The 144,179-nt window shown below is 38.5% G+C and overlaps 1 protein-coding gene, 3 long non-coding RNA genes and 1 other non-coding gene across 8 annotated transcripts in view; 2 read left to right on the plus strand and 3 right to left on the minus strand.

Annotated features, from left to right (window-relative positions):
- Positions 1–14,508: 14,508 nt before the first annotated feature.
- LOC109501665 lies at positions 14,509–25,051 on the minus strand. The gene is made up of 2 exons (XR_002159879.3): positions 22,993–25,051; positions 14,509–16,018 (listed from the first exon to the last, which is right to left on the minus strand). It is a non-coding gene; the product is annotated as an uncharacterized LOC109501665 (long non-coding RNA).
- A 1,498-nt stretch (positions 25,052–26,549) lies between these two features.
- TSPAN8 (tetraspanin 8) lies at positions 26,550–81,441 on the minus strand. Of its 4 annotated transcripts, none has more exons than XM_023257239.2 (9): positions 81,298–81,441; positions 58,693–58,861; positions 45,471–45,533; positions 40,268–40,405; positions 38,729–38,803; positions 38,524–38,631; positions 34,115–34,249; positions 31,249–31,332; positions 26,550–26,846 (listed from the first exon to the last, which is right to left on the minus strand). In XM_023257239.2, the coding sequence occupies exons 2-9, from the start codon at positions 58,750–58,752 to the stop codon at positions 26,793–26,795; spliced, it is 717 nt and encodes a 238-aa protein (XP_023113007.1). In that variant the 5' UTR covers positions 58,753–58,861; positions 81,298–81,441; the 3' UTR covers positions 26,550–26,792. The 4 variants fall into 4 exon arrangements, with proteins under 4 accessions (XP_023113007.1, XP_003989091.1, XP_044918007.1 ...); XM_003989042.6 differs by lacking the exon at positions 81,298–81,441 and adding an exon at positions 66,523–66,672; XM_045062072.1 differs by lacking the exon at positions 81,298–81,441 and adding an exon at positions 59,195–59,213.
- Positions 60,224–63,278, plus strand: LOC109501667. The gene is made up of 2 exons (XR_002743943.1): positions 60,224–60,353; positions 62,984–63,278. It is a non-coding gene; the product is annotated as an uncharacterized LOC109501667 (long non-coding RNA).
- Positions 81,442–99,443: 18,002 nt separating the features above from the next.
- On the plus strand, positions 99,444–99,547 carry LOC111561527. The gene has a single exon (XR_002744177.2). It is a non-coding gene; the product is annotated as a U6 spliceosomal RNA (small nuclear RNA).
- Positions 99,548–144,048: 44,501 nt separating this feature from the next.
- Positions 144,049–144,179, minus strand: part of LOC109501666 — a 7,418-nt gene continuing 7,287 nt past the window's right edge. The window contains exon 3 of the long non-coding RNA XR_002159880.2: positions 144,049–144,159. This is a non-coding gene — a long non-coding RNA (uncharacterized LOC109501666). The remainder of the gene's footprint in view (positions 144,160–144,179) is intronic.

Below are 144,179 nucleotides of genomic sequence, written 5' to 3' on the forward strand. Positions count from 1 at the left end.
GTGGCGCAGTCGGTTAAGCGTCCGACTTCAGCCAGGTCACGATCTCGCGGTCCCGGAGTTCGAGCCCCGCGTCAGGCTCTGGGCTGATGGCTCGGAGCCTGGAGCCTGTTTCCGATTCTGTGTTTCCCTCTCTCTCTGCCCCTCCCCCGTTCATGCTCTGTCTCTCTCTGTCCCAAAAATAAATTTAAAAAAAAAAAAACGTTAAAAAAAAATAAAATGATGATCCCAGTTGGTAATGTAAATGAATCAATTAGTCAACAGTGATTCGATGGGCACCTATTCTAGGCACAGGGATAGGAGATGAGTAAGATCGAAGTGTTTCTGCACATGGAGAGTTTGTCGAGCTGAGTGCCCACTTGCTCGGTTGCTTCTGTTTCCTGGCCCTTGTCACTAACCAATGCGATGCATTTAGTTGTTTATTGTCATACTCCTCAGCTATGTTCAAGGAGGAACTGATTTATGCTGTGTCACCAGATACCCAGCTCATAGCTGCCTTTCCATAAATATCTGCTAAATAATGAGTGACTCAATAAGCTGAAAATCACATAACTTGTAAAATACAGAACCCAAACTCAAACCCTGATCCATCGGACTGCAGAACTCATGCCCTTCGGTTATATTCTTCCATAATGTGCACGACTTCTTTAATTACGATGCCCCTACATTGGGAACAACCTACATTTTCTACAATAAGGGTGCCCTTTTAAGTGAATGATAGAACCAATGAAATAAAGTTTTCAAATTACCTTAAATGATGCTGGCAATTGCTGATTACATAATTTTTAGAAGGAAAAAAACCCCAGGATATGATATTGTATATATAGCATGAGCAAAATTACTACAGGATATATGTCAAAGCAAGGATTGGAGGCAAATGCATGAAAATGTTTAGACTAGTTCACTCTGGATAATAAGACATGGTAATTTTGCTTTCTTTTTCTTTTTTTTTTTTTTTTTTACTTTTGTAAAACACTATTTTCCAAGTGTTCCAGTCAGGACACACAACCACTTATAACCATAAAAAGATAATTTTGACACTTAAGAGATATTTTTAGTGGGATATTAGAGCAAAAATGGTGTGGTAGGTAGGGAGAATTTCACTAGCAAAGAAACAGAGGAAGAGATTTCCAGAAAATTAGTTCAGCTGGTCCTGACTCACTGTGTAAGGAGGTGGTAAAGAGACACTCTTTACCAAAGGCATTTTGGAGCTTGATTATAGGAAACCTTTCAGGCTGAGTTTGGGCTTCCTCTCCAAGTAATAGGAAGCCATCTAGGGTATTTGAGTTGACAGGAAAGTGCTACTGAATGCTCAAAGCCTAAGTAATTGTGAGAAAAGTGACACAACCCGAACGTTGATTAACCTCCATGTTCATTATTCCCCCTTGCTGACATGTCTTTAACTTTAGCATTCTGTAATTATATCTTAAAGATTCACACAAGAACACATTTACTTGCCAAAAGGCTCTTTGCTGACAAATGTTGCCGCTGCAAACGTGCAGTGTCCCTTGTGCCAACGCCTTTGAGGAGACTGGTAATCTTAGACGTACAACAAACAAAAGATTTTTTTTTCAAGTTATAGGTTCGATCAGGCATTAGTTTGCTCTATTTCTATTTGCCCCTTATGAAATAAATTTATAACAGGGAACTGGGATACAATATAGGAATATACTTATTGTTGAATATTGAGTATTGCTGGTGAAAATTTGTCAGATTTTTAATGCTGGGCATGTTCCTTTTTCTTTTTTTCTTTCTTTTTTTTTTTTTTTTTTTGCTTTTTATTTTGACATGAATTTTTTTGGTTTTCTTGCACTATACCTAGAAGCCAGTTAGCCAGGAGCGTCATAAGATGGTAATAGACATGCTCCTGTTATTATGGATTCTTAGAAAATCATTGGACTGATTAATCAAACTTTTCTTCTTCTTCTTCTTCTTCTTCTTCTTCTTCTTCTTCTTTCCTCTTTTGCAGAGATAAACATCCATAGGAATTTTAAAATCCAAGCATATAATAATTCTCTTTTCTAAGCAGGGATTCAGAAGCCTCACGAAAATAGTTCTGAGTTTTTTCACTCTGAAAAGGAAATACGTACATGTACTAACTTGTGTAAAACCTGTCTTTCCACTTGTTCTGCCATTAAACCTCATACTCGCTCTTCCCGATCTGGTTTGCATGTCACCTTTTTGGGAGGCCAAAGGTGTTAGAATTCTTTTGGTTTCAAGTGAAAGAAATGCAGCTCAAACTGGCTGAAGGGGGGCAGGGGGAAGCCCAGTTTGTATAATTAAAAAGTCAGAGGGTGTTTGACTTACATTCAACAAAGCTTAACAACTCCCGCAGAAAAATTGCATCTTTTATCCAACAGCTCGGCTCCTTCAGGGAACCCTAGGTTTGTCTTTCACAGGACTGACTTGGGTATTTTGTCCTTCTCTGAACCCATCACTGAGCCTGGGCATGTAATGCTCTAATTGGTCAGAGGGAATCCTCTCTTGGCAGCCAGGTAGAAGATCCATTCTAAGCAGAGAAAATAACAAGAAAGAAGGACAAAGACTTACAATCAAAGGAAGGTGGAGTTTCTGGGGAATTACAAAGCACAGCATTCAGGAAAAATATTTGGAAAGGAGGAAAACATCGAGGTGAGGCAGCAGAGAGAGTTAGGGAGAGACTACTGGGTAATGAAGGACCTGGAATGTCCTACTCAGGGCTTGGAGTTCATCCTGAAACCAAGAGGGTAGCAACTGAAGAATTTAAAGCAAGAAAGTGGGATCATATTTGTGTTATTAGGGTAGCTCATTCTGAAAGCCGGATGAAAGGTGGATTTGAAGGAGGAAAAGTCTACATATTTTTTAACCTATATTAAAATACTTATACTATTAAGTATACTAATACATAAATACTATAAGTAATAGTAAATACTTATACTATTAAGTATACTATTACATACTTAATAGTATAAGTATTTAACCTATGTTAAAATACTTATACTATTAAGTATGTAATAGTATACTTAATAGTATAAGTATTTTAATATACTGGTATATTGAATATATTAATAATATTAACAATATTAATAACAATATATTAATATATTTAATATATCTGGTATTGCCACTATGGAAAGCAGTATGGAGTTTTCTCAAAAAATAAGAAATAGAACTATCATATGACCCAGCAATCCCACTTGTAGGATTACACCCCAAAGAAGTGAAAACATTAAGTCAGAAAAATACCTGCAGTCCCAGGTATTTTTAATACTGGTAAGTTATTTTCATAAATTTTTATTATAGTATATTATATTATTATTTTAAAATAGTAAGGTATGTTTATAAATAATAGTGCATTATTTATAGTAACCAAGGCATAGAAATAACTTAAGTGTCCCTTGATGGATGAATAGATAAAGAAACTGTGATATATATACACAATGGAATATTGGTCAGCCATCAAAAATAAGGAAATTCTATCATTTGTGATATGGATGGGCCTTGCAGGCATTATGCTAAGCAAAATAAGTCAGGCAGAGAAAGACAAATACTATTCGATCTCACTTATATATGGAATCTTAAAAAAAGAAATTCATGCAAAAGAGATCGGACTTGTGGTTACTAGAAATTTACTAGAAACCCGAGATGGCGGTCGGGGAGGAGGGGATTGGAAGAAGGTGGTCAAAAGGTACAAACCTTCAGTTATAAAGTAACAAATACTAGGGCTGTAATGTACAATATGATGACTACAGCTAACACTGCTACATGATACAGAGAAAAGTTTTGAAGAGACTAGTAGATTCTAAGTTTGTATCATAAGGAGAAGTTTTTTTCCCTTTCTTTTTATTGTATCTATGTGAGACAACGGATGTTAACTAAACCTATTGTGGCAGACATTTCCCAATATATGCAAATTACATCATCATGTTGTACACCTTCAAATTACACAGTGATGTATGTCGTTATTTCTCAGGAAAACTGGAAAAAATTGTAAGCCAATGTTCACGAGCTTTCTCTATTTTCTCTACTAACTGTCAGCTCCACTAGGGCAGGGCCAATTTTTTCTTCATCTTTATAGCCCTAATCTGTCACTGTAAATCCTTGATGAAACTCATTAAAATAAAAGAAAGTGAGTTTTCAATGAAACGACCATACGTTTTTCACATAAATCAGATCTGAAGGGTGAAGATATTACTGCAAATTCTAAGCTTCTGGAAAAAAAAGCCATAAAAATATTAATCTTCTTTTTATTTTTAAATTTATTTTGAGGGGCACCTGGGTGGCTCAGTCGTTTAAGCGTCTGACTTTGACTCAGGTCATGACCTTGTGGTTTGGGGGTTCAAGCCCAGCGTCGGACTCTGTGCTTACAGCTCAGAGCCTGGAGCCTGCTTCAGATTCTGTGTCTCCCTCTCTCTGCACCTCCCCCACTCACGCTCTGTCTTTCTCTGTCTCTCAAAAAATAAACATCAAAAAAATAAATAAAGTTTTTTTTTGTTTTTTTGTTTTTTTTGAGAGAGAGAGAGAGGGAAGAACAGAGAGAGAGGGAGAGAAAGAGAATCCCAAGCAGTCTCCACACTGTCAGGCCAGAGCCTGATGCGGGTATCAAATTGATGAACCATGAGATCGTGGCCTGAGCTGAAATCAAGAGTCGGACACTTAACCAACTGAGCTAACCAGGTGCCCCATAAAAATATTGATCTTAGATTGGTTTCCAGACATTAAAATGTACTGAACTTAAGCCTTACACAAAATTTTTTTGCTGGATTGAAAAGTTGTCTTTGCTCTAGAAAGAATATTATACTTATGTGGATCCTGAGAAACTTAAGACCATGGGGGAGGGGAAGGAAAAAAAAAGAGAGGGAGGGAGACAAACCATAAGAGACTCTCTTAAAAACTGAGAATAAACTAAAGGTTGAAGGGGGGTGGGAGGGAGGGGAAAGTGGGTGATGGGCATTGACGAGGGCACCTGTTGGGATGAGCACTGGGTGTTGTATGGAAACCAATTTGACAATAAATTTCATATAAAAAAAAAAAGAAAGAGTATTATATATTCAGTAGCCCATGCTCTATTTTATCTTCTTCATTTCATGCTCTACACCACAAATAGGCAGTTTTTTACTGTAAAAGATCAAAAAGTAATTATTTTAGCCTTTGTGCGCCACATGGTCTCTATTGCACCTACTCAAATCTGCCATTTAGCAAAAAAGCAGCCATAAACCATTCATAAATGAATGCAGTTGTGTTCCAATGAAACTTTATTCATGAACACTGAAATTCAAATATTATACAGTTTCACATATCACAAAATATTACTCTTCTTTATTCTTTTACCAACCATTTAAAGTGTAGAAACCATTCTTAGCTCACAGGCCATACAAAAATGGGTGGCTCGGTTGGTTGAGCGACCAACTTGATTTCAGCTCAGGTCATGATCTCTTGGTTGGTGGGTTCAAGCCCCATGCTATAAGTGTGGAGCCTGCTTGGGATTCTCTCTCTCCTTGTTCTCTGTCCCTCCCCCCACTGGCATGTGCACACGTTCTCTCTCTCTCTCTCTCTCTCTCTCTCTCTCTCTTTCTCTCTCTCTCTCTCTCAAAATAAATAAACTTTTTAAAGTTTTTTCTTTTAAGTTTATTTATTTATTTATTTAGAGATAGACAGAGGGAGTGAGGGAGGGAGGGAAAGGGAGAGAGGGAAAGGGAGAATCCAAGCTGGCTCCACACTATCAGGGCAGAACCTGATGCGGGTCTGGAACTCACAAACCATGAGATCATGACCTGAGCCAAAACCAAGAGTTGGACGCTTAACCGACTAAGCCACCCAGGTCCCCCAACTTTTTAAAGTTTTTTGAAAAGGATGACAGCAGCTGGATTTGACCTGCAGGCTGTAGTTAGTTGCCTATGCTTGCTCTACTATAAATCTGGAGAAATTGATTTTGCTCGCATCAACATCATCAGCAAGTGTATTGAGTGCCCATTGTATGGTCATAGCCTAACATGTTTCCTTTGCCAAATTTAGTTCAGATTATATGTTTATTAAGTGATATCACTGCATTATCATCTGTCTTTGCAAAACTAAGTTAAATATATACTCCACTATATCCTTTTAAAGTGTTTTAAACTATGTTTATTGAAAATAAATAAAAATATTTATTATTATGATCATAAGAAGAGCAAGCCTTGAACCTAGCCTGATTCTATTTTTCCTTTAACTATGCTTTAGAATGATAATCAAGCAAGATGTTCATTAGTTTATAGCTGGCTGTCCGGTGAGTATACCTTTACTTACATTTACTGATTATATTTATTAGTCATCAACGTATGATTTGATTTATGAGTAACTCAGTAGGAGACCAACTTGACATTAAGGAATGTGGGCATGTCCTCTTGCCCCACAAATACCTCCCTATATTCTAGTAGGTGCCAAAAAATACTTGACATTCATTTGTTTGGGTCTCAACCAAGTATTCATTGCATTTTGTAGGACTTTCAGCTTTATGTTCTAGCACCTTAAAAGATAAAAAAAAAATAATAATAAGTAGCAGTCAATTAAAAGCCAAATATACACATAAAGTTGAAACACCAGATGTCGGCTCCAAGTCTGTGGCTACAGGGTAAGAAGAGGGTTGAAGGAGCAGTGGAAAGGAGGGTGCTAGGGAAAGAGTTCAGAAGGACAAGGTAGAAGAGAACGAAAGAAACGTATTTCTGACTTCACAGTTATGTCCAAGATGATGCCCCTAGTCCTGGATTTCTTTTGTGAGTCAGAGCACAATGTTTCCATTCTTAAAAATACTACCTTTCCTTTTCATCTGACACTACCCATTGATAAGATTATTAAGGAAATAAATGGAATTATTCTTATTTCCTGAGCCTTTTATCCCCTTTCAAAGGGTTAAGTTCCTAGAGGATGGTAATAACTGAACCATGGTAGAGCAGTTTGTGGAAATTTTTACTTGACCTGTAACTTTGTTTTATAAGTAATTCTAAGCGGTTCTACAATGACTATGCCTGATAGGTAATTGCTCATTGTGGTAGCAAATAAATTCTATCTGGGCAATTCAACAAGAATATAATCTCCAAAAAAAAAAAAAGACTTTCATTCAAAATTGTGATTTCTAAGTATCATTGTTCATCAACATGGCTAATAATATAACTTTGTATTTAGGAAATATACATTTTATATACTTAAAAGAAGGAGGAAAAAATACTTTGGTGTTCCAGGATTGTTTTTTGTTTTCTTTTTTTACAAGAGAACATAAGGAGAGGACATAGAGGGGAGACAGGGCTGGAGAAGACCCAGTTAATGTAAATCAAGAAAACAAACCATAAGAGAGAAAGACATACGTACTGCAATCCCAGAATAGCTGAACAATGCTTTGATGTATGGTAGCAAAGGGAAGGAATAAAAAACACAATATGCTCCAGTGACAGAAGGCTTTATTTTTCTTTGTTTCCCAATAATATGGTCTTCCTAATGTCTCCCTTCATTCTCATATTCCAAAATACTTATTGAATTTACTGAATACCAATGATTTGTTACGTACTATGCAAGATGTTTTAAATCCTGAGACAAATAAGATACAATTCCTGACCTCTTTTCAGTTTTTTTACTATTATAAATAAGGTTTCTGTGAGCATTCTTGTGTATGGCTTTTGGTGCACATAAACATTTTTATTTGTTAGGTATATGCTCCCAAGTGAAATCTTTGTGTAATAGAGAATTCTTATGTTTAGCTTTTTTCAGAACTGTCAGTTTTTTGAAATGATTATTCCAATTTTTACCCCCCCCATCAATGTAAGAGAGGTTCACATCCTCAGCAATGCTTATTAACGCCAGTCTTTAATTTTCGCAATCCTAGTGGGTAAATTGTGGTATCTTACCATAATTTTCACTTGAATTTCTTTGATAATTAATGATGCATATATTTATAGGACATTTTGATGGTCTTTCTTGTGGATTGCCTCTTCAAGTCTTTGTTATTTTTAAATTATCTATCTTTGTAATAATTTGAGGGTCATCCTATATATCTATAAGTCCTTTGAACTGGAGTCTGATCAAAGACTCTCCCCATTCCCAGAACTGGAGGACTTGACAATAACTGGCTGGTGAAATTTCTGGATTTTTATAAGCCATCTCTCATTCTGTCCTTTTTATAATTACATTGTTTTTGTTCCATCATTTATGTGTATTTTGAATATTTTTGCCCAGTCTCTGATTTACCTTTTCACCTTTTATTGATGTTTTTTTCATAAACAGAAGACTATAACTTATTTAAGTATATTTTATCAATTTTTTAAGGTTGATGGCTCTTGTGGCTGGTTAAGAAATCTTTGCCCATCTCAAGGCTGTCAGACTAGCCTGTTGTCTTCTAAAAGTTTGCTTTCTTTCATTTAGGTCTATGGTCCATCTTGAATGAATTTTATATATGGCTTGAAATAGTGGTTAAAGTTAATTTTTTATCACATGGAAATATAGCTGCTCCAATAACATTTATTCCAAACATTGCATGTGCCAATTTTTTACCAGTTACTGTCTTCCAACTCCAAACCCACCTAGCTGTATGCTGTTTTGTGATGCTGGGGCTGAGACTTTGCAAAGCATGTTTCTGCTTTGCCAGCTGGCTTGCTGTTAAGCTGTACCAATAGAACTTGCTAGAAAGAGGTGTCAAAGCTGGAGGAGAAGGAAAACCTACTGTTCCTGTTTGTTAGTTTGTTGTTTCTTTCCCGAGGGTTTCTGGGGCTGGTGGTCTCTTTGCGTGGCAGCCCATCAACACTTCATCCTTATGGTGGCAAAAGAATGTTTTGCCCTTGTGCAGCAACAACACTCCCTTTTCAGGGGCCTGGGACCCATCACACAGGTTCATCCTCCAGCTGAGGACGTACCAGCTGAGGCCAGCCCTCCTCAGAGCTGAGAACCTGCCCTGCAAGCCCTTTCCCTAACTTCTCAAGCTTTTCCCTTTGATCCCTCAACTACAGGGATGGTGGCTGCAGTTTGCTTTCTGCAGTTGTTACGCTTGGATTCTCTGCCCTTTTAGTAGTTAATAACATCGTACTCTGTGAGCAATGCTTCATATTATCTTCTCTTTGTTCAAACTACTAGTGTGGTTTCTATCTCCTTTCAGAACCTCGACTGATGCACCATCTGTTCACTCACTGAATTGCGGGGGAATGTCACCGCAAATCAGGTAACTTCATATAAATGGGTGTGCTCTTGGCTTCTATTCTGTGTCATGAGTTTATTTGTGTGTCCTTGTGCCAGTACCACACTGTATTAATTACTGTATTATTGTAGTAAGTCTTAATATCTAATAGTCATGCGCTTTTGTTTTTCTACAAGTGTCGTCTTGGCTCTTCTAGATGCTACATTTCCACGAGAATTTAGAATCAACTCATCAATTTCCACTTAAAAATGCTCAGATTATTATTGAGATTGCTTTGTGTCTATAGACAGACTTGGAAAGAGTGGACATTTTACAATGTCGATTTTTTTCATGGTAACCAAAGGGATATATTCATGAACATGACATCTCCTACTTTGTATTTAAGACTTGCTTAATTCCTCACAAAACTGTTTTGTAACTTTCACCATAGTGTTTTTACATGTTTTTCATTAGGTTCAAACCTATGTACTTAATGGGTTTTGATACTATTGTAAAAGGCATAATTTTTCATTTCAATTTCCACTTGCTTGTTGTTAGTGTATAGAAAAACAATTTTTCAGTATCCATCAACCTTGCTAAACTTACTTATTAGCTCTAATAATTCATAAGCTGTGTTTCTTTTTGTGTAGTTTTGATTAGTTGTGATTCCCAAGGAATTTTTCCTTTTAAGCTGAGCTGTCAAGTTTATCAGCATAAACTTGTCCACAGCATCTCTTATTATCCTCTTAATATCTGAAGGATCAATAATAGTATCTTCTTTTTCATTCTTCATAATGACATTTTTTGCCTCTATTTTATCTTGGTCAATACTGCTAAGGGTTTATTGATTTTATCGATTTATTAATCTTTTCAAAGAACCAACTTCTCCCTTTGCTGATTTTATTTATTAAACATTTGGTTTTTATTGCATTGCTTTTTTCTTTCATCTTTAGTGTTTTCTCATTTTTTTTTCTTTTTTCTTTTTTTGCTTTCTACATTTTGAATTTAATTTGCTCTCTTTTTATAGCTTATTGAAAATGCAAGTTCCCTCAAAGCATTGCTTCAGCTGCACCCCTGCAATTTTGATATGTCATATTTTTATTTTCATTTAGTTCAAAACACTTTCCAATTCTATCTTTCTTTTTAAAACAAAATATGGGTCATGCTGCTCAAAATATGAGTATGTGGCTTAATTTCCAAACATTTGGCAATTTTTCTAGGACCTTTGCTGCTGTTACTGACTTCTAGTTGAATTTCACTGTGGTCAGAGAACTTACAGTCTGATTTCAGCCCTTTACAATTTATTAATATTTACTATGTATCATATGGTCTATTTTGGCAAATGTCCCATGTGTTCTGGAAAAGAATGTGTATCCTGTAGTTGTTAGATGAAATGTTCTAGAAGTATCAATTAAGGCAAGATAAGTAATAACATAATTTGAGTTTTCTATAAACTTTTTTATAGTTTCTTCTGTTAAATACTGAAAAATATTTGCTAAAAGTATACAATTCTGAATGTGGGTTTGTCTATTTCTTTTCAAAGTCCTGATGAATTTTTCACTGTTATCTATGTGCAAACACATTTCGAATCATTATGCCTTGTTGGTGAATTTTATTGAAAGATATAAAACAGATGAGAGAGAGAGAGAGAGAGAGAGAGAAATGGGAAGATTTAATATTGTAAAGATATTAAATAGTCTATAAGCTAACTGCAAGACCAATCAATAGCTTAACAATTTTCTCTTGTTGTAGTTGTCAAGTTCATTCTGTAAATCACACAGAAGAATTAAAACCTAAAACCAGACAAAACAATTTTAATGAAAGAATTTTAAAGGGGAGGATTCACATTTTACTAATCTTTCAATTACAAACATACAGAAATTAAATCAGAATGAGATTCTACCAAGTTACATAAGAAAATTAAGTGAATGGAAAAGAATACTTAGGAACATATCTATATCTATGTCTATATCTATATCTATGTCTGTATCTATGTCTATGTCTATATCATCTATATCTATATGTATATATCTATATCTATTTCTACATAAGAGCTTGGCGTGTGATAGAGGTACATTACAAATCAGTGGAGAAAGAACCGTTTAATTATTGAATGGTGCTGGTATAACTGGCTATTCATTTGGGAGGTTAAAAAAAAATGTGTTATCTCTACTTTCTACACACAAAAAATAAATTACAGGTAGATTAAAGACCTAACTATGATTTCTGTTTCTGGCACATTACAGAGTAGACATTTTGAATTAAATTGTTAAACTTCTAAGCGAATATTTAAATATTAAAAATCTTTTTGAATGCTTTGCTAAGCCGGCAACAAACAAAACAAAACAAAACAAAAAGCAAGCACACAGAGGTCAATACTGATGGAATGCTAGAATTCTGTGATGCAATGTGTACCACACCAGGTTTCCACCCTAGGGAATCTGGCCCCAAGTCCTAAAGACTCTGAGCTTTTATTTTGATGGCTGCATGGGGCAAGGACGGAGGATAAGCCTTGGGTTTAGCTAAAATGAATACCTAACAAAGCCTAAAACCGGTTACCCAAAACCCTTTTTATCCTCTGTGTCAAAATGAAGAGGAAATAAACCTACTATACAGTAAGTTTACACTTACGGGAAGCTTTCCATTGAGTGAAAGTACAAACCAAAAATCTCCCCTGAGGATTTCTAACAAAGTCATCACTCACAGTCGTGTATGGTCCGAATTTCAGAACCAAGATGGTCTGAAAAACGTCAGTTCACTCAGATTGGTCGCATCCCCAGACAACTAGTACAAGCAAACACAAACCATCTTGGAGAGATTCAACTGCATTTGAGGCCTCAAAAAACTCAAATGAAATAATAAAATTCCAAGGGAAATAGTCATCCAACAGTCAAAACACACAATCAGTGTTGGTTGGTGTGACAAGTAATGAGACGATTATCTGGGAAAGCAGTTTGTTGGTTTGGAGATGTGTGTCCCCATGTGTCCCCACAGTGGGCATGGTCCCTAGAGTAACTGTAATATAGATGTGCAAGGAGAAATGAATATGCTCATGGACGCTGACTACAGCCCGCTGGTAATTCAAAAGCAGCAGAAATGAATGAGCTGTTTCTCGGTATGTGAATAAACTGGGGTCACGGAATGCTACATCTTCTAGAATGAATTCACTCCCTTTGAACAACTCTCAGTATCACAATGTTCAATTTTTTTTTAAGTCAATTGCCAAAAGATGTGGGCAGGAGACCATTCATCTAATATTTTAAAACTCAAATCACAAGGTTATTTAAAGCATAAAAAAAATACATGAGAATTTTAAACATTAACCTCTGGGAGAACATTTTCTTTGTGGGGAGGAAGGAAGAGAAACTTTGTACGAGGCAGAGGAAAATAAGACTTAAGCTGTGTCCAGAAGATTTACATCTTTTTTGTATGAGACAGACCTGGATCAAATAATGCATTTTAGTCATGGGAAGCTGTTTTGTTCTTTTTTTGTCTGTATGTTTTAAATGTTTCAAATTTTATAATTTGAAACAAAACAAAAAAGATAGAAAATCAAAGCCAAACCCATGTTGATAAAAGATATCCATAATTAGTTACCTTGCTCAATTTTACTCAGAGTCTATAATTAATGTCAAATAATTCTTTAAAAATAAGTCTCAAAGAAGAATCTTACTTAGGTGTGATTTGAAGCAGAAAATCTGCTATCCAATAAATATCTCATTTATAACCATATCGCATTCAACTTTCTATCAGTTTATAAGCTAGTATAATTATACTTTTAAAAAATATCTTCCCCACATTTCCCTATCCCACAGGCTTCTCTTCCCCAGGAAAGGTAGAATGATTCATCTAATGGTAAATTAGGGCCTGCTATAACCTGGGCCTGCTTGGCTTAATTCCTCCTTTTTCCCCTTTGGAAACTGGTATATCTCTTGGGTAGCTCACTCTGTGGCAGGATTTTATAATTTGGGGAGTGTTATCTCAAATCCAACTGTTGGTGTATGTGCTTTGAACACTGAAAAATAAAATTAGGAATAGAACAGTAGACCAAAATAACATGTCAAGAGGATTCTCACAGGGCTTAGATTCGTGGGCCATGGACTTGAATGTGTGGGGAGGGATGTCCCCTTGGTGGTTCCATAAAGTCTCATATAGAGTCTGGTATGCCAAGAGGGTTTTTACTGTGTAACTGCTTCAGCCTGACCTTGGCAGGTGGTTGCTGCTTCTGGCCATTGTGTCCACAGGCAATTAGCTGTTTTGTAGACCAGGATTGTACACATGGGCAGCTTCACACAAATCTTTGGACCACACAGGCCTCAGCAGAGGCATCAGGGTGGTAAGACCTGGGATGGGGTGCAGAGGTCCAGTTCGAATTTCAGGAAAGGTATGTTTGTGCCTTTAGACCATCCTAAGCCAGATGGGGGAAGCTTTAGAATGCAGGTCACCACATCTTACTCCACAGGTACACCTGAAGCAAAGGTTCAAGTCTAAAGAAAAGACAACCATTCCACGCTAGACAATGGAAAAGGAACAATGTTGGCTGCTTTCAACACAAGACTGCTGAGTTTAATATATGCTTCAGAACCCTGGGGAGATAATGGCTATATATTATTAGAGCCAGTCTCTAGAAAGGCAGCACGAATCAACTGCCTCAAATTCCACTCTGAAGTTAGGGCCAAGATGGAACCCATGGAATGCCCAATGTTGAATTTATAAGGTTGGTACACAGGCTCAAGAGTGGAAAATATTTAATTACTTGATAAAAATATTTAATTACAACAAGGTGATCCTGTTGTAGGTGGTGTGCAGGTACTCTGAGGGAACATGCCTGAGAGAATTTGTGGAATTCAATAGCACAAGAGAAAAAGCCACTGGGGAGCAAGAACCAATTCTCGCTGGACTCCTCTAAGGGTGTGGTTCTCAGCTGCAGCTGCACATTATAATAACCAATTAATTCAAAGATCTTTAAAATAAATAAATAAATAAATAAAATTCTCTGTAAATGGGACCCAGGCATTGGTATTGAGATTCTGAATTGGGGTTTCTAATCTTAAGGCTGACAAATAGCTGGGATCTACTGAGTAAATCTTGTACATGATATGGCCAATTTCTTCATGTACACGGTATGGCCTTTCATTTTCCTAGGATAAGTTACGTAAGGAATTTTATTTCTTTAATTATTTTTTAAATGTTTATTTTTTTAATTTTAAGAGATAAGGAGACAGCCATGAATGGGGTAGGAGCAGAGAGAGAGAGGGAGAGAGAGAGAATCTCAAGCAGAATTGGCTGTGTCAGTGCAGAGCCCAACACAGGGCTCGATCTCATGAACTGTGAGATCATGACCTGAGCCAAAATCAAGAGTTGGACACTTAACCAACTGAGCCACCCAGGCACCCTGTTACTTAAAGAATTTTACTTATGTTATCAACATTTTGTTTCACAACAGATAGTACAACGTTGTAATTTAATCCAGCAATCTCAGAAAATCTTATATGAATAGCCATTTTTCTTTGGAGGCTTAAAGGCCTCACAATCCCAATACCATTCCTTTTTTTCCTGCTCCTCTGAAGTGAATAATTGAAATTTCTCAGTTCTTTCACCAGACACACATTACTACCATTTAACCGTAAAGATATAGGATAACTACATATGAGAATAATCTGAGTAGTAGGGAAAATAGAATTTCTGCTCAAATATATGCTGTCCAAGATATTTTTAGGCTTTTTATGGCTGGATGCTTCCCAGGAAAGAAAGGTGGTTCTTCCATCAGAAACTTGCTCTTTCTATCTAAGGATTTTTAGATCTTTAGATCTTTGGAAAGTGCTTTCCAAAGTCCAGCATTTTAAACCACTGAGGGGTAATTAATGAGGATAAAAAAGGTATTGGGAGTTTAGCCAGCATCACACAGAGCCAGGCCCACAGCCTGACTTACAACCCATGGCTCCAACTTTCAGACCCATGAGACTGCTTTTCCCGAGTCAACACATACTCACCACATCCTAGTGCTCATTATACACATTTGATTCTCATTTTGTTTCTGAGCACTTATTGGGCTTAGTTTTCTTGACTTGCCTGTTTCTATATTAAGCATTTTGGGGGTTATTAAAAAAAAAGAAGTCCAATTGCCAGTTATTATGGCTTCCAGTTATGAACGTATTAATGATTTCTTGCTTGTTTATGACATTCCTGACTATTTCCACCTCAAAATTTGCCATGAACCCTAACCTGTTTTCCCAAATCATAATTTCTGCAGAGAACAACATGTTCTATTGGAATCACTTGAAATAGTGTCACAAATTACTCTTGGAGATAGAACAATCCAGGTGCAATGTCGTGTTCGCCTTGGTTAGTTATTGCTCTTGGCTTTGCCACAATTGATGCTCAGATTGTATTAAATAGACATGACTTATTTGGGTCTCACCTTGCCAGCAATGCCAAAAGAGCTGTCTCGTCACTCGGCTTGATGCATGCTGTTGAACATCAAGGTGATTCCCGGATTACATCCCTTTTCATTTGCTGTCTGTCATTCCATGCAGCTCAGTTCCTGGCCCATGAGCCCTTCCCTGTCTTTTTGGTTTCACTGCTCAACATGATTGCTGGATAGCAGTCTTGGAAGGAGATTCTGAGAAGATTTATTATTCTGTGGAATATAGCTGGTGTCAAAATCCGTTTTAAAAATTCAAATCTTTGAAGATGAAGTCTCTGATGGTCTTAAACTTTCTTTGAAGTGCGAAGAAGCTTCATAATCAAAATCAAAACTTGATAAGTAAATTTTTAAATGCCAACGCTGTCTACTTATTCTGATAATAATGATGATATTATAGCTGCTAACACCTACTGAGTCCTAACTGTACCATATGTCCAAAATATTTTGCATGTATTGTCCCATTTAATTTCACAGCAGCCCTGTAAAGAAACCCAGACAAATCTGATTACAGATTCTATAGCTCTTAATCACCACTCATAGATGGAGAAAATCAACAAACCCCTCTCATTAAAAAGGACAGGATATTCTAATCTGCAGATATTTCTGCAGTCAAGTTAATTGGTTGTAAGTCATAGGACTTGTCAACTTTCATTTATGGTATGGCAATTTTAATGTCTTTAAAAATGCAAGCACTGCTTCTTATTCTTTCGTTCAATAAACATTGGTTGAACAAGTATCTGTGAGATACTATGCTATGTGTGGTGAGGACGTAAAGTTAAAAAGGCACATTTTTTTGCCTGAAATTGTTCATAATCAGATTAAAGAGGCAGACATGGAAACAAAGCCTTGAAATATAGTGTAATAAAGGTTGTGATGGAGGTGTGCACAAAATAGAAGGGTGAGACCGATCCATTTGGATTTATGGCAATATGTCAATATACTCTGATATTCAATTATTACCCTCAGTTATTTAGCTACTCTGGAAAAAAAACCCTAAAACTCTGTTTCTTAAACAAATTAGCTTTTTCTCCAAGAGAAACACTATAGTGTTGTGGTTCAAGAATGGAAGCTGTGGAGCCAGGGTGGCTGGGTTTGAAGCCTGGCTCTATTAATTTTTGGCAACTTACCTAATGTCTCTGTGCCTCAGTTTCCTTATTTGTTAAATAAAGATAATAATTCTAATAATAGAATCATTTTGAGAATTGAATGAGTTAACATATATAAATTCCTTAGAGCAACACCTGATATATAATAGTACTATATATAGTAGCTATTGCTATTATATTTTTAATAAAAATATTGATATTCAATGGAAGAGCTGTATAAAATGAGGATGGATAGCTTTCTTCCAATGGACCAGGTGATACTAATGACAATGTATTCTTATGAGCCTCTAATATATTCTAGGTACCATACCAGGGTCTGGGGAACAAATTCAATTCAAGATCTCAGGAATGGGGTTCCTGGGTGGCTCAGTTGGTTGAGCATCTGACACTTGATTTTGGCTCAGGTCATGATCTCAGGGTTGTAGGATCAAGCCCCGTGTCAGGAACTGCACTGAGCATGGAGCCTGCGTAAGACCTCTCTGTCCCTCTGCCCCTCTCCCCTGCTCATGCTCTCTCTCTCTTTCTCTCTCTCTAAATTAAAAAAAAAAATTCTTTTAATTAAAAAAAAATAGAGCTCAGGAATACTCCAGAAGCATGTAATAAAATGGAGACAACAGAAAACTAGCCATAATACATTAGAATAAGTGATATTTAAATATAATGTGCTATGGAAAACTGCATATGAATGGAAAAATTCATTAGGTCCCCATGGACTCATAAAAACTTTATTCAGGAGGTCACATTTGAGCCAGACTTTGAAGGAATCCAACTACATAAGTAACAAGGCCATTCCGGACATAAGGAGCAACATGGCAAAGATATAAAGGGATAACAGAAAAACAGAAAGTTGAAGATTTGTGAGGTGCTTATGGACGAGTGTCTGGAGATGAGCAGGGAAAAGTGGAATTAGTTCTTAAAAAGAGTTTTGTAGTCAATTCTAAACCTGGGAGAGAGTAACGTACATGGTAACATCTGCATTTTAGAAATATCATTCTTGTGGCACCATGGGGAATAGGTTTGAAGAGAAAACAAAGGTAGAAAAAGACATCAAAAGATTATTACTATGATACTGAAGAGAAATGCAGATGTCTCATGCCTGGGCTGGGACTAGGGTTGAGGAAGAGGGAAGATACAGTAGAGGTGTCAAGATGGAGTGACCAATTAGATATAACAAACAGGAGGTGTTGAAGATGACTCTAAGACATCTGGCTTGGATGACCAAGTATTGGTTAATGCTGATAGCCAAAATCAAAAAGGCAGAAGGAGAAGCCGATTTGTCTAAACCATCTGTATTTGGCAGCTAAAAAATTCAACTCAGGGCTCGGGAGAGCAGTCCTCATGAGGGCTATGGATCTAGAAGTCCTGAGAGTCTGCTGGAAATTTGGAAATAGTTACGATCAGCAAGGAAGAGAAAGGGGAAGGACAAGAAGACTAAGACTAGAAGCCTGAGAAACTCCTAAGTGAAAGGGGTGCCGGGAGAAAGACAATAAGTAATAGAATATAGAACAGATACAGAAAAAGCAGCCAATGCACCGAGTATCTGACTGTGGGTTGGAGGGATGATGACAGTGTTGGAAGCAGAAGAATAAACAGGCAGTAGGACTGTGGAAGCTACAAGACAAGATTTCAAGAAAGTTGTGGTGACCTGGAGGCAAAGAGGTCAAGAAGAATAGAAGTCCATACTCTCAATTCGTTGAAATGAATATAAAGAAATGCAACCAAACTTATGTTAGTGTCCACTGTGGGGAGGAGTGGAGAAGGACATATAGTGTATAGAGGTAGAAACTCGATCTAAGCACATTTCTGGAAGTTTCAATGCCAAGATATTATGGGGGTGTTGGAGGAGCCAGCTTGATTATCGCTCACCAGACCCCAGAATTGCACGCAGAGCCCCATGAAAAAGACCTCATTTCAGTTCTCATGGCCACTTCAGGGACAAATCCATACTTGAAGTAGAGGACAAGACTTTATTCCATTAGTTTGGTACCAAAATTGGGCAGGAGACTGGAACATTTACATGCCTACTCTATATATGCTGTGATGTCCTTCCTTCCTTGAGGGCTTGCTGCCTCCCCAGGTGCTTAGCCAAGTCTTACTTGGGTTCACACATACACAAACACATATACACACGGAGTCACACACAGACACGGGCACACTCACACATTTCTCCTCTCATTCTCTCTTGCCCACAGTTTGGGTCTGGGAGATATCTGTTCTAAGATGGTGAGGGGTCAACAATGCCACAATCTCACCCACTTGCTTCTCCCAAATATTTGTCTACACTCCAAATACATAAAATGTCCCCAGGTGGGGACTGCTTACAACAACTGATGGTGATGCCAGACTGGAGCTCAAGCAGCCCATCTCAAGGAGCAGGCATTGTAGTGTTCTATCTAATTCCTCCTTGTGAAATTGCAGATCCAGCTGTGTCAGATCTTCCAGACTTTTATGTTACGTGTCCCAATTATTAACTGCTAGGGGCTATTAAAAATATTTTAAACACTGTGAAGCAATACAAAACACATCTGAAGGCAAATAGGCCCAGAACTCATGAATTTAAGACATCTGCCTTCAAATTTTAAGCTTTTGAATGCAAAAGCTAGAAGCACAGCAGACTATGTCTGCTTTCCATTTTTTCACTTCCTCCCCGAGGGTCTTATGTGCCTGAACAGTGTGGGCATTTAGGGGTGGTGGTGAGGCAGGGAAGAGAGAAAGACAAAGATAAAAGAATATAGTCTAATATGTAGAAAATAATATACAACACTACGGACAAAGAAGAATTCAAGCCAACAAGGGGCAGAAAACTAACATTTACTATACGTTTTTGATATAACCAATAGCATACATATATTATCTCATTTCATTTTCATAATGGTCCTAATAAGTATGAACCATTTTCCCCAATCTACAGGTGAGAAACTGAGCTTCAAAGGGATGGTTTGCCTGTGGTTCTACAGTGATGGAGCTGGGATTTAAATCCAGATTTTTGTATTTTTTTGCAGTATATGCAAAGTTCATGTTCCTACCAAACTGTTTTCCACGTGGCTGAATGCTCACTAATGACAAATGTGGATGTTGCTAATATAAAAATAAATGTGTTTAGCACCGTTTCTCTGTAGTCCAATGCCCGTTACCATCTTCGTTGGGGAAAGATATATGTCTGGGGAGCTGGCCCCTGTCACCACTCCAATGCCGTAGTTACTATTTTCCTGGGTCCAAGTTCTTCCTCCAAATCTCTTTGTTCTTTCAGACTAACGAACCATCTAATCGAGAATGTCACTTAAAATGTTTTTTCTTTACATAAGTCCGTCCCCAGGGCTATGCTGAATTTTAGCATAATTTTGGTTACTTACAAAGCTAGCAGAAGTAAACCCTAATTTCAGAATGTGTAAAAAAAAAAAAGCCTGTGTATCTACATTGCACGCCCATGGAAGATACGACTTCTGTTTAACATTCCACTGGAAGTTTTAGTCAATGAGATAGAGTGGAAAAAAAAAAGAATAAAAATGTGTAAGTATTGGAAGAAATAAAGCTGTGTGATGAGCCAATGACACAGTGATATATATTGAAAATCCTTAAATAAAATAATCTATGGGTAAATTATTAAAATTAATTAGTAAGTTTAGCATGGGTACTGGATTCAAGATCAACACACAAAAATTGTATTTCTATATAATTTATTTGAATAATGTTTTATAAATTTTCTGTTAAAAGTCTTGCAATTATTTATTAGATTCATTCCTAGGTATTTGACATTTCATGACTCTTTCATAAATGATACCTTTAAAAAAATTTTTGTAATATGTAACTTTTGTCATTGGTATGTAGAAATACAATTTCATGTGTGTTCACCTTAAATCCAACAACTTTGCTAAACTTACATATGATTTCAAGAGAAATTCTAAAACATCATTAGGAGAAATTAAGGGGAATCTAAATAAATGGATAGCTATACCAAGGATGAAAGGCTTAATATTGTAAAGCTGTCAATTTTCCCCATTCTAAGCTATAAATTCAAAACAATTTCAATAAAAATTCTAGTAGGACTCTGTGTGCGTGTGTCTGTGTGTGTGTGTGTGTGTGTGTGTGTGTGTGTGTAAACTGGCAAGCTGATTTTTAAATTTCTACAGAAAAGCAAGGGCAAAGAATAACCACAAAACTTATGAAGAACAACAAAGTGAGAGAGCTTATTCTATTTTGTATCAAGCCTTATAACGTTCAACAGTATGGTATCAATCTAAGGACAGAACAAAATGAAGAGTCCAGAAACAGACTCTGAGATGATTTGGAACAATATCCTACTTTGCCAGCTAACTGTGTTTGTCTAGTACTGAGGTAGCTCTAAGGATAAAGTGTTTGAAAAAGGCTTTCATTATCACCCAAGACAGCCATTCTTCCTGGGGTAACAGAAGAAGTTGCACTTTTCAACTGTGCACAGTTCAAATTATGTGACTCTTGCTCAGTTTAGATTATGAACATCAGACAGTGTCTATTATATCGATATGATAAAACTCTACTTTAATGCTCTAAGTTGGATCCAGTAAATCCAGTCGTTTAAAAGATGTCCTTACAATATTGTTAGATTAATTAAAAATTGGATCAGCCTACTACTGTGGAAAATGAGAAACACTCACTAATTATGTGTGTTCTTTGCTTGTGTGTTTGTTAAGTATATTCAAGAGGAGTTTTGGGGCAACCTGGGTGGCTCAGTTGGTTAAGTGTCGACTTCAGCTTAGGTCATGGTCTCATGGTTTGTGAGTTTGAGCCTCACATTGGTCTTTCTGCTGTCAGTGCAGAGCCTGCTTTGGATCCTCTGTCCCCTGTCTCTGCCCCTTACCATTTGTGCATTCTCTCCCTCTCTCTCTCTTTCTCGATCTCTCTCTCTCTCTCTCTCTCAAAAATAAATAAACAATTTAAAAAAGGAGTTTCACTACAGTAGGCGATGGGAAACAAAATATTTTAGTTGGGTTCATTGTACTCCAATAAGATCAGGATATACCAGTAAGGTAGACAAAGAAACAAAGGATGTTGAGTAGACTATTACTTGTGTCTATACCCAGAGGGATTGAAAAAGATCCCACAGGATTGTAGAAACAGGGAAGCAGAGAAATGGACAGATTTGAGAAGCATTTGTCAAAATCTTATATAATTGTGTATATCTAAATTAGTGCAACAGTACAGTCTTAAGCATAATGAATATAATTCCTACATTTCTCTTAATTGGAAGAAGCATTTCCATCTACATTATCAATGATCAATTTGATGACATTTACCTTTTATTTTATTATTTTATAGCTGTTAAGTAATTTAATATGTCTTTGAATATCGTGGTTAGTTCTGGGAGCCATGAAGGTAAAGTATGAGCTTATTCTGTTTTTTAAAAATTGTTTTTTAGTTTTTTGTAATGTTTATTTATTTTTGAGAGAGAGAGAGAGAGAGAGAGCAGAGGGAGAGGGAGACACAGAATCTGAAGCAGGCTCCAGGCTTTGAGCTGTCAGCACAGAGCCCGACATGGGGCTCAAACTCACAAACCACAAGATCATGACCTGAGCCAAAGTTGGATGCTTAACGGACTGAGCCACCCAGGTGCACCAAGTATGACTAATTCTTAAAATGAATCTTAATATACTTGAAGAGAATGAAAGCTTTCCTCATAATCACCTTCAGTACCAAAGGCCAAAATTAAAATCTTGATGAGCTATCACAAGCAGATAACTATCTTCTTGTAGTTAAAATTTCTTAATTGTAATTGAGGAAACTTCAAGTAAAGTTATTTGCAAAAATCATAAAGCCAGCAGCCTATCAGAGCCTGGTCTAGGATGACTCCTGACCCACTCCATTTCACTTTCCATGGTAACATACCTTACTGTCCCCTGGAAAGAAGCTATTTTATTATTCAGATGCAACTCTCTAAAGCAGAGTTTCTCAATCAGTTACAACAGTGACTGATATGGGCAGTTTGGACTGATAATTCTTCGTTGTAGGGGCACATTCCTGTGCATGATAGGATATTTAGCAGCATCCTTGGCCTCTGCCCACTAGGTGCCAGTAACATTCTCCTTCTACCCCAGTTGTGACAACACAGACCGTCTCTAGACATTGCCAATTAGTCCCCGAAGGACAAATGGCCCCCAGTTAACAGCAGCTATTCTAAAGTCCTCTCTATCCTTAAAATCCTTAAATTTTGACCAAAACAGAAAGAATCCAGGAAACTGTACAATTTCTCATGAAAATTTTAAATGTCAATTATACTTTTCACAATCAATAAAAATTCTAGTAGGACTCGTGTGTGTGCGCGCCCGCGCGCGTGCGTAAGTTGGCAAGCTGATTCTAAAATTTCATACTACCTTTAATCATAAAGTTCAGGCCCTTGTGCTTGCTCGCTGAATGTCCAGTTGCTATAACAACAGTCTTCTCGGTCTGCTCAGTCCAGTCCTTGCCATTCTCAGCTTTGCTTTGTATGAGAGGAAACTACATTTCCCAGGCTCCCTTGTTCTCAGGCTTCTAGATGAGTTCAGCCAATGGGAGGTACTGGCAAAAGGTTGGGGTGGGCCAGAGGGAAGAAGGCCGGCCCCTTCTCACTTTCTCTGTTGTGACAACAGTTTTTGAGTCACCTCCATAGCTCCTACTCCTGCTAGCCAGTCCTTCCTCTGTGGCCCCTGCCACGGTTCCATCTTCTACCTGGTGATCCTGGATCCTGGGGACACCATCTCTGTCCCTCCGGTTCTAAGGGTGGTATAACTTCCCACTGTTGCTAATCTCTGGTTTATCTTGCCATCCCATTTCTTCCTTTGCTTGTGTAAACAGTAGGTATGGACCCTCAAATTCATATGTTTGGGCTCTAACCCTCAGTGTGGTTATATTTGGAGTAAAGAAGTAATTAAGATCAAATTACGTCATAAGGGTGGAGGTCTGATTTGATAGCATTAGTGTCCTTGTGAGAGAAGACAACAGAGAGCTAGTGCTCTCTTGCTCCCTTTCTCTGTATCTGTCTCTTTCCCTCTCTCTCCTTCTCTTCCCAGCTCTTGAGGACACAGCAAGAAGAAGGCTGTCTGAAACCTAGGAAGAGAGTTCTCACCAAAAACTTCATCTTACTAGCACTCTGATCTTGGACTTCCAGCCTCCAGAACCGTGAGAAAATTAATGTTTGTTGTTTCAGCCACTGAGACTGTTGTATTTTGTTCTATCAGCCCTAGCTGACTAATACAGCGATTCCCTGCATTGTATTTCCACTGTTTGAAATAACTAAGAGAATGTTTGCTTTCCTGTTTACCGTGACTGACACGGTTCTTTATATCATTGATACCATAAAATATCTTAGTATGTGCCTGACACTACATAAAATGCACTTCCATATTCATTTCCTTATCTAGTCTCCCAACAATACTGTAACGTAGGGCAAAATGACATGACATAAGGAGCACAGGTTTTGAGACACAGAGATGGAATTACAACTCCACCCCTTGCTGGCTGCATGACGTAAGAAAAGTTCATCTCATTCATCTCGTTTTCTTATCTGTAAAATGGACCTAATAATAGTACTAACGGAAGAAGTTTGTTCTCGATTAAATGAGCTACTCTGTGCAAAGTGCTTAGATTATTTTTAGGTGTGTATATATATATGCTCTGAATAATCTAAATATTCTTTTTTAGCTACAATTTATTGAGCACCTATTATGTGTCAAGCACTGTGATATGTACAGGAGACATAAAGACAAATAAAAACAACGAATGCCCTCAAAAAGTTGCACTATACCAACAGAGACAAATACATGAACAATGATTAAAATAAAATGTGGCAAGTATATTAATAGATAAATGGGAAAGCCAAATACAGCATGATCCATTTGGGAGGCAACTGTTTGGAAAGTTTGGAAGACGATTGTCAAGGTTTGGACCCAGTTCTGTCAATTACTAATGCTTTTACTCTAGACAAGTTACCTAACTTCAATAAGCTTCTATTTTCCCACTTGCAAAAATGAGGATAATAGGACCTAGCTCATAAAGGTGTGGTGAGAAGAAACAAGATAATAAAAAATACAGTTTCTCTGGTATAGTTCCCAGATGATGACAAGTGAGCAGAAAAGGATTGTTAATTATCTTTATCAGCAATAGGGGAGCACAGAAACAGGCTGCCTAACCCCCGCTCCACCAAGTTTCCCACTCCTTCCCCACTCTGATCTATTTGATAATTACTGACTTTCTTTCCCTTCCTCCTCCTCAGAAGAGATTAAGTCTCTCCTACTTTTCTAGTATGAGGATAGATTAGCAGAACCACTTTAGAAAATTTCTTGGATAGGGGCACCTGGGTGGCTCAGCCAGTTAAGCGTCCGACTCTGGGTTTTGGCTCAGGTCATGATCTCATGGTTTGTGAGTTTGAGTCCCACGTCAGGCTCTATGTTGAAAGTGTGGAGCCTGCTTGGGATTTTCTCTCTCCCTCTCTCTCTGCCCCTCCCCAACTCACTATCTCTATCTCTCTCAAAAATTGGGGCGCCTGGGTGGCGCAGTCGGTTAAGCGTCCGACTTCAGCCAGGTCACGATCTCGCGGTCTGTGAGTTCGAGCCCCGCGTCAGGCTCTGGGCTGATGGCTCGGAGCCTGGAGCCTGTTTCCAATTCTGTGTCTCCCTCTCTTTCTGCCCCTCCCCCGTTCATGCTCTGTCTCTCTCTGTCCCAATAAATAAATAAATAAACGTTGAAAAAAAAATTTAAAAAAAATAATAAATAAATAAACTTAAAAAATTAAAAAGATAATTTCTTGGGCAGAATCCTTTAAATCTAAATATATGAATAGAAAGCAATTCCACTGCCACATATCTATTCAGAAATCGGTACTTGTAAGTGCCAAAAGATCTAAAAGAATGTTTATAGCAGCTTTATTTATACTAGCACCATACTGGAAGCAAACCCAATGCCCATCAGCAGGAAGATGGGTAAATACATTGTGATATATTCATATACGATGGAATATTACACAGCAATGAGTGTGAACTAGAGTTGCGTGCAGCAATTAGGAATCTCACAAACAAAATGTTGAGCAAAAGAAGCCAGAGTACATACTTTACTGTCACATTTATAGAAAGTTCAAGAATGGGCAAAATGAAGCTATAGTCATAGAAATCGGAAGAGTGGTTACCTTTGGGGAAGTACTTGCTGAGAGCACTGGTATACTGGTAAATGTTTAGCAGCCAGCTCTAGAAAGAAAAGCCTGATTTTACAGCATTTGCCAGGTCCCATGGTATAAATACTCCCACCATGGTGGATTTCAAGTTACCAGTGTGATATCACTGAGCACAGGTTACGTCTACAGTCTGCCTGGCAAGCTGGTGTGAGCCAGCTTAGCACACCACTGGGGAGTGCACGAAGGGACAATCTGGTGTGCTGAAAATGTTCTGTATCTTGGTCTGGATAGTGCTTACACAGGTAGAGTCTTAAGAGTTGTTCTTTATTATATGTATACTATACCCCAATAAAAAGTAAAATGTAAAAATGTCTGAGAACTAGAAAGACGAAAGCAGTTATATCTACGTCCCAGAGGAAAGTCCAAAGAGGCACCAGAGATTCAAAGACCAAAAGGCAGCACTCGGAGCTTCTTGCCTCACCTTCCCCACCCCGTCCCAATAGATAGGAGAAAAAAGATACCATTAGTAAACACGAGCACAAATGGAAAAGAGATGTTGACTTTTTTAGCTGGGCCACAATTTTTCAACTTGAGACTCAATTCCGTGTTATCACCAATGGTTGATACGGCACACAAAAGAGAGTGTTGCTTCTGAAAAGCCCACATTCACTGCTTTAACTAACTATGGCCTTGTCTGTCACTTAGCAATGAAGATTATTCCACTGGGTGGCTCCAGAAGAAGGTTTTAAGCACATACCACCTGAACACAATGATCAGACATGAAAATACACCAGCACAAACAGTGTTACTTTTATTTTAAGTAAAAATCACATTCATATCATTTTCCTTGGGTCGCTCAAATCTTAAATATGTTCAGTATGTCTGGAATATATCAGTGATCTAGCTAAATGAGACGTTTTAATAAGACAGCTGCTCCTAACATGTACAGCACTCATATATTTAAAGTTACAAAACCAAAGCAAAATTTTAAAGGGGGTTGATGGGTGATACCTCGACACATCCACAGATTCATTTGTTCCCAATCTGGCAGTACAGGACCATAGAAAATACCAGACCAAGTATCTAGAAAATAGAATAACAAGATTAACATGGAACTTAAAATGATGGCAACATTATAAATAGAAAGAACATTACATGTGAAAAGATCCTGACTACTGACAGTTCTAATCTTATTTTATCTAAGTTATCTCTCTTCTTGGGAAATTGGAGCCTCCAGTGGGACAAAAGAGCATTGAGAAAGCTTTCTGAGTATTGTTGTGTTTCAATCAGGGTTTTTAGATGGCCGATCTGCTTCTAACTGGCCCAATTTGATGGTGCAGAACTGGCTACCACCAGAGCACCCTACCTTTCTGGAAAACACACACTGGATCTACACTGTGGGGCATCTACACTGGAGCTCTGGAGAAGTCAGGCCTCTGGGGGCTAAATACACCTACTGCTTCCATGAAAGGGTTATATGATCATCTGGTTTAGATCATCTGCAGAAAATCAAGGAGTCTAGAATTTCTCTTGCCATATTTTTAGGCATCGCCAAGAGGAATGAAGAAAGTAACTTTTTTTTTTCTTAAAAAGCTCCTAAATCTGTGGGGAATAGCTTAATTCAGGAATTTCCTTTGAAGTGAAAAAGTACAGCTGAAAATCTGGGGCATAATTTCCATCTCATTAAATGGCTCTCCCAAGGAATGAGGGACCCCAAAACTTGCCCTAATTGGCCCTGCAGTTAGTGCTTTGCATGCTGTGGCTTTGATGTAGAAATGATGGAAAGATCGAAAGTTTCCTCCCCACCAGAAGCAGGAGGATCATGAGGTGCCATTTATGCTTAGTCATCTCCAATGTTCCTACTGTACTGAGGCATCCTGCTTACTAAATCTTTCCTGGAAACGAATCTCAGATGAGAACTGATGGCCAATACCTTCTTAAAAACAAAGCAGTAGACACCAATTCTCTGCAAAAAATATATATATATGATTTTCTTCCAGAATGTTCTAAAAGTCATTCTTTTAGAATGACCCGGAAAAGCACTGAAATTCAGTCTTTTTGCCTTTGTCCTAAGCTTGAAGTCTGGGAGACAAGTACCAGGACAGAGTAAAGAAAGTGGTCAAAATACTGGGATAACACAAATCTCTATTGTCATTCACTGTCACATCCTTGAAGTGGAAGCCCACCATTCATCGGCAGACAAGACACTTAATGTCACACTATCTTGCTTTGGAAAAGATAATTTATCGTTGCTCATAAAAATGGAAATAATTAAAAGGGATTCGTCATATGGTAATGCATGCTGAGACTCAGGATAAACCTGCTAAGTAGTGTGCGTGAATTCCCACATTGTGAAGCAGTCTAAAAAAATGTTACACAGTTCTCCTTTCCCTCTTTTAACTGCTCTGTTCCTGGGACCTCCTGCCAAGCTAACTTGCATCCTACAAAGTGGTGACTATCATTATCAACCGCTTCTTCTTTTTTTTTTTTTCTAATTAAGATGAGAGTGAAAGCACTGCTTATGTTTTATGCTTGTAATTTGCTGTAGTCAAATAAGGAGAGACATGATAACCTGGTCATTTAATTCTGAACAAGGAGAATTCCGATGCCTATAGATAAAATTTTCTTACAAAATAAAGCATCCTGCATAGACCCCTAGCATCTTATCTGAGGAAAATTCCTCAGGTATGTGGTCTTAACAGAGCCTTGAAAATAACCATCGGCCGCAGTCTGCTACAGCCTGTGACTAAACAGATTAACACCAAAAGTCTAAATGCCAGTGGGTAGTTTTTTCATGTGAGATTTTTCTATGGAAAGAGTTTGAATGTAATTTCTGCAGGAAGATATTTGTTTCTTTTTCCTTCTTAAAAAGAGGTATTACGTGGGGGCCTGTGCAAGTCCCAACCTGTCTGTGGTTTGGGCTTGCTATCTCCCTCATAAAGCAAAGTAAGAGGGTTTGTCTTCTGGGAAGACAAAGTCGTATTCTCCTCTGAAGAAGCCTGCCATATAGTTGGCTTTGGCATCTTCTGGGAATTGGGAGGCAGGGATTGAGGCCTCATGAGTCTGGGTTTTCAGCTCAGGTAGAGAGAGAATACAGTGCTTGTAACCTCCAGGACTCATTGCTGTTAACCCAGTCTGGACTTCATGCTAGTCACACAAGTGGATTCCTTAACAATAAAATAGTAATAATACAGTTTTTTAAAAAAAGCTATTAGAGTGATTTTTCTATCTATGTATTTTTGTGTTTTCTTGAATTTGAATTTGGGAAACAGAATGGAGATAGGCCTGTTAGGCAAGTAGTATTAACACCTGTAAGACAGACTAATGTACATTTTTTGGATACAGTTCTATAGACTAGATATTTTCAAAGCTCCTTTTTGAATAAAAAGAGAGGGAATATAAAAATGGATTTTTTTTCTCTTGAAATTCTAGAGGGAGGGCAGATTTTAGATTGAGGGGATGAACAACAAGAAATGTCAAGCAGTTCTTTGAACTATTTGCCATATCTACATATAGTCTAAAAATCACACTTAATTTAACTGGCATTAACTCATAAAATGGTTATAATTTATGATATTACTATATAAATTCCATACCTGTAAGTTACTCCATGGAAATTTTTTGTTAAGGTCCTTCCCTATACATGTCTTTAGAACAACCAGTAAAATATTTAAATATGCAACAAATACATGGAATATACCAATTTCATAAAATGTTATTCCTCTTGTAATGCTATCCCTCTTGTAATCTCATTTTCCATTAGATGTATTTAGATTCTTGGCAATGTCTTTGGCTAAGATATGAGAGACATCAATCTTCCCAGTTGATTATGTCCTTATTTTCTCTGGCTTTGCTTTTGAGAAGATTCTTAAAAGCATCAGTGGGTTGTAGCCAGTCATAGTCAATTGTCTGAATTCGAGTCTAACATGGATTTGACACTTAATAATATTGACACTTACATTGAATACCTCATTTAAAGCCTGATCTTTCAAACATTCATTTGAAGTCTAGTTGCCAACATATATTTGTGTGTGTTTTATGCTTATAAATGTATGAGTGCATATGTGTGTGATTCCTAACTCACCTCTACAACCAATAGGGAAAACAGAGAAACAAAGGACATTTTACAAAAGGCAGAATCAAGAAAAATAGACCTAGTATATGGCACCATTTGACTTCCACCATATATCAGACAAAAAGAAAGACAGCCATATCTACCAACAGAGAATGTGTCATATTTAGACCTATTTATTTGGACTACGAGGAAGCAATACTCAACAGCCTTACTGCTTATAGTACCTACCCTTTCCCTAATGGTTGGTGGGAAACTCTACCACTAACCAAAAGACCACTTAGAACACTAAATTGCTTCATTCCCAGCTAAAATTCCTCTCTGTTGGAGGAACGGTTGGGTGGCTCAGTCAGTTAAGCTTCCAACTTTGGCTCAGGTCATGATCTCATGGCTCCTGGGTTCAAGCCCAGCATCAGGCTCTGTGCTGACAGCTCAGGTCATGATCTCGAGGTGCGTGGGTTCAAGCCCCGTGTCGGGCTCTGTCCTGACAGCTCAGAGTCTGGACCGTGTTTCTGATTCTGTGTCTCCCTCTCTCTCTGACCCTCCCCCACTCATTCTCTCTCTTTCTTTCTCTCTTTCTCTCTCAAAAGTAAATAAACATGAAAAAAAAATCAAAATTCCTCTCTGTTGGTAAAGTGGCACAAGTAAGAGGTAGAAAGTTACCAGAAATCCCAAGGAGGACATTGTACTACGTTCCATGACAATGAAGCATAAGTCACTCCTCTGACCTAACCAGCCCTCAGAGGCAGTAACCAGGAAAACACATCACATATTAGAATTCTTGCCAATGTCCTGATAGAGAATCAAGAGTGAATTGACTCATTTGATATCTAAATTAACCAAAATCTGGAATTATTCAAAAAATGCTTCTCTGAAATAGTTTTATTTCATCATTTTAGCAAAGAATTTTAGGCCATATAGAAAGCATCCTTGGATTCTTTAAAAAGTCATGCCAAGAAAGTCCATCAAGATAAAAATCCTACACAGGATTTTTTTTCAACATCAGTAATCACATTGTTGAGAGTAAATATATAAACCTTAAATTTCCTTTAAAACTTCTTCAAGTGAGTCCATAGTCCTTAAGGCAACTGTCTCTAGTTTTTAAAAATTGTTAGATTTCTCTTGTTAGTCCTTATCTAGGACTAAGAACTGGGTGGAAATTAATTCAATTTTTGTTTCCCCGTAGAGAGATCATTCATAAATAACGGTCTCAGCCCTACTCGATTGATAAGATTATAATCCTCTCCCCAGACCAAAGACTGCTAGAAAAAGATGCTAGACCTTGGGCGTTGCTACCCAATGTTTTTCTCAAGAACCTGGTCTACATTTGGCTCACTAAAAATATTTGTTGGAAGAATTAATGAATAAACAAGGGAATGAATGAAGAATCAACATTGCAAGATAATACTATACCTCAATTACTGCCAGTCCAAACGCAATTCCAATTACTATGAGAATATGTTTTGCAACTACGTCTTTTATCAAAGAAATGCATGGCTGTTAAAAAACAAAACATAAGAAGTTACCTTGAATCAAAACTTGGACCTCACTTTAAGATATTTGCCCATTGGGTTGACTTTTTACATTACTACTGAGGAACACACTCAACCAAGAGGAATTGGATCATATCACTCTGCCCCTCCACACTCCTCAAAAGATTGTTAACTGTGGTTTGTTCATACATTAGAAAGCACCAAGAAGTAAACTTTTGCTTCAACTGTCTCGTTGCTAAATCTAGGGATCTTTAGGCATAAATAATAATTTTATCCTAACTTCCAATTTTTCATTTTAGAGTAATTATCACTTTGACTGTGTATTTTTTAGGCTTGTAATCTGTAGCAAAGAGTTCCCTAGTTGGGGTTTCAGCTAACAAATTTTCATTTTTAGAACAAGGTTTTTTAAAAAATCCCTTAATAATATATATCAGGGTTATTTTTACCTTAAAAAGGAAAAAAAAATATTATGTCCACTATTTTGTCCTTACTTTAGATAAAAAAGAGAATTTAGAAAGCTGCTTATCTGCCACATTTATTGAATTTATTCAAGCTAGCATGCAATTTCAAGCTTATAACATTTCAGACCAAACCTAAAAATTCCAACAATTTTAAATTATATGGCTAATTTTCAAAATGGAAAAATACTACATAATGTAATAGTGGTATTATCCATATTGCCAGAAAATATATCACTATCCCTATGATAGTTATATATGCACAAAGGGCTAACAAAACATTGCTCTGGTTAATAAAATAAGAGTTCTCCGTAAAAATGAGTAAAACATTCTTTTCCCTCTCATTCTTGAATGTAATTGGTTTCTCCATTCACATCTGATCCAAAGTGGTAAACATTAGAGTAAATTATTATGTCTTTTAGGGTTAACTATGAGATTAATGATCTTATCTACTGAGTCACATTTATTATATTTGAGGAGCTTTCTCCCTCTTTCCCTTCCAGATAACCAGGTTATCTTGGCAAAAGGGAGAGGACAAAAAAAAAAAAAAAAAAAAAAAAAGAAATGTGAATTATGGTCATTCCAGATTTCTTATTTTTCCAGACTTCTTGCAAACTACAGAAGTTTGCAAGTACAGATGGAAGTATTTTATGAATTTATGACCCTCCTTTTGGGAAACTAGTGCAGCTATCAGCCTATCTTCAGCTGAATTATGTGTGAATTTGAAGGGAATGTCAATTACTTTTTAAGATAATGCTAGAGCTTTGCAAAATCTATCCTGAGGAAAAACATCTTTGAGTTGAATCTTAAACAGATAACAACTGCAACTGAATTTACTAAGTTCCTCATTATCCGAAGTAGAAACTGCACTCATTTACACCATATTTATTTCCCCTCTTCCTTGCAGATACTAAATTAGGAGTATAAAAAGTAAAAATAAAACTGTTTAGTGATACCACTTGGCCAATTAAAAAAAACATGGTAGCTCTGTAGTCTGGTAGATAACTTCTCCACATGAATTATTTTGAATATTGGTAATAGCAATTCTCCTTTAGAAAGGAGTCTCCTTATTTTGATTGGATTAGTAAAAAGGGATGTGATAGCAGGAGAGAAATTTCCCCTGAGATGCTTTCTATTTCCTAATATGTAACTAACCTTAGTAGCCATTACTAAGCCAATGGCAAAATCAAACTAATCTTCAGGTATTACAGAAATTAATTCATTGGATTATAATAGCTTTAACATATCCCTCTGCCAACTAGATTATGATCTCCCAGAGGGTCCAGAAGTATGTGCGATTTTAGCAAGGGTCTGTCTGAGACATAGTGGGCACTGAAGAATAACAGCAAATACATTAAACATTAATATTAATTATCATTTTTGTATGCATTCCTCCCAGGCAGAAGGAACAATTTATGTAAAGCCCTCTGGTAAGAGACAGATATCATATCCTCTAGGATACCTTAAACCCTGAAGACTGAGTTAGACAGAGTTCCATAATACCTCGTGCCTGCCCCTATCTAAGAATTACCAATAATTCATTGATTGAAGTTGCCTAATTATCTCTCTCTTTTCACTATTTGAACATCAGTTCCATGAGTGCAGACATTGTGCCTGTCAAGAATGGATTTCCAGTGGCCAATAAAAGGTCTGGAGAATCGGAGGGAGTCAATATTAATTGATGAATTAAGCAATAATAAGAAATATGACATCCATATATTGATGTTTACAAGTGACACAAATGTGACATTTACAGCACATAAAAGATACACCCAGCTTTTTCAATATACTTTCAATGTCTGAGGCAACTTCTCAACTGGAGCAAAAATTAGGCAGATTTTTTGATAACATTTAGTATCCAGAGCCCAACCCCGAAAGGGCAGGTCTACGCAATTACTTGAGAAAAGGAACATTTCATAAGAAAAAGAGGTCTTTATTTGATAACTAAAGTAAAAATATAGATTTCCAGGATTTATGTTAAAATAGGAAAAAAAAAGAGAAGAATAATGATTAAGGTCACCAAAGAAAGGACATGATAAACTTTCATCAGTTAGCTTGTACTTTCATTCTCCTTGCAGTGGGATGTTTCTTTGATCTATTAAAGTTGACTTCAAATGACATCAGACTCAGAAAAAAATGAACTAATTTCACTTTTTTTATATCTGCTTTTATCTTTAAATAGGATTTATTTTTTATTTGGGAAATTCCTGGGACTTTTATATCATGATTCTTATTGTAATCGCTGCAATTTAATTTTTCTATAGAGACTTTCATTGTGAAAAAAAATTAATGGAACCACTTACTGTATCAAATTTGATTTGTCCTCACCTGTTTGTAAACATATTTGCCATCATACAATGTACAAGAAGAATCTGATGGGCTTGGACATGCACATGACTTGGAATTCTGTTGAAAATTATTTCCCCAGTCAGCAGGTCCATTGACCAAACCACAGCATTTAAACTGTTGGATGAAAAATAGATATAAAAAGCTATCGTTAAAGAAGATAAAAATGTTGTCAATACACTGAATCATATTCCTCTAAAACTATTATTAAGATGTTTCTTATACTAAAATATCATCTAAATCACCTCACCAACTTCTCTGAATGTAGAAGCAAAAATACAGGAATCTTCCATTTTGACTTTAATATTAATGAACGAAAAATAGGGTTGCAGATGCATAAGTCTCAGGAAGTTGGAGAAAAGATGAAAAACCCACCTAGTTTTAAATGACAAAAGAGAGGGGCAGAATCAAATCTATGTATCCTAGATTTTGGGAAAGAAGCTTCCAAAGAGTTCATGAGAGAGTCAAGGTCTCTTTAAAGAACTTTTGCCCAAAAGAGATGAGAGGTTTTAAAAAAATGATATTTCCATCTTTGATCTTTGATCATTTTTGGAGGAGAGGAGGAAAAGAGTGAGAGGCTTCTCAAAGGACAAAGTGGCTTAGCAGGCTTCCCATAAGTCTGAATTTAACATGGACATCTGCAAAATGGGGGAGGGGTGCAAATGAAGGATGAAACTCTTAGGATAATGTCAAGGAAGTTTAAGGCCCAGAATATACTGAAACACTTAGAGAATTTGTGGTCGTGTTTTGGGAAGAAAAACAAGGAAGCCAAAAGCCCAATGACTCAGGGTATATGGCACATCATATTATTAGATGAAAGAGAAAAATAACTGTCCCTCATCTTGTCCTATTTGCTCTTCATGAAGAGCATGTCCTTTTCATGTTCTATTCTTCATGTCCTATTCAACTCTTCATGAAGAAAGGTAGAAAAAAAATTGCTGAAGAAAACAGAACCAAGAGTACATTGTTTTCTAGGCTCAGATGCATTGTAATGCCAGGATATTGAGAAAACCTTCACTTCCTCACTGGGTGACCCACATTACTTAACCTCTCCGTGCTACAGTTTTTTCATCTGTAAAAATGCAGATGATAGTAGTTGTTCCCAATAGTATGTAAGTTGTAGATGCGTTGTAAAGATAAAAATGGGAAAATTGATGTGAAGATTTGAAGTGCTTAACCCAGTGCCTGACTTGTAGGAAGTACTCAGTATATGTTAGGTATTATTGCTGTTGTTTCTATTTTGCAGTGGTTGTTGTTTCCATGATGCTCTCACATGAACATGATCTGTTCAACACTGATATCAATAATTTAGATAAATATTTGGAAAGTACCTTTTCAACTCTGTAGTTGATGTAGAGCTGAGAGTGATGGTTAACACATTGAAGACTGGAATCAAGTTCCAAAGTTAGTTCATACAATGGACTCAAACCAACAAGTTCAACAGAGGCAGATATAAAGCCTTGGACTTTGGCTCAAAGACTTAATTGCACAAATATATGACTCATCAGCCATCCATATGACAAAAAGCTAAAGATTTCAGCTGGTCCCAAGGTCAATCCATGTTAGCAAAGAGGGCAATCTTGAAATAGCCTCCTTTCTTGTCTTCCTATCATGTCCACGATAGACATGATTAATTGCATGTGCTTTCTGATTAAATAATCTAGAATAATATTAATTTATATAGAGACCTAGATCAAAAAAGAGAAAGTCCCATTGTATGCACTCACAAATCAGTCCATATTTTGAATACAATATACCTCAGGATTCCTCAGGGAAGCCTAGAAACAGAAGACAGGGTAGGAGGTAGAAAGGCTAAACTTGGTATGATATCTGGTCACCAGATCAGTTGTGAGCCAAGTTGAAGAAAAAGTTGGTCAAAGCTTGTTGAAAGTGTTATAAAAGCTGAATGAACAAGGCACTGTGCACGGAATAATACAACAACCTCTAGACAAATAGTCATCACCAAGAATCCGAGAGGGGCACATTCCATTAGTATGTTAGCAGAGAGTTCATGTGAGAATTCTCTGAAATTCAAAGAGAAAACCACTTAGTGTCTACAATTTTTGTCCCTGTGTGGTGGGGCCCCAGGTCATCCAGCCAGAGTTTGGTGTAGGACTCTTTATCCTAATCTTATCCATTACTAAAAGGGAAAAACCCTGGTGGAAGAAAGAAAGAAAGAAAGAAAGAAAGAAAGAAAGAAAGAAAGAAAGAAAGAAAGAAAGAAAGAAAGAAAGAAAGAAAGAAAGAAAGAAAGAAACTCAAAATGGACATTAAGAAAGAACCATAGTACTGTGAAACAGGAAGCTTCAGGCATAGGATTAGTGTACAAGAACAGAAGTAATTCAGAAGCGTGCTACAACACACAGAACATTTAGAATCCCATGATTGGCACTGAGATCTTGGATATCAGAAACAATGTGCAGCAAAGATGATTCAGGACCCAATCCAGAGATCCAGTGGATACCTACAGTACATTTTGTCTTAGGCCAACCACCTGGGAGGATCAAGGATGCTCAGTCCCACCCAGGGAAAGAATTGGGTTGCTTAAATCATTCCTGCTTTAAACCTGGATTGGTCTGAGCTCTAGAGTAGGATGCTAGAGGGGAGGGGATCAAGAAATGCAGCTATGGGGAAGCCGGGAAAAGCACAACACAGAGGAAGTGAAGCAGGGACTGACTCCTATCACGTTTCAGCTCTTGGAAATGATGCTTTCAGCAAAATTTTTACAAGCTGGAGTCTATTCAAACGGGAACTGGGGAATGCTCTGGAATAAAAAGTCATCTGATAAATAGTTCAAGAAACCAAGGATGTTTCAACTTGAAAAGCAAAGCTTTTTACAAGTCATACAACAGCCATTGTCAAAGAAGTCGCAATGTGCTAAAGCATCAGTAGATTTTCTTTTCCCTCTAAAACTCCAGAAGGAAGAACTAGATGATGTAAATCCTAGGGAAGCAGATTTTGTTTCAAATTAAGAAAAAACATGCTAATCATCAGACGTGGACATAAATGGGATGGGATGGCAAAAATTGGGGCACTTTCAATTCTTCAATTTTTAAAAAAAAATTTTTTAACATTTATTCATTTTTGAGAGTGAGAGAGACAGAGCATGAGCAGGGGAGGGGCAGAGAGAGGGGGAGACACAGAATCAAAAGCAGGCTCCAGGCTCCGAGCTGTCAGCACAGAGCCTGACGTGGGGCTCGAACTCACAGACTGTGAGATCATGACCGGACGCTCAACTGACTGAGCCACCCAGGCACCCCAACAATTCTTCAATATTTAATGAGAGACTGGATGAACATAAATATAAAATACTCCAGTCAATGGATCATGTTAAATGAATCATGTCAAGTCATGTCAGGTCAAATGCCCTAAATGTCCAGCTCTCCTCTAAGATTCTGAGAATTTCTATATGTGAAATGAATCTTCCATGTAGCTAATATGATTTGAACTCCGAACAAAGAAGGTGTGATTAGGAGTTTCACAAAGCAATTTTTTAGACACACCTTAAAGCATGTGTCATATTTGAAAAGAAAGAGAAAAGGAATAAGTAATTTCTAAGATAAGGTAGGGAATGATACCAAGTCAGGAAGGCAGAATTATGTAAGGGAGCCTGAGTAGACAAACCTGACTGGACTAGGGTGGTTTTGTGTTATTTTGTTTGATGGGGTAGTGCCTACTAACGTTAAAATATTAAGTAAGAGCCAGAAAATGTAACACCTTCAACATCTGCCCAAGTGTTGACTATACCCTAATGACAGAGAAGCAGTTTCAATAACTAAATAAGGGAGGGGTTGATATGCCAGTTTAAAAAATTAACTAGTCAGACAGCTGAGTTCAAATTCCAATCCCATTACTTGTTAGTTGTCAGACCTCTCTAAGCCCTAACCTACTTATCTGTAAAATAGGGATAATAAAGATAATATTATCCATCTCAAAGAGTTGTCTTAAGAATGAAATGAGCTACCAAAGGTAAAGTCTAGTAACACTAAATAGCAATAAATGATAGGTACAATTATTTTTATGACAGAGGGGCAGATATGGAGGCAGAGAGAGAGAGAGAGAGAGAGAGAGAGAGAGAGAGACTCTCAAAATGCTCCAAACACACTACCCTACTAAATGGTAAATATGAAAACATATATTGATTTGGCTCAACTGAGGCTTAATTGATCATAAAGATTTCTTAATCTCTGTCCTTCTAAACTGCTTCAAAACCTCATAAGCTGGAAACAGAGTTAGAAATATTCTTGGATTTTTACTATTGCAGACTGACAGAATAATCAGTCGAAATCTGCAAAGTGGAGACATGTTTTAACGTTAAATAATATCTTTAAAAATTAGGTAAACACGAAACCTATGGCAAACTACCCAGATGACCTACAAATTCAAATTACCTCTTCTTGAAATTCAGCCAGGGCTTTCTGGAATGCTTTGGCATCATTATCTGCTGCTTCCAAAAGCTTTACATTTTCATAGAGAGTCTCATTCAGAATGCGCTCGGACTGAAAATTGAAAAGCATTGTTAAATTATTCATGCCAGAAAGTACTATTTTGATTTTTCAGACTTTTCCAAAATCATCATACGTCATGTGTACGCACCTCAGATTTGAAAGTAGCTCCTAAGATGCCTGCTGCTACTTGCAGAAGCAGGATCAAAAGCAAGCCTATGAAAAACTGGAAAAAGAAAGAAATGGAACACATATTATCTCCAGGGCATTCAGTGACATCTTGGGACATTTGAGCATGGCGTTTCTTTCTCCAGTCGGGATCATATTACTGTTGGAATAATAACTGTGTTCTTCATTTATTCTACCCTTTGCCTCAAAAAGCCAATTTGGGGGCCATTAGTGGTCAGAAACATTTGCTTCAGACACCAATCAAGCAGTGTTTAAAACAAAAATGTATGGATAGGATTGTAGACATCAGTGTGATGTTGAGTGGAGGGAAGTTTGAAAACTGAGATACAGTTACTTGTGTATTATCTTTCTCCTCTTTCTTCATCAAACACAAACTCACACAAACTTTAAAGCAAATTTCAGAAGTGACTTCAAAACAAGTTTTCTACCGCTACCAAAATCACCCGGGGTCTTGTTATAAATGTAGACTCCTGAAACCTGTCTCAGGTCTACTGAATCATAACTTTAAAGAATGCGGTCCACAGATTAGGTTTTCTCTTTTTAAAACCAGCTCCTTGAGTAATTAAATTCCCCAAACTGCAAATGAGACTTATTGATCAAAAAGTAACCACTAGGGATACTATTAAAGTCCTGCTAAAGCTCTGTCTCTACCTTCTCTCTTAATAAACAAACAGTTAACAAATACCTTTTCAGGGACAGACACAATACTTATTTTATTGGAGGAACAAGCTTAAATGAGTTCTGTAAACTCTAATGTTGATTTTATTTAACAAATACGTCTTGGTCTTTATCTAATATTTTTCTACACCCATTTATCATTCTATTGTACATGTGAAAAGTAAATGTCTGTGGGTTATCCCAACCCAATCCATCCTCCTTGAAGCTTTCTAAGTAGCAAATCTGATTACTTCAGTCCCTTATAATTTTGTTACCGTGGGATATGATTTGGTGCCGTCCACATTCAGGCCCATCTCCCATCATTTACTGAAAGCAGCCTCTGCCTGCCACGCTCCAGCCATACCCAAGGCCTTGTAATTCTCTAAATGTGCCAGCATTGTCCTGCCAGGCTCTCTCCCTGGAAAGCCCATCACACCCTCACCCACACAGCCACCTTATTCCCTTCTGCTCCTAGTTTGAAAATTCTCTCCTCTACTCTTGCCCTCCTCTTCTTGGACCATTCACCCTTGTAGCTAATAATTTGCGTGTCAGTCTTCCCTAATGTCTTAACGTCTATGTCTTTTAGCACAGTATCTGGCACACAGCACATACTCAGTAAGAGTGAATGAATGAATGAATGAATGAACGAATGAATGGATGAATAAATGAAATTTCTCAGGGTACCTCTAATCTAAGCTAAAAATAGTGCTCTCTATAATCAAACTCTTTAAACAAAAGTTAAAGTTTCATCAATCTTGGCAAGTTCTTTTGACAGACAACGGGGATGGGAGATAATCCTCCCAAGTCTGAAGACTGAGTATTTTGATTTGTCTGGAGAACTCACCAAAAGAAGCATGCAGCGGCTTTCTTTCACAGCACCACAGCATCCCAGGAAACCCAGAATCATGATGACAGAACCCACAGCAATCAAGATATTCACTGAAACATAGGGGTTAGTGCTAGCATCCCCAGGGCTGAGAATCTGAAAATAAGAAAGGAAATTAATGACAGAAAATCCCTTTCTTTGGTGTTTGTTTTTCAACAAATATCCATTGAGTACTTAGTATGTGCCTGACCCTATTCTAGAACCTTGAGATACTTCAGTGATCTAAACAAGCAAAAATCCTTGCCCTTGAGGAGCTTACAATCTATTGAGGTGTTACTTATCTGAATAACATTTCCAACTTCCATGTGGTGTGGAAGAAATATAATAGGCTTTTAAAATACCAATTATTTTTAAAAGCTTAGGACGAGTACTTTCACCCATGATGTGATCTTTGGTTTGCATGTTTTGTGTTTTATATGTAAGAGTAGCATTGTAAAGCATGCATTTTTATGCCAATTTAATTATCTAAATTAGAAAGGCAAATTTCTCAAACTACTGACAGACGCGACAATATGAATGAATTTCAAAAAACATTGCGGTGAGCTAAATAAGCCATATTCAAAACTGTACAATTCCATTTATATGACATCCAAGAACAGGTAACTCAGAAATCACAGCGGTGCTTGACTTTGAGCGAGGTAGGAAGGAAAGACAGAACTGACAGCAAAGGGATAGGAGGGAACACCTCTAGGTTTATAAAAATGCTTTGCATACTGACTGCAATGGTGATTACAGAGGTCTATATATTTGCCAAGACAAACAAAAACATTTAAACTAAGAAAATAGGGTCGCCTGGGTGGCATCTGACTCTTGATTTCGGCTCAGGTCATCATCTCACGGTTCATGAGTTCGAGTCCCACTTTGGGCTCCACAGCTGACAGCACAGAGCCTGCTTGGGATTCTCTCTATCCCCCTCTCTTTCTCTCTGCTGTTCGCACACTTGTGCTCTCTCTCTCTCTCTCTCTCTCTCTCTCTCAAAATAAATAAATCAACTTTTTAAAAAGGTTTGAAAAAAAAACTAAGAACATAAGTATAGTTCTTGATATTCCATATAATTCTATCTCCTTGTTCCCAGAAAGTATAGTCTGCAGAGTCTTCCAGAAACTCTTTATTTTGCCTGTTAAGTAATGGGATATTGAAGAAAACGTCCTAGAGCTCTTCATGTTGGCTTGGGCTCCCCATCTTCTGTAATTCAGTTCTTCTCTCCAGCAACACACATACTGTCCTTCATCACCTTCATCATCCCCTGCCTCAATCTACCGCTTGTCCTCTAGCTATATCACAATCAAAAAGTGAAGCCTTGTGCCTGTGTTATACGTGAGTACTCCATGTGGCCCATCTGTCTTGTATGATCTCCATCTACTGGGCTATTTCCAAGTGGAACACTACTTGTTAGACTAACTCAGAGACTCTGCCTCCTAGAATCTGCTGCACAGCATGTAAGTTAGCTCCCTTAACAGGAAATACAAAACAACAATAACAACAACAAAAAACAAAAACAAAAAAACTACTGATACTGATGCATACATTTTTAAAGACTTTAAAAATCAGCTCATAGCCTAGAGGAAAGCTTCATTCAATGATCAGTGGAAAGTAATGTGTTGAAATTGTAAAAGCAGTAAAACAAAGATTTATATTCTAGTCAGGGTCCTTATATATAACTAAGTTTATTATTTATCCCTGGAATAGTCAACTAACCCTGCTGGGCCCCAGTTTCCCATTTATAAAGGAAATTGGGTCAGCCTCTGTGGTATCTAAGGCCTCTTTGTCTCTAAAAGTCTATGCTTACAGACAATGTTTCAACTTACAGATTTAGAAAGCTTGGTTATGTCCCAAAGACTTTTTTTTTTCAGGTTTTTTATTTGTTTGATATTTGTTTGCTTGCTCATATTGGAGCTAAGAAATCAGTTTTGTTAATAAAAACATGCATGACATCTGGGTCAAAATAGATAATGACAAGAAAAGGAAAGGAAAGGGAAGGGAAGGGAGGGGAAGAAAAGAAAAAAGAAAAAGAAAAGAAAAGAAAAGAAAAGAAAAGAAAAGAAAAGAAAAGAAAAGAAAAGAAAAGAAAGAAAAGAAAAGAAAAGAAAAGAAAAGAAAAGAAAAGAAAAGAAAAGAAAAGAAAAGAAAAGAAAAGAAAAGAAAAGAAAAGAAAAAAGAAGGCCAGCATTAGGAAATCCACTCTACCCCCTCACCATCAAATACCCCTTCACTAGAATGTCGTGGCTGGTGCAGGCAAAACTTAAGGCTTCTGAGAGGAATAACTCACTGTCTGAGTTATCAGAACTCTGCTTAGATAGGCCAGATATAGAAATAACAGGCCAAATATCTACAAGTGTGATGGATGGTGCAACCAGCATTTATTCAGCAGGTAGTGAAGTACTTCCCTAAGACTGGTCTGGGCAGGGTGACCCCCTGCCAGGTACTACTGGCCAGAAAGCAGTGTGTTGGATGCCTGGAGGTCACTGTTTCAAGTCCAGCTACACAAGTGGCTATTCTTTTTCAGGCAAGAAATGGAATCTGAGTTCAGCTGTTTGTTCCAGGAGAGGCACAGCAGAGTTTTAAAAGCTGTCTTGGATGAACAGTGTCTGTGTGTATTAGGACAAGGGGAGAATTTCTAATGGCTGAACCTTGATCTTTGGATTATAAGGGATCTCCTGGGACAAGAATGACTGTCCATAGACTTTTTTCCCTGAGGAAAAACAAAGCATCCTTATGAGAGAGACATTTTTAGCACAAAGAGATACGCTAGAGGTTGTGCACAAAGACCTCCCTGACATTCTTCCTTTCTGTGTTTATGCTCATGCTTTTCCTTCTAAAACTGTTGCCTTTGTTTTTCCACTGCTAAATTCGGTTTTTTGCAGTCTTGATTCTTTGTCACTGACTGCAGATAAAGACAAATCAAGCCAGTTTCACAGAAGTCAAGCCGGTTAATGATGTCCTGGCAGATAAGGACTTTTATTCAGGGCGTGACGCTGACAGAACGCAAGAGTAAAAATGTAACCGAAGATGCTGCCTAGCTCTAGTAATTCATTCGTGTCCCCGGATGTGGAGTCCCACCCTCTCAAGGACAGCAGTTTTTCTCTTAATACATTCAATGTGTGGAATTTCTTAACAGACTAAACACCAAATTTGTTTACCAGAAGCACTTGGGGGAAAGAAAATGTTCCCACATCAACCAGAAATAAAATAACATAAATAAAATACAGGCTGCACACATATCTTAAAAAGGCCAAAGCACCCTCTCAATAGGTGGCTGTTTAATCTCTGTGCTTAATTATGAGTTCCAAAGTCAGATATCCGCTTCTAGATAGCAGAGATTCAGCGCATCTTCAAATACCCTTCTAGCGTTCAAACCCAGAGCCCAAGCCCACCAGGAAGCCACAGTTAACATTTACCAGTATAAAAAAATACATCAAGTCTGGATGGACTAGGGTATTATCAACTAGTTGCTACACCTGTCTCCCCCAATTTCTTCATCCTGGGTAGGCACAGAATGAGGAAGCAGCTGTCACTGTGATTCCCTAGTTTCTCTAAGGGTAGAAAGCAATTTTTAAAAAGAGAAGACAGAGAATGAAGGAAGGGAGGAGGGGAGGGAGGAAAGGAAGGGGCAGAAAAGCCACCCAGTTTAGGAAAGGAATCAGAACAGATGTTAATTTGTTTTCAATCTTTCTTACAACGAGGCTGTCTCCAAAGGCATTCAGCTTAATCATGATGTAATAAGTTTTTACAGAAAATACATTACTTTAATTGCTGGCTTGATATATCTTAATGATTATCAACTAAGAATCAAAATTCCTCTTACAGAGAGAAATTTGATTTGGGCAAATAAATACCTTGAAAGTAGCAGTAGAAGATGTGATCCTGAATACTGGCAAGAGCCCAGACAACAAAGAACAAGGGGACTACGGTGCATACGGTTAAGAACAGTAATTTAGGAATTTTGTGAGGGTTGGGTGGAGGGAGTGCTCCTGAGAAGAAGGGAGAGAGGAAAATGGGAGCAGGAGAGCCAGGAAACAATGCCAGGTACTATGCCGGGGAAAACCAAGAGAAGGGCCCTACTCGCCCTCCCCTTTTCTCCCACACACTCTCTTTCCACCTTCACAAATGTGTGCGTGGTATGGAACAGAAACAGCACACGTGCAGTCGAAAGACTGGAGCCAAAATTGACTCTATGAACTAAGCTTCCTCCAGACCCGTGGAGATCTTGGTAAGAGCTTTGCCACAGGGCGTGGAATGGTGCATGGTGAAGGAAAGAGGCTCGTGCTAATCTTATCTAGAGAGCAAGAAGCTGGACATCCCCAGCCAGCTGCTGAGTCACACTAGTGTGACCAGCTTCTTACTGCTATAAGGAGTTACCCTCAATGCCAGTTGATGCAGGAATTGCCAACCATCGTGGTACCTGTTGCCTTTAAAACACAGATCCTGGGGCGCCTGGGTGGCGCAGTCGGTTAAGCGTCCGACTTCAGCCAGGTCACGATCTCGCGGTCCGGGAGTTCGAGCCCCGCGTCGGGCTCAGGGCTGATGGCTCAGAGCCTGGAGCCTGTTTCTGATTCTGTGTCTCCCTCTCTCTCTGCCCCTCCCCCGTTCATGCTCTGTCTCTCTCTGTCCCAAAAATAAAATAAACGTTGACAAACAAAATTTTTTTAAAAAAATAATAAAAAAAAAAAAATAAAACACAGATCCAGATTCTTCTTCTCCAAGAGAACTTCTCACCTTCTTTACTTTTGGACCAGCCTCCCACCTTGGGATCAGCCAAATGATTGTCAATACCTCGTATCGCAAAATTTGTTCTTGATGTGGAGGAATGGTAGTCTGTACCCTCCAGCCACACTTCAGCCTGGCCTATGCAAGTAACAAAGGAGGCTGATTTCCATTTTGGCCCCTTCAACCCCTACTTTCACGGCAATCTCCCTATCTTTGGCATAACACCTCTCCCGTCTCCAGAAGGCTTGATCCATGCCTAGCAAAGTGCCAGGCACACAGTGAGTGAGTGATCTTGATTAATTAAACTGAATTTTTAAATGATAAAATCACATACCAGCACAAATGACTACATGAGGCAATCAAGGAATATGCTACAGAAATATTTACATTATTATTGTCATTACTTTCATCATAAGAGAAATAAACTGTTTTGGAAACAGAGAAGCTTCTTTACCTCTTGACCGTCTTTGCTTACTCGTACCCAAATCGCTATTGCCAGGATCACGATGCCACATAGCTGTAGAAAGGGAAAAAAAAAAATGTTAGACAACCAAGGCAAACTGCAACTCTGATTGAACACACTCCCAGCCTTCCGGTTACGATGGTTTATCATTAATTATATATTACCACCTAAAAGAAAATCTGGTATATTCACATGCAGGTAATTACTAAAATGTTCTGCTGTGACTGGTAAATTTGATAAGAATAATTCTTTTTCCTGCCCATGATCCATTCATGGGTCTACAGACAAGAAATCATCACCACTACAGGGGAGGGGAAAAATGATTTTTTCATGTTTCAACTCGAACTCTGTTTTCACTAGATTGTAATACACAAAAGATAAGTCACAACAGCTTAAAGGCAAAATATCCTTACTAGAGCCCTGGGTTTCTTTCTAAGAAGCTGTCTTGAACCAAAAAGGAAGAAAATAACTAATTATCAAACATTCATTCAAGATTCAAGAAGCAAGAAATCAGGATAGACAGGGAACAGTAGGACATCTGACAAAATCTGCAGGTAAACAACAAGGGTTTACAACACTTTTTGTACCCAAATAAACTCTTTTAACAACCAGCACTTTTAGGTTGTAAAGCTTACCCAGAGAGGAAGAACAATGAGCGACAGTACTTAAACTCTTAAATGCATTTAATGACTTTACCAGATTATTTAATTTGGACCAAAGCCAACACATAAAATGTGAAACACATTTTACTTTTGTGTAAAGAAAACCCTTGTCTTTCAGGGTTTGGTTTGCTTTTGTTTCGTTTCAGATATATATGTTGCAGCCTCGAAAAAAAAAAAATCAAAGATCTATTATCAAATAGAGATGTTGAGAACAAGCTTGGTAACATAACAGACACAGGAGGCTTTGCAAGACTTTCTAGACTATTCCAGCCGTATGGTGCTCTGACGGAGAAGTGCCCGAGTCCTCTGAAGCCCGGTGACCTTGTAGTATCATTGCTTTTGTGCATGGTTGAGCCATATGCTTGGAATGTCAAAACAGCAGTTTCACTTTTTTTGTAATGTTTATTTAATCTTGAAGGACAAAGAGACAGAGCATGAGTGGGGGAGGGGCAGAGAAAGAGGGAGACACGGAATCTGAAGCAGGCTCCAGGCTCCCAGCTATCAGCACAGAGTCCAACATGGGGCTTGAACTCATGAGCTATGAGATCATGACTTGAGCTGAAGTCAGACGCTTAACCGACTGAGCCACCCAGGTGCCCCCAACAATCTCACTTTTTCTTTTAAAAAAAAAAAAATTCAACGTTTATTTATTTTGGGGGCAGAGAGAGACAGAGCATGAACGGGGGAGGGGCAGAGAGAGAGGGAGACACAGAATCAGAAACAGGCTCCAGGCTCCGAGCCATCAGCCCTGAGCCTGACTCGGGGCTCGAACTCACGGACCGCGAGATCGTGACCTGGCTGAAGTCGGACGCTTAACCGACTGCGCCACCTAGGTGCCCCCCAACAATCTCACTTTTAATGGTGTCTCATGAAGCCTGCCGTGGAAATAGAGTCAAAGCCTTTGGGACTAAGACATACCATGAGCAGCTGAATAAGGGCAGAATATCTGTGTTCACTAAAAGATCTCAGAAAACATCATCTGAGTTCAAACCCTTTCTTTCAGGTAAAGAAGCTAGAACCCTGTGAGATAACAGTCACATCCTGAAAATATGGCACCTCTCCTGATCCAATCCCGCCCTTCTATGTGCCCCAACTCTTACAAAAGAACAGACGCAGTAGAAAACCAAAGCTCTTTCTCAAATCGCCAAATAACCTATACAGTTTAATGATCTTGTAGGCACACACTCGCACACACTATAAAATACAAACCGCTGAAAAGACAGCTTTAGAGCCTGAAAACCCTCATTTTTTTCCTCCTGTTTTCCACTAAATCCTAATTTCCCTTGCAGATGGAGATAAATGTTCATTTTAGCAGTTCTGTGTTAATAAGTAAGTCTATAAAAATTTATGTTGAATGACAATGAGACCCTCTGAGGTTTTCAGTAATCTACAGCAGTTGGATTTTTGTTATTCAATTTGTTCACTGATATTTTCTTTCTTTTCTTCTCAAGCAGATTTACACTGATTGCCTTAATAGTTGGCCTGGCTTTTAGCTTAACTGAAAATAGTATTAATTATCCAAATAGGTATTATAGTTATTATCGTTATCTGATATTTATTTATGAGACTATCAATGAGAAAATTGTAGGAGGTCCTAGAGACTAAGACTGTGGTTTTTTTAAAACTCTTAACTTTTTTGCTTGTTTCTGTGTGACTTTTTAGTTTACTTTTTCAATGCTTTTAGATCTCAAATCATTGAGAAATCTTATGAAATCAACTCTATTTGCTCCTCAAATGATAACTTTTAGTCTTCTCAGTCACCAAAAGTCACCTGTAACATTCATTAACTTTAAAAGAAGGTGTATCAAAATGAGACACTATTGCACGCCCACTGAAATGGCCAAAATCTGAAATGCTGACAACCCCAAATTCTGGCAAAAATGTGAAGCGACAACAGGAACCCTCCCATTCGATGCTGGTGGAAATGCAAAATGTCACAGCCACCCTCAAAAACGGCTTGGCAGTTTCTTACCAAACTAAACATGCTTTTACTATATGATCCAGCAATCATGCTTCTGGGTATTTATCCACACAAAAACCTGCACAAGGATATTTACAGCAGCATTGTTCACCCTTGCTGAAACTTAGAAGCAGCCAAGATGTCTTCTAGTAGGTGAACAAATGAATAAATAATCTGTGGTACATCCAGACAAGAAAGCATTATTCAGACTTAAACAATATAAGCTATCACATCATGAAGAGACATGGAAGAAGCTTAAAAGCATAGTACTAGGTAAAAGAAGCCAATCCGAAAAGGCTACATACTGCATGATTTGGACTATATGACTCTCTGAAAAAGGCAAAACTATGGAGACAGTTAAAAGATTGGGGGTTGCTGGTGGGGGGGGGGGGGGGACAGAATGCAGAGCTAGAGCACAGATGATTTTTAAGGCAACAAAAATACTCTATAAAATATTATAATTATTGATACATATCAAGGCCGTTATATATTTGTTCAAACTCATAGAGTGTATAAAACCAAGAGAGAACCCTAATGAAAACTATGATCTTTGGATGGTTATGATGTGTCAATGGTGGCTCGTCAATTATAACGGATGTTTACTGCTCTGGTGAGTGACACTAATAACAAGTTAGGCTATGCATGTGTGAGGGTAGGGTATATGGGAAATTTTTGTACCTTCCTCTCCATTTGGCTGTAAACCTAAAACTGCTCTAAAAAATTAAGTATTTTTTTAATGTTTATTTTTCTTTTTCTTTTTTTTTTCCCAACGTTTTTTTTTTTTTTTAATTTATTTTTTTGGGGACAGAGAGCGACAGAGCATGAACGGGGGAGGGGCAGAGAGAGAGGGAGACACAGAATCAGAAACAGGCTCCAGGCTCTGAGCCACCAGCCCAGAGCCTGACGCGGGGCTCGAACTCACAGACCGCGAGATCATGACCTGGCTGAAGTCGGACGCTTAACCGACTGCGCCACCCAGGCGCCCCTATTTTTATTTTTCTAAGAGAAAGAGCAAAAAGAGAGAAGGAGACAGAGAATCTGAAGCAGGCTCCAGGCTTCGAGCTGTCAGCACAGAGCCCAATACAGGGCTCAAATTCATGAACTGAACGGTCAGATCATGACCTGAGCTGAAGTTGGATGCTTAATCAACTGAACGACCCAGGCACCCCCCCCCAAAATTAAGGTTTTTTTCCTAAAGAAAGAACATCCAATTATTTCAGAAGTCAAGAGTATTTTGCCCAATTTCAATCTTTACAATTAGATCAATTTTCTTAGAAATCTTGAAGGCGGGCAAACTATCATTTCCATTCCTATCTCTCTATTTTTTCTTCAAACTTCCTCTTAAAAACAGAAGAAACAAATGTTGAGAACACGCCATTCTCATCTTTTTGAAGATATTGGCATGTAAAACTTAGTCTTAAAGATATAAAATTATTAAATTTTATGCTGACTGACTTTAAAAGTAAATTGATTTTCTGTAGAGAATAATCATTCCAGGGGCGCCTGGGTAGCTCAGGTCATGATCTCACAGTGTGTGAAGTTGAGTGCCAAGTCCAGCTCTACACTGAAGTGCAGAGGCTGCTTGGGATTCTCTGTCTCCCTCTCTCTCTGCCCCTCCCCCATTCTCTCTCTCTCTCTCCCTCTCAAAAAATAAATACACTTTTTTTTTAAAAAAAGGAATAATCATTCTAGAGTCATGATTGATATTAACCTATGTTATCCCAGTTGTTAAAGACTGGCTATCATAATGGTTCTTTGAGCCTTTTTCCAGTTTGGCTTTGGGCGTTTGTCTCCAGCCTTCTTATGTTGTTTAAATAATTGAGAGTATAAATCAAGAAATAAGTATCCAGCTCTGTCCTACTTTCTGTTGATCAGGTTGTAAAGGAAATGAGTAGATATTTTGGGCCTCTGAGCCCAAAGTGGATGTGGCAGAACAGGCCTCCTTCCCCCCAGTGCCCACCTACTGGCTTCTCTTTGAAGGAAGATCATTGTGGTTGCTACTCAGCTCTCATGAGACCTCTTTCTTTTTATGAAATTAGGCTGCATTTTGTCTGAGCCAGCATTCTAAAAAATTAGGTAATAATTTTGGTGTTTGCTTTTGAGCATGCTATGGACTGAATTATATCCCCCCAAATTTACATATTAAAGCCCTACCCTACAGTTTGACTGTATTTTGAGATAGGACTTTATGAGGTTAATTACTGTGTAATGGGGTTCTAATCTGACATTACTGGTGACCTCATAACAAGAGGAAGAGACTTCTGTGTCTCTGTGTCTTTCACTTTCTCTCTGCATGGACGCATGGAGGAAAAACCATGCGAGGACACAGCAAGAAGGCAGCCATCTGCAAGCCAGGAAAAGAGCTCTCACCAGAAATCAAATTGGTTGGCACCTTGATCTTGGACTTCTAACCTCCAAGATGGCGAGAAAATAAATTTCTGTTGTTTAACCCACCAAGCCTGTGGTATTTTGTTATGGCAATCCAAGCAGACTGAGACAGGAAAGAAGCTGAAAACTACAAAGCGTCAGGAAGAAAAATGGAAGCACCATCTAGATCAAGGATAAATGGCACAGAACAAGCTGATTTGTCCTCTTCTCTGATAGTGTGTCCGCCAATCATCCCTACTCCTTCCTCTCAATTCTATCTTTTTTTAAAGTTTATTTATTTATTTGGGGGTGGGGGGCAGAAGGCAGAGAGAGAGAGAGAAAACAATCCCAAGCAGGCTCTGTGCTGTTAGCACGGAGCCTGACACAAGGCTTGATCTCATCAGCCGTGAGATCATGACCTGAGCTGAAACCAAGAGTCAGACTCTCAACCAACTCAGCCACCTAGATGCCCCTCAATTCTGTCTTTGGATTTTATCACATTGTATTTGAAGAGTGTTGCACATGGAGGGAAGTGCATAGCACTATGCTATGAGGGAGCATGGATTGTGAGCTACATCATTATTGGTCCAGAATGGATACATTTTAGATAAGCTTAGGGGAAAGCTTCCTAAAAGTTTATGAAAGAATAAGAACACACCCAAATGGATAACCTGGAAAACTACAAGATTTGTCTTTATGGTAATCCCAGGACACTAGACACCATGATTACAGGCGGTGAGAATCTCAACAGCCCTAACATTTTAAGACAGTACTAACATTTTAGGAAAGTTGTCAATTTTCAAGTTTCTTCTTCTCTTAAACATTTATTTAAAAGTCTAGTTTCATTGCATGGTGGTAAGATAATGCAGAGTGTGCAACTGTTGCTTATGTGAATTTTTTATATTAAATTATTTGTTTTCCATTTATTGTATCCTCTTCCTCAGGAATACAAATTGCCCTGGTTTTCCATTCTCTGTTCTACCGTCTTCCTCCACCTCATTTATCTCTTTTTGATTTTCCTCTGGGAGAGCTTCTCAATTTGGGATTCCATATCACTGTATCCATTTCATGTAGTTTCTGGAGTGGATTTTAATTCTATCATTGCATATCGGGTTTACATGAACCATTTCTTTATTGTATCCATTTTCCTTTTCTTCCCATTCTATGCTTTTCCGGTTAACTTTTTTCTTCTCTCATGGTCTCTCTCCTCTGTTTCACAGGGAGTTATTATTTTCTGGCATTGCATTGTGGAGACCGATTTCAGGATCCTTCTTCCACGATGCTGGAGTGTTTCAGGGATGTGTGCTTGTCCTCTAAGGTTTCAGAGGGACATTCCCTGTCACTTGTTCCTCAGTCCTTTTACTGGGACTTGGGCTAGATTTTCCTTTATTCATCCTTGAATAAGATGAGACCTTGTCTGCTATGTTATTCATTGAGAGTAGGGTCTGCCCTTCGCCTCACTCTCTAACAACGTGGGTCATGGTAATTCTCAGACTTCCTGTTGGAGGAGAGGTCACTCTACATTCTCTCCACAGCCATGGCCTACTGCAGCTCTGATTTACTGACAGACACGGCCTTCTGCCACTCACACACTGCTTTTCTGCTCTAAACCAGTGGAGTCAATTAAAAACTTCAATTCTTAGCAGGCTCTGCCTTCATGGTTTTTCTATCTTCAGCCCCAAATGACTGGTATTTATTGTAACAATGAGTATTAAGTACACAGCAAAGTGTCTCTATAGTCGCATCCATGGGTATCTTCTAAACCTAGTAAGTAAGCCAAACACCCAGTACAACTGCTGCAAATTCTAATTTCAAATAGCTCTAAATGTAGAGGAAAGAAATCAAACACATTCCTTTCTGACATAAGTGGGGTCTGGGTGAACGTGCTTCGGGTTATCTTTGCTGCATGAAAGCACACAATCACTAAAATTTACATAACTTCAAAATAGGTAAAGAGAGATGTTCAGCATTTGATTAGCACCCGAATGTTTCTGAATCATAAAACAGATGCAAATTCAGGGATGTTTTTATCGCTTTGTGTCAAAAGCACAACTGCCATGGCAGTAACACCTGCAGACCTGAACATACGTTTGCAGGGCCCCCCGGGGGGCAAGGACACAAATCACAGACGGTCCACAGACCACAGGTCTCTATATTGAGAAGTTAGAATTCACAGTAATAAACATATATAAAATGTTTCCTAGCTTCAACCTTGACAAGGGTGCCCACTTAATGACCTGGAAGATGAGGTTTGATTTAGAATGCTCTGACTCCTCAATCTGCTACCAGCAGCTGGTGGCCTGGGGAGAGCCAGCCCCGCCCAGGCCCTCACTTCCGGTTCCATCCTGAACTCTGAGGGACATGATAGGAATGAGTGTGGATACCTCAGTGCAAGCCAGCTCTGTTACAACCTGCTCCCCTTCTGCCAAACAGCCCCCCCCCCCTTGATCGCTTCAGGAGAAGGGCCTGTGCAGACTCTGGAAACAGGTTTGGAGCCATTTGGGAAGGGAAATTCGGGGTCCCAAATCCCCAAAGTGGAGGCCAGGCTCAGAGTGAGCATAGTTCTGTAGCCCCACCGATCCCTTGCCCCATGAGGCAAGAAGAGGACCAGAGTAGGGCTAAAATAATACTTAAGTTTTAAAAGCCAATGAGGTATAAAATGTTACCATACCAGATTCTAATACTTAAAATGAAAAAGCAATATAATGGTTGGAATTGAGGAAACTTGCATTCATTGAACTACTATTGCATGACGGTCCTTGGTTATAGGCTTTCAGAAAGTATCTTATTTAATCTTCACAATTAACTCTGCTGGATAAAATTATCATCCTCATTTTACAAATACAGAGACTGGGGCACAGAAAAGTCAAGGGACATGTTCCAGGCCACAGAGCAATGTAGAGTGAATTCAGGATTTGCATCTCAAGTCGGCTTACAAAAATATGCTTTCTTTCCATTCCCCTAATTTGTAATAGAAGAATTTCTGCCTTCATCATAATTCTTGCCATCTTATTTCCTCCTCTGTTTCAAACTCCAACATTGGAATTGATTTATCACTGCACAGAGTACTTTCATATTTTTGTCTCATAAAAATGTCTATACAACATTGGTCAAAATGTCCGTTTCTCGGACATTTCTTTTGCGTTGTTCTGAGTTCTTTCCTATGCATTAACTCAATCAACGACTTTCCCAGCAACGCCATGAGGTAGATACTACTATGATCCCCAGTTTTAAAGATGAAGAACTTTAAAGCACAGAGAAATTAACTAATTTCCCCTAGGTCACACAGCTAGTGATGAAGGAGCTGAGGTTCAGTCTGAACTCTCAACCACTGGGCTTCCATGTTGTAATTCTACACTGGGCTTCTGTCATTGTTGTAATTCTACACTGATGGCACAGTGTCAGAAAGCCACTGTATATAAAAAGTTCACACATTCTAGCCACAGTCAAGTCTTTATCATGGGAGATTTCAACAACTGACAGGATGTAATATAATTGGGCCTGATTGTTTGTTTGTTTGTTTCTTTCTTTCTTTCTTTCTTTCTTTGTTTTTTGGGAGAGAGAGAGAGCACAGGAGTGAGGGAGAGAGGCATAAGCGGAGAGAGGCATAGACAGGAGAGAGGAGTACTAAGCAGGCTCCACACTCAGCACAGAGTCCAACATGGGGCTCAATCCCACGACCCTGAGATCATGACCTGAGCTGAAATCAAGAGTCAGAAGCTCAAGTAACTGAGCCACCCAGGGGCCCCTGGGCCTGATTTTTTAAGGTTCCCCTATCTCAGTTATGTCTGCCTTAACTCTCTTCATTGCTCTCAGCACAGCCAGCCAAGAGACCCAGGCACCACATAAAATACAATGAGGAATATCAAAATTCTGGTTCCTGGACTCTCTCCAAGTTCTGACTTCCTTCTGCTCTCTTCACACTGCTTCACACACTGGCTTCCTGCAGTTGCTGATACATTTGGTTTTTACAACCTGGCTTCTCCTTCTCCCCTTACCTCATTTGGGATTGGTAATGTGGCTTCACTCTGCTTTCCTGCACACAGGGCTGGCCTCTCTATAGCTCTCTACTTCTGGCAGGAGTTCCACTGCATCCCTGGGCTAACGGCTGTGTCCCGTGTTTATCTGGACAACTACCATATCCGAGCATCTACCATATGCCCCAGCATCTACCATATTCCCTCTCAGATATCTGAGAGGAGCACAAGAAAATTTGGGCGTCTCATCTGTTCACACACAAGACTTGGAGAAATAGACTTTGAACCTGGAATTTATCCATTCTCTACGGCACCTTCCATTCACTGTAACTTACATCAAATGCTAGCATCAGTGATTAAGAATGATTTCTGCTTCCACGTGTTCTTCTTCAAATGCTAATTCTGACAAATGAAAATTGCTGCCTATTTATGTGACATATCTCAAGTTCTCTCACAAAAGAAACTGGTATGTTTAGCTTACACGACCATATGCATATCTCAGAGATGTTTCAACATCTGGCCCTACTTTGCAAAAGCTTAGTTTTGCAAGTTATACCAGAAAGAATGCATTTGAAAACATAAAGCCATGGATATCTATAAGAAAACCACATCAGTGGGACCACTAAAATTTTTACTTAAGTAAACATTAGGAATGTGACAAATCGCTAATTTCCTAGGAAGAGTCATAAAATCCTAACTGAGAACTTTGGGCTGGGGGATAGAGGGGAGAATAGAAATAGCAGTGATTCCCTAACCTCAGAGACCCCTGCTGTCTAGATTTTGAATGAGAATATTGATGTCACCTGTTGGCTGAGAAGTTATCATTGGTCTTTACCACCATTGTTCTCACTCAAAGACTACATTTCAAGATATGTCATATAGAGATTGTAGGTCATACCAATATGTTGATGAAAAGAACAAAGCCTTTTACCCCAGCGAAATTAGAAATGTCTAACTGAAATATAATGCATCAGAAAGACTTTGTATTCATTATCAGAAAACAAAGAGACAATAGCAACCATAAAATAATCAGAGGTCCCCAGGAAAGCAGTGACAATATCTAGGTTCAGCATGGTACAGATCTCTAATCTTACATATATAATCCTAAACGTATAGCATGCCCCTTTCCTAATGTGCCTTTATCATTTCAGTTTAAAATTCAGATCTATTTCAAATTCCCAATTAGCTATTTAATGAAACATTGACCTCTGACGTATTCATAATAGCAACCGGCAATTTATATGCTGTTTTTATGCAACAAATATATTTTGATGATTTCATGATTTGAACATTGCCACCAGTTTAGGCACTTTAGAACATCTTATTAAGGAACATCTTATTAAAATAGGAGCCATGCATTTATTAGCATTTTCACATTTTGGTTGTTTAAATGGCCCATGTACATTGTGTACCATAAAAAGACAATGGTCATAGTTTCTTAAAAACAAATATGAGGACTTCTTGAAGAAAAAACTGATTCCAGGGGTGCCTGGGTGGCTCAGTCGGTTAAGCGGCTGACTTCGGCTCAGGTCATGATCTCACGGTCCATGAGTTCGAGCCCCGCATCGGGCTCTGTGCTGACAGCTCAGAGCCTGGAGCCTGTTTCAGATTCTGTGTCTCCCTCTCTCTCTGCCCCTCCCCCACTCGCACTCTGTCTCTCTTTCAGAAATAAAGAAACCTTAAAAAAATTAAAAAAAAAAAACTGATTCCAGGTATATTGCAGGAACTAGTGAAGTAAGCCTGGAACATCTTTTCATACCAAATGGGGAAGAAGTTATGTTGTTGAGATCATGTCAAAAGGTCTCACTGAAAATACTCCCCAGTGGTCAAAGGTAAAACAAATTGCACATCAACAAAGATAAGAATGGTGATAGAGTTTAAATCTACTATATCATAAGGCTACTTACAGAAATACTTGCTTATTACTGTTGTATGATCCTGCAAATTAACTCATCATTTTGTTAAGTGAAGAGTAAGAAGCCTTTATGCTGCCTTTTTTTTTTAATAAAAACTGGATACTACTGGTAACCAATCAGTAAATGCCAAGTTTCTCTTTATTGAAAATATTCCAGCTAATAAATGAAGAAAAGGTGATAGACATAGAGTATCACCAGTTTGTATATGTGCTGCCGAAGCGAGCACAGAGTATCACCAGTTTGGAACTCTTAATGGACTGATTCTTAGGTTCTCCAGCATCAGTGGCAACTAACATCACAAAATGTGACATGGTCAGAGAGTGTGTGAAGAAAGAACACAACGTCACTTATAAAGTAGTTGTGCTCCTACCCAAATAGCAACCTGAATCTTTTCAAGGTGACAAATGCCATCACTAGATTGGAGATAATACGGAGGGCAGGGGAACATGATAAACTATACCATGGATATGTAAATAGCAAACTCCAGCCCGTGGGTAATGTGATAACACAAACAATGACACCAATTCATAAAATTTCAAGGTGGGGAGAAAGAGATGAAGACAGAAGGGGAACCTAAAGATGAAAATGGACACAAAGGATATATCAACCAATCACAATGTCTGAACCTTATTTAGATTCTGATTCAAAGAAGAATATGTATGAAGCAATTAAAAATTTAAACCCTAGGTGGATATTTGATAATCGATTAAGAAATTCTTATTAAATTTTAACATTGTGGTTATATTTTTTAAAGAATTATTTCTCTTTTAGAGATATATATTAAAATATTTATAGGTGAAATATCTAGGATTTGCTTCAATTTACATAGGGTGGAGAAAGTGGATGAGAGCACCCGGAAGGATTGCCATGATGTCCTGGCTGTTGGGGCTGGGTGATGGGTTGATTATCCTTTTCTGTTCTGTGAATGTTCAAAATTCTCAGTAACAAAGCTACAAACAAGGCCAATCAAAAGTACAGAGACATTCCTTTGTTTATCTTCTCTCAAGCTTTAACCAATTTTAAATATTTCAAGGGAAGAAATTAATCCGGAGTAACTTTAAAAAACTGGTATATATTCATGACCTACATTTAATATTTGCAAAAGCAGCCCATTTTTCCTAGGGAAAAGAGGAAGTAAAAGACAAATTTTCTTATTTTATTTTATTTATTTATATCCTCATTGGCTTACTTCATCAATATTTCATCTGTAGTCATTAGGGCTACTGACATTGAATGAAAGTAATTTTGGACAATAAGACTGTATTCCTGCAATTGAGATTAATTAGGTACATCATTATTTTAATTGGACAGAAATTTACCAACATAGATACCAGCTGCCTGTTTACCAAAGGTAACCAGGTAAAAAACAAAACCAGAATTCTCTCCTGCTTACACCGCATAAGCCATTTTTTAATTCAGTATACAAAATGACTTTTTCATTTAAGAACTTTGGGCTATTTTTAATGATTTACTTCTGAACAATCTTTAACTGTACCATATATACTAAAAGTGATAATGGCAATTTTCCAACATCCCAGCCTGCCTTTTACCTTTTGCCTTCCAGATCTTATTTTTCCATTTTTTAACATTTGATGCTACTTACCAACTTATTTGCTGTCTTATGTCAATAAGCTTTCAAAGAAAAAAACCACCTAAGAACCTGCTAAAATACCAACGCTGTTGATTAAAAGGTGGGGTGATGACACATCAAAATCAAAATACTGACTTTCAGTGGTTGATATAAACCTAGTAAGTTTAATTTTTATTTTTTCCATGATGAAAGTTTAATTTTTCCTTGATTAAACAATTTTATTGTTTCCCTCTCAAGTTATTTTATGACTCACTGTTTCTTCTTTGGGTCTCTGAAAACGATCCCTTCCTCATGTCTATCATCTGACAACCCACCACTCACCTGTTTCAGACCCAGATGTAAAGATTAGAATTCAGGGGCTGGGTTCTGGTGGAATCAGACCAAATTTTTCCCACAAGGTCCTTAAAACTAGGGAGGCCTATATGATATACAACTAAGAATAGTTGTCCTTTAATTAAAGGGTATTTTTTCTTCTGTGATTGTTTTGCAACAATATCAAAACATTTATGAAATGTTTACCCTCGCAGATCCTGAAGTCTACTTTCTTGAGTCACTGGCTCATTTTCAATGACTGAAATAACCAAAGAAAGAACAAACAAATCCAAACAAGTAAATGGAAAATACATTTTCTTCCTCCTCCTATTTCTCTAGTGCAGAGTCTGTTCTTATTTGTGCTATTGATATCAAGATCCCCTTTCTTGCATAAAATTGATAATTAGGAAAAAAAAGAAAACACTTACCCAGAACAAGAAGTTGAAGATAAACATAGAATATTTTAAACAGCCACTCACACCTGCCATGTCGAAGAAAGATCAGGAATCCAGATGCTGCAAATGTATCTGTTGGTTATAGGATTGTCCTGCAATATGCTCAGGAGTAATCTGCCTGCAGAGATTTCTGTGCCCACGGCTTCCGAGCAGAAATAGAAAGCAAAGGAGGGGTGGAGGGGAATAATCCAGTTATTAAAGTGGATAAAAAATTAACCCACACATTTAAATATCACAAGGGCTATCTCTAGGCGAGTATGTTCTTTTGCTTGTCATGGCTCCTGGGGCACTGGGCCAGGATATTTATGATCCTTTCTCCAAAACTGCCTCCTCTAAAGTAAACAGATATCAAGTTAAGGAGTGGCGCTGGGTCGGGGAGAGAGTGGCACAGCGATACTTGGTTGTTGGATTTCAGAACCCACAACTTCCCTGCTCTCTATTTCCACTTTAGAGAAGTAAGACTGGTTTTGCTTACAGATAAAGGGGCATTGTGTCTCAACTCGTTTTTGCATTGTATTTTCTCAACCATGCACAATTTTTTCCGGGTGCAATAAAATACATTGAGAAATCTGCAAAATCTGAAGGCTTACACGTAGCCACCTTTCATTCTTAGCCCCAGAATAGTGGGAACAACCATTACAGGTACCACCTTGCAAAGCCTCTGAACTAAACTCAAAACAAGTCCACGGAGCTGCTATGAATGACTCACAAAGGAAGTGAGGAAGAAGAGATTGCCCTGCCTATGATAAGACCATACGGTTTTTATCTTTATTTCTTACAGTGGAAAAGAAAAAAAATTCAGGAGTCATTCTCTGACTGCCCCATTATGTTCATTTTATAATGTGTAGCTATTTTGATAGTTCAGTTTACTGTTAAGGCAGGCACTGTACTTCCCATTCTCTGATAAGTTATACCTAGCAACAGCTCCTCTCCACCAACCCAGTTTCTGGATTCCGGGTCCTCTCGGACAAAAAAAAAAAAATTCAAAATGTGAAGGTGGTCATAGTTCAGCGACCATAGATGGTACAGTTTGTTTCTAGTGCTAATAGAAGGCAGCTGCTGCAGGTAAAGGCAAAATTCTCTGACCTAATCAGGGAGGTGTGGACTGCTTTTGTATAAACAATTTGGGTCATGCTAATTTTCACATCCTGCATCTAAAAGGGAGTTCTTTTCCCCCTAGAGGAAAGAACCCCATACTTCAAAATGCTGTTGGGGGAAATACCTCTTTAAATCTTTGTTAAGTTCTGTACAATAAGCAAGTGTGGGCTTGTAAAAAAAATGGATTAGTTAGAAGAATATTTTTCTACTTTTCACGAACATACAAAGATGCTTTTGAAACAATTCCCCTCCCTGACTATAAACAAAATGTATTTTTAATGTATGAGCACCAATAATGTTTAGTGCTAAGGCCAAATTTAGGATTAGTTCAAAAAGAATGGCTTAATATTTAAATAATCATTAAAATTGTTGGTGTTCTATGCTATTTCTTCTAGAAAATGGAAATAATTTCACTCCTACTTCTACTGAGATAATAGTGCATATAGTGCATATCCATCGCTGAAAGAAGAAAGAGTTTTTGATTGAACTGAAAAACCAAATGGATTTGAAGTCCTACAAATGATTATCATTTAGAGGTAAAATCAAAAGAAATATATAGATAAAAATGCTGTTTTGTTGACAAGAATGTATTGAGTACTTATCAAATTTCAGTTTGGAATATACTTTTTTAAATCTGCTTGTAAAGAATATAAGCCTTAGTTAAATCACTGTGGAACCCTGAAACATAAAAATCAATGGATGTGTTTTACAGAAAAATTACTCTTTGTAAAAGAATCCCCAGTCCAATTCAAAATCTGTATGAAGGAGTTCATTCTTCTGAATTCCTATCCTGGTAAATGTTATGATCACATAAAACTTGCCCAAGCTAAATATTGTGGAATCCCTTTGTGGTCCTCTTTTTTTCTTGCCTGGTATCCAGTCATTCCCCACAGTTCACGGAGCTCCTCAATTTCCTTCAAATCTGGTTCCCCCATCTCTCCTTTAGCTACTGTCATTATTCAACCTGTTATCATCTCATACGTGGGCCATTCCACTAGAATCTTAATTAGTTTTCCTGCCAGTCTCTTCCCCCTCTTATCTGCCTTAACACTCCAGAATTTTCTCTCTTTCCCTTCCCATAATTCTTTTCATGAATACTTATTGACTATGTAATTTTCCTGGTTAAAAACCATTCTAAAGGGCTCCTGGGTGGCTCAGTCAGTTGAGCGCCCGACTTTGGCTCAGGTCATAATCTCACTGTGTGGGTTCAAGTCCCATGTCAGGTTTGTGCTGACAGCTCAGAGCCTGGAACCTGCTCCAGATTCTGCGTCTCCCTCTATCTCTGCCCCTCCCCCACTCACACTGTGTGTGTGTGTGTGTGTGTGTGTGTGCGCGCGCGCGCATGTGCATACACGAGCGTGTCTCTCTCTCTCTCTCTCTCTCTCTCTCTCTCTGTCTCTCTCAAAAATAAATAAACATTTAAAAAAACATTCTAAGGATGGCTTCCTGTCACAGGAAAAATTTCAGATTTCTTAGAATGGCACTGATAGCACAGGGCAAGCTGTCCTCTACCCACCTCCCAGAGAAAAGATTATATTCTATTTTATGTTATATATTTTCCCATCATCACTGTCACTATATACTATATTGTTTTTTTAATAGCATTGTAAATATTAATTTCCTCAAAGGCTAATAGCACTAGCGAGAGAAATGATGTTGAAGTTTCTCTTCCTTATGACTACTTAGGTGTGGGTGTGTAAGTGCATGAAGACATGAGGTCATGCATTCTAAATAATTAGAGTGAAGAGAAAGTTCTGATGCTCTTTAGCATTTCTCATTTTGAAAAAAAACTTTTTTCCTAGTTTTGGAAAATAAAGGTTGCTCACTTACAGGTTTTATGATCCCTTTCACAGGAGCAGAGGCCTGGCTCTTGTCCTCTAGGCCAATTCCAACATTCCCAAGACCAACATTTTTCTTCTGTTTTCATTTGAACATAATACTCTATGCTTCCTATCCTGTGTGCTTATGGAGCCTAGCTCATAAAAACCTCTTGCATATTCCCACTGGGGATGGGAAGCATCTGGTATGAGAATGATCTGTCTCCTTCCATTGCAGGAAATTTTGAAACAACAATATCTATTTGTGGTGTTAATTCCAGCTCAAAAATAAATGACTTAGAATTGTCTTTGTAAAGTACCAAAATGGTGTTCATGAACAATGGATAGCCAATGAATATTCTTCCTCTTTTACAGATATTTTTGCTCTAAAATTGTCATGATTTGTACCTAGACATAAAGTCACTAACCATATTGGTTACAAAAGGAAAAATATGAAAACGTGCATAAGAAAATAGACCTTAGATCACCAAAATCCATTTTTAAGTGTTTATTAGTGAAGATTGAGGCAAAATAGTACAGTGATTACAAATGCAGTGTTGACCATGATGGATTAGAGATGCCCATGAATTCTTATTAGATCTCACTATAGTGTTTATACTCTCTTCACGCTTTGCAGTAAGATGAGAAAGGGCCCCGTTGCTCGTTGGGGTCCAGGGTCGGGTCCTTGGCTTGACAGCCCCCGAAGCTCAGCTTTGCCAACCTTTCCTGAGGTGATCTGCTTCTTAGGACAGATTCACTTTCAATGATCTCACAGGAGCCAGAATGTCAATTTCTTAGTTTATGGTGAGAAATGTACCCATTAAGCCATCCAGCATAAGACAGTGGCTGACCGGAAAAAACCACTCCCTGTCAGAAAGCAGCACGGAAGCCAGAGCATACACACGTGGTCTCTTGGAGGGGAAATTCAGTGAAGGAGTCGGTGGATGCATTGCTAAGATTTGATAGGCTGATGAGTCTAGCACCATCTCAGGGATCCCACAGCCAAACCCACCAAATGACACCCTCAGCAGAGGCAGCAGCCTCTCCATGAACATTGCTGTGACAAACCACAAACTCCTTCTCCTCCAGATTGCCTTCTCTGTCCTCTGTTCAGTCCACGCCCTCTCTGTGATCACAGTCTATCCCCGGGCAAGAGGACGTGAACACTGGGTATCCATTTACTCGACCATAATTACAATTCAGTCCTGCTTCCAAGATCACATTTTAATTGCGTTTTACATATTTTTAAAATTCTTCACTTAGAAATGATTGCCGTCTTGGTCCAGTCCTATAGATTTTGCTAGTTGGTCTCTCCGAGGTCAATCCTATTTTCTTTCTCTCCAAATCAGGATGTGTGCCCACGTACAGACAAGAATACTTAACAGGAGAATGAAGAATACAAAACAGAGCTCTGTCATCTCCGGCCCAGGATCATTGGATACTCCATTTTCGTGCTGAATTTGCCTGGCTGTTTGCTTTTTAAGTTTAAAGTGTAAATGCCAACCTGCTTTTCTCTGAATTCTCTCTGAATCAGTCCTTTGTTTGGTCAGTTCACAAGGTACACATTAGCTGCCAGGCATGATTAGGCTCTGAGGTAACAGTGATTAAGAGGTAGGGAAATGAGCAGAGGCCACCAACACAGAATTTAAAAAAGAAAAAGAAAAAATACGCGGGTGGGGATGTTTCATGCTTATATCAGACACCAGTTTCTCAAACTGAAAGAGCCAACAAAACGTTACACTGAATTTAACACAGGCGTATCCCATGACTGGTCAGAAATAAACATAGACGTTTTACTCATAATGCTAATTAGGATCTCACAAGTGACTGATTCTAAATTAGAAAGGTTTATTCAACCTCACACAGTGGGAATGTGTTGCATGGCTATTCTAGTTCCCAGGAGAAAATAAAATAACAGAAAGTCGCTGTAAAAGGTCATTTATGAGGAAATCCCAAACTTCCATTTCACACCTTTATAAGAAGCACCAAATATATCCCAAATTAAGCCCAGGTAGAAAACAACTCAGACTCTGTTTTGAATTTTTTTTTAAACTACAGAGAGTCCTATTTATATTTTCCCTGAGCACTTGAAAGACTTGATTTTCCCTTACCGTGAGAAAGCAAAACTGAGAAAACCAAAAAACCTGTGGATAAACACCTAAACCATCGTTCCCACAACGACCGTGCCTGGCTGCATTTGCTTCACTATCATACTGTTTAAATGGATCACCCCAATCTCAATCCATATCAAATAAAACGATACATATTTAGGAATATAATATCTAAATGCACTATTTCCAGAAATGGAATACACCATTTCTCCCAGAATTCTCTTCTAGTTCCATTTTTCATTTATATTCAGGAATTAAAGTATCCTTCCCTAACTCTTCCCAGTAATTATTTTATTATCAGCACATTGATTTATTCAGAAAATGCTTCATCCGTAGACGAATCATGTGAGGAAGTCAAAAAAATTTTAAATAAGATACTCTTGGGGTCATTAAAGTGTCTATGGGTAAAACAAAGCCGAGGAATTGTTTTTGCGTTCTACAGAATCAAGTCGACCTCTCATTTAGCCTACACTAATCATTAAACCTTAAGAAAATATTCCAAAAGAGAACTTACTGATTTTTTTCTAATTGTGGAATAGGTCCAGACTCTTTCTGCATACTAATTTATTTATACCATATTCATACTTGAGGCTTCAGATAGCCAGAAAATTCCCGTAAGTGCTCTGCTCTGTTTCCTATTCACTCTTCATGGTTTCTTGAATCCACGAGTGTAAAGAGGTGCTGTTAAGCCAGGAAGATTGGCCTAGCCAAGGTCCCTCAAAAAGGAATGTGCAAATCTGGGAACACATTCCAGGATTTCTAGCTACCAGTTCAGGGCCTGATGTATAAGAAATAGCCAGAAATTTCAAGTTTCTTGAGAATCACAGATTCTCAGCCAATCCCCTAAGGAGCTCTCTGAAAAGGAAATAGTTCATAAAGCAATTCTCTGTGCAGTAAAGGATTATGTCACTCCCATGCTTTGAACGCTCTAATGGATTCCCATCACAATTAGAATCAAATCCAAAGCCACACAAGATGGGCCCTTGGCTGCCTCACTGACCCCATTTCCTCCCACTTTCTCCCTCACTCATGCTGCTCCAGCCACAGCGGACTCCTTGTTGATCCTTGGACTTGCCAAGTATATTCCCGACTCAGGGCCTTCCCACTTCCTCCTCTTTCTGGAATCCTCTTCATCTATAAGAGCTAGATGGTTCATCCTCTCCACTCACACCATTACATACTTATTTATTCATATTATTGTCTGCTTCCTTTCTGGAATGTAAATTTCAGGGGATCAGGAGCACTTTCTGTGTTGTTCACAGAATAACATATCCCTTGGGTTCAGAACATAGTAGGTGTTCAATAAATATGCATTGACCGAATGTCTAAATAGCAAGTTATCTAACTATATTTTCTAACTTATTTTTTAAGAATGACAAAGAGCACCTGTTTGTGTTCCCCATTATAGTCCTACTGCCTACCACAGTGACTAGCAGATATAATCACCACATGTGCTAGGATGCAACACTGCAAAAGAAAATTAAAGTCCACAATGTCCTTATGAACTTTATATTCCACCAACTTGACCCACGCACACACACACAAATATACAAATAAATATGCAAGAAAACACTAAGAAGAGAAAAATGGCAGGATCTTGTGTTGCAAAGCAACTGAGGCAAATACTTTACATTAGATGGAACCCTGAAAACTTGACATTCAAACTGAGTCCTGACTTGGGTCAAATCATGAGGAAGCACAAAACAAGCCCAAATCAAGGGCATTCTATGAGATAACTGGCCTAAATCATTTAAATGCTCAGACAAGGAAAGTTAGGAAAGACTGAGGACTTATTCCATATTCAAAGAGGCTGGTGAGAGACACGTAACTTGGGGGAAATGTGATCCTGAATTAGAGCCTTTGCTATAAAAAAGTTGTTACTGGTGAAATTAATCAACATGACTGGGATCTTTTGGCAGGGAAACATGGGGATTCTTTGTATCAGTCTTGTAACTTTTCTGTAGGTTCAAATTGTTTGGAATAAAGATAAATGGTCTCCGTGAAGGGAAAATAATTGAGGCAGAGAAAAGTTAAATAACTTTCCCGAATTCCCATAGTTTGTAACAAAGCCTGGATGTGAACCCAGGCAGTCTAGCTCCAAACTATGAAATTTTCAACCACTATGCGTGTTGTTTCTATCAAATAGGACATATAAATGTTTAGCACAATGCCTTATGCAAAGTAAGCTCTCAAGTGATACCCTTATTATTAAAAATGAATACACTGTAAACAAAGAAACAGAGTCTTGCATGAGAAAAAGGCACAAGCCATGTTAAGATGTATGGTAAGAAAATTCCACACAAAGGCAACAGATAGTACAAAGACCCTAGGGTGAGCACAAACATGGCATGCTGGAGGAAAAAGGCTGATGTGTATGTAACATAATGAGTTAACGGGGGGCAAGGTCTGAGATGAAATCAGAAGCAGATTCAGGTCAGATCCTATAGAGAGGTGTAAGATAGGGAAAAGAGAGTGGATATATTTAAGTGTTATTAGAAATGTAGGGTAGGTGTTATGGACAGAATCGTGCTCCCCAAAATTCATACTAAAGTCCTAATCCCCAATAACTCAGAATGTGACTATATTAGCAAGATCAGAAAGATGCTGGGGTAGGAGGCCCTGGACCATCCTTCTGCCCACAAACAGACCAATTAAGCAACAATTCATGAACAAATGCTCTTTATGGGAAATCTAGAAATTAAGTGAAAGGCTCTTGAATGCTGGGCAATCACGAAAGCAGATTTATTGATGTCAGTAAGGAGATTCAGGACACTTACCTCCTAGAGTTGCTTCCCCTGGTGCATGTCACATGGTCAGAAGGAGATCTCCCAGCTCCCGGCTTTACTCCCAGGTAAAGTAGAGGTTGGTTTGCCTATCCAGTACTCTTTTTTGAGGGGCCTCCCCAGTAAACTGACCTACCAGTGTTGGAGCTTAGACCCAATTTTAAAATGTGCTAAGGACTTGAGTAGAAATTTTTCCAAAGAAGACATACAAATGACCAACGGTATATGAAAAAAATGCTTAGTCACTAACCATAAGGGAAATGCAAATCAAAACCACAATGAGATATCACCCAACACCTGTTAGGACAGTTATCATCAAAAAAAAAAAAAATCCAAGAACTTAACAAGTTTTGGTGAGGATGTGCAGAAAATAAAACTCTTGTGAGAGTTCCCACTATTAGTGGGAATGCAAATGGTACAGCCACTATAGAAAACTGTATGGGGTTTCTTCAACTAAATAAAAATAGAACTACTATATCATCCAACCATCCCACTTCTGGGCATATATCCAAATGAATTGAAATCAGGTTTTCACTGATATATTTGTACTACATGTCCAATGCAGCACTATTCATATTAGCTAGGATGAGGAAACAACCTAAATTGTGATCAGCATATGAATAAAGAAAATGAGATACAAACATAAAATGAAATAATATTCAGCTTTAAAAACAGGAAACTGTGCACTATGTGACAACAGGGATGGACTTTGAGGACATTATGCTAAGTGAGCTAAGCCACACACAGAAAGATAAGCAAGTACTACAGGATTCCACTTAAATGAAGTACCTAAAATAATCAAATTCATAAAAATCAGAGACCAAAATGCTGGGGACTGCAGGAGGGCAAAATGGGGAGTTATTTATCAGGAGGCATCAAGTTTCAGTTTTACAATATTGGGACTATATGCAATAATAACTTATTGGACACTTAAAATCTGTTAATAGATCTCATGTTAAGTTTTTATCACAAAATAATAAACAAACAAACAAACAAACAAGATGTGGCTATATTTGGACACAAAGTCTTTAAAGAGACAATTAAAGTAAAATGAAGTCATTAAGATGGGCCTTCAACCAATATGATTAATGTCCTTATAATAATAGGAAATTAGGACACAGACATACACAGAGGAATGATTATGTCAAGACACAAAGAGAAGACAGCCTCCTACAAGCCAAGGAGGGAGACCACAGAAGAAATCCACCCTGCTGACACCTTGATCTCAGACTTCTAACACCCAAAATTGCAAGAAGATTAATTTCTGTTATTTAGGTCACCCTGTCTGTGGTAATTTGTAACAGCAGCCCTAGCAAATTAATACAGCAAGTTTCAAGCAGTTGCAGTGACATGATGCAGTGATCCAGGCAGAAGATGCTGGTGGCTGGTCTAGGGTGACAGCACTGTAGAGGAAGAGAAGTGATTGGATTCAAGACTTTAGAGGTGAGATGAACATTGAGAGGGGAGAGGAAGAGAGGAACATGGATGGCAAGATTTTAATGTGAATAACTTGGTGGATAGTGATGCCACAAAGATGGAGACAGCTGGGGGAGAAGTTCTGTTTTGAACGTCTCAGATTTGAGATGCCTATTAGACATCGACGTGCAGACGTCAGGTAGGCAGCTGACTATATGAATCTGGAATTCTGGGACAAAGTCAGAGCCCGATATAAACCTGGGCATCTTTGCCACATGGGAGATATTTAAAGCCAAAGTACTGGATAAGATGATCTAAGGAGAAGCCATACATAGATAAAACATGAGAACCCTGGCCCAATTCCTGCAGCATACCAATATTTAAAGTTTAACAAAGGAGTAAGTACATCAGACTAAAAAGCAGTTACAAGTGATGCAAGAGGAAAACTAGCAGAGTGGTCTCCAGGAAGCGAGACAAGGAAAGTGTCTTATGGAGAGATAGGGCAGATGTCAAGAGGTCTGGAAATATGAGCACTCCCGATCACCACTGGTTTGGGCAGCATGGAGATTACTGCTGCCTTTGAGAGAAGACTAGTCTTAATCGCATAGTAAAGACAGAGTCCAATTAGAAAGGGTTGAAGAAGGAATGAGAAGTATGAAAGTAAAATCATTTACTTTAGACAATTATTTCAAGTTTCAGTGTAAAGGGGGGCACTCACTGGGAATTTCAGAGGGATGTGGAAATACGTTCCCACGTAAATTAAATTGGAGGGTTTCTTAACATATGTACCATTAAAATTATGATTTTGTACCATGTAGAATTAAACTCTTCATTCATTCTATAAAAGTCTGTAGGAAATCATAAATGCAGATCACAGGTTAGTAAACTGCATATATAACAGGAAAAATAGAAATATAGAGTTTCTTGGATACTAAATTCTTATAAGTTCTTAGGTAAATTTCCTCTCAAATGCTTTGGTAACTAAGAATCGTAACTTACACAATAGATATTAATAAGAAAGAAACATTACTTATCAACAGAATTAATAAATCCGATCAAATATTAACAGTATTAAATGGGAAATTAAGGAAAACTAATGGTCAGAATCTTAATAGCTATATCATACCATGTTCCAGAAAGAACAACCTTCTTAGGCAACTTACAGAAATATACATGTAACAGGGAGAAACTTAGCATGTCTGACTCCATATTGCTTCTATTTCCTTTGTTGCTATGACGTATAGCTTAGAAAGTTCTGTTTAACCCTGCACACTGGCGTGTTACAGCTAACATTTGCAAATACCACTCTTACCCCAAACCTACTTCACCCAAGGAGATAAGAAAGGTACATACAGAACTACCTATTCTATGTTTAAGATTTACAGGAATGACATGACCAGATACCATACGCAAAGATCAACTAAGGATGAAGAAGTTACATGACCTTCCTTAGATGCCTACAGATGTCAGTCACCTTTTGAATCCAACCCCGTCCTGCTTCTCCCTTTCACTGACAAAAGAAGCCCAAATTTCATACTGACGGGAGATACTTCTTTGGGACAATAGTCCACTATCTCCTCAATTTGCTGGCTTTCCAAATAAAGTTGCTTTCCTTACCCCAATATCTTGCCTCTCAACTTATCAGCCTGTCATACGGTGAGCAGAACGAGCTCAGACTTGGTTACACATACATAATTATAAAATACCTAAATAAACAAGGAAACTTAAGGTTAAGGAATGAATAGGGAGTGGAGGCAAGACTTCTCATGGTATATCTTTTATTTTCTTTTGATTTTTGAACTATACAAATATATTAGCTATCCAGAAAATTAAATTTTTTAATTTCAGTTTAAATTTGAGTTTCAATTCAAAGCTGAGGAGACAGATAACTGGACAGATGCCAGCAGACAGGCTTGCAGATGGCATTTAAGATCTGCTTTGGGTCATATCAGAGGGGAGCCAGAAAGGTATAAGCTCTATGCCAGCTGGGTAGAGACAGAGTCTAAATACATAAAGGGGAAGTCAGTGATCAAGGACCAATCAAATACTTAGGAAATTTTTCAGGATAGGGAAAGGGGGCTTAATTATATCAGGAGATGATGCAAGCAGGCAGATATGTATAAAAGAACAATGTTCTATGAGCATCTACTGTGGGACAAGGCCACTTTGGCCCATGCTTTGATTACAATGGTATTCTCACAGAATAAAGACCAATTTGGGACATGTTAGATTACTCTCCGGAAGAAAAAGAAAATGAGTTCTTCCAAAACTAGAAGTTAATGATGACAACAGGGCTAGTTTCTCTCAAACTTGCTGGAGGCTTGAGGCCTAGATATGGCATGTCTTTCAAGAGGTATATCAGTCAGATACAAGCTGTATTCTGAATGTGGTGGTCCCTCTATTCTCACCACCAGGATAAATTATTGTTATCAGTTTTGTTGCTGTTTTACCCAGTATTTTGTTGGCCTTCCTTGGTGGGTCACTTTTGACCCTCTGACTGTTTAATTGCTTTATGTGCCTTACTGATATCTTTATATATCTCAGGACCTCAAACTCAAAACTGTCAAATTAAATGAATTTGCTCTCCCAATCACCGTCTTCCTCTTTACTATTTTTTTAATTAATAGACTTTATTTTTATAGAGCAGTTGTAGGTTTATAGAAAACTCGAGCAGAGTGTAGAGTTCCTCTAATCTCCCTCCCCTGCCCCCCACCAGGGGGCTTCTTCCTCTTTAGCATCTTGCATCAGTAGGGCACATTTGTTATAACTGAGGGGCCAGCATTAATACATCATTAATAATTAAAGCCCATAGTTCACATTAGGGTTCATTCTTGGTGTTGTACCTTCTATGGGTATTGACGAATGTATCATTACAGGCACCCACCATTACAGCATCATACAGTAGAGTTTCATTGCACTAAAAATGCCCTGTGCTTCACTGACTCATCCCTCTCTCCCTCCACTCCCGGCAACCACTGGTTTGGTTATTGTCTCCATAGTTTGTCTTTTTCAGAATGTCATATACTTGGAATCATACAGTACATACCTGTGGCATAATAAGGAATATATTTGGTCTTTGTTCCCCCTGGGTTCCTGGCACACAAGCTCCTAAAACCCCTGGAATCTCAGAAGGAATAATAATGTCATCTGCATGCTAATGAGGCAATTGGTAACATGGGTCCCTAAAGGACTTCTGGATAGTGGCTGGTTGCCAGAAGGCCAAGGCACAAGTGCAACTTTCAGTCCTACCCCCTGGCTTCCAGGGAGGGTAGGTTAATTCAATCATCAAGGGCCACTGATTTAATCAATCTTGCCTAAGTAATGAAAACTCCATAAAAATCCCTAAACAATTGTGTTCAGAGAGCTTCCAAGTCCGTGAACACATTGAGGTGCTGGGAGGGTGGCATGTCTAGCGAGGGCATGAAAGCTGTGCACACAGCAACTGCCCCCATACCTTCTCCTATGGGTTTTCCATTTGGCTGTTCCAAACTTGTATTTTTTTATAATAAACCAATAACAGTAAGTAAAGCACTTTCCTAAGTTCTGTGACTCATTCTAGCAAATTATCAAAACTAAAGAAGGAATGTGGAAATCCCAAATTTATAGCCAGAATTTATATACAGGCATACCTTGGAGATATTGTGGGTTTGGCTCCAGACCACCGCAATAAAGTGAATATTGCAATAAAGCAAGTCAAATGAATTTTTTGGTTTCCCAGTGCATATAAAAGTTATACTTACACTACACTTTAGTCTATTAAGTGCAATAGCATTATGTGTAAAAAACAATGTGCATCCCTTAATTTAAAAATTATTGCTAAAAAATGCTAACAATCATCTGAACTTTCGATGAGTCAAAATCTTTTTGCTGGTGGAAGGTCTTGCCTCGATGTTGATGGTTGTTGACTGATCAGGGTGGTATTGATAAAGGTTGAGTTGGCTATGGCAGCTTCTTTTTTTTATTTTTTAATTGAAGTATAGTTGACATACAGTGTTATATTAATTTCAGGTGTACAACATAGTGATTCAACAACTCTCTACATTATGCTATATTCACGGAAGTCTAGTTACCATCTGCACCACATGATATTATTACAATGTTATTGACTATATTCCATATGCTGTAATTTTTATCCCCCTGATTTATATATTTTATTCTTCAAAAAAAATTTCTTTTAATGTTTATTATTTTTGAGAGAGAGAGAGAGACATAGAGCAAGCAGGGGAGGGGCAGAGAGAGAGAGGGAGACACAGAATCAGAAACAGGCTCCAGGCTATGAGCATCAGCACAGAGCCAGATGTGGGGCTTGAACTTGGGAACAGCAAGATCATGACCTGAGCTGAAGTCACCCACTTAACCGACTGAGCCACCCAGGTGCCCCTATATATTTTATAACTAGAAGTTTATACTTCTTAATCCCTTTCACCTCTTTCACCTACCCCTCCCCCCCACCAAATCCCTTCCCCTCTGGCAATCACCAGTTTCTTCTCTGTATTTATGATTACATTTTTGTTTTTTGGGTTTTTTTGTTTTGTTTTAGATTCCACATATAAATGAAATTATATGGTATTTGTCTTTCTCTGCCTGGTATTTTACTTAGCATAATATCCTCTAGGTTCATCCATGTTGTCTGTCAACAATGGCAAGATCTCATTCTTTTTTATGGCTGAGTAATGTTCCATTGTGTGTGTGTGTGTGTGTGTGTGTGTGTGTGTGTGTGTGTGTATAACCACATCTTCATGATCCATTAATCTCCTGATGAACACTTAAGTTGCTTCCTTATCTTGGCTATTGTAAATAATGCTGTAACAAACATAGGAATGCATATATCTATTTTTTAATTTTTTTTGAAATTTTATTTATTTTTGAGAGAGAGAGAAAGCGTGAGCATGAGTGGGGAAGGGGCAGAGAGAAAGAGGGAGACACAGAATCTGAAGCAGGCTCCAGGCTCTGAGGGGTCAGCACAGAGCCTGATGCAGGGCTCAAACCCACAAACAGCGAGATCATGACCTGGGCTGAAGTCAGATGATTAACCAACTGAGCCACCCAGGCACCCCTGCATATATCTTTTTTAATTTGTGTTTTCATTTTCTTTGGGTAAATACCCAGTAGCGGAATTTCTGGATCATATGGTATCTCTATTTTTTATTTTTTGAGGACCATTCATACTATTTTCCACAGTGATTGCACTGATTTCTATTCCCACCAATAAAGCACAAGTTTTTCCACATTCGCCAACACTTGTTATTTCTTGCCTTGGATATGGTGACATCTTATTGTGGTTTTGATTTGAATTTCCCTGATGATTAGTGATATTGAGCATTTTTTCATGTGTCTGTTGGTTATCTGTATGTCTTCTTTGGGAAAATGTCTATTCAGATACTCTGCCCAGGGGCGCCTGGGTGGCACAGTCGGTTAAGCATCCGACTTCAGCCAGGTCACGATCTCGCGGTCCGTGAGTTCGAGCCCCGCGTCGGGCTCTGGGCTGACGGCTCAGAGCCTGGAGCCTGTTTCCGTTTCTGTGTCTCCCTCTCTCTCTGCCCCTCGCCCGTTCATGCTCTGTCTCTCTCTGTCCCAAAAATAAATAAACGTTGAAAAAAAAATTTTTTTTAAAAAAGATACTCTTCCCATTTCTAATGGTATTGTTTTTTGGTGCTGAGTTATACAAGTTCCTTATATATTTGGATATTAACCCTTTATAGGGCATATCATTTGCAAATATTCTCTCTTCGTCAGTGGGTTGTATTTTTATTTTGTTGATGGTTTTCTTCACTGTGCAAAAACTTTTTATTTTAGTGTAGTCACAGTAGTTTATTTTTGCTTTTGTTTCCCTTGCCTGAGGAGACATGTCCAGGAAAATGTTGCTAAGGTTGATATCCAAGGGATTACTACCTATATTTTCTTTAAGGATTTTTATAGTTTCTTTTTTTTTTAATTTTTTTTTCAACCTTTATTTATTTTTGGGACAGAGAGAGACAGAGCATGAACGGGGGAGGGGCAGAGAGAGAGGGAGACACAGAATCGGAAACAGGCTCCAGGCTCTGAGCCATCAGCCCAGAGCCTGACGCGGGGCTCGAACTCACGGACTGCGAGATCGTGACCTGGCTGAAGTCGGATGCTTAACCGACTGCGCCACCCAGGCTCCCCATAATTTTTTAACATTTATTTATATCTGAGAGACTGAGAGAGACAGAGCACGAGTGAGGGAGGGACAGAGAGAGAGGGAAATACAGAATCCAAAGCAGGCTCCAGGCTCTGAGCTGTCAGCACAGAGCCTGACGGAGGGCTCGAACTCACAAGCAGTGAGGTCATTACCTGAGCCAAAGTCAGACACTCAACCGACTGAGCTACCCAGGCACCCCAAGGATTTTTATAGTTTGGGGTCTCACATTTAAGTCTTTAATCCATTTGAGTTTGTTTTTGTGAATGGCATAAGAAAGTGGTCCAGTCTCATTCTTTTGCATGTAGCCATCCAGTTTTCCCCATACCATTTATTGAAGAGAGTGTCTTTTCCTCATTATATATTCTTGCCTCCTTTGTAGTAGATTAGTGGACCACATAAGTGTGGGTTTATTCTATGTCATTGATTTATGTGTCCATTTTTTGCCAGGACCACGCTGTTTTTGTTTTTGTTTTTTTGATAGACTTTTTAAAAAAAGTTTACTTATATTTATTTTAAGAGAAGGGGGCAGGGGCTGGATGGCTCAGTCGGTTAAGCGTCCGACTCCAGCTCAGGTCATGATCTTGCTGTTCCCATGTTTGAGCCCCACATTGGGCTCTGTGCTGATGCTCAGAGCCTGGAGTCTGTTTCATATTCTGTGTCTCCCTCTCTCTCTCTGCCCCTCTCCCACTTGTGTTCTCTCTCTCTCTCTCTCTCTCGTGCAAAAAATTAATAAACATTAAAAAATTTTTAAGAGAGAGAGAGAGCAAGCAAGGGAGGGGCAGAGAGAGAGGGAGAGAGAAAGAGTCCCAAGCAGGCTCTGCACCACCAGTGCAGAGCTAAAGCAGGGCTCAAACTCACAAACCACGAGATCATGACCTAAGCAGAAATCAAGAGTCAGATGCTTAACTGACTGGGACACCAGGCATCCCAATACTGTTTTGATCACTATAGCTTTGTAGTATATCTTGAAATATGGGATTGTGATACCTCCAGGTTTGTTCTTCTTTCTCAAGATAGCTTTGGCTATTCAGGGATTGTATGGTATATGATTATTTTGTAAGAAACTGCCAAGCTGTCTTCCAAAGTGGCTTCACCATTTTGTATTCCCATTAGTAATGAATGAGAGTTCTTGATTCTTCACATCCTTACCAGCTTTTGGTGGGGTTGGTGCTGGATTTGGGTTATTCTAATAGGTGTGTAGTGATATCTTATTGTTGGCTTAATGTGCAATTCCCTAAAGACAATTGATTTGAGTATTTTTCATATGCTTATTTACCATCTGTGTATCTTCTTTTGTGAGATGTTTTCATATCTTTTGCCCAGTTTTTAATTAGGTTATTTTCCTATCGCTAAGTTTTTGGAGATCAGTCTTTTTATCTGATATGTGTTTTGCAAATATTCTCTCCCATTATGTGGTGTACCTTTCATTCTCTTTTTTTAAAATTTTTCTTTTAATGTTTATTTTTTTTGAGAGAGAGAGACAGAACACAAATGGAGAAGGGGCAGGAAGAGAGGGAGACAGAGAATCTGAAGAAGGCTCCAGGCTCTGGGCTGTTAGCACAGAGCCTGATGCAGGACTTGAACTCATGAACCACGAGATCATGACCTAAGCTGAAGTTGGACGCCTAACTGACTGAGCCACCCAGCTGTCCCCCTTTTAATTCTCTTAATCCTATTTGTTATTAATGAGATAAGCATCATCCCATGGGAAACTGAGGCTCAAATCCCATTATTTTTTTAATGTTTATTTTTTGAGAGACAAAGAGAGACAGAGCATGAGCAGGGGAGGGACAGAGAAAGAGGGAGACACAGAATCCAAAGCAGACTCCAGGCTCTGAGCTGTCAGCACAGAGCCTGACGTGAGGCTTGAAGTTGGGAATGGCAAGATCATGACCTGAGCCAAAGTCAGACTCTCAACAAACTGAGCCACCCAGTCACCCCTCAAAAACCATTATTCTTAATGAATTATTTTCTCAATGTATGGATACATTTTGTCAATTCTATCTCTAGAAAATGTTAGACTTATGTCCACTACCAATACCTTATAGTGCCTTATTGAGTTATAATAACTGTCTCCTGGAACTTCAAGATTTTAGCCTGTCAAGAACTTTGAAGGCTAGGAGATTTTACCCCACTTACAAATTAACAAGTTAATTTGCTACAGTTTAATGGTTGCTGTCAAAAGACATGAGACTCCCAGGTCAGGAACAAAGGACTTCACAACTCACAGCACAGCAAATTCTATGAGTTTCATGTTTATATCAGGTCTCTTGATCCCTATGTCCCATAGTAAAGATGCCCAGCAGTCCAGATGAATGCTGAGTACACAGTAAATTTGTATCACACTGGGGAACTCTGAGTTTAAGAAACTCCAATCTCTTACATCTCAATCTCCCTTAAAAATCTTCCCTCTGCCTCTAACTTCCAAGGACATTCTTGGAAAAAAAACCAAAAACTTTCAATGTCTTTGCTCAGAAGTTGTGCAGAAATGTGGGACCCATGAAGAATTTTCTCCCAAAATAATCTTTCATCACTCATGGTAAGAGTAAGAGTAAGAGTAAGGTAAGAGTAAGAATTCAATTTTTAAAATTTCTTAACAAAAATATCTTTTATAATTCCCTATTTCCTAAACAAAATATAAACTCCTTAGCAGAGCATTCAAGGCCCTTCAACACCAATCTCCCAATCTCCCCTTCCACTCTTATATTCCTAAGACTTCCAGGGGCACCTGGGTGGCTCAGTCAGTTGCTTCTGACTTCTGCGTAGGTCATGATCTCACAGTTTCAGAGTTTGAGCCCTGCATTGGACCCTACGCTGACAGCTGGAGCCTGCTTCAGATTCTGTGTCTCCGTCTCTCTCTGTCCTTCCCCTGCTTGAACTCTGACTCTCTCTTTCTCTCGAAAATAAATGAACATTTAAAAATTTTAAAAAAAAAGACTTCCCAACTGGTACCACCTATGTCAACCAATATGGACTTTTCTTCCTTTTTCCTGTTTTTATCAGCTCTATCCTTTTATTCCTCCCATTCTCCCTGTCCCAAGTGCTCTCCCATGTCAACAACTCAATCATACAATCAGATCTGTTCAATTCTGAATTCAAATGATACCTCTCACATGAGGCTTTTTTTTTTAATTTTGTTTTTCAACGTTTATTTATTTTTGGGACAGAGAGAGACAGAGCATGAACGGGGGAGGGGCAGAGAGAGAGGGAGACACAGAATCGGAAACAGGCTCCAGGCTCTGAGCCATCAGCCCAGAGCCCGACGCGGGGCTCGAACTCACGGACCGCGAGATCGCGACCTGGCTGAAGTCGGACGCTTAACCAACTGCGCCACCCAGGCGCCCCCCATGAGGCTTTTTTTTAATAGATCTCTTCCTTCTCTTGAACTCTTATAGCATCCCCCCCCAATAAGTCAATTTAAACATTCTCCATTAGACTTAGTTGTCTATTTGTATTTTCTCTCTACTAGCATGCAAGTAACCAGGGTCTAGATTTCTTCAACGTTGTGTCTGTCTTACCATGAACTGTGTCAACCACATACTGAATGAATGGAAGAGTAAATAAATGCTTTGCTTTTCGTTTTTTCCCTCAGGGATTTCTAAGGAGATACAAGGGTATGATAAAACAACCATCTTTTATCAATAAAACAACTGTTCCCCAAATCACCAACTTCTTCTCATCATCACCATAATTAGAGATATTTTTTAGACTTTCTAGTTGTTTTGGCACAAAACTCAGTGTTTCCTTTTATTAAATTTGCTGTAATATTTTAACTTAATGTGAAAGTAGCAAAGCAAAACCAAAAACTGCATTCTGACTTGTCAACATCCCTCTATTTAATCCCTTTTATCTCTTAACTGAAATCCTTCACCAACTTTCCTATTTGACATCCTTCGAGTGCTTTCATGTTACCATTGCTTATCCTGAAGTCACCTTGCACGACCCAGCCCTCCCACAAGGAGAGCAGGTTCCAATTAAGCTAACAGACAGCAGGTTGAAAACAGTGTCCACTGACATCAGAATAACACGTTTTCAAGAATGAAAGGCTCACAACTTTTTTTCCCCAGAAACAGTAACACACAAGGCAGCTCAGCTTGCAAAGAAGTCTGCATCAGAGACTGTGAAGAAAACTGGCAAAAAAAAAAAGTGGGGGTGGGGGTGGAGGGGAAGAGCACAGGGAGGGGATGCTGAGCTATCCAAAGAGACAGAGGTACAAGTCAAATGCTCTTGGCAAAAGCATGGGCTTTGCTTCAGAGTCCTGAGTTGAAAAGGAAGAATCTGCTTCGTACCATCTCAGAGAACTTTGTTCTTTTGTCTAGTCAACAAATATTTTTAAGTGCCCATAAAGTGTTAGATTCTGGGTATGATAGTCAGTAGAGCAAATACAGTCTCAGCTCTGGTAAAGTTTACAATCTAGCAGTGCATAAACACAAAGCAAATAAACCAACAAACCAATTTGTACTTACAAATTATAATGAGTGCTATGAAGGAAAAAGACAGGTGTCAAAAGCATCAATGACAGTAAGAGCCCTACTTTGAAGAAACCTGTTGGGAGGTCATGAGTTAGTTAATATGAAAAATAAGGAGCCAACTATACAAAGAGTGTGGGTGACATGATCAGAGAGAGGACATGATCAGAGAGAGGAAAAGGTGTTTTGCTTCATTCTTTTTTTTATATATTTATTCATTTATGAGAGACAGCACAAGCAGGGTAGGGGCAGAGAGAGGGAGACACAGAATCCAAAGCAGGCTCCAGGCTCTGAGCTGTCAGCACAAAGCCCGATGCAGGGCTCGAACTCACGGACTGTGAGATCATGACCTGAGCTGAGTTGGATGCTTAACAGACTGAGCCCTCAGGAGCCCCTGTTTTGCTTCATTTTTAAGATGGGTGCTCTAGTGAGAGTTTATTACAGTATATGTGCAGCCGAAGTGAGCACATGAAAGTTCATACACAAAGTGCTTGGCACAGAACTGGCCCTTCGTAAATTCTCATAAGTTATCATTCTTGTTATTGCTATGGCTGTTGACCATATATACCTGGTAGCCATGTATAAAAGCCTACAGACCACTGAGAGATCTTTTAAACCCTAGCAGACACTCAAAAAAAAAGCATTAGTAGTTACATCTTTAATCTAGAAGAAAATACATATCAAAAATTTTGTAAAACATAGAGACAAATCTCATGAGAAGTTTAGTATCTTTTTTCTCTTCTTTCTTTGATTAGTCCTTCATCTGGATTTCTGTATTATGACTAAAGCTTACTAATTCATATGCTGATAATTAGGGATTTCACATTTGTTCTGTGAAGCAAATAAATAATGCAATCAAAATGTAAGGGGCAAAATGCTAATTTAATTCAGGAAACCTGTTTTCGGGCAGCTTTAACCACATACATTTGCATACAATTAATGTGCTGATTACAAATGACTTGAATTTTCTCATTAAAGCAAAGCTAGTTAAGATCTTACTCTGTAACACTTAGCCTTTGTAAACTTAGATTTCTTGTCAAAGTTTGCCATAAATAAGGCATGCCATTAACTCTCATTTTTTTCTTCAGTTGGTCCAAATTAGTTTTCTGTATGGCCGGTCTTAAACTGACCTGCTTTCCTTGAGTAGCTTTTCGTAATTTATATGTTGCATTTCCCAGAAGTTAGTGGATCTAATTAAGGTGGACTCCTTTATGGTTAAATAATCTTTGTAATAGTTACAATTTGATAAAGATTGAAAGGGTGTTTGAGATGTAATTTTCCTTTCTTTATTATTCTGCCAAATCTTCCTTTCTATAATCCTCAAGACTATCCCCACATCTCTGATTCCATATGCCCAGAGGCCCATAAGGGTCCCATATGATTTTCTACATACTTAAAAAAAAGTTGTCTTTGTTCTCTGCCTCATGGGATAAGAGGAGTTATTAGAAAAGTTGTGCAAGTTTTAGCACACAGATCCTGAAGTCAGGCCTCCCATTAGACAAAAGGCTTCAAACTTGATCCTGTATGACTAGTGTGTTTTATTCATCTTCAATGATAATCTTGATGCCCCATAGGAGGGATGGTTTCAGATCATCTCTAGAATGAGTTTTATTTAGACCATCTCATAAAATATTTTAAAATTTCCAAGATCATCATTAGACAAGTTTGGGTCACAGTTAAAGAATTCAAATAATAATAATAATAAATGTCATAATACTCATATAGATATCAAATGAAGATGCGTTAAAGATTTTATTTAATTCGTCATTAATGAAGCAGTTGATACAAAGTTACAAGTGATTTCAGGGAGCCTAGGTGGCTCAGTCGGTTGAGCGCCCGGCTTCGGCTCAGGTCAACATCTCACGATTTGTCATGATTTCATGGTTCGTAGGTTCGAGCCCTGCTCTGTGCTGACAGCTCAGAGCTTTGAGCCTGCTTCAGATTCTGTGTCTCCCTCTCTCTCTGCCCTTTCCCTGCTCATGCTCTCTCTCTCTCTCTCTCTATCTCCCCAAAATAAATAAACATTAAAAAAAAGTTATAAGTGATTTAATGAAGACTCTAAAGGCAGTCTGTAGGTCAAGAATATTGAAAGGAATGTGCAAATGAAGGCATAGTTAGCTACTTCAGGAGTGAGAGAAGTCAATTGAATCTCTATTGTGCTTAATTTATTTTCATGCCTAAAACAAGAATTATTATTCATTGCTATCAATTGTCTATAATTTACAGGATTGTTAAGTAGCTTAAAGGCAATAAAAGGCCCAGAGCCTCGATAAAATCAAAACTGGTTAACCCAACCCAGTAAGGAAAGACCTAACCTAAGCAGAGTTTTCCATTGGAGCACTGAAGTTTTCCCATTGTAGGGAAAATTTTTCCCTACAGTGCAAATGACACATATACTTTCCACTGTTATTCCCATATCTGTTCATCCACAAATGTATATTGAAATATTCCTGTATGCCAGACAGAATGCTAATCGCTGGAGACTAAAACATGAATCATTCATGGTTCCTACCCTCAAAAAGCTTAAAATATATGTGAAAACAAATGAGGGCAGAAAAAGTCCCAGGGGGCTTATAATAAAGGTTTATACAGAACACAGTGGAGACAGAAATAATAAGTAAACTTCAGACTAAAAGAATCTTCTTCAGAGACCCTAGCCAGCCAAAGAGAAAAGACCTTAAAAATACCGACATCGAGGATTCCCCAAAGAAACAGGCTTACCTGACTCCTGCCACCACGCCCATGGTCCACAGTGCAGAATGTACCCTATTCTCTGAGAATCTGCCATCAGTGTTTAATGCTGCCACCTTAACACGAGCAGACAGGCAAAAATCCCCAAATGATTAAAGAAAGCCTCTCGACAAATAACCAACTCCACAGGGAGGTGAAAACCGTAAAAAGCTACAATTCATATAGTCAGAAAGTGTACTGCCCTTGAAATATGAACAAAATGTTACAAATAAAGGGACAACCAAAGAATAAGAAAGAGCCCTTGACAAAATAAAAATGTTTGCAGAAACAAAATACTTAGGAAGAAGGTAAGAAGATATTCAGGAAATCTCTAACATAGAGCAAACGATAAAGGGTTAGATAAGAGAGAAAAGAACATTGGAAAATTGATCAAAGAAGCCCAATTTCAAATAGTGGACATTTCAGAAAGAATGAATAGAGAAAATGGAGGAAAGGAAATCATCAAATAAATGTAAGAGCATTTCCTATATTGAAAGCATCTGTAGACAGCCCAGAAAAAAACAAAAGAGGTACAAATATATTAGTATCAGGCACACTGTGAGAAAGCGTAGAACACTGTGGACCAATCTACGTTCCTAAAAAGCAACTAGAGAGAAAAAAAAAATTTTTAAGTTCAAATTTACTTTGAAAGAGAGAGAGAGAGAGAGCTGGGAAGGGATAGAGAAAAAAAGAGAGAGAGAGAGAGAGAGAGAGAGAGAATCCCAAACAGGCTCCACACTGCCAGTGCAGAGCCCGATGCAGGGCTCAAACTCATGAACCATAAGAACATGACCTGAGCCAAATCTAGAGTCAGCTGCTTAACTGACTGAGCCACCTAGGCATCCCAGATAGTAGAAAATTTTTTTTTTTAAATTTTTTTTTCAACGTTTTTATTTATTTTTGGGACAGAGAGAGACAGAGCATGAACGGGGGAGGGGCAGAGAGAGAGGGAGACACAGAATCAGAAACAGGCTCCAGGCTCTGAGCCATCAGCCCAGAGCCTGACGCGGGGCTCGAACTCACGGACCGCGAGATCATGACCTGGCTGAAGTCGGATGCTTAACCGACTGCGCCACCCAGGCGCCCCGATAGTAGAAAATTTTAATTAAAATATAAATAAGATTAAGTCACATGCAAAAGATGAGGAATTAGCATAGCTTTGGATTTCTTAGCTTCAAATTCTAAAAGTGATTTCTGACTCAGAATTCTATATACAGCCACACCACCAATTAAGTGTGCTGATAGACTGCACACATTTTTAGACATGCAAATACCCAAAATATTTACACACACACACACACACACACACACACACACACACACACATGCATCGTTTCTCCGGAAATGACTGGGAGTATTCTACCCAAATGAGGGTGTGGAAACAGGGAATCCACCTCAAGGGTGAGGCAGAGGAAATCCTGAGTGATGAAGAGAGATTCCAGAAGGACAGCTGTGTGCCAGGTGTGGGTCAGAGCCAGCCCAAACCAGAGCAGGTCAGAAGGCTCCAGGAGAGAAGTCTGCAAAAGGTGAAATTGATAGAATCCCTGATGTGTTTGAACACAGTGAGAGCAGATTTAGACAACTGAGGACGGGTTAAATAAATACACAGAAGACTGAGCAAATGAGGGAAATAAAAAATGTTAACTCCAGGAAGTAGAAAAAGGTGTGTGGCAAAGGAAATATCATGTCATTCACCTATGCATGACATTTGACAGTTATAGTTGTGTGACACCAAAATTAATATATAACTATATTGGAAAGGAAGGGCTTGGACTACATGTATGAAGGATGGTGTTAGAGAGAAATCTTCATCTTTCATAGAACAGAAATGATCAACAGGTGTTGCTGACAATGGAAAAATCAGAGAATAGTATGTTTTGCAGGGATACGAAGAATACAAAGATAAAGAAAAAGCATATTGCCTTGGGGAACTATTTGGCTATTTAAACTGAGATTTTTACCAAATTTTACATTTTGGTAAAAATATAAACTAAATTAAAAAAATTTTTGGTGTTTCTTTATTTTTGAGAGAGAGACAGAGAGAGACAGAGAGAGACAGAGAATGAGCAGAGGAGGGGCAGAGAGAGAGGGAGACACAGAATCCGAAGCAGGCTCCAGGCTCTGAGCTGTCAGCACAGAGCCTGATGTGGGGCTCGAACCCACAAACTGTGGATCGTGACCTGAGCTGAAGTCGGACACTCAACCGACTGAGCCACCCAGGAGCCCCTAAACTAAATTTTTAGCAAGTGAATAGGAGTTAAGGATGTAGGGATAAACACACAAGATTTTTGGATGAATTTGGTGAGAAGGGAAAGGTAAGAGATAAAGAGGTAGGTAAAGAAGGGCACGAGTTTTATGTTTGTTAAATATCCATGAGAGGCTTGAGCATGTACACCAGGTGCAACATTAGGGTCAGAAAATGAGAGATTGAAAATACAAATGAGAGAGGAAACAATGAGAGAACAGGGTCCTGGACTTGACAGAGGTGAAGAGCTGACCCACAGAGCACAACCTTTGCACAGGAGAGGAGACACCTCTTCTTCTGAAACTCCAGTAAAGGAGGGAAGGTGCATGTGGATGAAGACAAAAATGAAGTGATGTCAGCAGTCAGGAGAAGGGGATACACAGCATTCTAATGCTAAATTCTCAAGACCCAGTGTTACTAGACATTTGAGATACTCTTCCTAGTTTTCAAGATCAGTCTCCAGTATTTATGTTTTTGAAGTTCATGGGGTGGGGTTGCCTGGGTGGCTCAGTCGGTTAAGCATCTGAGTCTTGATTTTGGCTCAGGTCATGATCTTACGGCTTGTGAGTTGGAGTCCCACACTGGGTTCTGCACTGACAGTATGGGACCTGCTTGGGATCCTCTGTCTCCCTCTCTCTCTGTTCCTCCCCCACGCATGCTGTCTCTCTCTCTCTCTCTCTCTCTCTCTCTCTCTCTGTCCATCTAAAAATAAATAAATAACTAAAAACTCAAACATTAAAAATAAATAAAAGTAAATAAATTTCATGGGGTCAATGCACTCAACAATCCCTGGTTTATTTTCTTGCTTCCTTTCAAGTCACTCCTACAACAGCAAATGTGGGCTTGTACTCATGTACACACACACACACACACACACACACACACATCCTTTACTCACTGATAGGCACCTGCTTACTGAGAATATCTCTTCAGGAAAAACTATGCTGATAGCTTAGCAAAAAGGTTTTTGGTATTTTCTTATAATTAAGAATTTTTTTTCCTATTTGCATCTCTCAAGGAGACTAAGACAATAGCAGTATCGAGTGGTACCTACCAGCTCAGGCCCTGGAAACTCTACACTTAATTTTGGGACTGTAATTCAACAACAGGTTCATCACATTACATTTTCTATGCATTTCTAGTCCTACATGGATCTGGGATGCCATCAACAATGTCCTCACAGGACATTTGGACATCTTCCAAATGATAAATCATAGCCCTGGAGCTCCACGCAGGAACCTCCACCCTCTTCAGTTTCAATTTTTTCACATTAATGTACCTTTTATTATGAGCCATTCCTGTTTGCATTTCAAACATAAAAAAGCTAAACTTGATAGAGACTATGATAGAGAATATACAATATGTCAGATACTGTGCTAAGCTTTTCACATTCATATATACGTTTACATTCATCAACTTCGGTTACTCCCCTAAGCGCCAAGTACAATATTAGCCCCACTTTAAGGAATTTGAAGTGACCATCCAGAATGCAAGCCCATCTTTCTTCCTCCAGAGTCCTGGAACATCAGGTGTACTGCCACTCTGCCTCCCATGGTCCAGGGGCAGAAGAAAGGGCTCAACCCTGCATAATGGTCCACTGGACAATGTGGCATACATGCTTTCTCCTCTTCACTGCACAGCACTTTTGCTTTGAGTCCTTAATACAGCTAACACTCACTGAGAAGTTATGCAAATACCCCTTCCTGTTACAAAGATCTTTCCTGAATTCTTTAGGGTTTGGAGATGACCATGTGTAGGTGTCTGTTGGTGTATACACATTTCTGTTTGTATGCCAGAAACTGTTTACATACTTTGTCATGTACATACATACTTTGTCAAATCTGACAATAACACTTTGAGTTATATGTTGTAATCCTTGTGTATGGAAAAGAAAATTGAGATTCACACTGGCTCAGTGACGTGCTTGAGACTGTGGGGCCAGACAGTTTGGGTGAAAGTGCAATACTGTAGCTGGCAGTAACTCTGGGAATGGCTGCGTTCCTCCTTCCTGTCTCTCTTCTGCACATGGCCCAGGGGAGTTGGTAATATGTAAATATTTTGTTTATTTTTTTTAAAAAAAGGCCATAACCATTCAGGAAATGATAAATGTATACTACTATATAGAGATACACAAAGTGCATGCTATTCCCCATATGATTTAAATGCAGGAATTGATAGGTTAAACCAGCTTACTGTTTTTTATAGTATAAGAAGAGACCAAGGATGTTAAGTACTTATAAATATAAGATCATACAATAGTTATTCCTTCCTGAAGCTTATGTTATGCAACACGAGGTTTAATAATCCCACGTGGATGCTGCAGACAGATGTGTCTGGTCCCTTTTAAAAGACAAAGGCATTTCCCTGAACAACTGCATTTCTTTCCTACGAAAGCAGTCATGCTAACCGTGAACTTCCCTGTCTTGCAGTATTCAAAGGACAATCTTTTCTCACAATGAACCAGGAAACAATACTGTTTTCTATGGAAAATTTGTCTCAGAAAATTATTCTGACCTTGAGATGTTTTTGATGTAGAATCAATGTGAAAACTGTCTTTGGGCACTCCCTCTTCAAAAAAAAATGTTTTGTGAGAAATTTCCATTACCTGAACTGTTTAATTATGGTTTTGACTTTCCTCACAGCATACTCTTTGGCTGTTGAAAGGGCCCTTCTTTATTTATTTCAGTTGGAGCAGACAGAAGGACTGGCATAGCATGGGGCCATTTTAATAATAAACCATGCCCTCAGGAGTTAAAAAAAAGAATAACTCATTTCTCTTAAAATCTTGTAAAACTATATTTTCTTACTAATGCTATCTTGCTATAGATGCCAAATCTACAAATTAAGGACATCAAAACACAGAGAATGTATATCTATGCTATATAATCCATCTTCAGAGAGTTAAGCCCACTTTAATGGACTTTTTTTTCTACAAGGAAGATTCTAGAAAATAAGCATCTCTTGTTAGACAATAAAAAAGAATAAAGTTGCATACAGATACCAGCTAAACCCACAACAGACTTTAAAACAAAACAGTTCCACATTCATAATTATGCAAAGCATTCCAAATATGAGGCCGTCACACCCAAGGGAAGCACACGAATTTAAAAATCTCATCACTTGTGTGACTTTTGGAGACTTGCACTCTTCTCCCATTTCATGCTACATCATGTGTTACAGTTTCATCAAAGCCAACAGTTTGTTTCATTTAAAATGTCTTCAATGAGCTTAGTGAGAACAGCTGCAATGCAGGTCTCTCTCACACAAATACTACTGAGTATTCCTTTTTGGTCCATTTCCAGTCTAGACTTAATTAACCGGATCTGTAAAAAGTCTGCTCAGCCACCTGTCTCCATGTTCAAAGTTAACTGTTGTTTCTCCCAGGTGAGTATAAGAGTAAGTGAACAACATTAGTGTACTCTTTATAGGGAGAACAAACAATTAACAGTTAAAAAGGAATGAGGGGAGGGAGGGAGAGAGGATGAATGGATGGAAGGAACAGAGGAAAGGAGGAAAGAAAAAGAGTTTTCTATAAGGGTTTGCTCTGGTCTTTCTTTTTTTTTTTCTTTTCATGACTAATCAACATAACAGTTGCATTATTTTTAGCATAAGTCAATTACCCTTGGACAGGAGTCAGGATAGAGACAAAAAGTATCCATTTGCCCTGCTGGCCTCAGTTAATGAAACATAGGAATGAATCTTACACATATTACCTATCATGACATCACTTGGCCAATAAGAAGAGGTAAAGAGCACCCCATTCCCCATTATTTGAATAATCTGACTTCACTACACTCTGTTTCAAACTGGTTACAATTCAACAAACTGTTTTCCACAATAAACAAAGACACATGGACAAAAGTCAAAGAACAAATTAAAGAAAACATTTTAGCTGTTAAGACAAACATAAATACACTCTGCTTTAATAAACTCATCAGATGTTCATCCATAAAATGCACATAGAATCACCATCAATAATATAGAACTCCCAAGACAAAGCCCTGGAAATCAATTAAAGGAAATGCTGACACTAAATTTACACACATTTTGGATGTACAGCATTAATCCTTTAATTCTCTTTAATTTCACACATCTGGTGCTCTTTTTTCCTGAGGATTTCCATATATAAAGAAATACTCGCTAAGATCAGAAGTTTTGCATTGTTCTCCAAAGCAATACTGTTCCTTTTGAGTTGCTTAGGATGCAACTTTGCAAACACATGCCTCCTGGTTGGGCAACATATTCAGAAGACTGGAAACTCATCACCTCCAGGAGGTATGGTTACAGTTCTAAAAACCTAGCAGTTCAATAACTCCAGTGTCAAAAGCCATTAATTCTAACTCACACTGCCAAACCACTGCTAGCCAAGTATTTGTACACGGCATCCCTGATCACAGGTGTATCAATCACCGCCTAAGTATATCCTGTATCGTGAGAAGTTCTTGTCTGTAGAAAAAAAAAAAAACAATCTATATTCAAACTAAATGTATGCATCTGTGATCTACTGATTGGGGATGAAATCTAAGGGCCACAGATGCATTTGATATTAATTCCAAGCTTCATCTAGCAACAATCTCATCCTCTCAAGTGAAGAAGTTAGAAAACATTTCCCCCCAAGATCCTGTTAATTTCATTACCTGCTAATGGAAAAAGCGGATAGATTAGGCCTAATTTAAATTAGCTAAATCCCTTCACATTGCTTTTTCAGGGAAATGAGCAAAAAGAAGAACCCCAGTCTGAAATCTATAAAGGTATTCTTCACAGTTTTGTACAGATGGCAGTTTCATCAACAAGAAACAGCGTAGTGCAATGAGGTGTCGGGATACCTGGTTTCCAGTCCTGGTTTTACCATTCAGTAGCTATGGGGTGTTTGGAAGTTTGTTGAGGTTCTCTGGGCCTTCATTTGTTCACATTTTCCAAATAGGGAACTATGTTTGTTGGTCTTGCTTTGCTTTGTTCCCATAATGGCTTTTAAACTCAGTTATAGAAATGTGTACAAGGCAGAAACATTACATTATAAAACTAATAATGTCAATGGTATTGTTAATGTTCACTTGCAGTTCTATCTCCTATTTTTATCTCATCATTTCCATGTAGGGAACTGGTAACACGTCACCATTGCTATGCAACCTAGACAAGTTCAGTGGCACGGGCAAATATGAGCTTGACTGTCCCGTATTAATACCCACTGATGCAATTAATCAAGCTGGAAAAGCTTCCTGGGAAAACAAATGGCTACAAGGGTAAAGTGGCATGGGTCTGCTTCACAATGGTTTCCAGGCAGCCCTCTTAGTTGGTGCCAGATGAGTGACCAAATCAGGATTCAGCAAATTTTCCTATAAAAGTCCAGATAAAAAATATTTCAGGATTTGCAGGTCTTTGTCAAAGCTATTCAACTCTGCCATTACTACCCAAAAGTAGGTATAGGCAACATGTAAGTAAATGAGTATGGCTGTATTCCAACGAAACTTTATTTATGGTCGCTGATATGTGAATTTCATATAATTTTTATACATCACAAAATATTATTATTTTCTGAATTTTTTTATGTTTTTATTTATTTTTGAGACAGAGAGAGACAGAGCATGAGCAGGGGAGGGACAGAGAGAGAGACACAGAATCCAAAGCAGGCTCTAGGCTCTGAGCTGTCAGCACAGAGCCCGACGGGGGCTCAAACTCAGACTGTGAGATCATGACCTGAGCTGAAGTTGGATGCTTAACCAACTGAGCCATCCAGGCACCCCAAAATATTATTATTTTGATTTTTATTTCAATTATTTAAAAATGTGAAGACCATTCTTAGCTCTTGAGTGTACAAAAGCAGGTGTTGGCTGGAATTTGGCCCAACAACTCTAGTTTGCCAATTTCCAAATGAATGTTAGGAAATTAGACAGGTTTTTCATTTGGACTCTGTTGAGATGTCTATTTGGGTTACATTTTGCTGTTATTAATTGTCTTCAGCACCAGTAACCCTCACAATGTATGGTGATTGTGTCCATGGATCAAAGACACTGCACTAAGTAAATACAGTGAGAGAGGAAAAAAAAATCTCATATGTGGCACTGAAATAAAGACAAGCAGCGGAATGCAGCAGGTCCTAAGCCAGGTGGCAAGTACTCTGATCTCTGATCCTGCCCTTGGCACAGAATCACCACGAGACTAGAGGAAAGATAAAGGCAAGAGTCCAGCCACAGTAAAGGCAAAGCCATGCTAATGCCTGCAAATGAAGTGCAGTGTTCTCTCTTAAATAGCTCATCTGATATATCAATAGTCACCTGCTCCCAAACTGGTCTGACAGGTCTTGGAGGCCTCCTGCTCACCGTGGCTAGTAAAATTCTACCAGGTACACTCAGTCTTATCTTTATCCTCCTTTGGAAATTGTAAATACTTATGAAAAGAAAATAACACAAATCACCAATGTTAGCGTCGATCAGGTTATTTTACTCAGGGCTTGGAGCAAACAGCAGGTAGGGTCTAGGGGTGATCAGGCATTTGAGAAGGAGAAAGCAGGTCAACAAGAAGGAAGCACTCAAACTTTGCCAGTTTCATAGTTCAGGCTAAGTACATCCTTGTCATTCATTCCGTAGCATTTATTGAGCTCTCGCTCGGGCCAAAGTGCTTGGCAATCAGAACCTTCACCTTCATGATGCTCGCAAACACAGAAATATGATTGAGACATTCTTCCTGTGTTAATAATAGCTAAAATTAAGATAAAAGGTCAACTGAACTCTAGTAAAAAAGCCAGTTTACTGATAATTTTGGAAATATCCATTTTCATTCAAAATAACCCATAATGAAATGTGCAGTATAATGATATATTAAGCTTACAGCCTTACAGATTCTTTTCTTTTTTTCCCCCCACATTTGTAACCAGAATACATTGGTTATTCAATACTAACATAATGGTTTTAATGGTTAATCAACCATGTGTAAGAAAAATATGTAAGAGGAATAATCCCAATTTAAGTTTGGCAAGAATTTCTACCATTTGCTTCACTAATATTTGGTAGTAAGAACAAAGCTCAAGAAATTCTCTGTGGAACGTTCAGCTCATTAAAATACACATCAGTTATCATATTGCCACTAACTGTGTTGGAAAGGCAGATCAATTGGAAATGCCTAAAAAAATAGGGGATAATACTTGGGGTAAAATAAACATTAGAGTCAGATGGGCCCAGATTTGAGTTCCGCCTCAGGTATCTAACAATAGTGTCACCTCAGACAAGTGATGTCCACTCCTCAAGCCTTAGTGTCCTCACCTGTCAAACATGGGTAGGAATTCTACCCATGGGTTTGTTGTGATCATTCCAGACACACTGTCTGTAAGAAGACTTAGGACAGCATCCAGAACAGAACAAGTTTCCAATCATGGCCAATTTTAAGAGACATATTATGCTGATCTCTACTTGAAAGCCTTGAAAAGTCAGGACAGAGCCCATGTAATTGGCTTTCTGGTAAACTGAGGTTACACAGCAATCCCCCTTCCTCAATCACTGTGAGACCTGGATTCACTTTCTTACTTCACTAAGCAAGCCTAGAGGGATATATTTAGGGATTTTTTTTTTTTTGTAACTGAGGACCCAGCAATGACTGTGTCTAGAGTTGAATCCTGTCATCTACTAGCTATATGACCTTGCAAGTTTTTTAACCCTTTAAATGCCTCATTCCTCTGTCTTTAAAATAAGAATACCTAATTGTTAAGCTCTTAGGGTTGTTGTATGGAAATATATATGTATAGAAACATATATACACACATACGTACATATACACAAAGCTTAGCAACAGTAATAACCTTACTGGAGTTTGTAAGTATTAGCCATTATGATTAGCATTAACATCTGGGACATTGGAAAAAATACTGAAGCTAAAAGATTGAGAAAGTGTAAGGGAGTTGGCAAAATGGATGGAGAAAGCAAGATTTATTTACTTAAGAATTATAATTGAGTACTATACTGTACCAGGCACTGTTCTATTTTTGGTTACCTTTCTTCTAGGTGAGAGGAGACACATCTAAGCTGTACTTTCAAAGTTATTTGTTTGTTTTTTAAAATTTAAATAAATCTCTATTGTAGAGTTATGCTATGGCCATTTGCCTCTTTCTCCTAAAAATCTAAAGAGAGAGAAAAACAATTTAGTCTGCCAGAATTTTCTTCTTAGTTGTGGTCCTATTATAGGTGTGTGCCTTTGGTTAGTTCTGTAGGAGACCTCTCATCTCTCACCTCTCACCTCTCACCTTAGATTCTTCATGAAGGCTGAACCATCGTTGCTATGTCCTTTGTGAAGCCCAGTGAAGGAATCCTTGCACATGGAAGCTGCACTCAAATGTACTTTATATGAAGGATGTACCATCCTACTTAAGGCTAGAGGTAGCTATGGGCCAAGAACAAACTTAGTTTTTAAAAACCCAAACCCTGAGTTGCTATGACAGACTCATAATGCTGGGAGTATGAACACCAGCCTATGTTAACTAACAGCAGGAGAGTAAGTCTTTAAAGAAACCGTCAATTTGGTTATCGTTTTCTTTCTTTCTTTCTTTCTTTCTTTCTTTTTCTTTCTTTCTTTCTTTCTTTCTTTCTTTTTCTTTCTTTCTTCCTTTTTCTTTCTTTCTTTCTTTCTTTCTTTCTTTCTTTCTTTCTTTCTTTCTTTCTTTCTTCCTTTCTTCCTCTTTCAGGAATGAGGAGAGGTAGACGTGAGGAGACTTATAATATGTTTAACTCAAATTAGTATTCAAGACTTAAAATATCTCTTTTTGCTAGAGATGAATAAAAAGTGAAATCTGAAAATGAATGTTCCAGGATCAAGATGGGTACTGATTTCCTAACAATAAAAGCCACTGGACTTGGACTTCTTTGGACGTAGGCTCTGGGGACTGCAAGAGTCACCCTCTAAGGTTCTGCGAATAAAGGACCCCTTCATCCTTATCTGTCCTGTGGTAGCAGCAGGAGCACAGGGTCCCGCCCTCCTAGTTTATAGCTGCTCGCTTTCTGGTGACCTGTACGGCCACTTGCCAGAGCACTGCTCCTTCCTTTCCCACATAAAGGACTCTTCCCAACATCACCTTCTCCCCCAGGCTGGAGGAAATTTCCTAGATTTTGGTTTAAACACATCAAAATATAAAAGAGCTAGTTATACCCTTCCATCAGGAAAAGGATTCTTATTTTCTCACACTTACATAGTGAGGTAAACCAATTAAATGTTTTCCACAGAATAAGGAAGATCTGCCTTATTCTTTCCTGCAAATAACAATCAAACTATCTGAGTTTGGGGTGGGGGGAGAAAAAAGTCATCTCTGGAGATCTCTGGCTAAGCATTTGCTCACAACAACTAAAAGGTACCTCCAGCTGACCTGGAAGAATTCAATTTTGGGAAATTCTAAGCATATACTAGCTACCACGGGCTCAGAATACATTTTACCATACTTGTTTTCAAAAACAGAAAAGACCGGTTTGTGGTTTATCATTTCTCCTCGGAAAGGTTACATTAAATCAAAAGGGTAACTTGACATCCATGACATCCTAACATTGAAAAAATATGCTATAGAACCTTTCCTTAAAGTCCCAACAGAAACCAGATTGTGACTATCCATTTACGTGCAAAGGACTCCATTCTGGAAAGTAAGGGAGGGGTAGTATGGGTATTTTAAACAAGTGAGTAGATGGAGTTGGTTTTACTATGGTAAGTGGTCAAACCCCAGTAGGGGAAGGACTAGAGAGCAAGGTCAGCAAGTTAGAAGCTGTTTCTCTGGGAAAGAAAAAGTTGGAGCAAATCCAAGAGACACTTCAGCAACCACACCTACAGCACACAGTCGTCATTCTAATATAGGTCTTATGGTTGAGGGAAAAGGGCAGGCAGATAAAGAAAATTACACTGATCCTACGATGTAGGGGAAGAAAGCTGTACCCTCCTTTCCTTCTTGGTTCTTCGTCTGGTCTAATAATTAAATTGACACAATACGGATTAACAGGAGAAAAATAACTTCAGTATCGTATGCACTGAAGCCCCAAAGATAGATGACTCAGAGAAGTGGCCAAGCAGGCAGCTTTTACATCTTTTAGACAAAGAAACAATTATTTCTGAAGATCTGACAAAACAAAGGAATATGGGTGTGGGATAGCAAATTAAGGAAGAAGTGACAAAGTTTGTGTATACAGCCTTCTCAGCCTCGAATTCCTTATCTCTGGTGATAAGGATGCCTTCTACCGTCTTTGTATAGGAACGCTACCCTCACATGGGAGCCTTACTTCCTACTTCAGGGGAATATGGAGGTCAGAGTGTCTTTCCTGCACTGGCTGTTTCCTAAATAACTTTAATTCAAAATAATCAATATGCCAAAGTGGTATATTTTGGGGTGGTGTATTTTGCTCCCCTCAATATTCTCCAAAAATAAGAAAAAATAACCGTTGGCTCTAAATATTGCTGCGTGCATCCAAGATACAATAGGATCAGGGAGGTCAGAGCTGCTAACTGCATGGGAAGAGGCCAGGAAAGGCCTTGCCACAGAGTGCCTAAGCCCATCATTGAAGGAATAGGAATTCATTAGGCAGACAAGAAAGACTTTTCTGACAGGAGGCCATAAGAAACTATGTTCTGTTTTAGGAACCTAAGTCAGAAGATGGGATGTGGCAGATCATAAAAGAATTTCATGTTAGTTCTGTTTGGTTAGCAGTTCTCTTCAGTCAGGGGAAACAGAATTTTGCCAACTTACGTCAAAGAAAATAGGGAAAAGGAGAAGACAATTAATTAAAAGAATGTGGATAACATACAGAAGCAAAGGAAACATTAAATAAGCATGTCTTTGAAAGAATCCAAGACAACCGAAGGGATCCAGGTAATGGTTGCAAAGGACAATCTTCCTAGAGTGCCTTAATCTATAATACATGTCAGCAACAGCTTGAAAGAAACCACTTCCAACTACTTTCAATCTTTCCTTCTCTTTATTGAAAATTTCCAGGAGAAAATTGGCCTATCTTGGCCGGGAGAGCAGAGAGCTTCTTGAACAGCAGTCCTACAAAGCCTACAGGCACTGGAATCTGACTGGATCTGCAAACTAATAGTTGTATGGCTCCCAGGAGAACCGAGGGTGGATATTCCACAGGCAAAAAAGAGACCCATGAGAGGCCTGCGTGCTCTGTCAAGGAGTTTGGACTTTATCCTATAGGCAGAGGGAAGCCACTGGGGGATGTAAGGATGGAGGTGACCCATGCTTATGTTCTCTTTGGGAACACAAGACACTGGGGAACTGTAACAAATAAGATCATAAAATGAGTGTCATGTGGTTTTGTGTGTAGGTTACCATATATAAATACAAATCCTCATGACATTTATTGGCAGACACTATCTCAGGATGTTAGAAAGAGGAGTAAATTTAGAAATCATTGAATGAATCCAATTTCATTCTACAGGTAACTATACAGAGACTCAGCAGCTGTGCCTTTCCTTGGGTCACAAGTCTACTTATCAGCATTCAGGATTTGGGACTAATTTTCTTCAATCATCAATGCCATCCCATCAAGCTGTTATGGAAAAAAAACCCATTTAAAAATATCATTCTTCATGAAAGTATTGTGCTCTAATACAGATTCTGTGGTGCGTTTCATTATGTCTTTATAATATATAATATAGGGCATTTCCCTCACCATTATTAGAATACTTAAGACATAATGGTGCCTTCCACTATCTTTCACTGTTTTATTTATTTAGCCAGGAGCTAGTAAATATTAGGCACTGTACTGACTGAAGGCACAGAGACAGTAGTAATGACATTGCTAATAATGACACGAAGGATAATAATGGCCATTATTTACATAACACTTACTTGGTGCCAGACAATATTCTCAGTGCTCTTCATATAGTAATTCATTTAATCATCATAAAAACTGGTAGGCTGGAATGGGGAGTGATTATTTATGGGCTCAGGATTTCTTTTTGGGACGATAAAGATGTTCTAAAACTAAATCGTGGGCATGGTTTCACCAACTGTAAATATGCTAGAAAACACTGACTTGTACATTAAATGGGTGAATTTTATGATATATGAATTATATTTCAATAAGGCTGTTAAAAAACAGTAAAATCCAAGACATAGATCATGCAGATAGTAATTTGAGGCACACAGAAGTTATATCATTTAACGAAGGCCACAAAGCTACTAAGTGACAGGGCTGGGATTTCCCATACAGGTAGTCAAAGAGGCAGAGTCCGTACACTAAATACTATACAGTCCTTGACCTGGAAGAACTCACAATCTGGGGCATCTTTAGAAACATGAGGCATAAACATCTTGCCCTTGTATCTAAATTATGCAGATCCATTAAACACACACTCAGAAAAAAAGGAGAAGTACACAAAGGAAAGCCAATAGCTGACAGAATGCCAAATATCTGTCGATGCATCGTGTCTAAAGCCTGATTCTGCTCCTGATGATGCTGATGGAATCAGGAAAAAGTATCAAAAAATAAGCTACATTGGAAAAGAGGATGAAGAGGAAGGTTGCTCACTGTCCATTAACATAACAAGCTAAAGCTTCCCTGTGTGTGTGTGTGCCTGTGCATGTGTAGGCATTTGACCACTTGGGGGGGTGTGTGTGTGTGTCTGCCGGAAAATTCCCCTCCCAAAAGGCATGCCCATTCTCCACCATATACCCGGAACCTGGTGGGGCACATGGGAGATAAATGGATGATGATGAATGAATGACTCTCAGCTAGTTAAAGAATAGCTTAAACTGATCTCCAACTTCCTGGACTTTAGAGTGGCTCGAATCTAGACCATAAGTAAGGGAAAAGATCTGCACTGGAGGCGGGCAGGCATTAAATGACTATTAGTCACTTGGTGAGTGCGTGGTTTAATGAGGTCACAGCTCCAAGCCTTTATAGGTCTGGTTCTCACAGAAAATCCTTTTGAAGAACACAAACTATCATTGTGTTGAAAATGTATTTAACCGGTTATGAAAAGGACCGGGTAAGAGAAAATGGGTGGTTGAGCTCAAAATCTATTCTACTGCAAAAAAAAAAAAAAAAAAAAAAAAAAAAACAGCAAAACTCAGTACATTCCTAGCAACAGTGATCTAAGAGCAAAGCCTTTTCCTCAGCGTACACTCAACCTATTAATACAACCAAGATGCAGCAAGCAGGAATAGAAGATACCTAAACCAGAGTGCAGTGCCCACATTTCAGTTCCACAAATGGGCAGACGTTGCTCAAAATTTTTCTCAAGAGCATTAATGCTCAAGGACTCTGCTAACTGCTGGATAAATAAGTCATGACCTCTTGTGCTGAAGGAATTCACAGAACAGGTGTTTCTACCTCCTCCAAATTTTTAGAATTTCTGTGTTATCACTTAGTTGAATATTCTTCACATTGGGTAACAAATTATGAATGTGACATTCCCCAGACCCCAAACAGGATTCTTCTCATCTTATGAAAAACCAAAAGAGCTATGTGAAAACTACTAAGGTCGATTTTCTTACTCGAGTTCAAACAAACAAAAAAAATACTAGTTATCATATAAATGACAGAGAAAATAAATTTTAAATAAGGTAATAAATACCAAATAATTCAGATTTAGTAGCTTTTTAACATTTAAAGAAAAACGATATACTTTCTTCTCGGATCTAATTCCTCCATCTGCCACAAACTTTATTTATTTACTTTTTTAAGTTTATTTATTTTGGGAGACAGCGTGCAGAGGAGGGGCAGAGAGAGAGAAGGAGAAAGAGAATCCCAGGCAAGTTCCATGCTGTCAGCGTAAAGCCTGATGCGGGGCTGGAACACAGGAACCGTGAGATCAGGACCTGAGTCGAAACCAAGAGTCGGACGCTCAACCGACTGAGCCACCCAGGCGCCCCCATCTGCCACAAACTTTAGACATTCTTCTGTTGGCTTGCTTATTGTATGTACCACAGGCTGGGGAACCAAGTGGTTAAGAGCTAGAATGTTCATACAGTATATTATCCAAATCACAGCACTTCTGCGAGTGAATAAAATCACAATAATTACATTGGGGCAACAGAAGTAACCTGGGACCGTCCCAGGCAAACTGAGGCATATTGTCACTCTATTAAAAGCTTCTGCTCTGATGTCAGAATTTGATGCTGGGCAGGGAGAAACAATTGAAAGCTTTTGAATAGTGTTGTTAAATGACCATAACTTCAGGAAGTTTAGTACAGAAGTGAGTTTTGGCCGGAACAGACCGGAAAGAGACTGAGGATAGGAAACCCCATGAAAACGTTCTTAGGGCGCTAGGAAAGAAACAATAAGAGGCCCAGCGAGGATGGTGTCAATGAAAAGAGAAAACCTATAGGAGACGTCGGTAGTTAAAGAAGTCAAATCGGTTGTACTACTTGTGCAAGTAGTTAAAAAACATTACACACATTTCGAAGGACTTGACAGGTCAACAACAGGCATAGCAGAGCACCTGATAGTAGGAAAAGCCAAGGGATCTCCGATTCTAGGGAAAAGCTGTTTGCTCCCTATCTGTTCTCATACTTCCTGTTCATGTCAGTGCCAGGCTCACAGGTGTGCGCTTCATGCCAAGGAGAAGGGGAGCCCTCCACAGACCGCTTGCTACCATGTAAAGCGTAGGTAAGCTAAGAGCTTCCTTCACTGGTAGGGTAATAAAATGCCACCAACAATTGCTCCAGACACCACTTGGTGGCACCAGTACCCTGAAATGATTGAAATGTAACCTGCTATTCTAGATCTTAAACGGGGAAACTTTGCACTCATAAAAAAAAGTCTTCGGCCAACCCTCAAGTTCCATTTTTTTCATGATTATCTGACTTCTTCTAGAACTTTCACATCCTCCTTTATCTCAATCAGTGGAAATCCTGAAAACTAGAAGATGAGAATGTTTTATTTTAATGATTTCTTGTTATTTCAAAAATTCCTTTGTAGGCATATACACATATAATTTGCATAAATGTGACCACACCAGATGTTTCTCATGTTAGGCTTTTCCTTTCTTGTTTATTTGCCTCATGCCCCACCCCTATAATTCCTCCTTACCCCCTTCCAGACAACCCATTTAACAACCTAGTATGTATCCATTCATGTTTGTTTCCATTACCATATGACATTATACAAATGCATGTACAGACAAGAGAGATATAGACAGAGACAAATGTATACCTATAAAAGTGTTTTAGATCAAGGATTTAGAAAATGGGCTCTTATAATTTACTCTTTTATGCATCTTGCTTTTCTCCCTCCACAGTATCTGATGGTAATCCTTATAAGCAACTAGTATTGTTCCAATTCACTTTTTTGGGAGGTTGCATAATATTCCATGGTATAGACATACATTAATTTATTCAACAACAGTCCGTTATTAAAGGGTACTCACTTGATTTCAAATTTGTTGTTGTTGTTTTGCCACAATACATAATGCTGCTGTGGAAATCTTGCATTTATATCCTGTATAGTAGTGTTCCTGTTTCTATAAGTTAGATTCGCAAGAGAGGAAGGATGCATTGAAGGGTAAGTATATACTTTCAATGTTAAGAAATGTTGCTAGATTTACATTCAAAAAGGCTCTTTAAAATCCCCATTGCCACCAGCAACATATGAAAGTGCCCTTTTCCTCACATCTCCACTAGTGATGTGCAATGTTGCTTTTTTCTTTTGCCAGCCTGATGAATATAAAGTGAGATAACATCATTATTTAACTTTTTGTTTTCCCAGCTAATTGTGATTTTGAGCATCCTTCCAGGTGTTTTAGACATTCTGATTTGATTCTTCACAGCTCTTGCCCAAAGCAAGGATATTTTACAGGGGGTTTTGCTTAGTAAATAAGCTATAAAAATATTGCTAAAATATTATAGAAAATAGAAAAATAGGTTTTATCATGGTCGCCATTATCTATATTTGATATCTAACCCCCAAAGCACTTGGGTGCTCGCTTCAGCAGAATCTATACACTGAAATTAGAACAATACAGAGAAGATTAGCATGGCCTCTGTGCAAGGATTACATGCATATTCGTAAAGCATTCCCTACTTTAAAAATACATTCATACATACATGCATACATACATAAAAGCACTGGGATGCCAGAAAATAATCTTGTGAGTACTCTTCAATTCTGGAATGTCTACTCTAAGGGCAGATGTTGGCTATTCCTCTCTTCATAAGGAATTGTCTCACTCTGAGTGCTCTGCTTCTGATTGGACATTCTACTGCTGTATATGTTTAAGTAGGAGTTGGTATTAAATAGAACCAGTCCCATTTATTTGAGTGTCATTCAAAATACTTGCTTTAAAAAAAAAGAACAAAAATCAGTAGGAAAAGAAATTGTATTTTTAAGCTTCTAAGAAGATTTTATAAACAATGTAGCCCAGAGAACAAAAAACCTCATAAAATGACTTGACAGTGTCCTTTTAAGTGAACATATGTGAGTTTATGCATCCATATGTGTTCACATATGTCCTACATATGCACAGCCAGTTGCTAACCAACCAGATTGTTCAATGTGTATGTTTACTGTAAAACAAGCCGAAAGTGTTTGGTCTCTTTGTTAGAGAAACAGCTCATAATTTCAAGTATACAAACGTCAGTTGTTTCTCCTTTCTTTTTTTTCCAAGCCAAATGAGCTGTTGATGCCCAATTTGGCAGGATCCTAACTGAGGCTGATTCTTGGCCAGCTGCAGAAACCCAGCCCTGAAGGTTCGGGAAATTTTTACAAGAATAAGGAGCTTTTCCTAATGGCTCCTTAAGCCATAGGAAGTTTCCTTAGAGCCTCAGCCAGTTTCTTCCCACTCAGTATCCCAAAGGATAATCATTAACGTTCTTTGGATACTAATGGATGGACTTAGGGTGTGAAATGAGGGTATCAAGGTCCCCCTTACTTTGGTCAAATACTCTTTCAAAACCCATTGTTAACAGAAAACATCCTGGGGATGTAGAGATTATTTCTGTGACAACAACTTTATCTATGACTCCTCAGTATCTCATATTTTATTTCAGCCTTTATGACAGTGCTCTGCAGCTTACAATGGTGAATGAAATTTGACCCAATTTCCGGTTGAAGATGGAGACTTTGAACCAATTAGACTACTACTTCTACAATCACAGCATTAAACCCAATTATCACTATTACTATCCTCTAATACTCACATGAATATTCTCTGAATAGCAGAAAGAAAAAGCATGTAAGGAAGCAGGCTATAGAGAAAAGAGTTTATGCTCTGGAGTGGGAGAGTTTGTCTAATCCTGGCTATCATTCCCTGGCTCTGTGACCTTAGTAACTTCACGCTTCCAACTTCAGTTTCCCCCTAAGCTACGTGGGAATAGTAATGCCAATTTTCTAAGCTTCTGATGAAGATGAAATGAGATAACCTATATAAAGAATAATGCACAGTAATGGGGACACATTAAATGCTCAATAAATGTGAATTCCCTTCCTCTCCATCTCTACTTTCCTCACTCTAGTCCCAGCAAAAAAGGGAGAGATGTGAGAATCAGGAGTATTTCTTGGTCAAGGAGATAATCCCAAAGTCCCCAATCCTAATGATGGGGGGAGGGGGAAGGGCAGGCAGAAGAGAGGCTCAATCCAACAGAAAAAAAAATTTTTTTAATATTGTCTTTTGATATCATTGAGACTAGGCTGATAAATATGTGTGTGTGTTCATTAATGCATACTCACTTGTTTAACATCTACTGTGTGCCTAGAATAGTGCTTGACATAAGTGTCCATAAATACTTCCTAAATAAATAAATGAAGACCAAGCCCTTAAAGCACCATCATAATTTCTTTATAGATGCTCAGTTTCCTGGAATTATTTTTATAAGTGATGATTCTCTGCTTTCTAAAGTGAATGTCATAGTAAGGAAGAGGTATGAGTATCTTCCGTCATTGTTTTAGTCAGCCCCCAAAACAACTAGAAGTATCCAATCCATCTTCCAGTCGGCCAACACAGGCTCCTTCTACATCTAACCACCTCTCATTCCTTCTTTCCCTTCCTCCATTCAACCTTCCTAAAGCTGTCCAGTATTTCACCACAACTGAAAAATAGAATTCCTATTGCTGCAGGTGTCCGTGTGTTTGGGGCAAAATGAGCCACTGTTGACAATTGTAAAGAAAGAAAGAACAGCTGTTTGCATCTGGATCGCGGGTAAAAAAGAGAGAACAGCTGGTGGCAGCTGTGGCAGACAAGAAAGTGAGCAAGTGAGCAGCTGCTGGTAATTCAGAATCTACTAGACTGCCCAGAATAATTGAAATCCAGAAGAAGCATGCAAGACTCGACTTAACTGCTCCACTGTATCCTGCTCTTCATTAGATCCTACTTGTCTTTCATTAGAGACATTCCCATGATAGCCACATGAGGACTCCCAGTAGGAATATCAGCCCCTCCTCCCCATCAATAACCCTTTAGAGAATCAAGCCAAGAAAGGTAAGATGGTACAGACATTACTTCCAGTAAGCCCATGCTCATTTTTACAAGAAGGAAGCAGTCTGTGGTTGACAAGGGAAGGAATGTTACCAGTGATGGATCTATCAGAAGAATGGGCAAAAATAATTCTTTCTACATTACAAGATATTGTGGTCATTTTGATGATGATCCTACACTTCAGAATTCAGCAGGTTAACATAAAAATGTGATAAGTGTAATATAAGCCTAGAAAAATACATTTTGAAACCTTGTCAGTGGTTTCAGTGTTCCTATTTTCATGTGCGTGCAATCTTGTGAATGTGTGTACATGGAAATATTCCCCTCTATTTTCTTTTTTCTTTTTAATAAAAAGAGGAGAAAGACATTTTTGTATCATGCATCTGGTGACAAAATGTTTGGTTTGTTTTTGTGCCTCCCACTGGTTCTTCTAGTCATCTGGAATTCTATGCTAAACTGAGTGGCTCAAAAGTATGTCACTATTTTTTGTCTTGCTCAACACAGAAGTAAAGCATCTCATCACTCCAATTTATAGAATTTCAACTCTTTAGTTTCTAAGGTAAAGTTCAAGAGAAGAAAAAAGAAACTACTACAATGTTATATATTGAGTTATATACAACTATCTGCCCGCCAAAAAAAGAATAAGTGGATATGTCATATGTCAAGCTATCTGCATTTGCAGAAATGATGATTTTGCAGATAATGATAGGGAAAATGCTTGTGACGTAACATTCATGGAGAAGAGTCTGCTAAGATTATTCACACATGAAAAGTTAATGCAAAATATATACCATGATTAAAACTAAGGTAAAAAGACAGGCATAGGACAATGATATAAAAGGAACTTGTTAAAATAGAAGAAGCCAAGGGGCACTTGGGTGGCTCAGTTGGTTAAGCATCAGGCTCTTAATTTTGGCTCAAATCATGATCTCATTGTTGGTGGGATTGATCCCCACATCAGGGGTTCTCTCTCTCTCACTCTCTCTCTTTGCCCCTTGCTTGCTCACACATATTTGTGCTCTCTTCCTCTCTCAAAATAAATAAATAAACATGAAAAGAAAAAAGAAAAAAAAAAGAAGCTGAAAGGTGATAGCAGAGGAGGAATTTTAAATCTTATTTCTTTTCTCTTCTCCTTTTGGTTGATAAATTATATTAATATAAAAGATCTAAATAATAAACTATTACAAAAATTACTAATAAAATCACTAAACTATAACTTCTATTAAGGACTGGGTCCTTCCCTATTTTTGATCACCTTTATCTCCAATGCCTACTGCAGTGCCTAATTACCAATAAATATTTGTTGAATGAAGTAAATGAAATAAGTGAATCATCTGCATTTGTAAATGACACTTGTAAAAGAGAATGAAACACTTCCCCCAATGGCATATGTGTGACTGAGAAAAGAAGGCCTGCTCTAGTCTAAAGTTCAATTAGAAACATCCCTTAAGATGTGCACTCACAGCATTTTGAAATCAGCTCTCTCCTGGTGAGATATGTGGCCCAGCCAGACCTCGTGAGCCCCCAAATTCTGAATTCTAACCAATCCAAATATGCTCCCAACTCTAAGATATGATTCTGTGACTTAGATTAGGAGAAAAGGGAGAGGGAGTAGTTGCCAAAGGACTGATGTCACAAGCACCTGTCCCTTAATTTACCAACCAGAATGGCCCAGGACAAAGTTCCTAGATGTGTTGTGCTCCGGGTGAGTAGCTTTCTTCAAAGCAAGTGTGATTAACATTTCTATCCACAGCTCCTCTCTCTAAAGTCCAGGCTTTGTTCCCTGGTTTGGCATTGAAAAGAAGTGCTTGAGTTTTAAATAAGGTAGTGAGAGTATAAGATGCCATTCAGTCTTGATTTTACTGTTCCATATTCCTGCAACATTAAACTCCACAGATTAAGGAATTTTCACCAGGTCAAAGGCTGCCTTTGAATCGGCCTCCTCCCTGGGGGGAGGGACTACTAACCTCCTCCCTGGGGAAATTGTGATATACTCATCATTCCAATACGAACATCTTTATATAAAGTCTGTTTTCCAGATATTTTGAACCTTCCCCAAGCCCTGCTTATATAAAGTGTCAATGTTCCGTGTTGATGTAAAGTACTCCTGCTCTCTGAGCATAGAGTAACTCAAGACCCTGACAAACTTGTATGTCATCCAAAATATGTTTGCAGACTTTTCCCTCTTGCCTATAAAATAGCATGAAAGGAAATGTCTTGCTCCATAAATATAACTGTCAAGTGTTTAAATGACTTGCACTTCATCATCATCATCACCAAAATCATAAACTGCCCTTTTTTGTCCAGGGCTGGGATTGTAGTATACTCGGCATATTCAACAGATATTTGAGTAACACGCTGAGAAGATGTAGCCACTAAGTTTTTTATGAACCTTCCCTAAAGAGACCATAACATCTAGTTATTTCCAGATACAATTTCTGTATTAGAAGTGTGATGGTTAATTTTATGTATCAACTTGACTGGGCCATGATATATCCAGATATTTGGTCAAATATTATCTGCTGTTTCTGTGAGAGTGTTTTTGGATGAGATCAACATTTAAATTGGTAGACTGAGGAAGGCAGATTGCTCTCCATAATGGGAGTGGGCCTCATCCAATCAGTTGAAGGCCTGAACGGAACAAAAGATCTGACTCTCCACCAAGTAAAAAAAGGATTCTTCCTGCCTGAAGGCCTTCATACTGGTACCTTGGTTTTCTCCTGCCTTTGAACTTGAACTGAAATATTGCCTTTCCTGAATCTTGAGTCAATCAGCCTTCAGACTGGAACTACACCATCCATTGGCTCTCCTGGTCTCCAGCTTCACCAGCTCATCCTGCTGATCTTGAAACTTACCAGCCTCCATAATCACATGAGCCAATTCCTTGTAATAAATCTTTTCATATACACATCCTATTGGTTCTGCTTCTCTCAAGAACCCTGAATAAAACAACACATAAGATTTAACATTTTATTCAACACATAGGATTCTATTCACTAATAGAGGACTCTGGGAAGATGGCAGAGTAAGAAGCACCAGGGATCTGTCTCTCCACCTAGATAGCAATTGCACTGGCAGAATCTCTCTGATGTAACTATTTTGGAACTCTGGAGTCTTTCAAAGGCTTGTAATTTCCAGGGGAAGACTTGGATGGTAAACTGAAGTTAATTTCAGTCAATTTCAGTTCTTAGCAGAGTAGTAGCTAACCATCCTCCACCCTCTGTCCTGTGACAGGCTGCTCTGCCAGCGATCCTGGAGCAGCCTGCACTCAGTTTCCTGGAGTCAGGCTAGGCAAAAAGGACACTGTCTTCTCATTATTGGAACTCTGTGTTCTGCTCATTGATTGCTGCTTCTGATCACAGAGGTGCAAAGAGGCGGCCAGCCATTATTGTTGAACCTCCCCGCCCATGGTTGCAAGCCCCTCCCTGCCAGCTGAAGTGAATTCTAAGGGATTTAATGAAGCAGGCTTCACTTTTCACTTCTTCCCCTTTCAGAAGCCAGACATTGAAGACTAGGCCATTCAAAAACAATTCCATACTTGGAGAAAATTAGAAAGTGACTGTGCATGCCCAGGGAAAAGCTCAGAAACAAACTACGAAAGACCTTAGGCTTACACATCAGGCTCTTCTTCGGCATAGAGACATCCTACAACAATCAAAAGCAAACAAACAAAAGACAAAGACAATAACAAAAACCAGTCAACACTCGGGAAGAGTGAAGATCTGATTTCCAGAGTTACCATGTTATTATGTCCAGGGTGCAACAAAAAAGCACAAAGCGTACAACAAAATAGGAAAGTATGGCTCATTTAAAGGAAAAAGTAAATCAATAAATCAATGGAAATTCTCCCTGTAAAGACTTACTAGCAGATCTCATAGACAAAGACTTTAAAGCACCTATCTTAAAAATGTTCAAGGAACTAAAGTAAGATGTGGAGACAGTCAAGAAAATAATATGTGAACAAAAATGGAAACATCAATTGATAGGAAGTCTAAAAAGATCCCCTCCCCCCCCAAAAAAAATTCTAGAACTCAAAAGTACAATAACTGAAGTGAAATAAAAAATCACTATAGGGATTCAAAGGCAATTTGAACAGGCAGAAGTAAGTATCAGAGAACCTGAAGATAGGACAATGGAAATTATCAGGTATGAGGAACAGAAAGAAAAAAAAGATTGAAGGAAAGCAAACAGAGCTTATGGGGCCTGTGGAACACTATAAAGCTAATCCAGTAGAACTAGATGTGCAAAGACAATGTAGCATCGTTTTTTTCTTATCCTTATTAATTCAGTCTCTTCCAGATTAAATAATTGCTGTCTGGTAAATGCTCAATACTTCAAGCTTTCTCTTTCTCTCTTGGTCCTACAGCATATGCCATTGTGGAGTACACAGCCACTGATGTGACTTCATGGTGGCAGGGAGTAGAGGATGGGACATCTTGAATCCCATTCACCATCTGAATTCTTGTGAGTTCCTACTGTGGAATTGCTACCTAGCTCTTGAACTGATATCTGCTAAGGTGAAACCGAAACAGACTGTCTGCAGGGCATTGCACTGGCATTTGCTGCTGAAGTCAAGAACAGTGGCCATTTATCTCTGGTCTTGAACTTTTTCAGGTCCCCCCATTATGCTCTTTGTCTAGTCCCCCCAGGCTTCCACGCAATCTGGTCTCATTCCCTTACTTCTCTGACTTCTTTTCTGTCATTCTTCCCTTTGCCTACCCTTCCCCAACTACATAGACCTCTCTTTTCCTTGAACATACCTGGCATGTTCCTGTCTTAGGGTCTTTATGCTGCTAGCCCTTCTGTCTGGTATCACGGTTTGCTTCTTCACTGTGTTTGAGACTTTGCTCTGATGTCACCTTCCATATAATATATTCCTTGATCATCTTATTTAAAACTGAACATCACTCCTGAGCTCCCACATTCCCTTGTTTATTTATTTCCATGGCAATTGTCACTATTCAATATATCATATAATTTACTTATTTGTTTGGTTTATTGTCTATCTCCCTCCTTAAGAATATAGGCTCACTCTAATAAAATACCTAGGAATAAATCTAACCAAAGATGTAAAGGATCTGTATGCTGAAAATTATAGAAAGCTTATGAAGGAAATTGAAGAAGATTTAAAGAAATGGAAAGACATTCCCTGCTCATGGATTGGAAAAATAAATATTGTCAAAATGTCAATACTACCCAAAGCTATCTACACATTCAATGCAATCCCAATCAAAATTGCACCAGCATTCTTCTCGAAACTAGAACAAGCAATCCTAAAATTCATATGGAACCACAAAAGGCCCCGAATAGCCAAAGGAATTTTGAAGAAGAAGACCAAAGCAGGAGGCATCACAATCCCAGACTTTAGCCTCTACTACAAAGCTGTCATCATCAAGACAGCATGGTATTGGCACAAAAACAGACACATAGACCAATGGAATAGAATAGAAACCCCAGAACTAGACCCACAAACGTATGGCCAACTCATCTTTGACAAAGCAGGAAAGAACATCCAATGGAAAAAAGACAGCCTCTTTAACAAATGGTGCTGGGAGAACTGGACAGCAACATGCAGAAGGTTGAAACTAGACCACTTTCTCACACCATTCACAAAAATAAACTCAAAATGGATAAAGGACCTAAATGTGAGACAGGAAACCATCAAAACCTTAGAGGAGAAAGCAGGAAAAGACCTCTCTGACCTCAGCCGTAGCAATCTCTTACTCGACGCATCCCCAAAGGCAAGGGAATTAAAAGCAAAAGTGAATTACTGGGACCTTATGAAGATAAAAAGCTTCTGCACAGCAAAGGAAACAACCAACAAAACTAAAAGGCAACCAATGGAATGGGAAAAGATATTCGCAAATGACATATCGGACAAAGGGCTAGTATCCAAAATCTATAAAGAGCTCACCAAACTCCACACCCAAAAAACAAATAACCCAGTGAAGAAATGGGCAGAAAACATGAATAGACACTTCTCTAAAGAAGACATCCGGATGGCCAACAGGCACATGAAAAGATGTTCAGCGTCGCTCCTTATCAGGGAAATACAAATCAAAACCACACTCAGGTATCACCTCACGCCAGTCAGAGTGGCCAAAATGAACAAATCAGGAGACTCTAGATGCTGGAGAGGATGTGGAGAAACGGGAACCCTCTTGCACTGTTGGTGGGAATGCAAATTGGTGCAGCCGCTCTGGAAAGCAGTGTGGAGGTTCCTCAGAAAATTAAAAATAGACCTACCCTATGACCCAGCAATAGCACTGCTAGGAATTTATCCAAGGGATACAGGAATACTGATGCATAGGGCCACTTGTACCCTAATGTTCATAGCAGCACTCTCAACAATAGCCAAATTATGGAAAGAGCCTAAATGTCCATCAACTGATGAATGGATAAAGAAATTGTGGTTTATATACACAATGGAATATTACGTGGCAATGAGAAAAAATGAAATATGGCCTTTTGTAGCAACGTGGATGGAACTGGAGAGTGTGATGCTAAGTGAAATAAGCCATACAGAGAAAGACAGATACCATATGGTTTCACTCTTATGTGGATCCTGAGAAACTTAACAGGAACCCATGGGGGAGGGGAAGGAAAAAAAAAACAGGTTAGAGTGGGAGAGAGCCAAAGCATAAGAGACTCTTAAAAACTGAGAACAAACTGAGGGTTGATGGGGGGTGGGAGGGGGGAGAGGGTGGGTGATGGGTATTGAGGAGGGCACCTTTTGGGATGAGCACTGGGTGTTGTATGGAAACCAATTTGTCAATAAATTTCATATATAAAAAAAAAAAACGAATATAGGCTCACTCTAGACGTTAGGGCTGGCAAATAGTGCAGAGAGCTCAGAGTTAATGTGGTACCTCCTCCATGACCATGAGATTCAATGAAGCACATCAAGCCCCCAAGAAAGCATGAACAATGAAAGGTGCAATACACAATAAGATTCTGAGTGAGATGGAGCCAGTAACAGGCTTCCCCCTTGCATTCATGTTCTTCGCTTTTCAGGTTTCCATATTTTCATCATCTCAGTCTTTACTGGCTTTCATTTTAAAACTCCAAAGCTACCAACAAATGACAAAAATTTCTTAATTTTTGTCAAAAAATTATTGAGGGCCTACTTAAATTTTTGCATTAGTGAAGATAAACACTGTAACTAAAACATTTCAACTCTTCGCTGGGACTATCAGCCCAATATGTTGTATACAGCTGGGAATTGAGGGGGTTGAAGGACCCAGGCATTTCCAACTTATGGCTCCATTCTCCCTATCAACAACCAGGAGGGAGAGAAAACAAAGGGTGAAATAGATAGCAGTTGGCTGACCACCTTGACCATACACATTACTTCTGCTCACATACCATTGGTCAGAACTAGATCATGGTATGGGGTCCCTGGGTGGCTCAGTCAATTAGGCATCTGATTTCTGCACGGGTCATGATCTTACAGCTTGTGGGTTCAAGCCCCATATTGGGCTCTGTGCTGACAGCTTGGAATCTGGAGCCTGATTCAGATTCTGTCTCTCTCTCTCTTTCTGCCCCTCCCCTGCTTGCACTGTTTCTCTCTCTCAAATATAAATAAACATTAAAATAAGTCTTTTTTAAAGAAACTAGATCATGGTATAAATGGACGCAAGGAATCATGGAATTAGTCTCTGCTTGAGCAACTCTTTCCCTGTGCTGATTCCATGCCATGAAAGGAAAAGCACAGATCTTATTGGACATTTAGCTCTTTTAATCATGCATGTCTTACGGTGTGTGAGCATTCTCATGTACATTCTTTCATTAATTCTGTCAACATCTTCATCAGATATTAATATCATTCCCATTATACAGAGGAGGAGACACACCTAGAGATAGGTGCCCCAAGATTTGCATTTTTAATACAGGCTTTCTTGAGATATAATTTACATACTACACAATTCACCAACTTAAAAATACACTTCAGTGATTTTTAGTATATTAATTCACAGAGTTGTGCAACCATCACCATGGTCAATTTTAGAACACTTTTATCCTCTCCAAAAGAAATGTGTGCTCAGTAGTATTTCCTTCTCATTTCCTCCTTAGTCCCTTCCAACCCTAAGCAACCACTAACCCACTTCCTGTATTTATAGATTTGCCTTTTCTGGACATTTAATATAAATGGAATCACACTGGGTGGCTCAGTTGCTTAAGCCTCTAACCCTTGGTTTCAGCTCGGGTCATGATCTCACAGTTCATGAATTTGAACCCTGCATCAGGCTCTGCGCTGACAGGGTGGAGCCTGCTTGGGATTCTATCTTCCTCTCTCTCTCTCTCTTCCCCTCCCCAACTCTTTCTCTCTCTCTCTCTCAAATATAAATTAATTAAAAATAAATAAACTATTAAATGGAATCATACAATATGTGGTCTTTGTGACTGGCTTCTTTCACTTAGCATAATGTTTTCAAGGTTTATCCAGGTTGTAGCATGTATCAGTATTTTATTTCTTTTTATTGACCAACAATATTCCATTTTATGGATATGCCACAAATTTGTTTAACCATTGATCAAGTGATAGACACTTGGATTGTTTCCATTTTTGCTTATCATGAATGATGCTGCTATAACCACTCGTGAACAAGTTTTTATGTGAACATGTTTTTATTTTTCTTGAGTATATACCTGGAAATGAAATAGCTGGGTCATATGGTAACCTGTGTGTTACCTTTTTTGAGGAACTGTCAGGCTGTTTTCCAAAGTGGTTGTGCCATTTTACAATCTTCATAGCAGGGCGGAGTGCTCTATTTTCTCCACAGCCTTCCCAACACTTATTATTCATCTTTTTTATTATAGTGGGATTTGCATTTTGAAAGATGACTATTTCTGCCAACTTCAAACTTAGGATTGTGGCTCAGTTCCTCTGGTAAGATGGTAGGTAAGGACAGAGAGCCATAAGAAGAATTTTAAAGGATTTCTCTTCTGTGCTCTTTCTCCCAGGTACTTAATCTGCCATCTGGATGCCCAGAAACCTGAGATTATATTGTGGGATTCCATGAATGCTTGCCCTCCTTGGGTTTACCCCATGTTCCAGACTTTTCCTAATCACTCCTTTCTCGACGCTCACTATAAATAACTGGGTGCAGGAAGTTTTGAGCCCTTTGTTTTAACCCATCTATTCAGATCCAGTTGACTCTCTGATCTGAGAATCTTTTGACTCCCGTATTTAGGAGTAGAAACCTTTATATCAAAATTATGTTTACATGAATGAATACTCATTCATTTAGAAAGTACTTTTTAGAGCTGATTTGTATTAAGCTTCTTTAATTTCTCTTTTTAAGTGTTTATCTCTTTATTTTCAGAGAGCACATGTGTGCTTGCAGGTGAGTGGGGAGGGGCAGAGAGAGAGAGAGAGAAAGAGAGAGAATCCCAAGCAGGCTCCACGCTGTCAGGGCAGAGCCAGACACGGAGCTGGATCCCAGGAACCATGAGATCATGACGTGAGCTGTTATCAAGAGTCAGACACTCAACCGACTGAGCCACTCTGGCGCCCCAAGCTACTTCAATTCCTCGATAAAATTTTTATTCCAAGGCATTAAGGCATTTTTAAATTTTTTCCCTTTTGATTTTTTAATTTACTGAAATTCCTTTCATTGGAATCAATTATTTTCCACATAAGGTTTAAATGAAAATGTTATTCAATGTGGGGTTTTTTTCCTTGCCGTTCATATCAAATTTTTCCTGAATATAGTTTCTGCAATTGCATGTGCTCTTTTATGGTCACTATTTGTACCAAGTCCAGTTGTCTCAGGTCAAATTATTCACACCCAAACTTAGTCAAAAAATTGGATTCCTGCATCAATTTTTATGCAATAATAAGTTTCAACATGTGCCAGTTTAGCTGTTGGCAGTTTTATTTCATGTTGATTACTTTTGCCAAGTCTAATTTTTCCCTGTTCAATATTTGCATGTTTCAATGCGAGCATCAAGACATGATTTGTCATCAGATTTTCATCTCTGACAAATTTTAACATGTGCAGGTTCAACCGTTGACTTCTCTTTTGTGCTGATCATTCCCACCAGTAATATATAGTATAAATTGGATAAAGGACTGATAGTTTGGATTTTTTTTTCTGTTTTAGCTAATACACAAGAAAACTGTAAGTTCCCTCAGCTATGCCAAAGTTTATTCTGCCTTCTGGAATTTCTCTATATTGATGATCTAATTCTTTAACATATTTCCAATCAACATATTTACCATATTTCCACCAGCCACCCATGCTGATGGCCCAGCAAAGAGCAAATGGTGGGATCAGAACATCCTTGGGGCCAAATGTCTCTGCATCACGATATTCTAGGGGCTAAAACAATCCAGTGTCACAAAATTAATCTTTCCAATATGCTCTATACCTGATTCATCATTGGAGTCAGCTGGGAAAGTTTTTTAAAACATATATCTTCCTAACTTATCTCTTCCCATCCCCGTCTGTCCTAGGCCAGCAAATTTTCACTTCACAGGTCTGGGATAGGTTCCCAGCATCTGCAATTTTTAAAAAAGTTCCTTTAATGATTCCACAGGGCATCTGGGTGGCTCAGTCAGTTAAGCATCTGACTCTTGATTTCAGCTCAAGTCATGATCTCACATTCATGAGATGGAGCTCCATGGTTGGGCTTGGTGCTGACACTGTGGAGCCTGCTTGGGATTCTCTCTTTCTTGTTCTTTCTCTGTCCCTACCCTGCTCTCTCGCTCACTCTCTCTCTCTCAAAATAAATAAGTAAACTTATTTAAAAAGATAAAAAATAAAAAGTTCCTCTAGTGATTCTTATGTCTATCCATAAAGGTTTGGGTGTCTTCTGGGCTAACCAGAAAAGAGCTGTCTATATGGGTCATGCATATGTCACAATTCTTTCAGTACTTGAACTTACAAAAAAAAGAGAGAGAGAGAAATAAGGCATTAAGGAGGAAAGGGAGACTGCTGGTGGCCAAGAAAGTGTGCTAACTGGAAGGGCCTGGTAAAGATGTAAGAGGTCAGCAGGCAGTGGCGGTCAATCTGGAGGTCAAGAGAAGGAAGTAGAAATAAAGCAGTACAGTTTAAAATGTGTGTTCTCGGGGCACCTGGGTGGCTCAGATGGTTAAGCATCCGACTTCAGCTCAGGTCATGATCTCACGTTCCATGGGTTCCAGCCCCATGTCGGGCTCTGTGCTGACAACTCAGGGCCTGGAGCCTGCTTCAGATTCTGTGCGTGTGTGTGTGTGTGTGTGTGTGTGTGTCTCTCTCTCTCTCTGCCCCTCCCCCGCTCACACTCTGTCTCCCCCTGTCTCTCAAAAGTGAATACACATTAAAAAAAATTTTAAATGTATGTTCTCAAACCATAGGCACCATCAAGTCTTTCCCTTTTTGCAGCCCTTGTTCTGCTTTGACTGGTTGGGGGCAGACTTTTAAGGCTGGCCAAGATGTTGCCTTGCTTGGTGACTAAATCATCAGGTAACCTGATATAGCAGGTATAAATCTCAGTCTACAACTCAAGATTGGAAAAAAAATAGAACTTTATTTTCTGTGATTCAACTTATTTCCTATTTTTGAGATGCCCTTTCACTGTAGAAAGAAAACTAAGTTCAGTGAGTTCAAAATTTTTCATCTTTGCCCCAAAGTGGGTCTGAAATAGGCTGGTGGAACAGTGGTTTTAATGACAACGTGTTTCAAAGGAAAGCCTGTTATGTCACTTGCAGAGACATGTGGCTCCCCACCCAAAGTTTGGTTTTGGATGTTGATACTGATGCTATCACATACACACACACACACACACACACACACCCCAAAAAGGTATAAAAGGCTCATTACTAACATAACTGAGTGTCTGGGAGAGCAGGGCAGGCCTCTCAAGCAAACCTGAAATGAGAAAGCAAGGGAAGGAGACTGGTGTAGGTTTTTAATTGTAGTGAGGGTTTGGGGCTGAGGATGAGAGTCTCCATAAAGCAGGAGCTTGTGGTTTTACTGGTGCCAAAATTGTGAGCGCCCAGGCTTCTTATCAGCTTGTCCAGATGTAGACATAAGGGGAAGAGGGAGAAGTGAGATATAACAGCTGTCAACAATCAAATACCAAAATACAGAGTCTGAGCCTTCATTACAAAGTCATTAGTCTTTGATTTCATTTGTCCACACAAAAATCTTCTGAAGCAACCAGCATCTTGCCTGATACTTGGTCTTCAATAATAATTATTATTATGGTTATTGTTACTGATTAATATCAAAGTCCCAAGAACTGCCATGTTTTACATGCACAATTCATTTAACCCTGATTGCAATCTTAGCATGCAGGTAATATTATTATCTCACTTTACAGGCGAAGAAAGCGAGGCACAGAGTTAATGGCATCTGACCCTCTGGAAGGAGTCAGAGTCAGGATTCCAACTCACACTGTCTGGTTCTATACCTCTGTTTCCTATCTTCCTGATTCTTCTCATTCTGCCATGGTATGGTATAACCAAGCTGCTTTGGTGCATGGGGACTTCTATGACACTGTCCCTAGACAGTCTAGAGCTTGCTGCTTCCATGTGACTCTAATCCTGGAATCAGGGCTCTGGGCCCCACTCTGTAGAAATGGATCAGCCAGGATCCTGGCAGAAATCAAATGCACTTCGAAACTGGGTAATTTATGATTTCATAAAGGAAATGTTAACAAAAATGTGGGCAGGAGGGGACAGGGAGCCATCACCACCCTATACCCAGCCAGAAAAAATGAGGGGAGGAAGTGGCTACGGGAACCAAAAAGTGAGCAGTGCAGAAAGAGCCATCTGACAGAAGCTGTGGCTTTTATTTAAGGAGCACAGCTGGGAAGGCGAGGGAATAAATATCCTGTTCTTATTTTCCTCCCGTTCTCCAGATCTCTTGCCAATGTCTTCTACTGGCCAAGCCCAATGAAAGAATGGAGGGCAAGGAAATTGTTCATATTGCCCATATGGATAGTCACCCAGGGCACCAGGCAGGATGAAGGGTGTGAAGTGGATCTGTGGGGTAAAGTATACAATGACCATCATAAGCTTTTATCATTGCTTTCATCATTCTTCCTCACTATACTTTTATCATTCCTCTTCCTTTTCCTTCTCTTTTCTCCCAAGGCTAGGAAAAAAGTAATATACATACATATATATATATATATATAGAGAGAGAGAGAGAGAGAGAGAGAGACACAGAGAGACAGAGAGAGACAGAGAGAGACAGAGAGAGACAGAGAGAGAGGGAGGGAGAGAGAGAGAGAGGTGGGAACTGGCAGAGGCAGAAAGGAAATGCTCTCTCTCTCATTCTCCACTCTGCCTCCCCATTTCCTAGGAACCTATTCAACTGCAAATACTACCGTGTCTGCCATATATTGGCTTAAACACAAAAAGGTTTATCTGGCTCACATAGCTAGTTTTATGATCCATTGGGCTACCAAGGACCCAGAGCCTCTCCATCTTTCCGCTCTAGAGTCCTTGACATTTTTGCTTTCATGCTCACTCTGGTTGTCTTATGGCTCATCTAAGATGGTTGTTCCTCCTCCAAGCATCATATTTGTGCATCTATGCACAGACAGAAAGAAATATTAAAGTATAAAAGCATAAAAGAAAAAGAAGAAGGAAAAGACTCTCAGAAATACATCACTTACATCCCATTGGCTAAATTGTGTCATATGACCAACTTATACTACAAGAGAGTATGCCCTGTAAGGGGTTTTAGGTGAAAGAATGGGAGTTCCCTTGAAAAAGATGGAAAGGAAATAGACCCTGAGTGGCAAGCTGTCAAAATACTCATCATTTTATCTATATCACAAATCTGCTCTGCTCTCATAACTTCTTAGGCCTTTGGAAATTAAATCCAGAAAGTGATTTATAAGCTAGAGATGAATAGATAGATAGATAGATAGATAGACAGACAGATAATATAGACATAAAGTACGTGACTGCTCAGTTAGTACAGGTTTCTCAGACCTTCTTGCAGATAGGTGTGAACATTTGACCATCTTCTCAACAACTGAATATGAGCAGAAGAGGTGTGTGCCCCTTGAATTTAGGCATTAAGACACAAGACATTTGTTACTGTGCATCTTCTTCCCTTTTCTATAGACTGAAAGCTAGTGCCTGTCACCAGCTTCTGTTGTGCTTTAAAGGACAATGGACCAACAAGATTGCATACCTCTAAATGTCCACATGGATCAGAAACGTGTCTGAATCTGGACTGTTAAATCAAGGACTATTATGGAAAGAGAGAAGAACTTCTTTGTTCTATAAGCTACTGCATCTTGGGGTCTCAATGTTACAGCTTTTATCCTACCTAATACAGTTTCTATCTCAAATATGATTCTCTAGGATGGTTACAATTTCATGCAAAGCTGTGCCTGGGTTTATGTGATATTTTTCTATGCTTCCCAAAATCAGTGTTTGAATTCTTGCCTCCTTTGTTTATTTGTCATTATTCATTTTCCCAGGATTTTCTCCCTTTTCTAAGCATTGTTCCATCCTTCTCACTCCCCTGTCTGGAGTTCAATTAGAAATAGAAGAAATTAAATTTGTAGATCAGCAGCCATTGCTTGGGCAGTGTGGATTTTGTCAAGGATGAAGATAAACAGTTAGGAACTAAAGCCATATGCAAGACGGGTATGGAGCAACATCTGAAGGAGACCAGGCCACACTGGGAATTCTCATAGTCCCTCCTTTAGGTTAATGGGCATACTGAGTCTCATCATTTAGCCTAGTCTTGGTTTGTTCAGTTTTCTAGATCTGTACCACTTGAGACAGCTATAGTCTCAGACTCTTTAGTATGACTGCCATTAGGGTTTTTTTTTTTTTAATTATACCTGTCCTTCTAGTGAATTATGCCTTTGTAATCCAATTTTAATCATTTGTCAGTGAGTGCCTGAGTCATTTAAAATTCTGAAGAGAATATAGCAAATGACTGTGGAGATACATATGGACATAAGAATTATAAGAAGGTCTTGGACAATGCCTCTTAGCCAATATCCTACCCCATCTGGGATTATCCCAGAAGAAAAATTTTATCTCCACCCTGAATTTACAGAGAAGAGAGGTTTGACATCAATAGGATTGTGTAATACTTTTCATTCCCCTGATTTACCCAGAAAAAAATTATACTTGGATTAAAAAAAAAAAAAAAGACCACGGTGGGGCATCTGGGTGGCTCAGTGGGTTAAGTGTCCAGCTATGGCTCAGGTCATGATCTGACGGTTCTTGAGTTTGAGCCCCACATGGGGCTCTGTGCTAACAGCCTGGAGCCTGCTTCAGATTCTGTGCTTCCTCTCTCTCTGCCCCTCCCCTGCTTGCTCTCTCTCTCTCTCTCTCTCTCTCTCTCAAAAATAAGTAAACATTAAATTTTTAAAAAAGAAAAAAGACCATGGAAAGAAACTTTAAGAATATCAAAGATGACTATGAAAAATAGGAGAAAGATATGAAAGAGTATATCATAGTCAATTACTCCTGGGGTGCAAGGGTTTTGAGCTAGTGACTTTGGATAGAAGCTATCAACATCCAGCAGCCTGCTGCTTGGTTGAAAAATCTTGGAAAACTATCACCTTCATGATGTCACCTTCTGGAAGATTCTAAAAGATTCTCAGTTTTAGATCTCCTGTTGACACAGAAGTCCAGGGAATAGATGTATTATAACTTTTTAACTGGGAGACAAGGATCCAAAGATTGGGATTCCCTAAAGTTTTACTGCAGTCTATGTAGGTAACAACACCTGATATGGTCCTTTACAATGAAGTTTGAGAATAGTCTTATGTTGTTGCCATTTCCTATGATCCAAGACTCAAGTCTGAAGGACATGCAAGAGTTCCTGTGGAGTATCATTGGGAAAAGCTGTTTGGACCTGTTGATTATAAACTTGAGTATGCTGCATTAATCCCTTACAATATTGTGCCATGTTGGACTGAAAAATAATAGTTAAGATAGAGGGTAAGATCTCTAGATTCAATGTGCATCCAGTGACTATTTAATATAGGGATAGTCTATAGGTTTCTGTGAGACTGGCCCTAACATCCATGAGAATTATGAACAAAACCTTTGGCCTCAGTAACGAAAGTTCCTCAGATAGTTTTACAAGTCTCAGTTGGTACCTCTATCACCAAACAAATAGGTGGGTATTGCCAAGTGGAAAACACAAGGTCTTAAAGTTTCTTTGCTACTATCAAAGCATTTGTTTTATGGCAATGAAAGTCGTCTAGAAGACTGAGAAATAAAAACAATAGTAAGGACATACTTATAACCACATGAGATGAGTAACTGAATGAAATTCATCTGTAAATAGATGCTCAAATATCCTAAAGATTTTGGCTTGTGTTTATGCCCCAGCTTTACAATTTTCTCAAGACAGTAGGTTTGACAGATGAGAAATGCACCAGAGGTATCCTCTAAAATCTTATTGAAGTGTCCCCACCAATGCTTATTTATGATGTTGTTTTTTTTTTAATTTGAGAGAGAGAGAGAGAGAGAGAGCATAAGCAGTGGAACGAGGCAGAGAGAAAGAGAGACAGGGAGGGAGGGAGAGAGAGAGAGAGAGAGAGAGAGAGAGAGAGAGAGAGAGAATCTTAAGCAGACTCCATGCTCACTGAAGAGCCCAACATGGGGCTTGATCCCACAACCCTGGGATCATGACCTGAGCTGAAATCAAGAGTCAGACGCTCAACTGACTGAACCCCCAGGTGCCCCTATGATGGTTTTTTAAATTTCCTTTCCATAATGAGTGATAGCATGTAACACTTTTTGAGAAAATCCATTTCAGTATTTTGGGGAAGACCAAGAGACTATCTTGGTGCCATCATAGCTACCTGGGAGGAGAAAAAATTTAATCTTTTCCAATACATTTCTTCATAATCAAATGCTTGATACTAAAATTAACTCAAGACCTAGTGCCAACAGCTAGGAGTTAGTTTTGGCTTTGACTCTTAGCCTTGTTGGAAAGCCTGGAGGTGTTAAAGCAACTCATTTAGTATAGTAATCTGCTAAAGCATTACCCTTTGCTTCTTGAGTCTGCTTTTTACTATGGGACCCAACCTTAATACAGCCAGTTCCTTTGGAAAAACAAAGCACTAATGGGAATTTTATGTGAGTACCATGTTTAATTGAAATACCAGATGCAGTTAAGCCACATTGCCTCCAAAGCATACCAAAATCACGAACTATCCCAAAACCATATTTGCTATCTGCATAGTTAGTTCCTCTCTTATCTTTGCCTAATTAGAAGGCTATAGTAAGTGCTACAATTTCAGCAACTTGTACAGATTTGGCCCCTGGGAAAGGATAATATTTGAGTAAGTCTAAGTAAGTTGCAATCACATACTGAGCTTGACAGCTTCCTTGTTCAGTTCTCTAATAGGCTCCATCTATAAATATTTCTAAATCTGGCTCGTCAAAGAGTTTCAAAGAGATTAGAGTGAAGTAAGGAAAATTCCCGAATAAATGCATTACAGTCATTAGGGTTTTTTCTCCGCTGGAAGAGAAAGAAAGTTGTGGGGGAGGGCAGGCTAGGGGTTACAGCAATGGATAGAAATATGTGTGAGTGAAAAGCGAAGGATTTCATAGAAGGTCAATCTCAAAGCAGAAAAACATTGAGTGTTTTCATTCAAGAGTGAGGTCTGAATGACATGAGGAACCATAATGTTAAGAGGAGATCCTAAAACTAAATCAATAGAAGCCTCAATTAACGGTGCTACTGTTGTCACTGAGGGAAGACAAAGAGGGTAGGCTTTTGCTATAGGGTAAAATGAGAGGCTATTATGTGTGATGAATGTCTGAAGCCCATTGTGCTATTGAATTAGAAACCTTAAAGTTTATCTTTGGGTGCTTCATATACAAATAGAAGGAAAGGCCTATCTACGGTAATTAAGGAGTGCAAGCACAGGCGTTTTGAAGAGCAACTTTTAAGTTACAGAAGGCTCTAGGTGAGTCTGTCTCAGGCAAAGTCTCTGGTACTGGGAAGTTAACCTGTACCAAAATAAAATAATCTTTTCTTCCATGGAGTTGCAGAAATAGGTTGCCCAGTCCACATTTGAGTGGCACCCCATTTGCAAAGTAGACCTCACTCCAACAGATCCACCAGCGTGGAATCATTATGCAGAAAAGCATGTTGATTAGTGAGAGGAGTATCTGAAATTCTTGCCATTTGGTTACTCTAAGGAAGGAATGATGGAAAGGCAAGTTTATGGCAGAATGTGTAGGTCCGGTGTCAACAAAAAAGAAACATGCTTGGAGTTTTTGCAACTGCATGGAAATTTCTCCCTTTTGTTTTAAAGGCGATTTTGGACAAACCAAAGGATCTACTTACTCAAAAGGGAGGCATTTTGTCACAAAAAGTTATTTTAGATTCTTTCAATTGAAGGCCGAGCAAGGTTTTTTCCAGTGTCTCTTTTCCTTATAACTTCCACATATATCTTCCACATATATGTTCCAACTGGCTATAGACAGTTTTTGTTCCTGTGTTTATCTAATTGCTTAATCTGGAGAGTTATTAATTTAATCTGTAATATTTTTTCTGAGCCAAAGTGTCTTCAAAGTGCTCATCCAGCTCTTGTAGTTCAGAAAGAAGACAGTCTACCATTCTGCCTTCTGTTTCCTAACTAAATCTGTCACTTCAGGTTTAAAACCATCAACAAAGAAGGTGGTTAGGGCAGTTGTGATATCTTTGATCTTATTAAGAAAAGAGTATTCTAGAAGGTAGCAGCTATGCCATCTCTGAAATTAGGGATGGGTCTGCTTTCTTCCCTCCTTCCATAACTGGATTTTTGACCAATTGGTTTTGACAGGAAGGGCCTCAGGAATAGCTACTAAGACAGCTTGTCTTATTTGCACACTTTTTATATCCACCTGCAGTTAAATTTTGTCACATTTTTTTCTACCATTTTATTAATCAATCCATCATGCTTTTCTAACCAAGTGCTAACATCTCTGGCTCCCACAAAAAGATGAGCTAATTGAAAGAGATCAGGGAGTCCCTGACTATAGGTGAAAAGGTTTAAATTCTTAAACTAATTTTTGACTTTCCTTAGAAGGGATTAGAAAGTCCTTTGCTACATTATGGAATTCTGACCTTGACTAAGGTTTAAAGCTGTGGGACCATTCTATCTACATTAAAAGATATCATGAAGGGACATTTTCCAGTGAAAGGACTATATTTAGGAAGGGACATTGGAGAATAGGAAAGAGGGGGTAAGAGAATGTGCAGGAGGATAAGCAAGAGGAATAAAGCATGGGAAAGAGGAAGTTGAGAGACCTGAGGCCAGGAGGAAAGCCAATCCAAAGATAAGGCAAAAGAGAAAAAAGAGAACTTAAGTTTGCATTTTTATTTTTTTTTTAAGTTTGCATTTTTAGATCCTCCACATTTGTATTAGCTTTTCCTAAGGAGTCCTTAAGAGAAGTAATTTAATTTTTCTCTTAGAGGATTTTTGTTTTTAAGAGGCCTCTTCATACCAGTTAAAAACTTGTTGACCATTAAATGTTTGGAATCTTTGAATCCTTTGATGCTAAGTTACCATAAAAATGAATTGCCTTATTTGTATTCCAAGTTCCCCAGGGTGGCCACCAAAATCCTAGAATACTCACAGAGCTTCCAAAGTTTAGTGTTATTGGCTTTATAATGTTACGCCTATATGCAAGTGCCCTGAACAAGCTAAGAAAATCTCCTTAGCGTCATGGCCCCACTATGACTGGAAAACCTCATTAGTAGAAAAAATTAAACCAAGAGATGTATACAATTTGTATACAAGACAAAGAGGAAGAATAAAGGCTTAGACAGTGCTTCAAGACCAAGAGAGCCAGGCACTGGTCTAGTCCATAGAAGGAGTTGGTCCTCTAAGTGGCCTGGGCTGAACAGCAAAGGGGCCAATCCGGCCTGAATCGTAGCAGCAAAACTATGGAATAAAATCAACTAGAGAGCCATTAGCATAAGGCTCTGAAGGAAGGCTCCAAAGAACCATTTTAACTTGGAGAAGGACAGCGGAAAATTTTGCATGGCTTTAGCAGGAGGGGGTTGGCCAAAATTCAGCTAGACTTAGCAGGACAGGGTTTGGCTGCAGTCCAGCTAGTTTCGGAAATGGGAATACAAGGATTGTTCTTGTGGAATAAGAGTCACTTTTGGGGCAGTCTGGATTTTATTGAGAGAGGTGAAGAGGAAGAATTAGGGGTTAAAGTCATTTGCAAGAGGGGATGGGAAGGAAAAGCTATGGGGTTCAAGAGATTTGAGGGTGGGGGTACAAGGATTTGTGAAAGCCACAGTGGAAAATTCTCCAGTCTTAATTCACTTGGGGTCTCTTATACACAAAAGCAGTAAAACTTGTTTTCACAGGGGTCTTCAATGCCTTCATTCAAAGTAATTTCTAACAGTGACCATGTCAGTGGGAGCAATGTCTTATAGCAGAACTCCCTTAAGTCTCGTTAAACTGCTGGACTAGGCTGTGGATTGGGGGACTCTGGGAGAAGAGGAGGAGCTTTTCTCTGGATTGCCTCTTCTTTATACAGATGATAATTCAAATTTGTCAGGAATTCTGCAGGGTAAAATTCAAGTGGGAAAAGGTAAATCCAATGGATAAATTCCTCCATATTACTCTATATCCAGATAAATTTGAAAACCTTTTAGAATTGAGCAGTGGTCTTTTATTCTGTCAAGATCCCAGGATAATGAAGCACAATTTTGAGGAAGAGAATTCAAAGTACTTGAATGTTTGCTTATTTTGGTTCAGGGGAATGCTGGCACCCTTAAAAGACCAGCCCTTAAGTATGCGACATTGGAATGGAAGTCAAGTAGGAAAAAGCATTGGTTCTTCTTACATAAACTTTAGTTCAGTATAACTTTCTCACGACATTTCAGCTCCCCCACCCCAATCTTGGATGGAAATGAGTGAAAAGATAGGACCAAAAGAAGAGACAATGTTGAAAGATTTTCCAGATGCTTTAAAACCCTGGAAAGCATTCAGTTCTGGTTTGATCTGGGGTATAAGTTAGTCCACTCATTTTTTTCTCTGAGTCATACAACTGGTTCCTGAACTGAATGTTCATTTGTGCCCTTGTGAACAAGTTCCACAGCAGTCAGAGGTGAAATTATTGGAAAGGCTTCCATAGATCTGAGTCACTGAAGGGAAATCGTGTTACTTTTGTCTTTTCTCCTCTTCATGATTAAACAAAATTTTAATAAAAGCGTTATTTTTGCCATATTTTTTTAAAAAGGTCTTGGCAAAAGTGTCATTTCAGTAACACCTTATTCCAACTTTGAGACAGATGTAGAGTAACAGGCTGTAGGTGTTACTTGTCTGTAGTTAAGAGTCTCATGAAATATAAAACCCATTCATTATTAAATTTTAGTCTTGTTTGAGGTTTATTTGAACTTGTTTTCTCAATGTGCATGCAATATATAAAAATTGGCTTTGTCCAAACCATTCATTTAATTGCTTTTGACTGCTGGTGAGCGCACCATGTACCAGGCATGACAGTGTTTTATGTTAAGAGTGTAGTTCTGAAATAGCAGAAAACCAAGGATAATATTGTCATAGTTTAATACAAAATTCATCCGATCTAGGACAATGATGTTATTTCATTCGTGTTTCCCTGAAAAGGCTTAATGATTAACTATGCACTTCTCTACACTAGTTGGTTCTTTCAGAATATATATTTTCTTCTTGTCCATTTGCCATTCAGCTACTACATTCCACCAAGTCAGTATTTAGAACATTTTTCAATTGCTTCAAGAACATAAACTGTAGAAGTTCTGTAATTTTTAGTACTATGCTCTAAAAATTACACAGAGAAAGATAACGTTTTTTTTCTGTACCTATTAGGTCTACTTAGAGAAGCTCAATTTAACAAGCTTCTGTCAAGTTAAGTGACTGGTATTGTGATATATCTTATAGATATACTATTTTTTCAAAGATAAGATTAGCATATTTGCTTATACTTACAGGGATATTTAGGAGAAAGTTACAAGAAACATTAGAAAACAATATAAGACTTTACAAATGTGTCAAATCGGAGGTTCAGGTAAGCCTTTAATTAAAATTGTTACATAGGTAAGTAAAATAGGTAAATTTTATCTTCCTTTACTCTCCTCATCCTTCTTCATGACGTTTTTTCTCAGCTGTGAACACAATTATTCAGTTAGTTGTATAAACTAATGCACACTAAGGTTGTCTTGAATAAAATCACTAAATATTTGTTGAACATCTCCCCATGGACCAAACTCTGTACTTGCGGGTTAAAAACTATCTTTCTTTGATCTTCAACCCATCCTCCAAAGCATCAGTATTATCTGCAAGCTTGTTGGAAATTCAGACTCTCAGACCAACTAAATTGGAATCTGCATTTTAACATAATCCTCAAGTGATTTGTAGATACATTAAAATTTGAGATACTATGGTCTAGAGCGGTGGTTTAGCTTAATCAGAATCATTGAGGTGCTTTGTTATAGGGTCTACATTTGGAGAAACCTCAGGTCTAGAGGATGTAAAAGAAGCCAAGATTGATCTTTGCCCTTAAGTGTTTTATAACATAGCTGGGGATCAAATTGATCACACATTGAGCACTTAATTATGCCAATCTGGATGAGTTTTACTTTAATGCAGTAGTTTTGAGAAGAGAAGGATTAGTGTGGAGTTGAGTTGTCAGGAAAAGTTCTGTTGGCTGGGAAAATGGTGGTACCACTGATTAAGTTAAGAAAGGTGGAGGGGCACCTGGGTGGCTCAGTTCATTAAGCGTCCTTCTCTTAGTTTCGGCTCAGGTCATGATCTCACGGTTTGTGAGTTTGAGCCCTACATCGGGCTCTTGCTGACAGTGTGAGTCTCCTCGGGATTCTCTCTCTCCCTCTCTTTCTCTGCCCCTCTGCTCACCCTCTCTGTCTCTCTCTCAAAAATAAGTAAATAAAACTTAATTAAAAAAAAAAAGGTGGAAAGTATGGCAAATTTGTAAGAAAAGATGATATGTTACATCACAGATATATTGACCTAGAGAGGCTGATAGACCATCAAGGAAAGTTCAAGCCATTGACACTGGAAATGCATAATCCTAGTGCTGCTAAAGATAAAAGTTAGAAAAAGACTGTATGCACCTTGAGGACAGGAACCCTACCTTACTCACTCTTCTATCCTCAGTGCTAGTGGTACACCTGACACATAGGAGACATTGAATAGCTTTTTGTTGACTTAATGAATAAATGAATTTAGGGCTCCTAAAAGCCATGACCCTTTACACACTTCCCCCACTTAGATGCATTTAGTCCATGAAAGAAGACAATAGGAATAACCAAAAAGCTTAACTCAAACTGCAAATCTTTAATAGTGGATTGTCAGGTCCTGAGGAAGCCAGAAGAGAAATATTTTGATAGGTGACATTTAATTTACTAGATTACCTATGGATAAAGCTAGTATACAGGGGACTCTACACACATTCATTCTATTTTGTGTGTGTGTTTGTCATGTGTTTTGTTAGAAGAAAAAAAATGTTAGCAATCTTAAACACTCCCAGAAAGCTTTTAAAGTGAAGTTGAACTTTCTGATTTTCCCATTATCATTGTTGAAAAAAACTGGGTGCTACTACATGCAAAGTCTCCTTCTCCAAGCCAAGAAAAACCCACATATTGTGGGAAGAGAGAAATGTGGTTGCTAGCCAATTCTTCTATAACCATCCATCATATCTCTTGATTTCCAGTCTTTCTCCTTTGAGCCTAGTTAATATACACCATGTTGAGTTTGCTTTACTGCTACCACGCACAAAGAGAATTCTTCTACAATAAACTAAAGTCAGTGTCAGGGTCCGTATGTTCCATTGCTGAACTCATTCTTTGATCTAAGGTAATATTTACTGAGTTGGGGGATCCTGTGATATGATTGACATTATTTCTGGGTCACTGAAAATAACTAAAAAATTATTAAATATATGGTCTAGCTTTCAACAGAATAGAAAAGGGGTAAAAGAAAGAGAGAATCATAGCACCTTCTGTTCTCCCCTGAAACATGATGGATGAATCACATTTACAGCTCCAGTCAGCTTTTATGTCTGAGTTCCAATCAAATGTATCATGCTTTATTAATTTAAAAGCAGGCTGTAAGTATACAAACAACATGTGTGAAATATCAATTAAACTTAAACCTCTGTGGAGGTTTATAATTTGGTAAACAGCTTTCTTCTTTATTCTGTTATAATCAGACAGTTTCATACTTGCAAACACATACCATACACTTCACACATACACAGAAATGATTATCCTACTGATACTCTATCTTCTGAACCAGAATCACCCATTCCTACTGCTTTAGAATCACCCATTCTATCTTCGGAACCAGAATCACCCATTATAAAAAAAGCCTACCATTTTTTTTTATTTTTAAAAGAACTTTTTTAAATGTTTATTTATTATTGAGAGAGAGACAGAGCATGAGCATGGGAGGGGCAGAGAGAGGGGGAGACACAGAATGCAAAGCAGGCTCCAGGCTCTGAGCTGTCAACACAGAACCCCACAAAGGTCTCAAACCCACAAACTGCGAGATCGTGACCTGAGCTGAAGTCGGACTCAACTCACAGAGCCACCCAGGTGCTCCCAAACCTATCATTTTTTTAATTCCTTATAGGGCAAAGGTGAAGAAAAAAAAAACCCTAGAAGATAAAACCAGTTTAGGGAAGCTGACTAACTGGTTTCCTCATCAGAATGACATTAAACCTAAATTCATTTAGGTTAGAAAAGCATCTTCTCTTTAAAGTGTAAATACCATTTTGAAAGTTATGTGACTATTTTCCAATCAAATTTTAGTATGATTTGCTTGACCCAATTATTTCCCTTGTAGTGATGTGTTAAAGTGAATAGCACTCTGGTTTGGGAGTTTTGACTGGATTGTGGGAGGAAGGTAGTCATGGCATATGGATCCGTGGAGGAGGAAGGTGTCAGATATTAACAACTTGCAATGGAGCACTTAGAGCAATATGGCAGTTCTAAGGATTGAGGCTAAATGGAAGGAGACAAGTGTGGAAAACAAGGTGAGGCAGTGCCAGAATTAAATCTCCTGCATTACAAAATTTTGTTCTGCTAATCCAAAAAGAGAAAAAGAAACTCTTTTTGTTCTTTTTCACATACCCCTTCCTAGATGAATCCTTTCTCTTAGATTCCAGAATTTTAGTTAGTATTCACAAAAAAAAAAAAAAAAAAAAAAAAAAAAGATTTTGTCTTGTTTGCCTTTGGTTGGTAAGCTCTTACATACACAATGACCTCAAGCTTGTATTTCTCAACAATATGCCCATTTCCTATGTAAACTACCTTATGGGCAAAAGCTCCCTTTCCACAGGATTTACAGTTTACACTATTATGAAATCATATCCATGGAGGCTGTGAAGATAATTGTTTAGATGCACATACTTAAATTCAGAAACTTCAAAACTTTGATGATACTATCAGGATTCTAAATGCAAAGTTGGTGCAATTCGCTTCCCAGAAGGTCACCAAATACTGTGCTTTTTCAGTTTAAGCCTTGAAGTAATATAAAGTTGCAAAATTCCAAGAAGATTAAAATCGGTTGCATTGCTAAATTGAAAACTAATTCAACAAAAGCCAATTGCACATGAGACAAAATTCTTCCCCACCACACCCTAATCCCCAAAACATATTGAACAAATTATTTGGCTAAAAAAAGTGGTAATACTATTCACAATTACCTTATCATCAAGGAACAGCTAGGGACAAACTTTGTTCTAAAAATTGGAAGCCAATTTTGAACCATGTTGGAAGTCTTCACTATACCCTGCAGAATGTCTTGCCTATGGCTTATTGCCTATTGTCTATTGAATTGAGTGAAGTTGAAAAAAATAAAATAAAAGGGAAAATCCACTGTTGCTGTGTTTTAGCCTTAAACAGAAAGCAAACAAGAGCTTTAGTTCAAAGGGTCTTAGAGTTCAGAAATGAGTTGAGATACATATTTATTTATATATATATTCCTATGTTTATTTATTCATTATGTTTTTGATATTTTATATATGTGTGTGTGTATAAATATATATGTATAGTATGAAATCAGATTCATAAATACAACTTTAAATTCCCTATCTAAGAGACATGATTTCTGGTTTGATTAAGCAGCTTTCAAACCGAATGTGCAAGTCACAAAACGACTTTAGACAGCTAGCCATTTGGGTTGTGTATGTGATAGAAAATAAATGTGGTGTATGTGAGTTTCCTCTAGTTTGGACAGGATAGACCCAATAATATTTTTGAGAAATGTTTTACTGCAGGCTTTGGTTAGGTAATAAGGACCCTGCAGCTCATTCACATTCACTGGCATGCATCAAGTCCTTTCCAACACCATTTGTTTGCTCTTACAAAAGCAGAGACTGAGTATCAAATCCCAGTAGTATTAGATTATTAATTGGTGTGGAAGTTTGCAGGACACAAAATTAAACTGTGGCAGTATTCTTCAAGACTACATGACTACAAAGAGAGAAAAAGAGAGTGTGCTATTTTACCACTGTTGGGATTTAAAATTATCACAGCCAGTTTCAGAAGCATACATTACGCTCAAGAGTCTAGTATACCTGAGAACACGATACTCTCAATAGGAATTTATTTAGCTTCCAAATGAGCCATTAAGAATGCTGTAAAGTACAAGAAATGTTCTCAACTACTGTTTAGAAAACAAATTTTTTAGTGCTTGTAGGTGAGCCCAAAAGACACTAGTGTATAACTATACTAAAAGTTATGTGTCCCAGGACCTTTTGCCAAAATCATTTCTGTTTTACTTTGTTAGCCATACTTTTGAGGATTACCCAGGTTCTCTGCCTTATGCATTTACTTTCCCTCCTGAAGGAAATGGAGGAAAGCATCCCCTCTGGAAAACAGCCTTCACCCCTCCAAGTAAAAGGCTAATTTCTCATACATCCATATATCACTTCCCACCTAATTCTAAAGATGTATAAGAATAGGTATAAACTCATTTATCTGCTATGAGTTACTATGTATAAAAGATAGTGAAGATGTTCCAACTTGCAAAAGTTTAAATTATCTCTAGATCTTCATTTATGTGCATTCTTTGAAGATGATAAATAATCGTTTATTCCTTTAAAACATCTTTGTCTTACACTAATTCAAAAAGACATATGCACATCATGCTTATTGGAGCATTATTTATAATAGTCAAATTATGGAAACAGCCCAAGTGTCCATCAATAGATGAATGGAAAAATAAGATTTGGCATATATATATATATATATATATATATATATATATATATATATTCCACTGAGTAATATAGTGGAATATTACTCAGCCATAAAAAAGAATGAAATCTTGCCACTTGCAACAACATAGATGGAATTAGAGTGTATTACACTAAGTGAAATAAGTCAATCAGGGAAAGACAAATAACATGATTTCATTCATATGTGAAATTTAAGAAACAAAACAAATGAACAAAGGAAAAAAGAGACAACCCAAAAAACAGACTCTTAAGTGTAGAGAATAAACTGATAGTTGCAGGGGGGAGGGAGATGACGGGATGGGTTCAATAGGTGATGGGGATTAAGAGTACACTTATCATAATAAGCGGTGAGTAATGTGTAGAATTGTTGAATCCCTACATTGCACACCTGAAACAATATAACACTGTATGTTAAATACACTGAAATGTAAAAAAAAAATTTAATGAAAAAAAGTATTTTTCTTTATCATAAGCTAAATCTTGAACTTACCTTCAGGGTTATAGAACTGTGTAAATAGACCCAACAGTTTCTCATCAGTCTGGGGAATCCCAATGAATAATGGATTATTAGGCTATAATAATGTCATTGAGATTGACTGGAAATTCTCTTCTAAAGCAAATTATAAATCTCTATTTAACTAAGGCCAAAATAAATTCAATGTTATTTACTTAAAATAAAGATGACAAGGCATTAATTAATCTTTATATAACAAATTGCCAAGAATGTTATATGCAAACATGGCTTTAAAAATCTATAGCTGGGGCGCCTGGGTGGCTCAGTCAGTTAAGCGGCCGACTTCGGCTCAGGTCATGATCTCGCGGTCCGTGGGTTCGAGCCCCGCGTCGAGCTCTGTGTTGACAGCTCAGAGCCTGGAGCCTGTTTCAGATTCTGTGTCTCCCTCTCTCTGACTCTCCCCCATTCATCCTCTGTCTCCCTCTGTCTCAAAAATAAATAAACGTTAAAAAATAAATAAATAAATAAATAAATAAATAAATAAATAAATATCTATAGCCAACACCTTCCTGCCAATTTGTTCCTGCCGAAAACGGCACCCCCAGTCTTGTTACTCAAGCCTTCTAGAAGCCTGGGAATCTGCCATCTCCCTTTGCTGCCCACATCCCATCCCCACGTCTTTTGGACTCCGTCTCCTAAATATTTCCAGAACTTAACCACTGACACAATGCCTATCCATAATTGACTCCCACCTGGATAACTCCACAAGGTCTATCTCCAGGCTTGCTCTCCTTTTGGACATTGTCCAAATAGCAGCCAAATAATCTTTCTAAAATAACATCATCTTTTTTTTCTCCTGCTAAACAACCATTAAATTATCTTCCTCAACCCTTGAGATAAAAGCCAAACTTCCTAAAGGGGCCTAAGTCCCTCCCACCTTGCCTCCTTCTGCCTCCTCCAGTCTTATCTGTTGACTCCATGTCCTGCTCGTTCTTACTTCTTCATCCACCTGCATCAACTTGATCCCTCTAAACTGAATAAGATGGCCTACGAAGAACACCAATAGCTTCCTGTACCTACTTCCCTAACCTAGCACATATCATATGTTTTTTGATAGCTGCTTGTTTAATTTTATGTTTTTTCTAATACACTCTGGAGGCTACAAGAGAGCTGGGGTTGGTCTGTCTTTGTTCAAAACTGTATCCTCAGCTCCCAGCACTGAGCCTGACAAAACTTAAGTGCTCAATAGATGCCAGTTGAACAGATGGATAAGGCAAAACACAAAGAAACACAAAGGAGGGTACAACCAACTGGGGGAAAATACTTGATTCCAATACAGTAGACCAAGAGTAATTTCTTTTTTAGCTAATGACTGATACCAAAAAAATGAATACAATATATGAATGTGTACCAGACAAGGAAAAATAGTTCACGAAAGTGTAAATAGGACTCTACAGTAAACATTTAGGCAATTTAGCTACACTTCAGTGCAATAACCTCTTATCCATGTAAAATGACTGGGAAATTTTGTTTTCTTTTTTTTTTAATGTTTATTTATTTTTAAGACAGAGAGAGACAGAGCATGAACAGGGGAGGGTCAGAGAGAGAGAGGGAGACAACAGAATCGGAAGCAGGCTCCAGGCTCTGAGCCATCAGCCCAGAGCCCGACGCGGGGCTCGAACTCACGGACCGCGAGATCGTGACCTGGGCTGAAGTCGGATGCTTAACCGACTGAGCCACCCAGGCGCCCCTGTTTTCTAATAGAAGGCACTGCTAGCACTTTAGCAAGGGCATGGTGATAGGAATAATGCCATATAATTTAAGTTTAAATTGGCCCAAATGTTTTTGAAACAAATCGATATGTAATTTTAATGGGCATAACCCTTAGGAACTCATCCTACACAAACACTTCTAAATGTGAGAGATTTATAAAACTACACAAAACAACCTTATTTTTAGCAGTAAAAAAAAATGAGAAGCAATTTAAAACTTCAATGGAATAGACATGATGCATTCTCTTCTTAGATTATTATATAATTTTTATGAGAATGGTAAATAAGCAATCAAAAAATATGCTTATGACATACCTAAAAATAATATAAAATGTTAAGTGTAGCATGATTAAATATATAAAAACTATGAATAATTAGTGACTTAAAGTATTTTTGTTTGCCAGTTACAATTTTTCTGTTAATTCAGTGAAAACAGAACTTGTGCCTGAATTGTCCTTAAATTTCCACTTTACTTTGTTTTTGTGAAATCATGTAATAATTGTATCTTTGTTATGAAGAAATAAAAATACTTTTCATTGGCTCTGATTTTTCTATTTTGATAGGTGTTTGGGGAAAAATGAGAGAATGAATCACAATGACTCAAAACCATGTCATTTACGCATGTTTCCTTTGTTTGCATGTTATCATTATTCTTAAGAGGATAGTTATTCAAGCTCTTTAGAAACAGTATCATAAAAAGTATCAAATGTGTTTCTTACAAACCATTCCTATATTCATAAAGAAAAAAATCTAATAGTTGGGAATGTCTGTGCTGCAATATGGTATAAAACAGGTTATTGCTTATCCCCATGTAAATGGATACCATAGATTGATAGGAAACTTAGCTACCAAATTACAAAATCATAGAAAAGTGTCCCCGTGCAATCTCAAAGGGATCCTTCTTCAAAAAGGTCTGGTGTAAAATCAGGCATCCAGATAGGATTAGACATAAGAGGTTTACTGGAAGAAATACCTGTGAGGGAAGATTAGGAAGAGAGCCAGAGGAGGCTCGGGCAACCTGTCAGACCATGATGCAAGTCTGACCCCCACAAAGGAAAGAAGGAAGAAAGTTTGGGTAAGAAGCATCTTAAACTGCAGTGCAATTCTAAGGAAGCCCAGAGAGATTACCAGGAAGTCCTTGAGAAAAGTGTCGCACCAAAGGAATCCTTTCTCTCCTAAGAATCATCCTGCCTTAGTATTTCTACCATGTCCTATCACAGATTTGAAGCAGCCCATGGTAAGTGTGGCTTCCACATGAAGGTAGTGGTAGATGTAGAGTACAGCGTCTGGGACCATCAGTTATTATGCCCTCTACAGCAGGAGCTTGGAGAGGCTCTTTCTCCTGGCTGCCACAGGCATCAGTATTTAATTACATTCAAAATAGAGCATTTTATAAAAGAGCATCTATCCAATGTTTCCTCAAAATAGCCACCCAGTTATTTGATGGCAGATTTTGATGTAAGATGACCAGGTGTCTCCCATGGCAAAAGCTCCAGGCAATAATTAGGTAAGCATATACCTCCATTGTTTGGGTAGGGAAACTGAGGTATGGAGAAGCTAAAGCACTTAACAAAGTTAAAAATAAGTATCAAACTAGAATCCAAATCACTGTGGTTTTAGTATAGGAAGATTCCTTCCCAGGGTGCCCGGGTAGCTCAGTTGGTTAAGTGTCAGACTCTTGATCTCAGCTCAGGTCATGATCTCCAGGTTTGTGAGTTCAAGCTCGCATCAGGCTCTGCACTGTCAGTGCAGAGCCTGCTTGAGATTCTCTCTCTTCTCCTTCTCTCTTTGCCCCTTCCCCCCATCTCAAAACAAAATAAATACATAAACTCAAAAAAAAAGAAGTTTCCTTCCTTTTTACATTCATATATGTAGAAATACGATAGCAATTTCAGGATGTTAACATAGATAACACATAAACATCCAAGGCCAATTGGCTCTCTCAATCACTGTTGCATATTATAAGAAATGAGAGTTTACAGTTAAATACACTTATTTCAGAATAAAATCAAAGGACCCAGATGTCTATTCATAAACTTTCTTGAGAGACATTGATTTTTCTTCAATTATTTCATTCTCTGACTCAGCAAATTAAGGAGAAATCTTAAGGTTTTCTTCAAGAAGTCTTGAGAGTGCATACTCAATTTTGAAATCTAACTGAAGAAACCTAATGTCCTTCTCGCCATTGGGCAAAGAAGTTATTTAATGCCTTTAAAATAATTCTTAGTTCCAAATATTCTGATCTGACCCACATAGAAAATAGGTTTCTCTTTTAATTCTATACACGTAATGATGTGTTTTTAGATAATTCCCACCCTAAAAAATGACTGTTTTGCTCTGCCCAACTGTTACAAGAATGGCCTCCTGTACTTCATTAAGCCAAATTTTGAAGTGAGCAAATTGGGGACATTTGAAAGCTTAATTAAGTCACTAAAGAAAAATAGCTATAACTTGTTTTATGATGATCTATCCATTTAAAAGAATTTGTTTATGCTCAAGAAATAGTTTATTGTTGTGAAATACTTATATCACTTCCAATCCTGCAAATACCACAAAGAAAGGATTTTATTTTCCAAAGACCAACCACATGTCTGTCCCAACATCAAAACCACCTCTAACTTTATCATCTCTATTGGTGAATTCTCTTAGTTCTAAATTTTAGGACTTCAAAAATTTCTAGGACCTTATGAATATATATAACAGGTTTTTGGGCAGGGAGGGGGATAGACGCTAACCTTACTAAAAACATCATTTCCAATCACCCTCCAAGGTTGGTTTGTCTTGGATTTCTTTTCTGATCTTGAGAAAAATGCATGAAAATGCACTGTAATCCCATTAAGGTACATTATTCTTTTTTTTTTTATTTTTTTTCAACATTTATTTATTTTTGGGACAGAGAGAGACACAGCATGAACGGGGGAGGGGCAGAGAGAGAGGGAGACACAGAATCGGAAACAGGCTCCAGGCTCTGAGCCATCAGCCCAGAGCCCGACGCGGGGCTCGAACTCACGGACCACGAGATCGTGACCTGGCTGAAGTCAGACGCTTAACCGACTGCGCCACCCAGGCGCCCCTAAGGTACATTATTCTTAAAATAAAATAAAATTCATTGCCATAGAAAATTTAGTTCCTCACACTTCAAAGAATGAAGTCCTCTGTTTATAACAAAAGCTATAGCAGTACAAGTTTTAGGGACCATCACTGCCAGATTTGAAATTGAGCCTGAAACAGCCTACCTCAAAGACCTCTCTTGGGTAGTTCAGTAACTTTATCTTTTTCTACTCAAGCCATCTACATAGTTAAACAGAACAAACTCACATCATTTATTTTGCACATTGGATTCCACTCCTTTGGGACAAAATCATTCTCTGAATGAAATGGAACTGCAAAGGGTGTCCATAACACTGGATCATTTAGAAGGAAACAGAACATATACTCCCTATTCGATATGTATTAGGTCACTGGCATTTTTGCATAATGATTTCATAAAAATATAACCATGTGCATGACTGAAAATAAATTTATTTAAGTTCCGCTCAAAAAAAAAAAAGCATTCAAGGAAGTAATTCAAAAAAGTTTAAAAACAATGTTTTGTCTTTTTTCAGTCAAAAGTACTCAAACACATTTAAATTCAAAATCAACCAGGGGTAAAATAATCAAAGCATTTTGGAGCTTGAAAGAATCTAAGAGGCTGTTTTAATTCAGATACAGTTTTAGAAGTATGTAATAGAAACCCAAATCCTTACACAGGATGAAAGTTAATTTTTCTTTCATGTAACACTGAAAACTTAGGTGCACGCTGCTAGTAGGATTACTCTGGTCTATGAAGTCATCTAGGGACTCAGGATTTGTCTATCATGTTGCCCTGCCATTGCTAGTGTAATACTTTGACCACATGGTCAGGATTAATCATCACCAAATTCCTACTTTAGGGACTGAATATTGCACACATCATTTCTGCTCCCACACCAATGGCCAGAAATCAGGCACAGGACCATACCTAGACACAAAGGAGGCTGGGAATCAGCCATACCTAGATGCAAGGGAGGCTGGGAGTAGTGTTTATTCTAAACATTCATGTGCGAAGCTGAAATTCAATTATTTTAAAAGAAGAACAGATTTTAGAGGATTAACCAAAAGTCTGTGTCCCAGAGGTCATTTTAGGTCCTAATATATAACACAAATAAAAGCTGAACTGTGATTGAAGAGAGATTGGACCCTCCACCCATGTCCTCTTGAGTCCTCATAAGGTTCCTCTAAGAAATATGGCTTTGTAAGACACATTTAGAAACCATTGCTTTAGACAAAGGATGAAGAACTAAAATGTCTAAAAAGGTCAGGCACCTAAAGTAAATAAATGTAGCAAGTTGACTGGGTCCTGAGGCTGGCAGTGGAACAACCTCAAGAGAACATTTCCAATTATGGTAAAACCTTGGATTGCCAGTAACTTGTTCTGCGAGTGTTCCGCAAGATGAGCAAACATTTCTAATAAATTTTAACTTGAAAAACGAGTGATGTCTTGCAATACAAGTAGTACATGAGGCCGAACGTCACATGATCACAACTGAGCCAATGGTTCTTGAAATTCGCTTTGATATACGAGTGCTTTGGATTACAAGTATGTTTCCAGAATGAATTATGCTCACAAACCAAGGTTTTACTGTATATCAAAAAGAGTCTTCTGCACTTGATATGAACATATTGTTTTGCAAAGCTGTGGGACCTAAGTTAGCAGACATTCTTATTTTTCAAGAGAAGCCAGAAATCTACATTTTCATGAAATCTCTTGTGTTTTTGATATTGGTTACTAGTTAACACATCTTGTGTTATTGTGAAGGCCAAAAACACATCTGTAAGCCAGATTCACTTAAGGGTCACTCTATATAATCTATACTCATTTAGACCAATCATTTAATTTTCTAGGCAAGGAAACAGGCCTTGAGTGATTAAGTGACTAGCCTTTGGTCACACAGCTAGCACACCTGGTCAGGTTTTTTGTCTTTCAATTCAGTACTCCTTATGCTATACCACCATAAAGTGCCACTGTGAATTCCGGAATAAGCAAGTAAGAAAAAAGTGGAAAATGATTCCTTAAAAGTAATCCAATTCTATGGCATAATTTAGTGTTCAGCTTAGAAATGAAATAGTTAACAACAGATCAAGTATGTGTCCTATGCCCCATTCCCTCTGAACCCCCAATTGAAAGGAAGATGTGTTCTGTTTTCTGCCTTCCTGGCTTGGATTTGCCAGAGCCCTGGCTGCCTGATCAGGAACACATGAGGCCGGGAAGCGTCAAAGGATATCATTGGCACTCACCCAGTAGCCAATCTTGCCTCTCTCCAGCATGGCCCATTTAATTGCACACTCATATCATATCAGTGGCAGATTTATTGCAAAACATATTTTTCACTTTTATGTGTATTTTTTTCCTGTGTGCTGTAAAGTTATATGGTTAAAATATTTTTGGCTGAAAATTTTAAATATATGGAAATGGATAACATTTATCTTCTAAATGCCTGAGTGGAACTAAATTGTTCATGGATTAGTTATATGGTACTTGCATAAGCTGCTTTATGAATATTTCTATTCTTTAGAAGCTTCTTCTAGAAGAATCTTATACTAAAAGTGTGTGTCAAGCATGAAAAAGTACCTCATACTTTATTTCTACCTTATGGTGGGGTATTTTCAGTCCAAAACTTCGACGAAGGGATGTGCTTATTTTCTGCTTTTTTCCTTAGAACTTTTGCTTTGATCAGTCTTTCTAACACTTAAATTAAAATATTTTTGTCCAGTGTTATCCTAAATGTATAGTAAGAAAAGGCTGGAAATATAAGTAGTCTATACCCACGTAGTAATCCAAAAAGATATTTCGTTTTCAAATTTGAATTTTTTTAATTTAAAATCATTAGAGCCCCCCTTTTTTTCAAATCTGAGGTTTTGGTGGTTTCTGTGATACTAGCAGTTGGCAAAAGTAATGTCTGTAGGGGGCCAACCTCAGAAAATAAGAATCAAGGGGTGGATTTGGTTTGGCTGGGAAAATATAATATTTTTCCATTCCTTCTTTCTAATGTCTTAAATCATCAGGTTTTATTAATAGAATAAATTGAACCACATGGAACACTTCCAATATCACTATTAGAAAAACACAGCCACAAATGTACAAACAAAACTGCTCTATTTCCTGCTCACTTTCTATAGTCTTACCTCTATTTATCTTCTGTTTTTCTTTACTAGTCATTCTCTTACTCTCTCCTGCTTATTTCCATCATAGTTCACTTATTTCTTCTAACTTTCCTCGACATTCTGTCCAGGCCTGCTTCATTTTGTCAGTGCATTTCTAAAAAGATTGGTGTAAATTATTTATAAATCTTGTTACCTATTATGTATAAATTCTCTCTTTGTATAGATTTACCTACTAGTTTTATAAATGTGCCCCCAAACAAAAAAAAATGGCATAAGTATTGTTATGGGCTGAATTCAGTTCCCCCCACAGCCAAATTCATATACTGAGGTCCTAACCCCTAGGACCTCAGAATGTGACAGTACTTGGATACAAGGTCTTTAAAGAGGTAATTAAGGTTAAAAGAGGTCATTAGGGTGGATCCTAATCCAATATGACCTATCTTTATAAGAGATCAGGACACAGAAGGAAGACCATGTGAAGACAGAAACGGGATGGCCCTCTACAAGCCAAGGAGAGAGGCCCCAGAAGAAACCACCCTTGCCAATATCTTAATCTTGGACTTCTAGTCTCTAGGACTTTAAGAAAATAAATTACTATAGTTTGAGCTACCTAGTCTGTACTTTCTTCTGACAGCCCTAATAAATGAATTTAAGTCTCATTCAAAAATCTTGTTTAAGATAACAATCCTTTGCAAGTTACATACTTTTCAACTGAAAGTTACCTTTTAATACACCATTCAAAATACCCCCCTATATGAAATGTAATACGATAATATAAAAGTTTCACACTTTCTAGTACATCTGAAAGGGTAATTTTCTCATATCCATAAGTAATTCACTTACATTTTCTTTCCTTCAGCTTTTTATCCTTATAAAGAGATCAGAGTAAAAAAAAAAAGTTCTGTTTCTATAGCTCTAAAAAGCTGATTCTGTATCTTTGTCTCCCTGATGACAGAGTTAAGCATTGTTTTTGAGCACACACTCCACCCCCCACCCCCCACCACACACGCGCGCGTGCACACACACACACACACACACACACACACACAAAGATGCATTAAATATAGTAAACGTTTTCAGTTGCTGAAGTTTTTCCAGGCACCTTTAACTTCAACCTAAATATAAGCATTGTGTTTTCAACATCTATGGTAAACATTTATTTTCCTTATTTAAAAAAAAGGATTATTTTCCTTCCTCTGTGAAAGAAAATAGTCTGGCTAGTATACAGATAGCAGCTTTTGTCACATTAAACAGAGAGCAAAGATAAGAACATACAGAAAGACAAAACCTTAAACAATGAGGGTCAGAGAATAAAACTGAACTAGCAATGGCAAGAAAGCAAGACAGAAGATGACTCAAGAAGCATAGTGAAGGGCAAAAGTGGTTTCAGCCTGGTTAATAGTTAATCACTACATTCACCAAATGTCTTTCCTTTCCTTCCCTCAATTTCACTTACCACCTTTCTCAAAGACAAGTAGGACACCAAACCTCTAGAGTAAAGGAGATAAAAAGAAGCTGTCAACAAGTCCACAACTCAGCGGTGACTTTTCCAGTTTGCTCCTGTCTCACTGCAGCACACTCCCCTCTTTAAAAGTACAGATAAACTGAGGTAATTGTATTTACCATGTGAATCGACAGAAGGAAGCAAAGGGAGAAATATTGAGAGTAGTTGCAGGGACAGACAATTGGGCAAAGAAAACAAAGGATAAGTCAAAAATGGGAAGTGAGCAACTCTTTCCCTCCGTCCCTTCTTCCCTCTTTCTTCCTCCCCAGCCCTCCCTCTCTTTTTCCCTACTTCCCTCTCTCCCCTTCTCTCATCTTCCAAATTCTTGATTTCCTTGTCTCCTATGAAACTTCCAAGCTGTCTCTCCCACTTAATAACCTAGATCCTTAAGGTGCCATTCTTATTCTTCTTTTTTTTTTTTTTTTTTTTTTTTTTTTTTTTTTTTTTTTTTTGCTCTTCACTTATGATTCTTAGTGCTTTGGAAGTAAGGAAAATGGTGGTGGGTCATTTTTCAAGACATTAGTTTCTCATCAAAATTCCTATAATTCGTAAGTGATTCCTCTGCCACCAACTTGGCCCCCACGCCTCTGCCAGAAAGATCTTTCTAAAATATGAATATATCACTCCATTACTATACTAGAAGTCCTTTGAAATAACTCCTGAAGGTGTACAGGATGCTGTCACCTTAATTATCTCAACCCACAATCCATCACCTCACTTCTAGCTATCCCAAAATACTCGTAATTCCCCCAACATGTCATGCAGGGTTTCACACTGGGTGTCTTTGCACACACAGATCCCTCTGTATCTGGTCATTTCCTAACCATCCCTAAAATTTCACCTTGAACCACCCTCTTCCAGGAAGGAAGTTTTCCCTTACCCATGCGATTTAGTTATCTCTATCCATTCCATGTGTCACAGCAAATTTTATATGGAATTATAAGTAGTAGATTTATTTGTCTGTCCTCTACTCTATACGACTCTAAGCAAGACAACAGCGTAAGCAATAAGGTAGGCGCCCAGGATGGGGAGGCTCTGTCACATATCATTAAGGAGTAGAAACTCCAGTCTCATCACACACCAACTGTATGCAATGTGCCCAGTTGTCACATCATTGACCTTTCTGATACTTCAATTTCGTCATTTGTAAAGTTGAAAAAGCCTGGTTCATAGAAAGTACATAAGAAATATTATGGTACTTTTGAGTATCTATATCAGTCTATTTTTATATCTGTAGCTATACCTACATCTATATCTATGTATCTGCCTAGGGTAGAGCAGAATCTAAATCCCATTGTCATTCTTCATGTAGTTGTGTCTATAGGCTCTTTCCTTGGATAGGGCTGTATTCTTTCCGCAACATGATCCACATGCCTGTTGTGGATAAATTTATCAAATACTCTTAAAAGTAAATATGTTCAGTATGTATACAAAATGTTGCATATTTGAAACAAGAGACCCAAGCCAATCTTCTAATTTTATTCAACCAGGACATACCAGTGGAGTCTTACTGTTTGTTTATGACTAGAGTGGCTGTACATTTCAGTTTTCTTGGGATGGTCTCATTCTATGCCTCCCATCCTGGCACAATTATCAATAGTGCCTCATTTCATTCTCAAAAGTGTCCTCATTTGGTGAGGTCTCAAAAGTGTCTCAAAAGTGTCCTCATTAATTATATGGCCACTTTATTGTGGCCTATGATCATTCTGATGGACTGTAGTGTTTTTTCTGATTAGCCAGTGCCCATGCCATACCGGTTTTTAAATATTTTTAATATCAGATATACCTATAAGGTAATAAAAGCATAGAAAGGTGACATGATTTCTCCTTCTACAAACTGAGTTAAATGCATATACACTAACTTACAATAAGAAAAGTGAGAAGGAGACAGGAAAGAGCCTGATTCACCCCCAAAGGACTGACCTGAAAAAGTACGGAAACCTGGTTATTTCTGAGTCCCACTTGTGAGGTTTTCCTCAGTTCTACCCTCTCCAATCCCTCTCTCCCACCTGGCCTTCTCTCTTTCCTGGTTTCTTTCAGGTTTATTCACTGTTGAGAGTATTTGTTCCTTACTTTCTTTCCCTTTCTAATTCCGCAGGACCTTAAGATGCTAACCTAGTCATGCCCAGGAGTCACAGACAGTTTTTGTTCAAAGGTGAAAAAACTCCAGCTATTGTCCCTTTTAATATTAGCATTCTCCACTAATTTGCAGATGATCTAGCAGAAATATCTTCTACTTTACCAGTCATAGAATTCCTTCAAACAGTACATTTCCTTGAAAGTCGGGCTAAGGAAATCAAGGTCTGTAGTTAAAAAGCATTATCCTTGCCGTATCTTGAAGGCTGTCCTCCTTAGACTACAAGGATTATGAGAATTGTACCATTCAATCATTTTCGAGAAGGAAAGATTTCTACCCCCAAATTTCTAATGGAATTAATGCCAATTGAATTTACAAGGTGAGAAAAGCTGTGCATACAGTCAGAATAAAATGCTCCCAAGAATAATGTGAACTTAGATTATTTTTTGACTTCACAAGGAAGTTTAGAACCATGGTATCTAGAGCAGTGAATAGCTATTGGTTGTTCTTCCACAATTTCCTACAGATAAAGATAGAGCTGTAGTGGTTCAGTTGGGGCTTAACTAAGAAATTTTAGCATTAATAAAGACTGCCGTTAAAGGTTTACTCATCTTTGCCTATTTACTGATACCCGTACAAAACATCTTCTGATAAACACAATGGGATCTAGAGTAGGGTACGGAGGCAGTGGGGGGGTTGAACAATAATGAAAGAACCCTTCCTACATGTATTGTTAAACCATATAATTCAATCTCCACTCTGAAACTGAAGCAGAATCTATGTGTAAAACAGTTGCTTTGTGGTACAGCAAAGTTTGATAGACAAATAGCATAAAAAGAAGCACGTAATGAAAGGCTTTTATTCTGCTTTGAAGTAAACAAAATGCCAGGCACTGCTGTGATTACAGAAGTCTGTGAAACCACATCTTGTGTAATAATTTTTCACTCTCCACGACCAGGATAGTGAAGTAAAGAGATTACTTAAAAGAAAACTTAGCAGTAGCCCCAGTCAATAATCACAGGTTTAAATTTCAAAACAGAATCAACAATTAAATGAAGAGATTTTTGTTTATAACCAAGTGCATCTGTCTCAAAGTTACACTTTGGGGGATGTAAGTCTTAGATCGGTGCTACTGAAGGTGTCTGTGTCCAAACTGCTTGCTGCTGGTCCACTACGAGATAAAGAGCTTATGCTGCAATGTAATCAACATACTGCTCCCTTCATTGAAAACATCTCCCAACCACCCCCCACCCCCCACTGCCGGAAGAAAAAGGAGGAGGAGGAGGAGGAGGAGGAGGAGGAGGAGGGAAATGTCAATTGAATTACAGCGTGTTTAGTAAAGAAATTGGTCTATATTCTGGCACTGGTTTCTGATTTTACTGCAACGGATAGCAAAGTTTGTGGACTGACAGTAGCTTATACAACACAGTTTGAGGAGCATGTGGTAAAACATCAGGTTTTTGTCAGTTAGAAATTATGTTCAGCTGCTAATAACAGAGACCCTAATAACAAGTGAATTAGGGGACTCTTCTCCCACAGAAAAGATGTGAGAGAGTTGACTTATTGGTCCATCACAAGCTGAGTCCTACCAGATCTGCCAAATCACAAGGCTGGGTGGGCCCACAGCATCCCATACAATGGAAATGGTACACCTGGGATCAGCTGCTGGTGGAACTGCAAGTAGGCTGTAAAGCAGGTGCCCTCACCTTCCCTCCAGCACCTTTTCCCCCAGCTTGCACCTGCCGCTTCATGGGAAGTCCATTATGATCAACTAATGGAGGAGGAAAAAATGGCCAAGCTTGTTTCCACAGACTGACGGGTTCAATAAGTGATTGTACACCAAAAACAGGTGGCCCTGAATGTAAGTGGGGAAGGAAATCCTCCCAATAAATAGAGCTTCAGATTGTCTACCTGGTCATCCACTTTTTGTGGAAAGAGAAGAAGCTTAAGGCAAGAATAAATAGAGCATAAAGAATAAATAACAAAATTGAAGACAACGAGGTCCGGGAAGGGGAGTGGGGACAAGCACTGCATGTTATCCAACATGCAGGTAACAAAATTTGATCCTGCCTATGTTTTTTAGAGGCAGATGAAGGATCTCTTAAAGGGAAAAATTAAAATATTTGTATTAGTTTAAAGAGAGAACACTTATTCAGAGGGATTGGGGGACATAATGCATGTGAAAAAGTCTTTCACATACATCTTTTTATGAAATTAATTAATAAAGAAGTAGATAGAATGACTTCCAATGAACATCAGCAACCTTGTCCTAGACCACCTATTCTTGGCACAGTGGGCACATGAACAGTATCACCACGGCAGCAGAGCTGGAAGCATGAGCCTGATTGCGTGGGATCCCACCCGCCACAGCTGATTAAATACCACTTCTGCCGAAAGTCCAAACCTTCCAGCAATCGAAACCAATGCTGAGCCTCCAGTATGGCACCAACTCTCCAGACCAGCTTGGTGCCAAGTTGATTACATTCGACTCCTTTCATTCTCAGAAATGTAGCCATTTATCTTGACTGAAATCAACACGTATTCCCAATATGGGTTTGCCTTCCTTGCCTGCGTGACCTTAGCCAGCACCATTGCCCAAGTGCTTACAGAATGTGTGACCTACTGACTTGGCATCCCACATCACATTGCAGGGTACAAAGGTACCCACTTAAAAGCGAAAGCAGTTAGCTTGTGGGTGCTCGATCATGGGATTTTCTGTCTAGATATACAGATTCTTTAACTTTCTACTGCCCACTGGACTAATACACATTGGGATATTAAATAAGACTTGACCCATCATCCCATCTGAATCCTTTGGTTTTCTAAAGGCTTTTCCTGACAATTTGGGCCTCAGCCAGACTGCTTTCCCCAGTGCTCCATTTTAAATTTTATTGTCCCCTTCAGAACATAGTTATGGTATCCATTTTCATTATTTCTCTCTTCTTTCCATATCTTACCTTTTTCTTATGGAATCTTGCCCTTGCAAGACTGGAACTTCTTGGACGCTTTGTCCCAATATAATGCTGCCATCTAAATTGAGTTATAGCAATGTCCTTTTGGTTCTTGTAAAATAAAAAATAAA

This window comes from Felis catus, chromosome B4 (genome assembly GCF_018350175.1).
Source record: "Felis catus isolate Fca126 chromosome B4, F.catus_Fca126_mat1.0, whole genome shotgun sequence".
NCBI classification, from domain to species: domain Eukaryota; kingdom Metazoa; phylum Chordata; class Mammalia; order Carnivora; family Felidae; genus Felis; species Felis catus.

Excerpts from the sequence above, each read along its gene's own strand:
- TSPAN8 (XM_023257239.2), bottom strand. The coding sequence starts at position 58,752 with ATGGCAGGTGTGAGTGGCTGTTTAAAATATTCTATGTTTATCTTCAAC. Across the intron at positions 45,534-58,692 it reads TCTTCAACTTCTTGTTCTGG|CTATGTGGCATCGTGATCCT; the intron begins GTAAGTGTTTTC and ends CCCTTTCTACAG. Across the intron at positions 26,847-31,248 it reads TTGGACTGGCAGTAATTGAG|ATACTTGGTCTGGTATTTTC; the intron begins GTATAGTATTAT and ends TCTATTTTCTAG.